Consider the following 104,983-nt stretch of genomic DNA (forward strand, 5'->3'; position numbering starts at 1 on the left):
ACCCGTTCACGTGAACATCATACTCTGACCGCAGCGTATTTAGTTTACCGTTGACGATGTCCACATATTGTTTGTTTGACGCATCCTGGTCGGATTCGGGATTCGCTAACGCGGTTATTTTGTTGCCGCTCATGCTGAGTTCGCCGGTCATTACGTCGCCGGATTTTGTTACTCTGTCGATGATTAGGCCAGCAACGTGTTGGTACTGCGCGTCGACGTATTGTTTATTTGCGGCATCTTCGAGACCTTCCGGATTTTTTAAAACGGTTATTTTGTTGCCGTTCATGCTGAGTTCGCCGGTCATTACGTCGCCGTCTTTTTTCACGCACTTGTCAACACCTTTATCAATACTGTCTTTGATGCTTGCGATTGATATATTCGAGTCCTTGATCCGGCCGCCATCACTAAATGCAACGAAGTTATCCTTGGTAGCTCCAAGAACTCTGCGAATTATATCATTCCACTTAATGTTGCTCGTTCTTAGTTTTCCTTGCTTGTCTTGGAAAATAGCAACTTCATCTGGGTCAACTCCGGCTAGATTCAAAAGATTTTCGACTTCATCTCGGGTCGCATATTTTGAGAGATCAACATCCGTGCTTGGTTTGACTTTTCTTGTGAAAGGTCTTCCGTAAATATCCACCATTATTCTTATTGCTGTTTTTCAAATGCGAGCATGAAAATGCTAAGCATTTCTCGATGCGGTATATTCATGCACTACTCGATGCGGAGACGTTGCCAGATTTTTTGAGATCGCATCAAGAACATTTAAAACCTCGTTCGCACAAATGGGCGGATCAACTAATGTTTGTGTTGGTAGCGTCGACTGCCACACTGGAACATTATAAAATCTGCTGACATACCTGAGAAACTCAACTGGCGGTGCTAAACCGTACGAATCAAAATAGATAATTCCACGTGGATCGATCGCGTAAGCAACCCAGTGAGTTCCAGGACCGTCTTTGTTGTCGAGATTGATAATGCCAGTTTCTGGATTATTTGGTCGTTGCGGTAATTGATCTCGCATGAATACACCTCTGAAATGTTTTATACGCAATTTTTTAACAGCATCTAATAAATCAAAATTGCTCATTGGAGACTGCGTCTCACGAAGCGTTTTTAAACCCGTTTTGGGTACCATGATGAGTTCCTGGTAGTCTTAGACCGCGTCCCTTTTTTTTGTATCCATTTCCGGTTGCCTTTTTAAGTGCCATTCCGGCCGCTGTTCCAACTGCACCGAGTGCTGCGGCTTTTGCTACGGCTGGTGCTGCCGCGGCAATCAACGCCGGTATTGCTGCGAGAAGAGGAAATATTCCACCGGTTTTAGTCATGTCCTTGATAGCTGCAGCAGAGAAATTAAGTCGGACACCGGTTTTTGCTGTTAGTGCCTTATTAAAATGTTTAATCTGAGTATTAGTCAACGACAGCTTGTCTGGACCACCAACAAGTTGATCTCGTTTTAGTGTTATTGATGTCCCGCACGTGCTTGTGTTCTTTGATTGCAATTTCTTTGTCTGACCGGAAGTCAAGGTGACATTAACGTGACTGTATGACATTATATTTCAGAAACTAATCTAATTGTTACATGTTTTCTACTGGAGCGTCAATAACTCTCATTCGTCCGCCAACACCTTCAAGCAGCATTGCTTTATCGGAGAGTATAACCGCGACAGCTCTAAACCCAGCAGGGCCTGCAATTGTAGTTGGAACTAGAGGGGGACCTACGACTTGATTTGCATTAACGATTGCCGGGGGAAACACACCGACATTAGCTCGAAAATAAATATCAACGACAGTTTGTTTGGCTAGATCAAGATGTTCCAACGAAAAGTAATAAATCGGGTACAGCGTTGTGAAATCCAACTGTGATATTTGCAGACCAGTGTCGACATTCTGATCGCGCCCCATAAATGTCATCAAACGATGATACGCGCGTGCAACTTGATTATTCCTAAAACTTATTGTTATGTCTTCGGATGGTTCTTGATGACCGTTTATCCGCAGCGAAACATTAGTGACTTCAAGATTGTCAAATATCATGTGACTTCTTACTTGCGAACCCGTTCTGCTACTATTTTGAAGTGCGATAAAAATGTGACGCGGTGCTGATACACCCTGTTGTGATGATATATGCCAAGTAAATTGTCCAACGCCAGAACCTTGAATAGAATCTGTTGTTGTTGTTAACCATGATATTAATGATTTGCCGCCTTGGTCCATAAAAGAGAGAAGTCGTTGTTCCTCAGCGAGCGATGGTGTCATTGTTGGCATCCACAATGCAAGTTTTGATAATATTACCTTACCGTGAAGTGCTTCCGTGTTAGCAACTGTATCAGCTACTTGATGCCAGAGAGCGTCGTTGTCGTCACCTTTTCGGGTGAGTACAACTGAATGCTTGGCTCCAAAAATAACCCTTCGGACATTTCTGCAGAGCCCAAAAATGTGAGACAGCGGAATTGCGCATGAAAAATCTCTGCGAGCTCCTGTTAGCATTAATTTACGCGTAGAAAACCCAAGATTATAATTAGGATTTGTTGATATTACTGCGGTTGTATCTGCTGCTCCTCCTCCTGCTCTTACAGTACCTACAATAACGTTTCTTTGATCGGGAAATTGACTATTATCCTTAGCGAACATCATTGTTGGACCAGCTGATCTAGTGTAATCATCTGAATATCGTGCTAATCCAAGAATAGTTGTAGCAACGTCAACATTATCCTGAATTGTTTCAATCTCCCTCCCATCAATGCTATATGAAGCATTTCTAAATAGCGCCATGATGCCATTATTAACAAAACCAACTCGGGTATCAATGTCGTATTCGGTATCATCATTTTTCAAAATAATACCTTCGACTTCAAGAAATGCTTCCGCGGGCAAGAAATATCTACTTGTGTCTTGGACTTGCAATTCAATTCGACCCCGTTGATTAGGTGTTCGTGCTTCGTAAGAATAATACTGATAATCGCGCACGGATTCGTCTTTGAGTGTTGGTGCGTCCATGTCGAACGCGGGATCAGATACACGTTTGAACATTTTATATAAAATTATTGTCGTCTAAAACGAAATCCGCTTCCTGATATCAGACTTGTATTTATTTGTTCGGGTGTTTGGGCTACTAACTCTGCGAGTTTTTGACTGGCAGCCTGATTTATCACTTTACTGACGTCCGCGGGCATAAGTTCAGTACTGGCCAGTTTCACCGGTGGTGGTTTTTTTAATCTACGAGTTAACCGTGATAGTCTATCCTTGATTGACGCGAATGCTTTCCCGGCGAGATCACCAACAGATCCAACGGCTTTATCCTTAATGACATCAATAGCTTTCATCGACAATTGTTTTGCAATCGGTAATGCCTTAGGGGCTATTCTTGAAAACAAACCAGTAATTGTATCACCGAGACCATCTCCGTAGGTTGCTCTGTATACTGGTAATCGTGAGTTCACTACGCGGACTTGTAACACACGAGCGTGTCCGGGTTGAGAATTGTGCACGATCATTTTATTTAATTATTGTTTCTCTAACTAAATTTACTAGTCGCTGTGGTAACCATCCGTGAGTTCATCAATGAGCCCCCGGTATGTACTTATATCCATGATGCCACGCTGAAATAGTCGTTGACAGATATCTGCGGCTTCGTTTATTATTTCCGGAGAGTTGTTTCCGGCACGTCTTCCTCCGATGAGAACTTCCAACCGTGATACGTCATTGACGATGCTATCAGGACAGATATTATGACCGTGACCGGTGTATCCACTTCCGAATTTATCTAGTTGTTTTTCTATTTCACTAATTTCATTAATTACAGCTTTTCTATCTTTCTTTGCTTGTGCTAAATTAAATTTAACATCTCTTTTTCTCTTATCCCCCTTTTCTAATTCTTTTATTTTCTCATCCAATTCCATTTCTTCATCCATTAATTTGTTTTGTCGCTCTTCTAGTTCTTTCCGTGTCGTTGACGTATAGGGTTGCGGAGAAGTAGGAAGAGATTGAAAATCCTCTTCTTCTTCGGTCGTTAAAAATTCGGCATCCGAATCGGTTACAGGTTCTTTCACTTTATAACCAATCGCCGGTCGAGGGCTAAATTTTGGAGTTTTTCTCGGTGTAAATTTTTTCTTCCCCCGGTCTAATTTAATCTCTTTAACTTTAGCATCATGAGCTATGGCTCCCCTCATATAGGTCTTATAAATTTCACTTTTTGTGTCCAATCGCTCCATATTTCTATTTATTTTATATAAGCCATCAAGAAATTTTTGTTTAGTCACCTCCTGTTCGGGATCTTTTAAGGCTGTTTCCTTTTCATGATAATAAGCAGCAGCTCTTTTTCCAAATGCTTCCATTTCTTCGGGAGTATTAATTGGTATCGCTTTTATCCCAGCAACAACACTATCAAGAAGATCAGTCTTCCAATTAAATCCCCTAACAGCCTTAGTTTGTTCTTTCTTAAATCCTTCTATGGCCTGAAGCAAACTTAGTTGTGGCTTATCAGCATCGGCAGGATCAGGTTTTCCTACAATTGCAGTTGCAACTGCCTTAGTAGATGCAGTCACGGGTTTAAACAATTCCTCCGCGGATTCTACAAAAACTTCCTTTGCTTGCTGTCTTGCTTGTAATTTTTGTCTAACACTATCACGGACAGGAAGAAAACCCTTGATTGCTTCGAGTCGCTCTCGAGCTAGTCTAGTAGTAAATGATTCTCCAATATTTGCCATTATTTATTTGTCAATGATTTAATTCCACTAACATAAAAATGTTTTTCCTTGGCGTCGAAGCATTTCTCGCATGCTAGCGTTTCTCGAATTTTTTTAGATATTTTTTTTTGTTCTGTGGTCTGAATAGAATGGTTTATTTCGTCGAAATAAGCCTTCTATCGAGGAATATTTTCCTGGAAGGGGTTACTGGTAAAATTGTTTTGGTCTGTTCCCCCTCCCTGCTGCTCTAGTTTCAAAATTTGAAACTCGACTGTTCATTACTTCACAATTTATGTTGTAACAATATCAAACACGTTTTCGGTGGCAAATTATGCTATTGCACGCATACGAAGGTTACATAACACCATTTTGCATTTTACTGCATTATTTTCTAACCTTACGTTTGTGTTTTATCAATCTTCTATGAATTCTTTAGTTAAATGCAGCAATAATAAATACTAAACACGGTTTAAATCTTCCAAAGGTTTATTTTTGTATCATGAAAGTTTCAAATTCTCCTTGCTTGATAGAATATAGTGTGACCATAAGAAAGTGTTCACATATTGCATAATAATAATGCGATAAAATAGGTTATAGTTTGAAAATGGATCTCCACTTTTAATTGATATTTTGCAATTTAATACTAAAAATAAATCACTCTTAATTTTATACCTCAACTATAACACATCATTTCTGGATTTCAGTAACTATTCAAGTTGCATAAATCATTTAACCAATGGCTTCAGAGATGTCAATTAATTAAAAATAGAGAAGTAGCAGATAATTTAGACGGGAATGTGTGCAAGAATCCAGACACCCTTTAGTAATATATATATATATATTAATTATGATGAAGTTGTATTAAAAACCTCAGAGTCCTTTAGTAGAAGAAATGCCTGATTTTCTGGAGCGGAGCTTAACGATATCTGTATCACCTTTACTTTTCAATGGACCAAAGGGCATTTAAATAATCGATAATTTGAATAAATATAAATTGATTTTATAATTTTAATGTACGTTTCATCACGTATCTTCGAAATACAGAAGATTTATTGCATTATGCTGGTCGTTAGAGCTGGCCCCGACATACGAATGTATAACAGTATATACATAAATATCGCTCCAATCATCTCATCTGTTATTATTTCCTAGGTCACAAGCGGCAGATTGAAGGGTGACATCATAGTACCTACTTCCTGGAGAGGGGAAAACAGGGCTAAATTTGCATAATCATGTGCATTTGTTTCCCCATTCATCGTTAGGTTTTACATTTTGTTAATAAGCGCACGAGTTTTTGCATACTGATACTGACTGTTATATAAGTAGCTAATGAATCTGGTGAAGGAAATCATCTAGATGAGTATTGCGAGTAAATTACTGACGTACACATTTGATGCCGACGACTGGAGAAAACAAATTGTGTCTTATGTCGCAGGCATTGTCCATGCCAGAATTGACAAATGAAATGATTGTGTACAACACTAATGAATTAAAAATAAATATATATAAATATTACATATTTTAGTGGCTTAGATTAACCATTTATGGTTAGCTAACGATTCTATACGTTTCTTGTATGGTTGGTACATAGTTTTCCATCTAAAACCTAACGAAAATCAATGTAATGCAACTTGATGAGCAATTGACCCTCATTGCGAGGGTAGGACCTTAGGGATCATATCTTACGCTATACTAACATCAGGATAAATCTGGTGTCTGAGATTGAATTCTAAAGCATCTTTCATAATATAATCATCAAATCGATACTGCTCTCTATTAGTACTACACCCTTTCTACAAAAGGAGCTCAACGTCACAGATATTGCTTCATTTGCTGTTCATGGTTTTGGTTTTAGCTAATAACCTCATTATGGTGGCATGCCAACAGTACTCCCTAGAATAGTAAAGGTTGGCGAGGGGCTGCATCGTGATATAATCTACATCCTATTGCAAAATACGTATCTGCAACCTATCTTTCATACTTCAAAGACTTGTCGAAACTTAGTTTTAAATCTAGTTTCTTAGGTATTGTTTGTGCTAACGTTTTCGGTAAATCTCTCTTACTGCAGTAAAATTGCAAGTAAGGTAGGTCACTGTGACTTAAGGTTTAAGTCGGTGAGACGTTTGTTTTTAATTTTTTACCAGATTGCTTTGTCTATGATACAGAGCGCACTATATTAGCCAGAAGTCCATGTCAAACCCGTACTATTGAAGGTAGGAATAACTATGTTGATTCGACATTAATTTATTTACCACCATAATGATGAACACTTTTTGTATAGTACCCTCAACAGGTTAAAATGTATTATGCGAGTTTTGAGATAGTGGTCCACAGATAGATGTCCATGGTTCATGTGAATGAGTACGTTAGCAGGGGTGTGGACAACTTAAAGATTTTGTATGTCAGAAAAATACAAGTGGCAATCATGTTCTTGAATAATCTGCAACAAATAATCATTGAATACTTATTTTGTATTTACTTGTTTATATTTGTAAGGGTCGAAGGTATACGAGACAGCAATTTTATATTTGTTCCCATGATTTAAAATTGTAGATCATATAGTGTTGTATTATCTTCACTGAGATCGAAGCATTATTGTATATATTACACAAAAGAAGCTATCCCCTAAGAAACGTTGTATATCAGTGTTGCGTGATGCTGTACCGATCAGGGCAATATGTAGTGAGAAACCAGGTTTTAACGTAGCAATTCTTTAAAGCTGAATAATCATGGTAACAAGTAAATACAATGCGGTATTCAATTCGAGCATAGTATCACAGGGGACTTTACTCTAGATAAACCCGAAACAAGTCTCATAAAGGGAGATAATATATATTTTAACTGTGTAACCAACGAGGAACATAGAGTACATTGATTGCAAGTCTACTGTTAATTTAGAAGCCATTTTTACCTAAGAGTTCCACGAAAGGTGTGTCTACTAAATAGGTATTGATCGGTGTTTCGAAGGTAGGTGAACATTTGTATTTACATCGAAAATATTACATATTACATGAAGGCATGTGCAAACTTATTGAAACTTTAATTTCATAACTAAAGACAGCGACGGTAGCACTAACGGTATAAACATATGACCTGCTTTGTTAATTGCATAGATTGACTTAGGTTTCATCACGGAAGTAAAATAGAGTTCCTAATAAAATTTAGATTATATAGCGATTACATTATAGTAGGCTTACTGATTAACATACAGGTGTGCAATACTGATCCACCTTTCATTTAAACAGTCGATAGTCCATTACTTTTGAACTCAATGTCGGCCACTTCGCTCTTTCATTTACGAAATATGTATAACTTTACTGGTCCGTTGACAGTTTTCATATAATCACGTTACAGTCCATTACAGGCAAATCAACAGCTTTGGCGCGTGATTTTATTTCGAATACCACTGCAATGTTATTAGAACTTAATTTATTAGGACTGGTGTTAGAACTGTATTGCCTATTTGTGATTTAAATTGCAATACTGTAAGTTCTTTTAAATTTTCAGTTTGTATTCTAGGGAGATAAAGTATTTGTTGAATGTTACAAAATGTATTGGTTTTAGCTAATTTCTCTTGCTTCATTTAAGACCACATATTCGTAATAATATTTAATGTCTTTCTACTTAAAGTCCAAGACATTATAAACCATGAAGCCATTCAAAAATATATAATTACTTCAGCCAATGTTTTCTTCCAACTATTCAAAGTATTTATATTGACAAACTCATGATCCTTCATGAGAGATCCAGTAAGATATGGTCACGACGCTACATATAAAAGGTATCAAACGAGAATTAACGTAATGACAAAAATGATTATTTTCTGCAATACAAAATAAATAAAATATTATTGCAAACTGCAGGACGAAGTAAAGGGATGTGTAACTAATACCATCAAGAAATGTTCTCATGTATTCATGTTATATCTTACGGATATTGTGTGTTATGAATAATAAGCATTAATAAAGACCTTACAATTGATTTCTTTATAGAAAATGTCTGATTTGCCAGTTGGAAAAGGGGAGGATGGGCAATCCAAGGCAAGGGAAAGAATAGACAAGAAATTTTACGTGATAAGAGACAATTTCCAAACCCTTCAGGACGTGTCTGAGGCCATAATAAAAGCTGGTGTTCACGACAGTGAACTTATATTCGGTACGCATTTATTTATTATTAATTACCTTGTTAAAAACATTGTATTGCGCATAACAATAATGTATCATAATTTGTCCTCAGACCAATCTAAAGGGTATCATTATATTTGAACAAATCGAAACATTTACAGCCCTCTATGTCCACTTCCTTAAGTGTTTCCCATTTAAATTTTAAAAATTATGAATTTCGGTTAATTCCGGTCAATTTTAGTTAACAAATTTCCCTTTTGAAAGGCATCTTTCTATTGTACGGGTCCAGCAGATTAAAATGAGATGAGGTTCTATAGACAAATAAAACATATTTTCTCATTTCACTACAGCAACAATTGATACCACTGTTTGCTGTCTTGAATAGAAAAAGTATATGCCAATTAACAGTGTGAAGGTAGCGCCACAGTTAAGGAAAATTGTGATAGGATCATCCTTTTTCAAGACAATGATTTCTTCAAATGCGTGCAAGTATGACAGTTTCCATGTTCAAGCAAGCCACATGTAACAGTAAATTAATATAATTTTGCAAGCATTTATGTAATTTTGAATTATAGATTAGGGAGCATATATACACAACGAGTTTCTTTTTTGAAAATTCTGTTCCGTTTTATAAGGTATCGATTACACGATAAGCAATAAGACACAGGGAACGACAACATTTGGTGGACTTTCTTTGCATGATACCAGTGGACAGAACATGAACCCTTACCAAAAGGTAGTGTGAACATATGTATGTAGGTAGGTCGGTTAAGCACTGACACTTTCTCAACGGCTCTTTTACCCTTTGGAAAATTGATATTTATTTACAATTTAGACGACTTTGTAACATCTATTCCTGATAAAACAGTGTTTTAGTTAGATAATTGTAGGTAATAGCCATGTCCAGAAATATTTTTAATCCCCAATTACTACAATATAAAATTAATATAATGTCATATTTCTTCATCTAATATTTTGTGTTATAATATATATATATATATGTACTCCTGGTGCCATCGTTTCCATTATGAGAAACATCCTGTGTAAACCTATTTTTCTTGAATCTCTAAGCATTATGTTTTTGTCAAGGTTGCTATGTCTAGAGTCTGAAACGTCCTTTGAATCGACCTTGACCTGAAGACAAACGTGCTATATATATATATATATATATATATATATATATATATATATATATATATATATATATATATAATTGGGACAAAGTTTGCCATATCGTTCTATTCTGATCTTTATTTCTCCATTTTGTTTATTCCCGTCGTCACACCGTATCATCCCTAAGAAAATAAGATACAAGCAGATGAACAAATTAAGTGAAAATAAAAAACAAATGTAGAAATAAATGAATAAATCTGGAAGAGATTTGACTTAATGAAATTTTATGGCTTTACTTTAAATTGTAGTCTACTACAATTGAATCTGAAAAGATTATATTAAAATATTTTTACTCTGTTACCATCTTTGACGGCAAAAACTCCTATAACCATTTTCTTTTTTTTCCTCAGGTAATATGCATACTTGGAGAAACTTTAGAGGCGCTTGACAAGGATGGACGAATACCAGCATTTTGTTTTGGTGACTCCTTATTCCCGTTGAAACCCGAGGTAAAAGGAATGTATCTAAATAATTATCATCGTTTATACGACTGGATTTTGATCAAGGTGTTTTGACTTTGAATGTTCAAAAGATCCGATTAGCCATAATTAGACGCTTGTGTTTTTTTTCTCCACACAATCAGATTTGAAACTCAGCGACAAGCGCCAGCACAAACCCTGTGGTCTCTAAAATATATCCCTGATCATAATATTGTATAACAGCTGGTGACATGGCTTTATTATGATGCCGTAAGACGTATGCAAACATAATTCTGTCTGCTTGTATAATGTTTGTTTCAATTATAATCTGACGAAAGTGGAAAGTCTTAATGGGTAGTTATATTACAGCCTTTATTAATTTGTTATTATATCCTAATGCCTACATTGCTAATATGATTTCAGGAGATTTGCCAATCAAAGAATATTGTTGCTTTCATTTAAAAAACCCACTTAACTCTAAGCAAGCATAGCCACAATTTTTGATTCTCCCGGATTCGTAAAGGATATTTACTTTGCAAATCGCCAGCCGTTTCGTTGAAAACATTCAACTGTCTTTTACAACATGCATCATAACATACCATTACCTTCGCATGTGCTGTGTATGTGTTAGTGAGAGATATAAGTACTTAACATAGGTGTATGGAAACCATTTAATAATGCGTTCGATTTCGTAAGAACTGGACATATGAAGGAATTAAAAAGGATATTGATTTGTGCAAGAAGCCTGGAAAAAGACTGGCGAAACACAGAGACTTAGAAACTAGTAGATTAAAAGGAAACAGTCTGCTCCTGGAATTTTCTTCTCTTAATATCCGATGATATTTATGCACAGTTATTAATGTATGGAGTTCATATGAACAGCAGATAAATTAGATTCATTTAAAGTAGCGATATTCTACCACTTTTAAGATAACATGAACAATTCTCTGCATAATAACAAATAAGTTCAATTTGAAAGATTATCAATTGTTACTGGAGTTATAATGGGCATGCTTCAAACCACTTTCTTAATGTCAGGGTCCGTGCATTGGGTTTAATGATGTGTTAGACATCTACAATAAAGTAACGAAGGAAAAGGAGCTGAGCGGTACCCTGGACTTTGTCCCAGTGATAGAAGAGGCTGTGAAAATTGTCAAAGAGACGAGAAGGGTAAATAACATAATATATGAAATCTCTTTAAGTGTGCAATAAAACAAACATCAATACAGTTTTCTACCAACATCTAAATAAATCTTGCTTTAACTTCTCTTCTATTCTGCAAGACAAGTTCGTATCATCAGAGGCATTTTCAATGGAAACACGATCACGTTGATGAAGCAAGCAATTATATGTGAACGTTATAAGGGTTGTTCCTTTGCAGGAGCATATTAGCATACCTGTAAATTTTAACCAATCAAACTTGCATATTCGGATCTGGAATAGCGAACATTAAGAAAGAATGGTTAAGTACATGTATGCAATGTTTACAAAATGAAAAGGACATGTTTAGGTCAATATCATCCAACAATCGGCAGTAAGGCTTAAAATGAAAATGACATGTTTAGGTCAATATCATCTAACAATCGGCATCAAGGCTTAAAATGAAAAGGACATGTTTAAGTCAATATCATCCAACAATCGGCAGTAAGGCTTAAAATAAAAAGGACATGTTTAGGTCAATATCATCCAACAATCGGCATCAAGGCTTAAAATGAAAAGGACATGTTTAAGTCAATATCATCCAGCAATCAGCATCAAGGCTTAAAATGAAAAGGACATGTTTAAGTCAATATCATCCAACAATCGGCATCAAGGCTTAAAATGAAAAGGACATGTTTAGGTCAATATCATCCAACAATCGGCATCAAGGCTTCAAATGAAAAGGACATGTTTAAGTCAATATCATCCAACAATCGGCAGCAAGGCTTAAAATAAAAAGGACATGTTTAGGTCAATATCATCCAACGATCGGCATCAAGGCTTAAAATGAAAAGGACATGTTTAAGTCAATATCATCCAGCAATCAGCATCAAGGCTTAAAATGAAAAGGACATGTTTAAGTCAATATCATCCAACAATCGGCATCAAGGCTTAAAATGAAAAGGACATGTTTAGGTCAATATCATCCAACAATCGGCATCAAGGTTTAAAATGAAAAGAACATGTTTAAGTCAATATCATCCAGCAATCAGCATCAAGGCTTAAAATGAAAAGGACATGTTTAGGTCAATATCATCTAACAATCGGCAGCAAGGCTTAAAATGAAAAGGACATGTTTAGGTCAATATCATCCAACAATCGGCATCAAGGCTTAAAATGAAAAGGACATGTTTAGGTCAATATCATCCAACAATCGGCATCAAGGCTTAAAATGAAAAGGACATGTTTAAGTCAATATCATCCAACCATCGGCATCAAGGCTTAAAATGAAAAGGACATGTTTAGGTCAGTATTATCTAACAATCGCCAGTAAGGCTTAAAATGAAAAGGACATGTTTAGGTCAATATTATCTAACAGTCAGCAGCAAGGCTTAAAATGAAAAGGACATGTTTAGGTTAATATCATCCAACAATCGGCATCAAGGCTGAAAATGAAAAGGACATGTTTAGGTCAATACCATCCAACAATCGGCATCAAGGCTTAAAATGAAAAGGACATGTTTAGGTCAATATCATCTAACAATCGGCAGTAAGGCTTAAAATGAAAAGGACATGTTTAGGTCAATATCATCTAACAATCGGCAGTAAGGCTTAAAATGAAAAGGACATGTTTAGGTCAATATCTAACAATCGGCAGTAAGGCTTAAAATGAAAAGGACATGTTTAGGTCAATATCATCCAACAATCGGCATCAAGGCTTAAAATGAAAAGGACATGTTTAGGTCAATATCATCCAACAATCGGCATCAAGGCTTAAAATGAAAAGGACATGTTTAAGTCAATATCATCCAACAATCGGCATCAAGGCTTAAAATGAAAAGGACATGTTTAGGTCAATATCATCTAACAATCGGCAGCAAGGCTTAAAATGAAAAGGACATGTTTAGGTCAATATCATCTAACAATCGGCAGCAAGGCTTAAAATGAAAAGGACATGTTTAGGTCAATATCATCCAACAATCGGCATCAAGGCTTAAAATGAAAAGGACATGTTTAGGTCAATATCATCCAACAATCGGCATCAAGGCTTAAAATGAAAAGGACATGTTTAGGTCAGTATTATCTAACAATCGGCAGTAAGGCTTAAAATGAAAAGGACATGTTTAGGTCAATATCTAACAATCGGCAGTAAGGCTTAAAATGAAAAGGACATGTTTAGGTCAATATCATCCAACAATCGGCATCAAGGCTTAAAATGAAAAGGACATGTTTAGGTCAATATTATCTAACAGTCAGCAGCAAGGTTTAAAATGAAAAGGACATGTTTAGGTCAATATCATCCAACAGTCGGCATCAAGGCTGAAAATGAAAAGGACATGTTTAGGTCAATACCATCCAACAATCGGCATCAAGGCTTAAAATGAAAAGGACATGTTTAAGTCAATATCATCCAACAGTCGGCATCAAGGCTTAAAATGAAAAGGACATGTTTAGGTTAGTATTATCTAACAATCGGCAGCAAGGCTTAAAATGAAAAGGACATGTTTAGGTCAATATTATCTAACAGTCAGCAGCAAGGCTTAAAATGAAAAGGACATGTTTAGGTCAATATCATCCAACAGTCGGCATCAAGGCTGAAAAAGAAAAGGACATGTTTAGGTCAATACCATCCAACAATCGGCATCAAGGCTTAAAATGAAAAGGACATGTTTAGGTCAATATCATCTAACAATCGACATCAAGACTTAAAATGAAAAGGACATGTTTAGGTCAATATCATCCAACAATGGGCATCAAGGCTTAAAATGAAAAGGGCATGTTTAGGTCAATATTATCTAACAATCGGCAGTAAGGCTTAAAATGAAAAGGACATGTTTAGGTCAATATCATCTAACAATCGACATCAAGGCTTAAAATGAAAAGGACATGTTTAGGTCAATATCATCCAACAATCGGCATCAAGGCTTAAAATGAAAAGGACATGTTTAGGTCAATATCATCCAACAATCGACATCAAGACTTAAAATGAAAAGGACATGTTTAGGTCAATATCATCCAACAATCGGCAGTAAGGCTTAAAATGAAAAGGACATGTTTAGGTCAATATCATCCAACAATCGGCAGTAAGGCTTAAAATGAAAAGGACATGTTTAGGTCAATATCATCCAACAATCGGCAGTAAGGCTTAAAATGAAAAGGACATGTTTAGGTCAATATCATCCAACAATCGGCATCAAGGCTTAAAATGAAAAGGACATGTTTAAGTCAATATCATCCAGCAATCGGCATCAAGGCTTAAAATGAAAAGGACATGTTTAGGTCAGTATTATCTAACAATCGGCAGTAAGGCTTAAAATGAAAAGGACATGTTTAGGTCAATATCATCTAACAATCGGCAGTAAGGCTTAAAATGAAAAGGACATGTTTCGGTCAATATTATATAACAGTCAGCATCAAGGCTTAAAATGAAAAGGACATGTTTAGGTCAATATCATCCAACAATCGACATCAAGACTTAAAATGAAAAGGACATGTTTAGGTCAATATTATCTAACAATCGGCAGTAAGGCTTAAAATGAAAAGGACATGTTTAAGTCAATATCATCTAACAATCGGCAGTAAGGCTTAAAATGAAAAGGACATGTTTCGGTCAATATTATATAACAGTCAGCATCAAGGCTTAAAATGAAAAGGACATGTTTAGGTCAATATCATCCAACAATCGACATCAAGACTTAAAATGAAAAGGACATGTTTAGGTCAATATCATCCAACAATCGGCATCAAGGCTTAAAATGAAAAGGACATGTTTAGGTCAATATCATCCAACAATCGGCAGTAAGGCTTAAAATGAAAAGGACATGTTTAGGTCAATATCATCCAACAATCGGCAGTAAGGCTTAAAATGAAAAGGACATGTTTAGGTCAATATCATCCAACAATCGGCATCAAGGCTTAAAATGAAAAGGACATGTTTAGGTCAGTATTATCTAACAATCGGCAGTAAGGCTTAAAATGAAAAGGACATGTTTAGGTCAATATTATCTAACAGTCAGCAGCAAGGTTTAAAATGAAAAGGACATGTTTAGGTCAATATCATCCAACAGTCGGCATCAAGGCTGAAAATGAAAAGGACATGTTTAGGTCAATACCATCCAACAATCGGCATCAAGGCTTAAAATGAAAAGGACATGTTTAAGTCAATATCATCCAACAATCGGCATCAAGGCTTAAAATGAAAAGGACATGTTTAGGTTAGTATTATCTAACAATCGGCAGCAAGGCTTAAAATGAAAAGGACATGTTTAGGTCAATATTATCTAACAGTCAGCAGCAAGGCTTAAAATGAAAAGGACATGTTTAGGTCAATATCATCCAACAGTCGGCATCAAGGCTGAAAATGAAAAGGACATGTTTAGGTCAATACCATCCAACAATCGGCATCAAGGCTTAAAATGAAAAGGACATGTTTAGGTCAATATCATCTAACAATCGACATCAAGACTTAAAATGAAAAGGACATGTTTAGGTCAATATCATCCAACAATGGGCATCAAGGCTTAAAATGAAAAGGGCATGTTTAGGTCAATATTATCTAACAATCGGCAGTAAGGCTTAAAATGAAAAGGACATGTTTAGGTCAATATCATCTAACAATCGACATCAAGGCTTAAAATGAAAAGGACATGTTTAAGTCAATATCATCCAACAATCGGCATCAAGGCTTAAAATGAAAAGGACATGTTTAGGTCAATATTATCTAACAATCGGCAGTAAGGCTTAAAATGAAAAGGACATGTTTAAGTCAATATCATCTAACAATCGGCAGTAAGGCTTAAAATGAAAAGGACATGTTTCGGTCAATATTATATAACAGTCAGCATCAAGGCTTAAAATGAAAAGGACATGTTTAGGTCAATATCATCCAACAATCGACATCAAGACTTAAAATGAAAAGGACATGTTTAGGTCAATATCATCCAACAATCGGCATCAAGGTTTAAAATGAAAAGGACATGTTTAGGTCAATATCATCCAACAATCGGCATCAAGGCTTAAAATGAAAAGGACATGTTTAGGTCAATATCATCCAACAATCGGCATCAAGGCTTAAAATGAAAAGGACATGTTTAGGTCAATATCATCCAACAATCGGCATCAAGGCTTAAAATGAAAAGGACATGTTTAGGTCAATATCATCCAACAATCGGCAGTAAGGCTTAAAATGAAAAGGACATGTTTAGGTCAATATCATCCAACAATCGGCAGTAAGGCTTAAAATGAAAAGGACATGTTTAGGTCAATATCATCCAACAATCGGCAGTAAGGCTTAAAATGAAAAGGACATGTTTATGTCAATATTATCTAACAAAATCGGCAGTAAGGTTTAAAATGAAAAGGACATGTTTAGGTCAATATCATCTAACAATCGACATCAAGACTTAAAATGAAAAGGACATGTTTAAGTCAATATCATCCAACAATCGGCATCAAGGCTTAAAATGAAAAGGACATGTTTAGATCAATATTATCTAACAGTCGGCAGCAAGGCTTAAAATGAATCTCACTTACATGATCTGACTATAATAAAGTTAACCATACACTGTTATTTCCCCAGAATTTTGAAAATACAGTATTAGAACTCAGAAGTATACAAATGTTTTATTATAAAGAGTAATGAACTGTTATGGACATGATGAACATGTCACCGTAACGTGCATATAAATTTGCCTATAACACTGCCTACATACATGTCATCCAATATATATATATATATATATATATATATATATATATATATATATATATATATATATATATATATATATATATATATATATATATATATATGCTGTTCGATCCCATGAATGTTCAGGTGAATTTCAGACAGATATGTGCAAACTTCGGATTAAATTTATCATAAGCTTTCCATGCACGTTATGCTAAAACTTAATTATAATTAAAAATACTATTATAATTTCAAACGATAATGTAATAATACCAATAATGTTAATAGTACTAATATACTTACTTGTGTAATTTAGTACCATATCCTGGTTATTGTTACGAGCGGCAAGATTGAGGAGGAAAAGCTGAAACCCACACAAGACGCAATAGTGGAAGCTTCAAAATGGCCGCTGTCAATTGTGGTGATCGGGGTTGGAGACGGCCCTTGGGAAACCATGAAGACGTTTGACGATGGATTACCAGAACGCATATTCGACAACTTTCAATTTGTGGACTTTCACGCGGCTATAGCAGGGTCAAAAAACCAATACGCAGCACTTGCTTTACGTGCATTAATGGAGATCCCTGATCAATACAAGCTAGTCGAGAATCATGAGCTTTTGGTTGGTTCGGTAATGGTTTAAGAGATATAGATGATGATATATTTTTATTTTCGACAAATTCTTGAGATAAATTAAGCTTAATTTTCAGTAATTTTCAGTTTTAATGGAAGGTGTGAACCTGTTTATGTTAAAGGCAGATCACATTAAATAATAGGAGCATTAAAGGTATATATTTATTGTACAATGAGCAAAGACGACAAAATACTGGACTATATAATTCTTCCTGATCTCCCCTTTCCTTGTGCTATTTTGAGTGCAGATATGGGGATCATCATTTTATGTTAGGACAAATCTGGTATTTTGATTTGAATAAATTATGATAAGCATACATTTTGTGCATATTTAATGTCTCATATCAAAATGTATGCAGAGAGAATAATAAACTGCAGGATAAATAAGTTTTGTCAGCATATACATAATAAAGAAAAACAAAACATTACCCAAGACGTGGTCAGGATAATCTGAAAGACATCATTATAGTATTATTAATGTCAATGACGTTACTCAAACTTTACGTCTCAGAGGTATATTCTTGTGTCTCAATAACATAATGGTCTGTATAGAACGTATAAAATAACAAATTAGTGTTTCTCAATTTGTAGCATAAAATTATAGAACACATCCCTTTATCTTAAACACTGAACATTACATTACTTTCGAATTCAAAGTTGGTCACACCAACCACTAATTTCGTGGTCATTGAAAAACATACTCGTCAAAAATACCGAGCTGAGTTTCTCCCACAATATAATATACTGTTGGTTACCTAGCCACATTGGTATTAAAGGTAACGAAAAAGCAGATCGCGCTGCTAAAATGGCCCTTACTCAAGAACCATCTGATTTTAAAATACCGTATACTGATTTTAAACCTTGTATCAGAAAGTTCTTTCGTCAGAAGTGGCAGGCATCATGGAATGATGCCGTGAATAACAAAATTCATGCAATCAAGCCAACTCTAGGAGAATGGACTCCTTCCTACAGAACCATGCGTAGGGAGGAGGTAGTCATTGCAAGAATCCGAATTGGTCATACTTATATCACCAACACCCACATACTAAAAGGTGAAGACCCACCAGAGTGCGTTTCTTGCAATGAACAATTCACTGTCAAGCACTTTATGATAGAGTGCTTTGACCTGCAACCTACGCGCGATCGTTATTACATTGTGCATGAATGAAAGAACTTTTTGATACTATAAACATCACTCGTATTATAGAGTTCCTGAAAGCCGTAAATATTTACTCTAAACTCTGACTTTTATGCTATCACGTTGTGCAGTTTTATGCAATATATATATACCGTCCCATTTTAATACCTTTTCATCTTTTTTCATTCACATAGAACATTTACATCTCCCGTTGATCGGGAAGCTTTATTTTGCACCGTTACCATCTTACCGTTTTTAATTTCCACCATTTCTTCTTTTATATCGCTGGTCGATATAGGACCTTTTATAATTTTTTAAAAATATTATACAAATAACATTTTGTTTGGCGTTGAATAGCCTAACAGTGCTGATGCGCCGCTAAAAAATCAATCAATCAATCAATCAATCAATCAATCAATCACTAATTTCATGGTTAAGATATTCCTCTTCGATTTTGCACCTTCATCCTCATGTAGGTAAATGTGTTTATTTATTGATTGGCCAATCGTTTCGATGTTTCATCCCTAAAATACTAAATGTTGAACTGTATAAAAATCAACATATCAAGCTTAGTTTTCTTAACCTTATCAAGCGTTTCATACTTTGTTTGTAATGTGCATGTCAGTCTGATTTACTGACATTAACCTTACTTTACCTTTCTTTCACAACAGACCAATATCACGAAGAGTTTATATATTGATGAAAGAAGTACAAACTTCTTCAGCCGAAAAGAATACAGCCTCATATTAAATGTTAGTGTGATAATGTTAAATGAATAACGTATATTCCCTTACTACAGTTTTACAATTTTATCCAAAGTGACTGTTCGAGCAGTTTTCAAAGAATGTAAAGTATATAAATTATTAGCTGTCACAAGTAGATCAATCGAAAATTGTTTTTGGACGATTTAAGGGATATTGAGTTGCACCATGTCAAGAAGACCGTTATGATAGTTTAATGCATGATTATGGCATTTCTTCAGGACAGTGCTTGCAAGGTGGAATATATACTAGTAAAGTAGTTACAAGTGATTTTTTTGCTATATAGAAAAAGTCTGATTCGCACGTTGACCATGATGAGGCTGGAGAACCGAATGTAAGGGAACGGAGAGAAAAGCGATTTTACGTTATAAGAGATAATTACAAAACCCTTCATGACGTCACAAAAGCCATGGCAGACGCCGGTATTCATGATTGTGAACTTATTTTCGGTAAGTTTTAATAAATTGATAATAGTTAATTTTACAATATTTGTGTAATACAAGCAATATTGTTTTCATAACTAAGCACAATGAATAGTCATGTCGTGGAATCGTTATCATTGAACAAATATGAATATCATTCCATGCCTATTGTACTAAATCATTAAATTTCTGTGATTTAAACGTGAACAATTCAGAATTTGAGTCAAACCTATACTCATATTGATAACTGTAAAATGCAGTTTTTAAAATGGTTGTCGGTCAAGATGGAATGAATCGAATTCCAAAATGACCAACTAGATCTATGTGCAGCAGGTTGTGTCATCCCTATGTACATAACCAGTTGGTTCTCTGATTTGCATAAGTATCATCTCTGTGTACATAACCAGTTGGTTCTCTGATTTGCATAAGTATCATATCTGTGTACGTAACCACTGGTTCTCTGATTTACATTAATATCATATCTGTGTACATAACCAGTTGGTTCTCTGATTTGCATAAGTATCATATCTGTGTACATAACCAGTTGGTTCTCTGATTTGCATAAGTATCATCTCTGTGTACATAACCAGCTGGTTCTCTGATTTGCATAAGTATCATCTCTGTGTACACAACCAGTTGGTTCTCTGATTTGCATTAGTATCATCTCTGTGTACATAACCAGTTGGTTCTCTGATTTGAATTAGTATCATCTCTGTGTACATAACCAGTTGGTTCTCTGATTTGCATTGGTATCATCTCTGTGTACATAACCAGTTGGTTCTCTGATTTACATAAGTATCATATCTGTGTACATAACCAGTTGATTCTCTGATTTGCATTAGTATCATCTCTTTGTACATAACTAGTTGGTTCTCTGATTTGCGTTAGTATCATCTCTGTGTACACAACCAGTTGGTTCTCTGATTTGCATTAGTATCATCTCTGTGTACATAACCAGTTGGTTCTCTGATTTGCATTAGTATCATCTCTGTGTACATAACCAGTTGGTTCTCTGATTTGCATAAGTATCATATCTGTGTACACAACCAGTTGTTTCTCTGATTTGCATAAGTATCATCTCCGTGTACGTAACCAGCTGGTTCTATGATTTGCATTAGTATCATATCTGTGTACATAACCAGTTGGTTCTCTGATTTGCACTTGTCAGTTTCATCTCAGTGCAAATAACCAGTTGGTTCTCTGATTTGCACTTGTCAGTATCATTTCTGTGCATATCAACAGTTGGTTCTCTGGTTTGCATTGGTCAGTAGCATCTACATGCACATATCCAGCTGGTCTTATTTTTTGTCATGGTCAGAAAATCTCTTGACACATCAACATTTGGTCCTCGAGTTTGTCATGGTCTGTGTCATCTCTTTGCACACCAGCAGTTTGTCCTTCTATTTGTAAAGTAAAGGAAAAATGTTTAAATATAAATGCTCTCCATATTATTATTACTGTGTGCCGTGCGTGTTCAGAGATTTAAGAACGTAATCATCGGCAAGGTGCAGAGCGTGCAGTCCACCAGGGAATTTTGTCAGTGGTCAGTTGTTCACAATGTGTGACATGGTCTGAACTGCTCTCAAGACAACTTTGTATGAATCATGCATTTTCAAGAGAATTATTGCAGCAAATGCGTGCATGAATAATACTTTTGTTTTTTAACCACAACCAATTTAAAGGCTTTTCTATCTTTTTATGCAAACATATATCGAAATCTGACACTGTATGTTAAGACGTATGTCGGTACACTGAGGTGTGTTTCAAATCTTTCTTCTGCGATTTTCAAGGTATCGATTACACGATAAGCAACAAGTCACAGGGACAAAAGACCTTTGGTGGGCTTTCTTTGCACGATACCAGTGGACCGAACTTTAATCCGTACCAACAGGTATTATGTACCAGCATAAGCATAAGCATGAGTATGTATGTATGTATGTATGCGATACACTGACATAATTTTGTCCGCTACAATCTCACCCTTTTAGCGCACCTCATTCAAGCGCTATATTACCTTTGGTCAAAATTTAGACATATGGGTAATTTCAATTCAACAGAATATACTGCTGCATTAAGATCATTTAGATAATCTTTCTGTCGAAAGAAATTTAAAAATACAATCACTACATGTCATATTTGTTCATTTATTATCGTTGCCTTAGAGTGCATATATTCCATTCTATATAACTGGATTGCTTAGATTTATTGACCCCGACGTTAGATTTTTACTGTTTGAACTGTGCCTTGGAGAATTCTTAATATATCTTTCAACATTGTACACGTTACATAGTAATGACTTTGTATCCAAAATGAGATCTATTGTTAGTAACCACATATGGCGACATCGTTTACTATGTGGTTCTCTTCTGACGAAAATCTGGTCGTTGTCCACATTGATTAGTATCTTCGGGTCATGAGAGAATGGAAATTAAAGGATTAACAAGTTACGTTTGAAAGAATGGTCATGAAGAAAGCAGTGACAAACCCTTGAGGAACTTGCACTTTCACTAATGATATAGTTTGACAAACATTTTAGTCGTTAAACGAGGTCTGAACCAATGATATTTTTAATATTTTTTCTGAATCGATTGCCTTTATTAATTACAGAAACCCGTGTACCACGTTATTTCTTTATTTGCTCAGGTCATATGTATCCTTGGAGAAACGTTCGAGACTCTTGACAATGACGGTTGGATACCAGCGTTTTGTTTTTGTGACACCTTATTCCCATTGAAATCTGAGGTACATGTGAAATACTATATAATTAACAATAGTTATTTGAATCAACGAAGATTTGAAGCATACCATCAGGCGTCCGCACGACTCTGATGGTCTCTAAAAGGTCAGTCTAATCTCAGAATCGTACAAACGTGTATTTGTCTTTTATATTGTCATGGTATAATACAATAAACCAATCTCTCTTTACAGAACGGATGTTATGATTTTAGTTGCATAGGTGATGTAACTACTTATGGCAACAGTTCTGTCTCGCAGCTCTTACTTCAACTTAACGTAATCTGATAGAATATAAGCTATAATTGGTTTTTATTTGCTCATAATAATTGATAGCCATTGAAAAACGGCATTGAATGAGAAAGAAATAAAAATGTTAGAGATGCAACCTCTTCGCTATTACGAAAGACTAACGATGCAAACAGGTTTGTTTAGGCCTGTTAAAGAACGGCCACTTGCACATATTGTTTCAGCAACTTCATTCAGGTGTAACTATTTAATGAAATGCAGTATAACCTGTGCTGATATACGGTGCGTTATGAATACGTTAGTATTTGATAGAAGTGAGATATACCGCTCCGTTGGCCTAGTGGTTAGAGCGTCCGCCTCGGATGCGAGAGTTCTAGGGTTCGATCCCAGGTCTAGTCATAGCAAAGTCTTACAAAAATGGTACTAACAGATGCCTCGCTTGGCGCTCAGCATTAAGGGGTTAGTGTTATGACTGGTCGGTCTCGTGTCAATATAATATGACTGGGTGGGACATTATGCTTCGTGTCTGCAGCATGATGACACAGTGCTAGACATCATTATAATCTGTCACACTGCAGACATCGTAGCAATATGACTGAAATATTGGTAAAGCTACGTTAAAAATCCAAATCACAAACACACACACACGTGAGATAGCATGAGAACAACTGAATTTATTAATAATTGACAATATTTCATTATGCTTGTAAGGACTTTAATCAGTTTTGATGCCTGATTCAAGTCTCGAGCAAATAGATAAAAATTGTAAAGTACTATTTGTATAGGGAATGTAAAGATACAACAATAAAAAGCAATAAAGTGGGTTTATTTTGAAAATATTTTATTCAGTCACATTTGGAAGTTATATGATTTATTTCTCTGTACCCAGTACATGCCTTAGTCTATGATTTCCTTGAAAATCGGACCCAGAATTATGCTGTTTAGTTTAGATTCATGCCAATATTATCTGAGTGTACGTATCTTGTTTTCTACAAATTTTAGGGCCCGTGCAAAGGTTTTAGCGAGGTCTTGGATAGATATAATCAAGTAACCAAAGAAAAAGAGCCGAGCGGTTCAGCCGACTTTGTCCCATTGATAGAACAGGCAGTGAAAATTGTTAAAGAGACCAAAAAGGTAATAAATAAAATATATTTAATCCACTTTTGATTGAAATTGAGTCAAATACCAAATGGATTTACAGCTGATATCCATTTATCAGAAAAGTTATTCTTATTTCTCATTAACTGAAATTGGTATTTTAGGTATGCTATCAGTTGAAAGTAGAAACGAGCAAAAAAATATAAGTTATAAGGTGATGTATTCGCACGAATACAACATTTGTATGTATGCAAAAATTTACCAAGCAAAAGCACATGCTCAGGTAAAGAGCATCGGACAAGGTTTACAGGTCGCATAATTACCTGTCCAGTTCTTGTTTTGACTATACTTTAGCTGTATAAACACTTAAATTTCTCTTTACAAGTTAAACAAAATAGTATTGGAACTGCAATATATAAGTACGAAGAGTCCTGTCATTGAAGAATGTTATTAAAGTTTGTATCCGAAAGCTTACGAACATCTCTGTCACACTGAGCACGCTTTTCGCAATAAACTTGCGCCTACTTTATACAGAACGTAGAGAGAAAATACTTTTTTTTATAGTAATTTTAGTTTCCTCATGCACAATAATATTGCTCGAGAAAGTTGTGGAGGGTTAGGAGTGGGAATTATACTCAATAAAGTGAAAGAAAAGATACCGATGCTAGTGAGTAATTACAGTGATATACACATGCTGATTGTACGTTTTATATTGTTAGGCAGAACAGATATTTGCTTTTCTATCCCTCAAGTATCAAACTGAGTCTCAAATAGAATATGTGCAGAAATTGTAACACTATACTGTAAGAATTATATACATCTTGAATTAATAATAATAATAATAATAATAATAATAATAATAATTTTCATATTTTAGTACCACATTCTGGTGATTATTACTGACGGCAAGCTTGTGAACATGAAAACCACCATCAAAGCCATAGTGGAAGCTTCAAAATGGCCGCTGTCTATCGTGGTGATTGGGGTGGGGGACGGTCCGTGGGAGGATATGATAAAATTAGACGACGAACTTCCAGAACGTGAATTTGATAACTTTCAGTTCGTAGACTTTCACAAAATTCTCAAAGATGCAAGCAACACATACGCAGCTATTGCTTTATGTGCGTTAATGGAAATCCCTGAACAATACCAGATGATCGAAAACCACGAACTTCTGAGAAAAAATTAAAGTGTTTCTTATAGGTTGAAGAGATCGAATAGATAAAGATCTTTATATCAGTTTTCTTCACAGATTCAAGGTATACCTATTATTTTATTGACATTACTTTTCAAATTTCCTGAAAGATACACTTTTTAAGTCAAAAGAAGATCATATGTAGACCATAGGAAAACCAAGGGACGCAGTTAATGTTCTATACAAAGACGACGCATGAGAGGATTCTCTCTTATCTCCGTTTTTATGTTTCTTGTAGAAAAGAGTAAACTAAGAATATAAAGAGAGTGGATGTTTTATGCGCTTTTATTTAAGTTAAATAAGGGATTTGAAACAAAGAACAACAAAGCATTTTCAGCCTATAAATGGGTACCATATTATAATATTGCCTCAGTCAAGCACTTTAGACAGCAAATTGTTTCTCTGTGAAATAAATAATTGTCTTTCATTTTGTAAAGTGAAATTGAAATGATGTGCAAATCATAAGACATATAAACCTTGTTTATAACAAAAGTTTATCAAATGGAAAATAGTTTTGACAATCAAACTGTGATTTATACTTATATTTATACTAAATAATTATTCGATAATATGAGAAAAACGTGTATTATTTTTCTTGAAAATAAACCTGAATAATATTAAAAGGATACATATTCCAATTGCTATTAAATCCGATGAAACTATTTTATTTTTTAGATTTTGACCATCGTGCAAAATGAAACTGTGTTGTCAATACCTATCTGATTATACAATATAAACTAAGTTTCTCACATTCTCAAAACCTTCCCGATTAAATAATAGAAACTAAGTTTCTCACATGCTTTGCGACATCACGGAAATAACTCGTTCGTTGAACCTTATTAATTCCATTATTACGAATACCCCCTCTACTTGCACATGATTGATACGCATATGTGTTGTGTTTTATATATAAATTATTTCGAGATACAAGATAAATAAAAACATGAGTACATCTGGATGTATTTTAAATTTTTGGCTAATGTCTATTTATGAGGTTATAGTTCTATTATTTTGTCATTTACAGGGTTATATAATATTTTCAAGGGTTGGATATGCTTAAACATAAATTAAATGAACTCAAAACTCTACAAACCCTAACTTAACATGTCTAAAAGATAAGCACTACATATTTCTAATGCAAGGGCATTAGAAAGATAAAAGACGGACATACGAAATATTGAGTCTGTTTAAGCTGCATGTGTCGGAATATATTAGGTGTATGTGATTTGTATCATACTATTGTTTTAGTGACTTGATTTAATTTGTAGAGTGTCAAGGAAAATAAAGTGTAAATTTGATATCATATTGCAAATACCATGCCTCTGATAGCCTTTGCCATTCTAAGAGAGAGAGAGAGAGACAGACAGACAGACAGACAGACATACAGACAGACAGACAGAGGGAGGAAGAGCGTGAAACCGTGGAATTTCAAATACAACAATGTACTCAGTTTTGCACATTTTCAGGGAATATGGTCATTTATTTCCTTAATTAACAGAATAAATAAATTTGCAATTGCATGCACGATGACTTAAACACGTGAAATTTAAACTACTCAAACACTGTGATCCTTTCGAAAGCCGAGGAGAAGACAATCATAGGTAGTTATAGCCTAATATTCTAAAATGATCTAATAGATTGTCTAGTTATAACACCTTCTAAGCATGTTTTACATACCCATAATGTACCGCACGAGTCATAAAATGTACATATGGACATTGATGGTTCATAATGGTACACAGCAAAGTCAAAAGTCAGCAACAAGTGAAAAATGGTTTAATACATACATTATAGTAGCATCTCATTTGATACATTTCTTACTCACTGGTTTGCTGACTACCTATCTAATAGACCCCAATTTCTGCAAATACTGCTGAATCCAGTTGACAACCTACTGCGACTAGTGCATTGTTTATTGTCCATTATTATTTGATACGCATCATAATGATACAACTGACCAACCCTTGAGATTGACGCGACTCTTTGCTGATGATAGCATACGTCTGTATGTGTAAAATGATATTTACGATTGACCAGTGGTCATGACATATGGTTCACTTAATCCAACGAAAACTGCGGTAGTGTCCTTATCGTGTATCTTAACGTTCTATGCTTTCGAAACTAAACTTCCAACACGAGATTCTATCTTTTATTGACGATCTGAACAGAAAAGCATAACAATTATTAGTGTAGGCAAGTGACTGTTATGTATGTATGTCTTTTGTAATTCCTGGTACATGATTTTATTTAATTTTTGTCATTTGTATTCATCGTTGTAAATTGTACCTAATATCATTAGATTTTACCTACGTGACATGAGCATAAAATTACATAGGATCTATAAATAGGTGTTGATTTTTGTGTTGACAACTACTATTAATTATCTTATTAATACGACTTGATAACAAAATGACGTCTTTGCCTTAATTATTCATTGGCTGATGGGGTTTAGACGATTCCAGAAAAAATGCAATAACTTCTCATAATTTAGGCTTGGTCCCGTGAATAAGCCATGTTGAGGAAAAATGAGTATTACGATCAGTCACGCGGAGTATATTGTGAAATAGGTGTATACGCGGAGTTAACTGAGCAATCAAATATATTCCGATTTTGTTTGGACTAATCATTGGAAAAAGAAAGTGCTCATTATTTGAACGATAATATTATTCTGAACTGTTGTGAATTATTCAAAGGAGTTCTGAACGAAGCCAACCTGACAAAGACACGATTCTTGGATGACCAGTACTTTTCGGGTTTTGAAATTTACACGGAACTTTCCATTTATTTCGGCTTTTACTGAACTTTGTCAGGATTAGTTTGGATTCATGTCATAATGTTGTTCTTTCCTCTCACATTTTCATTTATAGCTTTGAAAATTCAATTATTTGTCAAGTTTGTTACCACGCTTGTACGTTTTGGTTCTTTATTTTGTTTGTGACGAAAACGACGTAGCAGACATTGTGGCTCCTACATGATAAAATTTTTAGATATTATTCAGAGAAATTGAAATGGTATAGAAATTAAATTGTTTTTATTTCGGACATTTTTTCTATTCCTGCTATTTTGATTTTACCAGCAAGCCTTCATCATATCATCTAAGGTGGAGAAATTAATTTTAAATCCTAACCAGAAACGACTGAAGTCCTTGAAATAAGATAAACTGCTCCAACTTGGAAGAAATTGATCTTTCGAATGTAAATCCAAGTTTGTTAGGACAAGTAATTTTGGTTCAATATCTGATAGAAAGAATAATTTCGATAAATGTGCTTTTTGTTTGGCTAGTACGTTTTTATCGGACTTGCAAGTTATGGAATTCAAATGAAAATACAAGAATCAAATGAAGATAAGAATGCATGAGCTTGAAAATCGAGGATACAAAGAGAAGGAGTTGAAATTACAGAGAGATACACGTGCAGGAATAAGAGGCAAAGAGACAAATGCAGGAGAGAGAGAGAGAAATAGAGAGAGAGAGAGAGAAATAGAGAGAGAGAGAGAGAGAGAGAGAGAATTCAAAAGACAAACGAGATCTGCAAAGGAAACTGCATATTCAGAAATACTAAAGAGAAAGACAGAGATAGAGACAATTTTAGAAAGACGAAAGAGATATGCAAATGAAATTGCAAATTCCGAAAGAAGAAAGAGAGATGCAAAATGAAATTGCTAATACAAAAAGAAAAGGAGGAAATGGAATTACAAATTAGATTTAAAGAGTTAGAACTGGAGTGCACAAAGCATCCCAACCACAAAGGTTCACCTTCTGATGTTACCAAATATATTAATTTGGTATGCCCACTTAAAGAAACAATATAAAATTGAGATCAATTTGTTTTCACAGTTTTGAATAAAAATAGCCGAGAATTTAAAATTGCCAAGAGAACGCTCGACTTTGTTATTATAGAGTGCACTTATTGACAACGCTCGTAAAGTTCGCACTTCACTGTCATTAGAAGCAAGTGCTGATTTTACTTTGGTCAAGGAATGTATCTTGATAGATTATGAGCTGGTACCTGAGGCATATCGACAGAGATTACGGAATTGCAAAATAGCCAAACCCATGTTTGGTTTCCTAAGGAGAAAGAGCTACTATTCGACAGGTGTTGTGCACCAAAGTAGATTAATAAAGATAATAATAAATTTGTAGAACTAATATTAGTCGAAGAGTTCAAGAACTGCGTCCATAATGACGTTGAAGTTTACTTTGATGAACACAAACAGATACTTTAGAAGATGTAGCTCGTAGAGCCGACGAATATTTCTTGGTCACAAAGTTTTATTTGTCAGTAAGTACTTCTCTCAGCAGACGGTTCGTAGGAAATCAAATCAGTCTCAAGCGAGTACTTACAAATTTCAGTCTGGTACAGCTAACAAGAATCCAACGTCTAATAAGACTGATCAGAAATCATCATCTCTTCCAATGTGTACTTACTGCAAGGATATAGCGTGTGATATTTTTGATTGCTTTCAGTTAAAAATATTAGCAACAGATGAAAAACAGAGCAGTTCCAATTGGTCGTGTTTTTCGTAGGCCAAGGTCATGCTCACGTATTGGAAACAATACACGTGTGGGGTCAAACAAATCCCAGCCTGATTCCATTTGGAGAGTTGTGAATCATTTGTGTTGAAAGGTTTTATACCACCTATATCACTTAGTGGTGATTCGAGTGCGTATTTAGATGTTAAAGGACACGGAAGCAGGTAGTGAGTGGGTACACTGTTGTGCATATGAGAATATATAAGGAAAAACAGGGGGTTGTTACCTGGGACAGTCTATAGGAATTCAACACGGTGGGACTATCTGGTGCACTAGATAGGAATTGAACTTGGATGGGGTTGTATAGGGACACGTGGAATTAAACAAGGGTGACGTCACGGTACAGGACACTAGGGAAACAATGGCAACAATGTTGCAAGTGGATGACCTCGGTTGGGCTGAACAGTGTGCAATTTTCAAAATGAAATTAAAAATTTATTAAACAAGAAAGAAATTGAGATGAGAGAGGTAAAAAGAAAGTTTGAACATGCGAATAAAAGCAATTATTTAAAACAATTTAGATGCCTCGGCGAGTCTCGAACTTGATACTTCTTGTTTGGCATTGACGCGGGAGGTCGAGGGTCCAATCCCCTGCCGAATCATATCAAAGACTTTCAAAAATGGTACTAACTGCTGACTCGCTTGGAGCTCAGCATTAAGAGGTTAGTGTTAGGACTGGTCGGCCTGGTGTCAGGATAATGTGACTGGATGGGACATCATGCTACATGTATGATGTATGATGCCCTAGTGCTAGACATCACTATAAATGACCACACTGAAATTTTGTTAAGGCTACAATAAAAATCCAAATACAAATCACTTTCCTGGCGTGTGATGGGGATGTATATTGTTGTGTACATTTAATTTAATTATTTGTTTGTTGGTTTCAAAAATTTATTTCATTATATGTTATTGTAATGTAACATTTTATGCAGGACTTGACCTTGTCCAAAACAGAGTTCTTTTCTGCCTGACCTGATTGTTTTTTATTATTTCATTTTATGTAAACAACTACTGGATAGCTAAATTATTTTATATGTGTATGGGTTTAATATCAGGATCATTATTAATAGAAGAAGTAAATAGTGTATTTGGGTCAGGGTTTGTGGGCTTTCCTAAGTGAATTTTATTGTTTTGATTTTTTTAACATCAGGATAATTCTAGAAGGTTATTTTCCATTAGGTAATGTTTGTTCTTTTATAGAAATGTATAGCTTGTGTCTATAAACACTCCTACGCATCTTGTTAGAAAGTAGCGTGTGAAAGTCGATAGCATATTCAAAAACGGTTGATGGAAAAAGTGTCTGTGCTGGATTGTAATCAAAATGTGGATGTTCGATAGTAGGCGTTTGTGCTGAATTGCAATCAGAAAGTGTGTTCTGGATTGCAGAAGTTTGTGTTGGATTGTAATAAAATAAAAGGGTGCTGGATAGTAGGAGAATGTGTTAAATAGTATACAAAAATATTTGATAGGTTTCCCATAGAGCTTTTCGTGGCGCTATATTGCCTTACAATGCTCGCACTCCTTAAATCCACAATCAATACATAAATCAAAACAGTTTAGGGCAATAGTTCCAGCAACATGTTAAATTCCCATAACGGACCAAAGTGCCAGTGCCATGTTAAACCTATACCATTTTTAAGATTAATATTACCATGGGAAGCTACAGTTATTGCCACACTGTAAATTCCCTTAGAGGGCCCATAATGTGGAGGGGGGTCAAGCGTTTCCTTCCATACTACTTACTTATTGTATGGTTAATGCATGCATTACTATCTATCATAGTTCACGTTTAATGCTACTGTTAACATAATTTTACTGTTATATGTACGACACTGTATGTGTCGTCAGGTGATATAATCTTTGTCTAACTATACAAATACTTACTTGTATATTTTCTATGGTTTGTAGTACAAGCCAGATTCGTAAAGTGGTAAACAGTTTTATTTATATGAAATACTACTCGATACCTATTTTAAGTCTATTTCACGTCCTAGTCAGATTACTTACTCTTCACAGCAGTGTTTTGTGGAGTCAGTCTAATCCAGGTAACTACCCATGTGTCCTTATTTATGGAAAAAGATCAATGTAATATCATTAAGTACGATTCAAACTACCTTTACCGAACAGTGACGAGCAGTAGTCATTTATTATCTTTGTATTATTTATATGATAGCATAGGATATATACACTTAAGGTTTCAACCAATTAACGTCTATATTATACCGACCGGAATCGATTGATGGACTTCAACCAGTTCTATTTGTTATAGCTGACATCTTCTCCACTTTGCAGTTTCTCTCTCCCTCTCTCTCTCTCTCTCTCTCTCTCTCTCTCTCTCTCTCTTTATATATATATATATATATATATATATATATATATATATATTGGTGTATATTTTGGTCATTCAAAATAATCCAAACAAAATAGAAAACCTCTTATGTAACGGATCAATATATTCTGACCATAAATGGTACAAACAGAAACCTCTGCCAAAATTAGACTCAACCTCTGCCAAAATTAGACTCAACCTCTGCCAAAATTAGACTCAACCTCAGCCAAAATTAGACTTAACCTTTGCCAAAAGTAGACTTAACGGATGATCTCAGGCTGCTCATAACGATTCTTTCGACATCTTTGCAACATAACCTTTTCATCTATACTTTCATGTTTACAAATGTATGCACTAAACATGAATTCAGATTACACATACAATAGTTATTCGACATAAACCGAAGTCGTATTTAAAAACAACAACGAATGCACGAATAACCACTATTAGCCATATTTTAAACAATAATGGCAGGCTTGCCATGACATAATGATCCCGCAGCCAATCGGAACAGATGGAAAGTTACAAGGTGTTACGATCACAAGAACCGTCTGACTAATGACCCTAGCACAGCGATGTAACTCAGATTTCGCATCGTGATAAACACCAGGCAGATTTCACTACGTGCTACTCTTGAGATCGATTTTACAACAAGATACTGATCTAGTAGATTTCACTACATGATACTCATCAGGTAGGTATCATTACATGATACTCATCAGGTAGATCTCACCACATGATACTCATCAGGTATATATCACTACATGATATTCATCAGGTAGATTTAACTACAAGATACTCATCAGGTAGATATCACTGCATGATAGTCATCAGGTATATATCACTACATGCTAGTCATCATGTAGATTTCACTACAAGATACACAGCAGAAATAGTTCACTATGATACACATCAGCCAAATTTCACTACGTGCTATACTCATCAGGTAGATTTCACTACAAGGTGCACAACAAGTAGAGTTTAATATGATATACATCAGGTAAATTTCACTACGTGGTTTTCATCAGGTCGATTGCGCTACAAGATGCGCATCAGGTAGGGTTCACTATGATATACATCGGGTAGAGTTCACTATATGATACACACCAGGTAGATTTCACTACATGATACTCATAAGGTAAATTTCATTATATGATACACACCGGGTAAATTTCACTACATGATACTCATAAGGTAAATTTCACTATATGATACACACCGGGTAAATTTCACTACATGATACTCATAAGGTAAATTTCACTATATGATACACACCGGGTAAATTTCACTACATGATACTCATAAGGTAAATTTCACTATATGATACACACCGGGTAAATTTCACTACATGATACTCATAAGGTAAATTTCACTATATGATACACACCGGGTAAATTTCGCTACATGATACTCATAAGGTAAATTTCACTATATGATACACACCGGGTAAATTTCGCTACATGATACTCATAAGATAAATTTCACTATATGATACACACCGGGTATATTTCACTACATGATATTCATAAGGTAGATTTCACTACATGATACTCATAAGGTAAATTTCACTATATGGTACACGCCGAGTACAAACTTCACGTTCATCGTCACTTCGATCAGTGCACTAACTCAAACATGGACAACATTTCAGTCAAGGAATGTGAGTTTTCTACATTTTTTTTAACCTGTAAACTAAACACTATAGTATACGCTGTCTCTCTTCTTATCTCATTGTAAAGGTTCAGTTATTTAATATTTTGTTTGTGGGGGTGTATTGTTTCCTTTGTGCTATAGGGATGGAAAATGACCGCAACCGATAATAATTTCTTTGGTCACTGTGTGACCTTCAAAACTAGTAAATTACATGAACATCACTGCATATGCTTAGTCTAGTCATACACCAAGCCCTTCCGAATGTAGGTAACGACCTGCTCTCTGCTTTCCATGCTAGAAAGATTACATTTCTCACACTTCTGACATATCAGCATCATTTTACACAATATACTATGATATGTTTCTTCACCGTCTCCAGCTTGCATTTGACATTTGGATAGAGCCTTGCTATGGTTCAAGTCGTGCTTGGTCGAAAGGACGCAATTTATGTCCGTAAATGGCAAATATTCCACTGCAGTTAATCTATGTTTTGGTTTCCATAGGGCAAGGTTCTTCGAACATTTCTCTTCATTATATATACTCAGCTACTTTCAAATGATGTCAATCGGTGTCCTGTGTGTCGCCAGCTGGACGCTGATGACACGGAAATATAAAAAATCTTGTCACTCAACTGAAGTAATGCTGCCTTTTAAGACGATGATAGGTGCAGTTCCGATGTGAAGTCATGACATGAAAAAACCTGTAGATGAATGCTGATAAAACTGAAGCCATTATGATGACCACAGAAAGACTTACCATTTATGTCAGTTACCTCAAACAATAAGTATCAGCCAAATTAACATTATATTCACACAATCAGTACTAATCCTAACAGTTACTCTTGACAGTGCTCTCTCATTACACCAACATGTTATGAACATATGCAAGGCCGCATGCCTGGAGGTAGGAGACCTTAGCTACATTTCCAATGTAATTTCTGTTGATGCTCCTTGGTACTTTATACACTCGACTATCGTAGATCTCTTCTATCTGCTTCATCTCAATATCTAGTACAAAAGCTTCAAAAAGTTCCAAATATAGCTGTTCAGTCTGCCCTTTGAGCTTAGAGTACAAAGAGCTGAGTATTCCACCTACCTGTTTGTACTCTCCACTGGCTACAGTTTCGCTCCGGAATGAAACGGACCATATGTTCTTTATATTACATTTCGTTGACTGTCTAAACTCCAGATTAGCTATATGGCATCAACCGTGTGTATACCCAATCCCGATACTTAGGATTATCTTGTGACACCTATATTCTCAATATTCCAACTGTCAACACCAAGTTCTATGTTGTCCGATAACTCGCAAAACAGTATGTATTCATCACTTAACACGTTAACGATAGTATCCTTTCCTTGAGTCGTTCCCATGCCACAGAACTTTGCAATTTTGTCTGTGGGTCTGATTTTACTACCAAAAACTCAATGTATACAGCTTAAAGACAAAGAATGTAGAAACATAAAAAATTCATCGATATTGAATATGATATACAGCAAAACCAATCATCGATGCCACTACGGTACCACAACTACTCCAACTGAAGTAATCAAAAAACTCAATAGTCGAATTTCTTCAACTTTATTCCGATGTTTCAAAACCCCGAAGGATTATATTATTTCAGTCCTTTTTGACAGGTCACTCAGATATGTTACCTTGTTAATGCAGCTAGGGCCGAAGTAATTAAGGGTGTGGTTGGATGCCGTGAGTGCGCTGTATCGGGTTTTCACAACTCAAAGTCTTTAAAAAAGGAAATAAAATCGCGCGTGCGTGTGTGTGTGCGTGACTCGCGTTTCATGACCTCGTGTTTGTCTCTCCTCTAGGTATCGATTATACAATTAGTCATCGCCTTCAAGAACAGCGGACCTTTAGCGGACGTTCCTTAAACGACACCAACGGACCACAGATGAATCCTTACCTACAAGTTTGTACATACGTCTATATGTCGTCGAGTAAATATTTCTTTTTAGCAACACTCTGACCAATGAAGATTGTTTTCTTTTAAGTTATATTTTACTCCATTCATTAGAGAATCTCGTTAATCTTGTGTAATTTCATTAAAGGAAGATACACAATTAATTGAAGAATACTTATCACTTATCTTTATCTTATTGATAAGCATTCAGGCTCATTGGGCATAGGTCGTTGTAACAGCCTTGTACCACTGGGCATAGGTCGTTGTAACAACCTTGTACCATTGGGCATAGGTCGTTGTAACAGCCTTGTACCACTGGGCATAGGTCGTTGTAACAGCCTTGTACCATTGGGCATAGGTCGTTGTAACAGCCTTGTACAATTGGGAATCCTAAACGAATGCAATAGCATCCAACGAAGAAGATGGTGTTTGGTGTGTTATATTATGTCAAAAATTGTGTTTTCATCCAAATAACGAATTATACCTGTAAAGGTCACAAACGCCGGTAAATGTCACAATGTTTTAAACGCCATATACCCGTGACATCGGTGACACACGCGATATAGACTCACTATGTTACAATAATAATTAACATTATATGCAAAATGGCTGGTAAATATTAAAATGTGATATTTACCATATACTCGTAACGTTGTGTCGACAGTAAATGGACTCATCTGGGACATTTAATGCGATGTCAATAGTAAATTGACTAATCTGGGACATTTAATGATATGCCAACAGTAAATTGACTAATCTGGGACATTTAATGATATGCCAACAGTAAATTGACTAATCTGGGACATTTAATGATATGCCAACAGCAAATTGACTAATCTGGGACATTTAATGCGATGTCAACAGTAAATGGACTAATCTGGGACATTTAATGCGATGTCAACAGTAAATGGACTAAGCTCGGACATTTAATGATATGCCAATAGTAAATTGACTAATCTGGGACATTTAATGCGATGTCAACAGTAAATGGACTAATCTGGGACATTTAATGATATGCCAACAGTAAATTGACTAATCTGGGACATTTAATGCGATGTCAACAGTAAATGGACTAATCTGGGACATTTAATGCGATGTCAACAGTAAATGGACTAAGCTCGGACATTTAATGATATGCCAATAGTAAATTGACTAATCTGGGACATTTAATGCGATGTCAACAGTAAATGGACTAATCTGGGACATTTAATGATATGCCAACAGTAAATTGACTAATCTGGGACATTTAATGCGATGTCAACAGTAAATGGACTAATCTGGGACATTTAATGCGATGTCAACAGTAAATGGACTAAGCTCGGACATTTAATGATATGCCAATATTAAATTGACTAATCTGGGACATTTAATGCGATGTCAACAGTAAATGGACTAATCTGGGACATTTAATGATATGCCAACAGTAAATTGACTAATCTGGGACATTTAATGCGATGTCAACAGTAAATGGACTAATCTGGGACATTTAATGCGATGTCAACAGTAAATGGACTAAGCTCGGACATTTAATGATATGCCAATAGTAAATTGACTAATCTGGGACATTTAATGCGATGTCAACAGTAAATGGACTAATCTGGGACATTTAATGATATGCCAACAGTAAATAGACTAATTTGGGACATGTGACACGTCCTGTCTGTTTTTCAACTCCAGCTTTCACGTTTAACGCCATAAACCGTGCTCCTCTGTATAAGGGGGGCGGTGTCATCATCCTAGATTTTTTCGATAATGATGCAATCAATCATGTCCTTTCTGCTTCCGTTCTTACTTTGATTTTCTTGCGTGTATCGAATAATGAGCATGTGATTATTGTTTTATTGTATAATATTTCACATGAATGGGTAGTATATATCTGATGCTACTTACCTTCCTACATCAATCAATCCATCTTAATATGTATGTATGTATGTATTTATCTGTCTGCCTGTCTGTCTTTTCATCCATCCGTCTGTTTCTGAATCCCAGTCATTTTCAAAAATTTAGTTAAGTATTGTGGTAAGTATTCGGATGTTTGCCAGGTTCATTTTTACGACTTTATTCACAAAAACGTTTCTTTTCAGAACATGATAAAAACGATAATATATTAGCAATTGCTGTTGAGAGACTTTTTCGCTAGTCTTAAAAGTAGCTGATTGCAAACGCAATAAATACATACCCTATACATATGTAGCGCAATAACTCAGGACAGCATAGACAAATTCAATTATTATCATAATTACAACAGCTTTTCATACCCTTGGAATAAATTCATTACAAAGTTAGCAAAACAACCTATAAATTCCGGTCTTGAGATGTTCAAAACTGTTTTTTTAATACCAAAGAACTGGCGGACAAAAAGGACTACACATTTTGAAAATGTTATCCTTTGGATTCCATGCCCTTTCTTGGCATCATGCGCGACATTTCCAGACGTTTGTGACATTATCTTTGTCGGAGAGCATAAACGAAAATCAAAAGTCACTGACACAATTCCTAGATATGACGTTATGCATACAGGCGATAATAGAATCGTGGTTAAATGTCTGCTTTAGTTCCTTTCTCTCTATACACTGTCACACTTAGAATCATTAAACCTAGCCAAATTATATAACGTGATATGCTCTACTCAACAAAACAAAGCTATGTCACTGTGACCTATATTTCAAGCTTACACTTACTTTTTAATATTTTGTCGTTTAAGTTATTTTTTAAGTCTCTATTCGTGCTTCAATCATAAAGTAAGATGGGTATATTTACCCCTGTTTTCGCTCCACTGAAACAAAGTTTCGAGCTGTAACTCTATTTCGTATGGATTATTAATTTAAAAACCATACATGAGTTAATGTTTATTTATTCTCCACGCGATAGTCATTCCTGGAGAAACACTCCAAGAGTTAGATGACGACAGCATACTACCAGCGTATGGCTTTGGTGACGTGACAAGCAAGGATAAGTCTGTATATTCGTTGAAACCCGGGGTAAGTGACGTGACAAGCAAGGATAAGTCTGTATATTCGTTGAAATTCGGGGTAAGTGACGTGACAAGCAAGGATAAGTCTGTATATTCGTTGAAATTCGGGGTAAGTGACGTGACAAACAAGGATAAGACTGTATATTCGTTGAAATCCCGGGTAAGTGACGTGACAAGCAAGGATAACTCTGTATATTCGTTGAAATCCGAGGTAAGTGATGTGTACAAGCTTTCAACATGAAAAGGACAAATTGGTAAATAGAACGACCCTATCGTATAACCAGTCCTAATAAAGTGATTCAATAAACCTATGTACTAAGATAATAGTAAAGACATAAAATGTTAGCGTTATTCGACATGTCAGTATGCAAAATCAGCAACCTTTTTATTGCAGTGGTTTCATTAGAATTTTTTTAAATGTCCAGTTTCATATCTCAAATGCATGAAGATTGAATGAAATGAAAGGGTATAATAGAGTCCGTATGACGATGAAGAAGGAAAATTAATTAAATTTAGTACCTTTTGCATGGAATGTTTCTACGATAACTCAAAATAAAAACAAATGAGATTTGGCACAAAGATTTAATATTTGTAAATCAGATCCCGATGGACTGTATGAATAGATTGTTATCACTTTTCATCCACCATTAACATGCTTGTTTTTAAATACGCATTGTTAAAATTCTTTTGTTTTATCAAGGCAACACATCAATATGATCTTAATTACAGGGTATGTGCGAGGGGTTTAATGAAATATTGAACGTCTATAACGAAATAACTTCTAAAGTCCAGCTCAGTGGGCCTACTCATTTCTCCCTTTCATAGACAAGGCATTGAAAATTGTTAAAGAGGCAAGAAAGGTAACTCTAATCCATATGTCTCCACAAAACTGCACAACATAGTACTGTTCCTTGCTGTATATTAATGTTTCTGCTTGTGTTTTAAATTGGGATAACCGGGTATTGAAATGTTCCGGGTGCCTGGTGTAGATACCCGGCAGGGAACTATCCGGCCAGGTCTGATTTTACCGGTAGTGTAAAACTTGACCTGATTTGGGTGGCCCTGCCAGATACCCCTCCATCCCTATCTTTAAATGCACTGGTCATGATTATATATATATATATATATATATATATATATATATATATATATATATATATATATATATATATATATATACCTTGGAGCATTGTTTTGAAAGAAATCCATGAAAATACAAAATGCCCCACACTTTAATATAACTGTAAGATGAAAAGCTAACTGCAAGATATTTTAAGAATCATTTGCACCTTGAAATTTGATATTTAGTTTTCAAATTGTTTTCTCATTTTTATGAAAACATATCGCTTGCTTCCTTGCTTACTGTGAGACGATGCTGACAAAATGCGAATGCTGGATATATAGCTGCATCAAAAATACAAAAAAAATGAAAATCCAATTGCAACCAGGCAAGTTAACCTCTTTGTCCTAGTCAACTGATGCACACAATGCTTTGGAAAAAGATTAACTACCACGATGATTACGTCATCGACAACTAATAGTGGTAGAAATGACATTCTTATATTACAGAGCGATTGCGATTTGAATTTTTAGCTTAGTTTCAACACTTTTTCAGTCATATCGCTACGATGTATGCACTGTTGCAGTTTATCGCGATAACTAGAACTCGAGCATCATGCCGCAGATATGTAGCATGATATCCCACCCAATCACATTATCCTGACACCAGGCCGACCAGTCCTAGCACTAACTTCTTAATGCTGAGCGCCTAGCGAGGCAGTTGTTAGTACCATTTTTATAAGTCTTTGGTATCACTCGGCCGGAGTTCTAACCGGCGACCTCCACCATCCAAGATTATACATGGCATGATGCCTATTACACAACCAGCAATTGAAACAATGGAATCATATTATCTTGAAATTTTACAAAGACAAAATTATACTATAAACGCAATATAAATATTACGCTGATGAGCGGTAAATATTTCTCTGTCCTTTATTATACCCATACATAGATTCTGAATAGGAAAATGTAAGAATAAGTGTATACTCATTATGAGAATTCCAGTAGAAATGAAAGTCCGAATTTTAATTCATTATACTCTATCGAAAAGTATTTTATCTGTAGTGGATAGCCGTGGTAGCTCATTTGGTGCAATGTCAGAGTGGTATACCAAGGGTACAGGTTCAAAGGCCGCTACGGCCAGCTCGGGTAGGATGACTCGATGTTTCCTTGGGAACACATTTAGGTCTCACTTTCTAGGCATAGTATGTCGAATAATTTATTAATAGTGTCATTAATACCAACCCTCCAGCAACAACTGTTAATACTACCAAGGCTGGTATTTGACCATATTTTGATAGACAAAATTTTCCCTAGCAGTATTGTCATCAAAAAGACGTCTTGTTACTATGTTTTAATCACCATTAACGTTAAATTTTAAACATTAACTATGTACCTTCGAGTGCAAAAGTGCGACAGCATAAACGAAGCTCTCCCGACGAACAAAATGTTGGCGAATTTTTTTCAGCATCTTTGGAACCAATATTTGCATTAACTTGCAAATGCAAAGCTTATGTAACGAGTACGGTTTTTCCAAAGTTAATCACTTCAACACGTAAACAAATTGTGTATCTTCAGCTTCTTTTCAAGCGATATTATGTTGCCATCAATGGTCTTAAACTAAGTAACAGAAAGAAGTAAATTTAAACAAATTATTGCATTAGGACACAAAGTAAAGTTTTACGAGGAACTTACAGTATTGTGAATTAAATATAAATAGATCCTAATGTTCCATCGCACGTCCAAAATGATAGAGTGTTCCGAATGAATTCCAGTACTGAATGTGCTGAGGTACCAATAGTCTTGAATAGGTTAATGCCCTAACAATCTTGATGTATCACAATGATATAATTCAGAATGTCTTTGTATGAGTTCACAATAGACCCAAAATAGTGCTATAACTCCAACAATAATTTAAATAAATGAATACCCTAAAATTACAAGTGACCACAACTAAAATATATTCTTAAGGCTGATAGCAAAGTTGGAATAACTAATTTTTATTCCCTGAACATTATTTAACAACCGAAGAGAAAACGAAGTGGCCATAATGTATGTCACAAGTTTGCTCGAACAACGTTCTATATTTTCTAAACAATGCAAGATAATGAACTCACATATCAGTAAACGACATATTTATAGCTTGAAAACATGAAAAAATATGAGAATAATCAGATAGGTCAAACGTCTACACTCAGTTACGGCCAAAGGTCAAGCACACAATACATATGAAATGTGCATAACAATTATCATATGCATGTAGTTATTACAAGCTATCTTTCTAACTAGTATATATAGCTATCTTCAGAAACATTTTAAAGGATATAAATCTAAAGATACAAGATTTAAGGCTACGCACGAAAATAGAATACAACAATCGTGGGTGTTTACAAACAGAGTTGTACTAGATTGTCCCTTTATCAGGCAATACCATATCTTTCAGATCTTGCATATAAATGCCTATGTTTAGACAACGTGAATATTTATTAAGCTCTGGCAACAGCCGGAATCAGAAAACACGGATATCGTTTTGTTTTAACTTATGCAATAAGCTGGTATAATACTTTAGTAGCACTCGAACGAATACCGTATGCGTTACCTCACGGGTTACGTTATTCTAATACAAAGATGTTTGTCTTGCTCTTTGCTTTTCTCAGAATATCGACAAACAGGGTTTTCCATTCTACCCTATTGTTATTTTGCCATGGGGTTTAGTGTATTAAGTGTCAGCTAAATTAGTGGTCATAAGCCAGTTGAACAGAATGCTAAACAAGTATCATATTACAGATGATTTACATTTTGTATCTTTTAGTATTACATAGTGGCGATTCTTGCGATGACCAGGTCACCAACAAAAGGATCAACGAAGATTCCATCGCTAAAGTCTCGAATTGGCCGCTATCCATCGTGGTAATAGGGGTTGTAGATGGTCCATGGCACGTCATGAAGGAGTTTGACAACGGTTTACCAGCTTGTGTATTCAATAATTTCAATACGTAGATTTTTAAGAAACTGTTACTGGAGCAAAGAACGCATATGCTGGATTTGTTTTAGCTGCGTTAGTGGAAATTCCAGATTAATTCATTCTGATCAGAGACCATGAGCTTTTGAGGACGAGATGAATTATTGGTGCAGTATTCAAAAGAAAACAAGAGAATTTATAATGAAAATATTTGATATCTTGTCCTATTAATGTTTTGGCTAGAACACTTTACAACAGATTTTGTTTCCTCATTGAAAGAAATTATTAATAAAAATAACAGCATCTTCAGGGTAATATTAACAAACGTACAAAATCTCTGAGCATGGTGAGATGAAAAAAGTGAAACACATTATACGGAATATATATATATATATATATATATATATATATATATATATATATATATATATATATATATAATTATTATATCATTATTATAAATATATATGCACCAAATATTTACTAGGGAGCTTCTTTGAAATTATTTGTCAGCCACCGAAAGGGTCCGAGTTCGAATCCTTCAATCGGACTAGACTGGATCAGCTACTGAAAATTATTACACACACACACACACACACACACACACACACATATATATATATATATATATATATATATATATATATATATATATATATATATATATATATATATATATATATATATATATACATATATATACATATATATATATATATATATATATATATATATATATATATATATATATATATATATATATATGTATGTATGTAAATAGATGCCGACAGATATTAAACAAGATGTGGTGAGAAAGTGAGAAATATACACTTAAAGACAAGTGTTTGCCTCGGCAATCAACAAAATGTATTGCAATATATTTGATATAAGTACTGAGTCGAGGTAATGTAGCTTTCAATTTATACAATTTGTACAACTGTTATGTTTTTGGTCGTCCTAGATTAATTCGCTCACTAAACGGCAATCATCTATCTCGTAAAAAACACAGAATGTCCACTGATATTAACAGCTTCGGTTCTTCACTTTGTTACCTGTTTTTTGTTTTTACATTCTAGATTTAATACACCTATTTTGTTTCATATAAATTGTCACAATGTGTATTGCAAAATATCTAGTAAGTTTGGATCACTTTGTGACATATTGTAGCCGCTTTAGATGCAGTAAACTGACTGAAATGTTACCTATATTTTTACGCTTTCGCGATCAGAGTTAGTCTGCCACATTGTCAAACTAGAAACATAGATTTTAGCGGTGAGATATGGTTTAGTGCACGGTTGTGTCATTTGCCGTTCGAGTTTGAAAATGGCAAAAAATGAAGAAATGCTTAGTCGGTAAAAATGTGTTTTGTTATATTACCGACTCCAGTGAAGACGATAAAATAACAATGCAAAGATATCTTTACATTTTTTATATTCTTTTGACAAATAATCATAATACAATTGTAAAATGAATCAGTATAGTTATTTTATTTCTTCGTTTAACTATCGTCCTAATTCATATCTTAAGAGGCATGGCATGTCCTGATTTTCTTCAGTTTCCTCTGCTTATCTCGCACTTTTGACTGGCTTCACTATAATGGGTTATTAATCCGTTGTTGTTTTTGTCGACACGCTCCTCGTTGCGCTCTTCCTTCATTTCTTTGGGAAATTCTGAAGACTAATGTAACTTTTCTTGATATTGATGAAAGATATATTTACATCAGTATCTATTTTCTCCTGTCTTGGAGTTTCCTTTTCCTTGACATTGTAAGCATTTGGTAGTCTAACCTTCTTTCTCCTGTCACAACAGTTATTTTCACTTTTATCTTGCAAGGAGTTTATCATGGATGTATTGTTGTAAATTATTCCATCATCTTACCCAGGAGTACTTTTTTAGAGAGAGAGAGAGAGAGAGAGACAGACAGACAGACAGACAGACAGACAGACAGAGATGGGGGGGAGGGATTCTGGACATATCACATTTGTTTGATCAGCCTTTGCAAAAAGATCATGTCATTCAAAAGAGCTAGAAACCATGCAATGACGACGTGATTCAAGTTCAAAGTTCCTACACAGAGAACTTCTATATTCAATGCGGACTTACTGGAGTCTGTGCTTGTTCGAGTTGAAACGACATTGTCAGGCTAACACAACGATCGTTTGTGACTCTCTTATTACCAATGCCCGTTTGAAGTCTTTCGTTTGAAATTAAATTTAGCAGGTCTGCCTAAATAACAAAGACAAACTATTTAAATTGCAACAGCTAAAATGATCCAGAGGTAAACAGAGTCGGGCGCAAAAGGAGAACATAACAGAAGTTAAACACGATACAAATTAAAAATACCCCTTACTACCCATAGTTACCTATAACTTCCCTACCAACCTCCTTCAAACGAAAATACAACACCCTTACAACACAAGGCAATGAACCGGAAGAATATGCAAGGGTAGAATATCCTCACACTATTACGCAAGGAGTGACAGTAGAGAAACTGGTAGGAGTTTTCTTTTTACAAATGTATATAATACTTGCAGATTTTCACATAAACATACCGACAGATTTTCACATAAGCATACTTACAGAGTTTAACATAAACATACTGACAGATTTTCACATAAGCATGCTGACAGATTTTCACATAAACATACTGATAGATTTTCACATAAGCATGCTGACAGATTTTCACATAAACATACCGACAGATTTTCACATAAGCATACTTACAGAGTTTAACATAAACATACTGACAGATTTTCACATAAGCATACTGACAGATTTTCACATAAGCATACTGACAGATTTTCACATAAGCATGCTGACAGATTTTCACATAAACATACTGATAGATTTTCACATAAGCATACTGACAGAATTTAACATCAGTATACTGACAGATTTTCACATAAGCATACTGACAGATTTTCACATAAGCATACTGACAGATTTTCACATAAGCATACTTACAGAGTTGCAATGAGATACAAGGTTAAGTTGAAGTTTTAGTTTAGAGAGACATACAGAACGTATTAGACGTTTGCAATTTGTTATATTGTTTTCATTTTTTTGTCGTTCAATATTTAATTTCACTTGCTATAGGATTATTCGTTTTCGTTTGAGAAACATTGGCAGAAAGCGCGCTGTTGTCATAGGCTATAGGAGGCAAATTTGTTTCTTCGCTTTGTTCCAAATTTACGGTTTATGGTTTTTCACCATTGGTTTGATACACTCAGTGACTACTACTACTTGACTTGTTGCTTGATGAAAAACAAATTTGTAAGCCGAAATTGTGTTCCTAAATATCCAATGAAAGTTTTGGTTAAAAATGTTTTTGTCTCAGTAGGTAAAGGACGCTCAGTGAATGTTAAATATGATAATGCGCTGCTGAGACTAGCGTTAATCTGCTACATTGTGAAAATAGTTCAGAATTTGGCGTTTAGATGCGATTTATGGTAAGTCTGTATCATTTCCTGTTCGAGTTTTAACACGGCTACACGTCAGTACATTGAGGCTGTACATCGGAAATGGAGGACTTGTGCATGATAGAAAACAAAACTGGTCTGCAAAATGCGAACTAGTTCCAGTTCCCTGAACATTATATGAACTGAAACAAATGAGGTTTTATTGCAGTGGTGTGCGTTTCAAGTACTCATTTTGTCTGCAATATATTCGTATCTCGTTAACTTCATTTGAAAAATAGGTCAATGCCCGGATGTTAAACTAGGTTGGCGGACAGATGTATGGTTAGTGACAAGTTTGTTTTACAAATCTGGGTTCCATGATTTGTTTATATCACGTCATTCGTTGCTGTATGGCGGATAACCGCTGGTTTTACATCGTATAATTATGCGTATGTAATGTGACCCAGGATCGTTGGGTCTGTTTTTTAAGCAACCAATCTGTCAACCATTCAGTCAATTGTTGGACTTTAAAAGAAACGACATAACGACAAATGAGCCGTTTTTCTCATCGGAAAACCACTGAACCATAAGTTATGTTCATAAAACGTTGATGCCCACTGTGCCACAATTTACGCTTTCTGTGAGCCCTTTTTTTAAAGAATATTTGGGGACATGTAGGGAAACGTTAGGGACATAACAATGTGACGAGCACTTAGACACAGTTTTCTGCTTACAACAGCAATTTTCGGTTTTATGTTCCAGCAATATATTCATAACAAATCTTACCACAACTGAGCCAGGTTTTGCTCGAACGAGGTTGAAAACCATTTTTCTCGTCTCTATACTGAACCATACTAGGTGAATGAAATGGATGAGAAAACTTGGATCTATGACAAGATGGACCTTACCTTTTGCCCTGGAGACTAATGACGATAAGGAAACAACATCCTTTGAACAATCTCTTGCGCCCTTTTTCTCTGTGACATATGTCTGTTTGTGCAGAGGTCATCTCCGTTTGGCTCTACTGGGACGTATGTAGCAAAGTATTTGACAATTAGGGAGGTGTGCTGGCAGCTGTCCTGAAGTTCTCAAAGATGATTTCAAAGACTTCGGTGTCAGTAGGGCAATTTCTTTCTTAATTCTCTGGAAAGTGTTTGAGTCCCCACATTCTGCATTAGCTCCCGTTCTCTGTGAGTATGCGTCATTTCTGTGGAACAGTGCCTGACCTAGAAAGACATGGATATGAAGTTAACTTTGTCTCGCCTCTTCTTGTTGTCTATTCCACCTCAGCAACATTGCTTTGATCGGGAAAAGACTTAAAGTAGGAGGTCGGGGAGTGGTTGGCATAATAAATTAAGCTCGGAACAGGTCAATTTAAGACAAGCCTACTTTACAAGTTCACGATGGTCCAGAACAGGTGACGAACATCCTGAAATCGTAATTGGTACTGCTTTGCTAGGGAACTAGGACAGAAGAAGGACCTATCCGGTAACGGTCATCCGTGCTTCCATTCAGGTATTTGAAAGCAAGAGTGAGGCCAACTATTCCTATACTAGGTTTGCAAGGCTCCTGTTCTTGATCCCGGTATGAATTATCAAGTCAATACGTTAGACGAGACTTGCTATGGAAGAGGAAAAGATCATCAAAGTTCAATAAGGAAAACCTATAGTATGGTCCTGGAATATATAAGTTAATTGTATGAAAACCAGATAGACATGGGTACATGTTTACGGACAAAGGGTATTGAAGTATTTGACACCTTTTTAAAAAAGCGTAGGGTTAAAAATATTAATTGCAGAATCGTGGGTGACTCATATTTCCTTACATCTTTAGTGGAAAATATTTTTTCCATTATACTGGTCTTATTATGTAAGGGGGCTAATTGAGCAGGGATTTTTGTATCAAACTTGTATACTTGGGAGTCAAAAACAAATACTTTAGCATAGATCAAGTTGATGCTGGGTCTTTTATACTATGAGTTTTTTTTATCCAGATATTCAGCGTAGGGTCTGTATACGACACAACGATCTTTAATATTACGTCGTAAGTGATATATACATGGCAGAACGACGGTAGATATCACATAATAAGTATGGTGTATGTTTTACTCTTTCAAGTCACCAGCACAAACACCCAAGAAATAAAACGCTAGCGCTAGTAATATTTTCTCATTTTTACTATTAGTTACACCCAGCACATACAATAGAACAAACGTATGTGTAGCTTCACTGCAGAGAAACGATTCTTTCATCCATGATTATATGATCGTTTTGGAAAGGAGTTTGTTGACCTACCATCTGAGCATGGGACTGTCTTTCTATATGCATGTGTATTATTTGTATTGTATTGGCTAAGTGTTTGCGTACGTTCCGTTTGTTCCATCATTTGTACACAACTAGAATCATGAACCTTGACAAGGGGATGCACCGTAATCAGAAAAGCATCTACCTTTGACACATCTTTGAAATTTAACTCATACATTATTTTCATCTTTATTAGAATCAGACCATACAACAAAAGAAGTTAGCTGTGGCATGCATTGTACATTTACTGGTGTAATTCGTTTGCGCTTTATTGTTCTAATTGTATATATTGCTTGCACATTTTATACCTTGAATTATATAATATTAGAATTGGGAGCCTCTGTGGTATTAATGTACCATAACTGCAAAAGAAAGTAACGATATCCTATATGCTATACTTTACTAGCAAATGCTTTGTATCTTGTGTTTCGATCATGGCTCTAAAGAATTTGTATGCAATATGCTTCACTAAAAACAAAGAAAACCACGTGTGACCACTACTGTAAGAGGTAATGTCAAATATGTTTATTCCAATGCATTTACTAAAGGCGATAAATTGAATAATTGAATAGGTTACCTACCCTCCACATGGTAACAACGCAATGTATATGAGATTCAGTACAGGAATCAAACGATACGGAGACTATCACGGTAATTCATGAACTATGTTTGATACAACAACCATACTGACTGTCACTCTAGGGTTGCTGACTTTAATCAGTAAAATCTGGATTGTACGAATAAAAACATATCAGATTTCGAAGTAATACAATGATTTAAAAAAGACAATACAATCGAAAACCGTGCCAAAGGCATGCACCATGATAACTGCTACACCAAAAGCATGTCACGTAGACACATCTCTGCGTTTCCTCGAATCCTTGCACAAGATCTGCATTGACATTATACGATATATTTAAGTGGTTTTGCTTCATGTCTTGTATCACTTGTCGTGTAGACAACATTTCATTTTTACCTTCATTTTAATCGGATTCTAATTTCTTGATAATGCTGATTGTTTACGTTGGCTGATGTAGGATGTTAAGAGTTTCATATTTGGGGGTGGGGGATTGTCATCACTAATTCCTTTCTATTTCTCAATTATTACAAATTACAAACGATCGAAGACGTCTGGAATCAAAAAAGCTTTGCACATACCAACACGGTGACGACAAAAATCGTGTTCCATTGAAACTGAGTTTGATTCATATTTGTTTCGTATGGCTTTTTTCTTGTAAACCTTTACACGAGCAATTCCTTGTTTATTCTCCAGGCGATAGTTGTTCTCGAAGAAACACCCCAGCAGCTAGATGACGGCGGTATAATAACAGCGTACGGCTTTAGTGGTATGAATAAAAGGGATAAGTCTGTTTCTCCGCTGAAAGCCGAGGTAAGTTGGTAACTAGAGAGTTTATTGTGGCTGTTGCCAATAAATCTGTTGAATATTGATATACACTCAGGCTTTCAAAAGGACACGAGAGATGCAAAATCAGAACCCTAATTTTATTATGGTTTCTCATTGATTGTTTTCAACACACATATTTACATAGCTTATATGCATTATGTTTAAATAAAATAAAATGGTCAAATCAAATATTCCATATGACCTTAAGATAGAACAAAAAGAATATCGAACGACGATGGCAAGAGAAATAAAAGCAAGGAAAGGTAACGAAAACGACAAGTGGTGCAGAAATATGACCTTTACAAACACATCACAGAGCACTCTATTAAGAGATTGTTATCACTTCTCACCCTCCATTATCAGGCTTGATGCTAAATACGCATTATCAAAAATGTTACTTGTTACTGAGGCAACAGTTGACTCTTTTCTAAATTACTGGGTAGCTGTAAGAGGTTACATGACGCTTTAGACATGTACAACAAAGTAACGCCTGATGTGTTCACCTAAGAGAGCTAAGTACTTTCGTTTCGTTTATTGGAAAGGCAGTGAACATTGTCACAAAACTAAGAAAAGTAACCCGAAACCGTACGTTTCTTAATCTCAATAAAATGACACTATTCCTGACTTTGTATTATGTGTTAAAAGCACGTTTCATGATTTAAACATATATTTTCTGTCATTTTTTCTAAAGAAACCAAGAATGCAAACAAAATTGTCCCATATTTGAAGAAAATTCTTCAATGTAAGCATGACTGTCAGGACATATCAGTTATGCTAATGAATTTCAAATTTAATTACTACACTATTTTCTCATTTTAATGTAACCAAATGGCTTGTTTGCTATATAACGATGCTCAGAGAAAACATTATTACGGAAGGTGCATAACTAGACACCCATATAATCAAGTTAAAATTTAGGTTGACATTTTGCAAGTAGATATATCGGTCGTATGCAACTGATACAGATAAAATACCACGACGATTCCGATACCCAGGCGTAAACACCTGCTGTTGTGACTTGTTCTTGCATTATAAAACAGGCTTCTTAATATTATATTCCACAACGATTAATTCAGACTATGGAATAATATTATTTTGTTCCGTTTTAAAGTGCAAAATGGCACTATAAAAGTGATATGAATCATACTATGATGCGTGGTATATATTTCATTCTAGAGGTTATGTACATACGTAGATTCTGAATGCATAAACGTAAGTCTATTTGCATTCAAAATATGGTGTGCAACGGAAGTCTGAATGTTATTTGATGATGCTATGCCGAACAGTATATTATCTGTGGTGGCTAGCCACCGTAGTTCATACTGTTCAGTCGGACTTGTAATCCGAGGGACGCGAAGTGATACTTGCACATTGCAGGCCTGCCTGGATCGACTGCCTAAGAGTGTCATTGGGAATGACTCTTAGCTAAAGTTTGATCCTGATAAAATAGCCCATACTATGTTTGGATATGCAAGACATTTTGTCTGTTTAAACGTATATTAAAGTATAAGTTCTCTGCAGTGACACAAACAATGAAAACAAACTTTTCTTTATTTCATTGGGTCTACTCAGTGTACATAATCAAATCAACGATATGGAAGTCACGATATATTAAATCGGACACCGTAAATTCAAGCTAATTATATGCAACAAACATTTCCTTCTTTGAATTAAAATTTAAATAACTTATAGAAATCAGTCGATTTCCTTGTGCATATTTAAAACATAATTTTTCAGCAAATTTTATTTCTTATTTTATGCAAGCCGATGTGATTCTTCTATCAAATTTGTATATGTGTAAAGCGTGTTATGTTTTCTGCCAACACTGGCAATTGATGATAATTAGCCTATTGTATTCCTTTGATATTACTTTCTGATTGATTAGATTACAGATTCAAAATGACTGCGACTGAAAGAATAACCATGGTCTCCGTATAGTGGCATAACTCTGCATCATATGTCTGGAACGACGTTAGTGATGGCCTGGATTAGAGGAAGATAACGACGTTAGTGATGGCCTGCATTAGAGGAATATAATGATGTTAGTGATGGCCTGCATTAGAGGAATAGAACGACGTTAGTGATGTCCTGCATTAGAGGAATAGAACGACGTTAGTGATGGCCTGCATTAGAGGAATAGAAGGACGTTAATGATGGCCTGCATTAGAGGAATATAACGACGTTAGTGATGGCCTGCATTAGAGGAATATAACGACGTTAGGGATGGCTGAATTAGAGGAATAGAACGACGTTAGTGATGGCCTGCATTAGAGGAAGATAACGACGTTAGTGATTGCCTGCATTAGAGGAATAGAAGAGGCGGAATCAAATGATTTAAGTTATAGTCACTGTAACTGAAAGAAGAAAAATATTTTCTACACAACAATTTCTATTATCAGCTATGCATTTAAAACTAACGATTGTAAAGATTAGGCAAGAACGAAACCCATTAAAGTCAATGTCGGTAACCATGAAAATATTTTGGATGCATTATAACTTTTCATCCAATACCATAGAAGTTGACAAAAATTTGTTGTGGACTTGCAATTGAACAGCAGCCTGTTTGATCCTCGGGTCATAAGTTCACAAAATGATCATTGTTGCTCAAAGAAAATTGGCTTGTATAATAACTTTTTTTTTATAGAGTTCTTTTCTTTTACCAAATCTTTAGATACTTTGTTCCGAGAAAATAACGAAATCTGTAGATTCAGGGGTCTAACTGCCCGATGTCACGATTGTGTTAGACGCATAATAAAATATAATTGTATTGTAGATCATGAAAAGTTCTAGAACAATACACTGACTAAAGACCATGGTCATGTACACCTGTTGGTCAATAACTGGTGCTTAGAGAACAATTAAACGCGGGAGGAGATTATAACCTGCGGTTCACGGCACTCTTGCTCTTTTTTGTCAAGTCAACCTTTTATTGATGAGTTCAATCGTCTTTTTACTCTTCTTTTTTTTTTCTTCATATTAATTGCAACAGTACATAGACAGCTCAGTTAACGACTGCAGAGTGGAAATATGTTTGCACACCTTGTTTCCCCGATGTAGTATTTTCTTATGGATTTATGAATACAAGCATTAGAAGGTGGTTGTAGATAAATTTATATGTATTAATTGCCAAATGCTAAGCATTATAATGCCCTAGTAAAAGATTAGTGGGAATTTCGAATACAGTGCAGTACAGAGAAATATCTTATGCATTTGTTGACCAAGTATGTGGCGCTATAGTTTATAAACATGCCTATTGGCACATTCCATGGTTGCGATATAGCATAACACCCTGTTATCTCTTTTGCATGTGGAAAACCTACTTTTGAATCAATAATATTGTGTCTTAACTAGCCAGAGGATTTGAACATTTTGCTGTACATCCATAAAAGGTAAGTATATTTTACGTGTCCCTTTAAACGTATCCCGATATATATATATATATATATATATATATATATATATAAGCTTTTCGTAACAAAAACACGTTAGATCTTTTCATAGCAAGTTTTATATATCCATACCTTGATATCCATATGCATTTGTAGTGATCTTAAAGTCACACGAAAAGATGGATGTCACCTGTACTTTTGAGCTCTGTATTCACAGATAATGTTACTGCTGATGTTGTCTTTATGGGTTTAACAGCAGTTTCCGAAACATGAGAGGCTCTACATGGCGGTCAGTTTATCTGTTGGAGGAGGAACCCGGGAACAACGGGGAAGAAATATCGACTCACATTAACATACTTGCAAGTTTTTTCATATACACACGTTAGCCATTGTATAACTTACATCAAAACTTCATCTACTTAACCTGAGTATCTATTCCTAAAATCGAACATCGTGGAAAATTATAGAAGATGGATATTTCTGGCAGGAATAAATGTATTAAGAACATTTGTGAAATACGCTGATTGGTTACATAATCAAAATTACATGCAACAGTAGGAAGGTCATCTTCTTGCAGCCGGAAAACAAAACACTCCCATTGTAATCACAGATTTCAATAATATGCCTTGAGGTATGAGGGCATACTGTGTATGTACCGGTACACAGAACTTGTACATCTGCTAAAGTACATCAAACCTAAAATGTGGTCGTTGCAATGCGTGTTGAATATATTGTAGTATACAATAGTTTATTTGATTAATGTTCGCTTTCAGATATAGACGGGTATTTCGAGCTAACGAATACACATTGTATTGTTTTACTATTTCAGGAAAGGAATAACATGTCTCGGCCCATTGGTCATGTTAATTTATTGCCTACTCCAGGTAAATTTCACGTCATACGGGATAGTTTCGAAAGTGTTAACGACGTCACTAATGCAATTAAAGAGGCCGGTGTAGTCAAATGTGGACTTATATTAGGTAAGTGTTCACCCAAAGTGATTCGTTTTGCAAATAAATGACGAAATAAGTATTGACCATGCATGGGTTCAGTATAATTTCTCCATCTCACACGTGATTTATCATGTGCAAAATTTAATCAATGAGGAGTAAAACATTTAATGTGCAACGTATTTTACTTTATCTTAGCAATCAAATAGATTCTACTTTTCATATTTACCGTTAAAAAGACTTGTGAAAATTTGTCACTTCCCTTACGTTTCCCTTCCATCAAATCGCCATTAAACGCATTTTCTAATATCATCGGAAACGAGCAAAATATGACCTTTAACATATTGGAATTGTCTGTTTGTCCCTGGTGAATCTTTAAAAAGAAAAGTTAATTCTTGAAGGCTTCCTAATGTAACGGATAGAGGAAGGAACCAGCAAAACACCTTAATATCATCAAGTAAAATACCAAGTTTGATGTTCTAAGTAGATACAGAGCCAGGGAAAGAACAACAGGATGACAAATGGACATATTTGCAGACCAAGCCGATAAAAACTGTATTGCAAAATTGCACGAGACTCTCATTTCTTGACGTCATATTTGTCTTCTGTAGGTATCGATTACACAATTAGCAACCGCCTTCAGGGACAAAAAACATTTGACGGACGTTCTCTGCATGACATCAAAGGACCAGATATGAATCCATACCAACAAGTATGTATGTAAGTAGTGAAGGGGGGCACCCTACGGACAATGGGAATTAGCATTACAGGGACCCCTGGGTCACTCTACGGACAAGGGAAATTTAACATGGAGAAAAATCGTGGGTCACTCTACGGACAAGGGGAATTAACATGGAGAAAATCGTGGGTCACTCTACGGACAAGGGGAATTGAACATGGCAATAAATCGTGGGTCACTCTACGGACAAGGGGAATTTAACATGGGATTTTTTTTAAAAATTTTTTTAAATTTAAATTTAAATTTAGGCAATTCAAAGACTATCTCTTTTCGAGAAATATGGCTGGCCCTGAAAAGGGCCTTTGGGTTTTCTTCTTCTTCTTCTAATTTCTCCTTTTCCTCCACCAACTTCTTATTTTATCTCCAACACTCTTTCTCTTCTTTTTTTTCTCCTTCTCTTCTTTCTTCTCTTCCTCCTCTTCTTTCTTCCTCTTCTCATTTTCCTCTTCTTTTTCAATTTTTTCATTCCATTCTCTCATCCTTATCCTTTCCTCTTCATCCTCCTTTTCCTCCTTTATTTCTTTCAACAGATCACTAATGATTACCTTCATTTTTCGTAAATTGTTTATCTCCATCTTCACTCTATGGGGACTATATGAGTAGTGATCCTCGTTTAGGTTAACCAACATTTGCTCAAACATTCCTAAATTGTCCATCACGTTTTGCAATTTTTCCATTTTGTTAAGGTGGTTTGATGCCATCTTCTTTTTATTCTTTGCAGAATGGTTTGAACAACTAATACTGTGGGTTCTTATACCAAAAGCGCGAACGTGAAGGAAAACATCCCCTAAAAACATAAAATGGATCTTACCTAGATGATGACCGAACATTGCGCGGACGTGAAGGAAAACATCCCCCTACTTTCTCATTTCATATAATATAACCCTAACTATACTCTCCACATTTGCTAAGAAACCCATAATCTACTATTCACACCAACCTACTTCATCATTTACAAACACAAACTCACAAACACATACACTTCCACTATTAATAAAGAGTTAGTGTTTATTTTCACACTACTCTACCTACTTACATTGGCAAATTGATGGTTATTTCTTTTCTTGAGTATTGGGTAGCCCTGAAAAGGGCTGTTTTTTTAAAACTTCAGAGACCCTGGTTAATGGTGGCACCTTCCGGGTCTGGCACCACAGACACAACGTCTACTCCAATCATTAGTCCAATTCACATGACTTGTTTGAAGAGCAGACGGTGGGTGATTGGCTTCACTATCCCACTCCTCCGTTTGTGGAATAGTGAACACTTCTTCTTCCCTCTGTCTTCTTTGTCTTTGTTGTGATTGTGGTTCAGCTCTCTTTCTTTCATTCTCTTCTTTCATTTTTCTCTCCTTCTCCTCTTGTTCTATTCTCACTTCTTCCACAAGGGTCTCCGCAGTCAGCTTGTTCAATAGGTATCTGGCATACTCCAGATGCATCTGAAGTTCCATCAATTTAGTCAGTCTGTTGCTCATTTTTACTGTTGATCAATCAACAAGGGTAGCTGGACTGCCGAACGAGTTTCAATTTATAGTGAAAGCGCAGACGTGATGGAAAACATCCCCTAATAACATAAAATTGATCTTACCTAGATTATGACCAAAAAACAACAACAACGCGCCGACCTAAAAGAAACACTCGCTCACTTTTTTATGCTACCCATCACTTCAATAGACTATCCACATACGCAAAGCAATCCAATCTAACCCAAAATATACATCTCAAACAGCCCAAAAAACAAACATCATTTTAATCTACTATCCACACCAACCTACTTTATCACTTACAAACACAATCACACCAACACATACCCTCACATTTTTAAGAGAGAGTTAGTGTTTATTTTCACACTACTCTACCTACACATTGGCAAATTAATAGTTATTTCTTTTCTAGAGTATTGGGTAGCCCTGAAAAGGGCTGTTTTTTGTTTTGCTATGGCATTCTTTTTTCAGTTTCTAAGAATGCGATGTCCTCTGAGGATAGACTTTCTGGCAATAGGTCTGCTTCTTCGGAACGAGAAGAAGAATTCTTTGGTGTCGATACGACAATCGACAAAGCCCCTGTCAGCTTCAGGTTGCTGCTGCTGCTGCTGTTGCTGTTGTTGCTGCTGTTGCTGCTGTCTCTGAAGTCTGTACTTCTCTGTCCATTCTTCTTTCTCCCTGTTCATTTCTTCTCTGAAGAGCTCTTCTATCAGGTCTTCAGTGATTTTTAACATTCTCACATTCTCTATTTCTTCTGGTTTCGGTATCAGACTGTGTCTGACCCTATGCAGATTCACGTAGGCTTCGTTGAGCTTAGCTAGTTTGGAGCACATCTTCTTAGGAGGATGAGTCGACAATGGATGGCTAGACTGGGAACAACCTGGTTCTTGAAGTGAAAGCGCGGACGTGAAGGAAAACATCCCCCACACGGTTTTCGAGCCGCAACGTTCATGAGAGGGATAGTAAGAAATGAAAGAGCATCAATTCAACATTCTTATAGCTAAACAAACCACAAAGGCATTTTTTCAAAACACAACATTTTTTATTCAAAAATCACTTAACACTAAACAACAACTCTAACATTTTTAACAATAACCCAACACTATAACATCAAACAATTTTTTTCAAAACACAACTTTTTTTCTCAATTGACAGTCTACTTTAAGCAAGGCTGACAACTTTGTGAATGAAATCGTGATTTCCACTTTTGGAAATCATTAGGCCATTGATGGACACTACGTTTCCTAGCTTGAGACAAAAGATAAGCATAATGGTCACAAAACCATCGATCTACTTTCACATCGTTTCTAGCAGAAGAACGAGGATCGAAATGAGTCACTAAATGTTCTAAGGAATAGCCCAGGCTGCGATGATGCAGAAAATACACACAGTACTGTCCGCACACCAAGGAATCTGTGCCTTGTAATTTCACATTATTGAATCGGGTGGTTTGAGCATTTCTTTTCATAAAGTCGATGATATCGTCTTCCAAAGGGGGTAATCCATACGAATCGAAATATTCCACACATCCTTCTTGAGGAAAGTAGACGGCTACCCAGTGGGTTCCTGGGAGATGACTCTCGTCCGTGTTGATCACGTAAGCTTGATGGTTTTTAGGTTTGCGATGAGGGAGTTCATCTTTAGCACAGACGACAGGATTCCAAGAAGCCGTATACGAACTGTGGTTCAAAAGGTAATGAAGTTCCCAGGTATCCATGTTTTTTTCTTCTTCACAGGTAATAATAAGTCGTCAATTCGATCCTGACTTTTTGCTTGAAAATGTCTGACGAATAAACGGTTATTCGTTCTGTTTCCTCACTTTGATTCAGGAGAGCTTCGATACGATGGATCTCTTGAGTGGTTAATGGTGGACAAGAATGTTCACGCAAGTCTTTATACCACTGGTGCAACACGTCTTCGTTCGAGATGAGACTCCAAGCTTCGTCCAGATACTCGTCCAATTTTTCTTCTTGACTCAACATCAGGCATTTATCGTGTTGAATTTGACTGGGATGATCGTTTTGACATCCATAACAATTTTTCTTGATCAATTCCGTCATTTTGTCCACCAAGTGTTTGGCAAAACAGGAGACTAAATGGGCTTCTTGTTCTGGCCATCTCGACTTCATCAAAACTTCTTCGTCTTTGTCTTGAGATTCTTCTCCTTCCACGGTCTCCTCACATTCCATCTCCAAAGTTTCTCCACTAGGTAAAGAGGGATAACAGTCTTCCATGGCTTTCTAATAATCTAGAATGACTTCTCTCAAACTGTTGATTTCTATGGTATTATCGAATTCTGCATACAGGATGACGTTCACTGTATGGTCCAGTTGCTTTGCAAACTGAAGTTCCACACGAATCTGGCCAGATTTTATAGGGTGGAAATGTCCCTCGTCGCTGCCTTGGTCTGGAGTGAAATCGAAAGCCCACAAAGCATAGCCTCCTGCATAATCGTCATACTCAATGCCGTGACTGGTGTTGGTTCCTAACTGACCGGTGGCTTCGTACAGGGACAAGTACGATCTCAAGTAATTCAGTTTTTTGGGATCAAAGTCAGGTTCAAAAGGTCGGGTACACAAGGTCTTGCCATCACGACTGACTTCGACTTTCTTCACGTTGAAGTGTTGAAAGTTGAAAGGATTTTGATTGAAGGTTCCGTTGAAGGCTGAATTCCAGACCATACCAAGGATTAAACGTTTGGGTAACTGTCCTTGGAACAGATGATCTTCGGTTATGGATTGCAGTCCAGCTGAAATGGTGAACGTTTTCACTTCCACACGTCGGATGGGATACTTGGCAGTCGTTCTGCTCAACGTTTGACTGATGTCGTTTGCCACTTTAGGTAACACTTCTACGCGTCGTACGTAGAGTTTGGCCTCCTGGATTATGCTTTTAGGAGGCTTAGTAGGATCAGCAGCCATCAAATGGAAAGCGGCACTGCTGCGATTCAGTCTCAAGCGGACATTCACCCCGTTCAGCAAATATTTCTCTTGCAACCACATGTCCAAATGCAAACGATCCATCAGTTCTAAACTTTTCTTGTTTATGATTTTGTCTGCTCTTGCCTCCAAGCTGGAATTGGATGTATCTGTTTTTTCTAACTTGCCCGCTTCGTCAGCTACCCACAGCACGCAGGCATTGAGATGACTATCCTTGGCATCTATTCCGTACGTCAAGAGATTTTCCAAGTAGGCACGGTAAGGGTAAGTATCCATGCTGCTGCTGACCAGTTTGTTATTCAAGTACAAATCCACTGAACTGAACAAGGAATGCATGAAATTGTTGACGGGACCTATTTCGTCATCGTCTTTTACTTCATTACCATCCTTATCCAGAACTTGGACTTTCAGGTACAAGTAACTGCTATTCAGATCGATGTAATCTTCGGGCTGCCCCTTGATTTCAAACTCGATGGGAGCGGAATCGGTCAATGAGGAGATGGGATTAAATTCCACCCATTGGGATTCTTGCATGGTCATCATGGTGGGGGGCATGGCAAACAGATCCAGTTCCGTCTTGGAACAAGCGCAAGACTCTCGGTGCATCATTTTTTTGTTGTTGCTGTGTTTCAATAATCGAAAACGTCTAAGTCTCGAACGGTTCTTCTTTTCTTGGCCTTTCTCGCTTGAAGTCTGGTGAAAGGGTGTTTTCTTCTTCGTCGTCTCTTTCTGCCTTGTCCTTGCTGAATGCTTGACTCGGTAGCCTGCAGGGCATTTATAGGTGTGTCTCGTCGACCCAAAATGTCTTTGCCCGTTTGCAGCAAGACATTTTTACCTGCCCTCATGAAGGCTTCTTTAGGGTTCTGTTTGTCGATGATGACATTTTGGAGAAATTCTTTGCCTTGCGTCAGTGCCGCATCTTTCAAGGCGTGCAATCCGCGTGTCACCATCGGTTTCAACACCGGGGCCACCGAACGAAAGGCCGATTTTAACATGTCTCCTAAACCGTGTCCTCGCTGTCGAGCCACCCCTTGGTACACTGGATACATGACTTACTTACGAGTCGTGAGAGAACCGTTTTCGAAAATGGAGTTTCACCGTGACTTTTCCTTTGGTGAATGGAATATCTTGTCCCAAATCTCCTTTTATAGTAATGTTGACCGTGTCCAAATACGACTTGCTGACAGGCAAATAGTGAGGATGGACAAATTCGCGGTGGACGTGATAAGTGTTTCCACCTTCCTCGTCAGCGTTCGTGGCAGAATCCACTTTGAAAGGAATGACACGCAGTAACGGTACGGAGGTGTGTCCCACCACGTTGTATTCCACCACATCGGAGTACACAAAGATCAAATTCAGTCCTTGGTTCAGTTCTACCGGGAAACGAAAATACTGGCCAAAAGTCACGTTGTCGTAAATGACTGGTAATTCGGGTGATGTTTTTTGTTCTCCTCTCTTCCTCAGCTCCATGTCACCGCCCAACATGTCAAACAATTCGGGACAAAATATAATGGAGACGATTTTACTTCGCTCAAATTTCATCAAGAAGCGACGAGCTACTTTGTGGTACTCCAGGGTGACACTTTTGTTCTTGACATTGACATTGGTACTCTTAAAAGCTTCCCCAAACACACCATTAAACTTGGAGGCTATGGCGCTGACCAAATGATGACCACTGAAATAATAGCCTGGGGGAATCACAAAGTTGTAGGTCCACGTTTTAGTTGTTTCATTATAGGTTTTATTGGTATATGTGCTACTAGTCTTATCCAACTCATCTTGCAATGGTTTGTCATGAACTTCCACCTTAAAAGTATTTTGATTGTTAAGGACATTGAGGACTTGGGTCGGGTGAATCATTTCTACTAAAGCCACTTCCCAATGGGCTTCGTGATCTAAGGGGATGGCTTGAGGTAATTTGGCCGTGTAACAGCACAACGTGTTGTTGGGAAACACCTCCATGGAACTGTCACTGGGTAAAGTTAAGTAAAATTGGTTTTGGTGACTCATAATTCTAGAGTTCTGTGGCTGTCCGAGGGGTTAGTGGACGTCAGAGGCGTGTCTCCGCCCAAAATGGGGTTCTGGTTGTGGATGTTGGAGTGGTGACTGGCACTGGCACTGGACACAACGTTCCCGTTCGAGGAGAATTTCAGGGAGGGATTGGGAAGCAGGTAACCGATGCAACTGCTCAATAAAATGGTCCACAATTGTTTGTCTCCTTGTTGCAAACTCAAATTGGCGATGGCTGCCCCGATGACACAATACACCACGAAGATTTGGCAGAAAAAGACGATTTGCGTTTTAGGCACACGTTCTCCACACCACACCCACAAGGGTTGTTTTTGTAAATCTTGCACAGAAGAACTAGGGGAAGAAGGACTGGTCGACGTAGCTGCGTCTGTTGCTGTGTGAAAGGGCATGATGGTCACTTCTTCTTTTTATAGTCGATGACTTGCGAAGCGTCGATCCAAGAATCGAAACTGGGTGGATATCCTTTCCAACGTACTTTGACTTCTTTGACACGTCGTTTGCCCACTTTACGGGTTCTGCGTTCGAGAATGCTTTCGATGTCGTACACGTCGTCTTCTTTTTTGGTGACACGTTGTAACTCGGGCAAATAAAACGTTCCTTTGAGTACTTCTCCGTTCATGTCTTCCAATTTATAGACGGCAGGATGACGGCCATGTACTCGTCCAGTGACGCGAAACAATTCGGTCGTCCAGTTAGGTAAGTAACCTTTGTCGAAAGTGCGTTTGGTTTTGCCAATGCGCACCCAATCTCCTACGGTCAACTCTCCACTTTTCTTGGGGACAGCCCTCGTCGGGGACGTACCGAACAGGCGCTCGAACACCAGCACTTCGTTGTCGGGAGTCACGTCTTGCGGGGCACGTCCGATGCTTCGATGGTAAGATTGGTTGTACGCTTGTACCAGGTGCGGTAAGATGTCGATGTACTTCAGAGTGTGGTGATGCGTAAAATATTTCCACATGCGTTCTTTCAAAGTGCGTTGAAAACGTTCCACGATGCTGGCTTTGGTTTCGGGATTCTCGGTGGTAAAAAAATGAATGTCACGTTTCTTTAATTCTTTTTGGAAAGCTTGGTTCAGAAATTCGGTGCCTTTGTCCGTTTGCCATCGAAGAGGGCGACGACCACTTTGTTTCAACACCCGTTGCAGGGCTCGCACTAACTCGCTGCTGGATTTGGAAGTCAAGGGCACGACCCAGGCAAATTTGGAAAAGACGTCGATGACACAAAACAAATATTTGTAACCACGATTGTAGCTGGCCAAATGAGAGACATCGGCTAAATCGGCTTGCCATTGATGATCGATGCCTTCCACTCGGGTGCGACTTCTGGCAAACTTGCGTCGAATGGGTTTGTGTAAAGTGTAGGTAGCTTGTTCTTGTAACCATCGTTGCACTTGAGGTAAACGGAGACTTTTCAGTCGCGTTTTGGCAGCACGATACAATTTTTGAACTCCTGCGTAACCTGCAGGATGGGAGGGATCGTAGTAAATGCTAGCTAAGACTTTTTCCATTTTTTTGTGTTGATTGGTGTCTTAATAAGGCACCCACTCTTGGAAGAGGCTACTCTTTTTCTCTTGGGGTATTTTCTTGGATTGCAAGGCTTTGCGTGTGCGGCCAGCAATAGGTGTCGAAGAGGAGAAGGATGTCTGAGCAGGGGATATCGGTTCTTGTTTCACTTCTGTCTTCACTTCTGTCTTCACTTTCTTTTTCTCTTGTGAGGAAGAAGGGGTGGCCATCATCTTTTTAATCCATCCAATTCTGGAGGTAGGTGGTGTTGTTAACTTGCGTACTTTTTCTGGTGGAGTTTGAAACCCTTCTTCTTCTTCTTCTTTTCCTTTTTCTGTCTTGACCACTGGTACCGGTACTGGTACTGGTACTGGTGATGGTGCTGGACTTTTCATCAAGGTCTTAAAATCTTTCAAAGTGGGTAGAGCTGTTTCGTCTAAAGCTTTCTGGTGAAAGAGTTGCAATCGTTGCAAGAGTTGACCGTACTTTTGCGATTTTTCTGTTTCGGACAAATCTTGGCGATCCAGCAAGGATTGCAATTCGTGTTGCAACTGGGACATTTCGCTCAAATTGGGATTGGGAGGTAAATGCGGGGTGCGTTGTTCTTGCCACCGATGGTATTCCATCCATCGTTTGTAAGGCACTAAAGCTAGTTTTCGTCCTTCCATGTGGTTGTCAGGGATGAATTCTGAGATCTTGGGACTTCCGAAGGCCTTTTTATCTTGCTCCCATCAGTCCTCCCAACATGGTTCCCAAGACTCCTTTCAGTATGGGGCCTAACAAGAGAGGTAAAATACCTCCACGTTGCACTAACATCTTCTTTTTTTGACGAATGGGAATTTTCTTTTGAACCATTTTCCGAAGAACGTGACGATGTTTGCCTAAGCATTGTTTCTGGTGTTTGGACAAAGGGATCGTGCCTTTCAAGACGTTCAAACAACATTCGCACACGGTATCGATGACCTCTTTGGAGGCCGTTTGAATGAGTTTTTTTCGTAGGGGTGGAGAAGCTTTGGACAGGACAGATAACAGGTCCCCATGTTTGGCTAAACGTGGTGGCAGTCCTTTCCTTTTCTTTCCTTGGGGTTTTCTGGAGGGTGACATCTTTGAGTCTTTAGGAGCACCTAAAAACACTGATACCCTACTCGGTCACAGGCCTTTTTTATACTGGAACGCGTCGCCACTGATTGTCTTTACGTTTTATCAGTTTGAGGACAGGCATGACACGTCGTGCAGGGGTACGTAACGGACTAAATCGAGCCAGTTCTTGCTTGGACAAATCCAGTAAACTTTGTAACATGCCCGATCTTTCTTGAACTTTGATTTTGGGAGAAGGTACTTTGTGAGCAGCAGCCACTGCCGCTAAATGGGAAGGTCCTGCCACTGGGGAAGTTCTTTTGGGGGTCATCAACGGAGAAGTTCTTGGTGTAATCAACGTCTCCAAGTACTCTTCAGTTCCTGGTGACATCAACGGAGAAGTGGACAAACGTGAGGCTGCCGGAGACGTTGTGGCAGGTCGTGGCTTGCGAGTGTAAGGTTGCGTCCTGGCCGAAGTGCCTCTCTTGCGACTAGTTTTCTTCTGTGGACTTTTCTTTTTCTGGGGACTTTTTCTCTGTTTCTTTTTCTTGGGGCTTCTTTTCTTTTTCCGGGGTGATGGTGGTGGTGTCTGGTAAGAGGAGGGTCCTGCCACTGGAGAAGTTATTCTTCTTGGGGACTTGGTCTTTTTCTTTTTCTTCTTGGGGCTTCGTTGAACTTTTGTCTTAGGGATAACTTTGGGGGCATTAGGATCCCATCTTAAGAGTGAGCGAATGATGACCCCTCCTAGAGTACCGCTCCCTCCAGGTTTCAAAATGATTTGTTTTTTGGTTTGAGTGTCGATGCGGGGATCGGCCAGTTGGACCAAAGCGACTTTGTTTCGATCGAAAAAGCGTTGGGTTTGATGAGGAATCTGAATGATTCCTTGGAGTAATTGACGTGCCGTCACCGTGAACCATCGTAAGACTTCTTTGAGACTAGCTTCTAAGACACGAGCTCGTGTTTGTGGATCTTTTTCTCGGCTGATGCCATACAAGGCACGAATCAATTTGACGGGAAGATGCGACTGAAGGGACGTCATGTTCACACTGTGTGAGACAGACGAAAAAGGGTCTGAGGTTTTTATAGATTTTTTTCATGGGAGGAGTGAAATGAAGTCGAGGACGGAGACGTGTACAGGACAGGCCCTCCGTCTTGGCACCAGTGGTGAAACAAGTGGGTACGAAATCGCAAATCCTCGGGGGTCGTAGGTTTCAAATCGACGAGTAAATAGGCGTGTGGAGTTTGAGTGGCATCGTCGTACGCCTGAGTCAGCCAAGGCGTTCCTAACTGTTTGGCTAAGACTTGCACTTGCGATTTATCTCGAGGGCTTTTAAACAAGACCACGTAATGCGCATTGAGACTGATGGTGCGATGGGCTTTACTTTGTTGAAACAAATTTTGGGTGATGTAAACGACACTGGCATTACGGTGATGCCCTTTGCGCGTGAACCACAATTTAATTTCTTCTTCGTCTTCTCCTAACATGTCGTCGAAAATGACCAAATGGGTTAGACGGGAGTCAGAGACGATGCCTTCGTCTTCTTTAGGAATGCCTTCCACAAACACGATGGAATCGCCTTGACTTTCTCGCAAGAGGTTGTAAGCCGATTGCCACTCTTTGTAACACCACACGATTCGTTGAGGGGGTCGATCGATCAAATGATGTTTATGTTCGATCAAACGTTTGACGAATTCGGTTTTGCCCGAACCGCTAGGTCCAGCAATGAGCATGTTAAAGGGATGGCGAAGATACAAAGCCTCCCAACTGGCACGATCTAAGTGTTCGTCGATGACTTTGACAGTAGAGGAAGAGGGAGCAGAGACAGCAGAGGTAGCCATGGTATGAGAAATGTCACTTGTGACACGAAAAAACAAACAAGACAAGAGTTTATATACTTTTTCAGAACACGTTTATTGAATGTTTTTTTCAAATATGAACACGAAAGACAAAAATACATACAACCCAAATAGTGATGTACAGGAATATAAAACACAGCAAAGCGATCAAAGTGGAATATAAACAAGTGTCTGTACAACATGTTTTGGTTAACCAAGATGTCCTAGGGACAGTGTGTAATGTTCTTACAGTCTCTACATGAGGTATTGTCACACAAGTGTCCTCCCGGAATGACCTTTCAGGCATGTCCATGACAGTCCTGTCCTGAAGCGAGTGGTTGTTCTCGGTGACGGGTTCTTCTGGCACCGTCACTAACACGGGTTGAAAAGTAACTTTTTTCCTTGAACAACTCTTGTGCATACTGGGCCACTTCTTGGGTCCAAGCCTCAAAACCCCCCTTTTTCCAATCACGAACATCTGTCCAATGAGGGTGTAAGTCACAAGCTACACACACATCGTCATACACGTCTTGGGTCGCTAAAAGTTGACGAATCTTTTTTTCCTGTTGAGGTCGAGAAGTATCCAGATGAAAACGCAAGGCTTTGAGCAAAAGGAGTTTTTCGTGACCATTTAAAGCCATGGAGGTGGTAAGTACTGATCGTAAAGAGTCCACAAAGAATCGGCTGGTAAACGAAATCCCAGAAAACAAGTCACTAAGACACACACCACTTGTCGTCCAAAATTGAATGGATACAGTTCTTGTAATAATTGATGGTAATGATCCACGGTTTGAATATGGTCATTGAGTTCCTTCCACGGAATCTGTTGGATGACATGTGACATAAACCGTGGCATGGCAGCCTCTTTTTATATTCTCTTTTTTTCGGATGCAATAGACGTACTTTCTAGCCAGAGATCTTCGTTCTCCAGTAGGGAATCTAAATCTTGCATACTGTAACCGAAACGTCAGAGTTCGTTTAGGTGTTTCCTCTTCCTCTAAGTAGATTCCACGTAAAATATGTTGGTAATCCTTTAACTTGTCTTCCTCAATGTATTGCTGTAGGTGAATCTCGAAGTAACCATAATCATGAACATGTCGATCATTAGCGACCTCAAAGTTTTGAACAATGTCTGACCATTGAAAGAATTTCTGACGAATCAGTTCTTTTATACCATTCAAGTACCAGTGGTTAAAGATCTGGTGACGTATCGGATGCAATTGTTCTTTACGTTTCACTTGTATTTTCACCAGCTCTCGGTAAATGCGTTCTCTCAACTCCACAGGCAAAGCACGAATGTTCTCTTGTAAAGTATCCATGAATAGGTCATACTAAATCCTCTTTGGTCTGACACAAGAAATGTACTCTTTGCACAAACATGGTTTCACTTCAGTGTCGAATTTAAATCGTTGAGTCACTAATCTACACATTACAATTCGTTCAGAAGTTTCCTCTTTCACCAAGTTGACATTGTGTGAAAGATGTTGGTAATTCGTTAACTCTTCCTCTGGAATTCGATGCAATACGTTTACAATGTAGTAGATAGAATCGTCCATACCAAACCATTCCTTTTTATAACCAGGAGGTCGTTGATCAATGTCTGTCCAATGGAACACTTTCAATTGAATCAGTCCTTGTATAGCCTTCAGGTACCAGTGGTTCAAACACCGGTGACGTATCGGATGCAATTGTTCTTTACGTTTCACTTGTATTTTGACCAGCTCTCGGTAAATGCGTTCTCTCAACTCCACAGGCAAAGCACAAATGTTCTCTTGTAAAGTATCCATGAACAGATGATTATGGTAAGAAGTTACTTCAATGTCTCGGTCCCACTAAAGGTAAGTAATGACAATTCGGTGACCATCGAGCATGTTCTACGTAGGCCGAATCTTGCGGTTCCCAGTGGTGAAGTGACACACCGCAACTGAAGCACTTGACTTTATCTCCTTCGCCCAAGTAGAAAAATCCGGCTCTGGCTAATTCTTCGGGGGTCGGTCCTCCCAGATACTTTGGCCATTTTCCTTTGAACGATTGAAGACGATTTTCAAAGTCGCAGTATTCCGACAAACGCACAGGAAACGAATATTCGTCTTTCACAGGTTCGTTTCGATAAGGGTTGGGTGACATGAACAGGAGTTTGCTCAGGGCTGGATGACATCCGTAGGGGGGTAGACGTGAAGGTGAACATTCCCCTTTAAACCCGGTAAAATGTCTAAGAGGACGAGCGGCATCGCTTTCGCATCCCTCAGGTTTGACACGCACAGCATCACTTTCCATGACAGGGGCAGTGAAAACAAAGTTCCCATGATGCTTTACGGCATCACTCAGGTCACAACGTGCAGCATCGGTCCCATCGCAAGGCTCACAATCGCACTCGTCTGCAAACTCCGTTACGCAATTACAATGGTAACCACATGGACAATCGCAGTTTCCTTCCGGACATTTTCCGTCGCAATGCATGGGTCTTATCCATCCAGTATTAGTCACACTAGAGGAAGATACAACTTTTTTACAATCCCCAAACTGGAACGATGTCTTTTTCAAAGTATTCATCTTGTTCGCTCGGTCTTGGTAGTCACAATGAACTATCGATCTTGACCATAGCCCTTTTTTATACTAGTCTCAATGCAGTCTCCAACTTGTACATCTTTCCTTTTTTACGTTTTTTATGTCCTGTTCTGGAAGGTACCGTCTCTAAGGTACCGTCAACATTGTACCGTAGTGTGATGGATGGAAAGGCCATAGAAAGGTAAGGGCAATTCGGAGACCATCGAGTATGCTCCAGAATAGCTGAATCTTTATAGATACATAGATCCATTCGTAACTTCAGTCCGCAAGCGAAACACTGTACCTCGTATCCCAATCCTGACTCAGCTCCCAAGTAGACAAATCCTGTTCTAGCTAAAACATGCGAAGAAGGTAATCCTTCCCTATCCGTAGGCCATTTCTGAAACGTGTCCAATCGACGGGCACAATCACAATAGTCAGGTAAGAAGACTGGAAAATGGTAGGGTTTGAACTTGGAGTTCTCATCGGGTTTCTCACTCGATTCTTGCTGTGGCGAAGTCATCTTTCTGGTGGGTGGCTATCCTCTTACAACCAATGTTTTATACCAACGTGTCCATACGGTAAGGTGAAATGATTGGGAAGTCGAACTCGCTTCTGGTATACAATTTGATAGACTTTTTCCAAGGGTCGACTGACGATGTGGTGAGTGGGTAAACGTACAATCTTGTTAGGTTGATAGGTGGTCACTTTAAAGTTTCCATCCTCTCCCGATTGCAAGGCTTCTTTCATTACCCCAAAGTTGACCACTCGACTGGTACGATAATTCAGAGTCAGTCCTTTCACTTTGCACGTCGTGTGCACTTCTCCTTGTTTGTCCCGGTATTGGTAGCCGTAATTTTTGGGACCGCCACTGACAAAACTTAGAATCTTGTCGTCGGGATGCTCGTCTGTCCAGGCTCCTAAACGGTCTCCTTCGATGCTAGGGTGATGTTGAATCGGGTGATGGATGTAGATGCAACTGTCCGTGTCAAAGTACAGGACGCGTTCTTCTAACAGTTCTAAAGCTTCGTACAATTTTAAGCGAGCATGGGCTGTCACGTAAGCCGCAATGATGACATTTCCAAAAGGGTCGTCTTGTACAAAGTCCAGATCTTCTTCGTAATTGACCAAGATCAAATTCTCTCGAACGACGTCCACGTGTTTCATGTATTTGGTTTTGTCGTGAATCATCTGGAAGTAGCGGGAAGGTTCTGTCAAATATTCCGTCTTGGGTAAACACGGTCGTTGTGCCATTTTACCCCACAAGCAATTTAACATCACTTTGGCAAACGATCGCCTGCCTTCGTTTTTCTCGATGTGGTCTAAAGTGATACCTTCTTGTTCGTAATATTTCTCTTTGAATTGTATTTGGTCTTCGGGAGTGTGACACCAGGAAGGATAGCCGCTAGCTTCTTGCTTCAGTTTCAAAAAGGCATCCACGTAGTCTGCGAAAATGCCTTTCTGCGTGGGGTCACCCTTGCGATACTGTTGTGTCTTGGGAAAGTGGCAAATTTCGTACACTTCTAACAGTTGGTATCCCATGTCCAGAGCTTTGAACAATTCCACGCTGACCCAGGTTCCCGTCAAGGCCCGTTCTTCCTGGCTGTGCTGACAAGGCTGGTCTTGGTTGCACGTTTCGGCACAAGTACGGCACAAGGGAAACATCAGTTTGCCTTGACAATGGTGAGGTAAGACGGGATGGTATAGGTTCGTGGGAGGCAAAACTTTGCACTTGATCAAGCCTTCGTATTGTCGAATGTTGACCAGGTCGATGTGTTCCGTCAACAATTGCGGGTGCCCTACAGGAAAGCGACAATATTTGCACACGTAGGGATACAGCGAACACACGTCCAAGTATTTGATTTCTTCTCCTTTCTCTTCGTCGGCTTGGTACAGCAAACAGGTGGCATTGGTCCTTCCTCCGTACAAACTATCCCTCGGGTTCAGCGGGTCCATCAGCTTGTAACTTTCCACGAGACGTTTAAACTCGGGATCGGTTTTCATACGGTGATCGTACTCGTGTTCCCACATTTCCACCACTTGGTATCCTTCCTGTTCTAACTTTAGGCGTCGCTGACAAGTGTCCTGGTACAAGTCTTCCATGGTTCGTTGCAAAAACTGATTTTTAGTACCACGGTCAGGGTAACAGACGGGACATCCGTGAAATAAGCAACCGTTAAACTCGTACACGATCTTGGGGTTTTCTAAGTCCCAGCCATCGACCGAATACGTTCCGATGGTCTTTTCGCCCCCTCCGTTGCGGGCATGCTGAATCCACTTGTCTTCCTTGTCGCACAAGTAATGTAACCAACGTAGGGCTTTGACCGAGTATTGACGTTTGACAAAGTGGGTCGTTTGAGGACTGATGACAGCCACGGTGTTTTCAGGCATGAATCGTTGTCGATACACTAAGGAACACGCTTTGGCAATGGTGCAAGCTTCTTTCAAAGGATCGACCCCTCCGTGTTCCATGAACAGTTCTCGAAATTTTCCACAGCAACGCCGTAAAATGTCCACGTCGGAACGACAATACTTTAGCATTTCTTCCTGAAAGTCGAAAGGGTCCGAGGCGTGAGCCTGGTACCAAGCGTAGAAAGCTTCTCGTTGTTCGGTACGCATGTTGTCGGGGTCGTAATAGTGAGCCTCAGGTAAATGGGGTAGAACGGCATGTTGATTGGCTTCCGTATTGAAAAAGTGTGGAAAGTACCCTTTAGCCATTTCTGTCATTCCAAACGTTTTAGGCATTCGACTCAAAGGCATGGCCAAATAGCTCATCGAATCTTTAAACTGTACTTGTCCCACTTGCATGAAAATGATTTTGGCCCCGTTCAAAGTCACTTTAGGACGCTCGGTGCCTTGTTCCGTATAGTACCTCAAAAGAAACTGTCCATCGTATCCGGAAAAATTGTGAGCCATCACCGTGGCATGACGATGACAATCTCCGTAACGTTCGATGTCCTCTTGGCTCCACGTCTTGTCGACGGGGTCTAAGACCCATTGGGCAAAATCGGCTAACGTGTTTGGTCCCCGAAAGATTTTTTCACGCCCTCCAGGAATCTTGCTGCAGTGAGGGCAATGACTGAAGATAGGTTCTTGAATGCACTTCTCGCACGCTCGATGAGCCACGCAGAAATTAGGGATGTGAATGCCAGTCTCTTGCATGCATTCGAAATCGAAAAAGATGAAATTGCCTTTCTTCTTGTGACCGTCCTCTTTCTCTGGTGGGGGTTGGTATTTTTGCACGTAACATTGGTGTTCCAAGTCCACGATGTGGTGACAAATGTGACATTTTTTCTTTCCTGAACATACGTGTGCCTTGGTATTATTGGTACGTATGACTTGTTCACACGTAGAGCACAGTCTCAGCAGTTGACAAGCACATTTCTTCTGTGAACCTTGCGTCTTCAAATGTTGTTGGTAACATTTAGGGCTGACAAACGTGCGCAGACAAGTGGAACAAGGCACTGGTTCTTCGCTCAGACAGGGTGGAGAGGCCAAACATCCTGAGCATTTCCATCCACAATGTTTGTGTTGCTCTCGATTATTATAACCATGGTCACATTTCTCACAATAATAAACATATCTCAGGAATCCAGTGATACTGGTAATGGTATCGAAATGGTCATCGTGATGATAAAGGTGAATGTATTTTCCGTCCTTAAAGTCTTGGCCTCGAAACAACAGAGGTCCGCGCACTTCTTGAGGGTGCACTTTCAAGGTGTAGCGTGGAGCTAGGGCATCTTGCAATTTTTGCATCTCAGGAATGCCACAGGGTGTGTCTTTGGGCAGTCCGGCTTGTTGTAACAGGAGTTCTGCTTCGTTTCGTTGTTTGGCTCGGTCGGAACGTTGAATAGTGTCCCAGGTTCTTTTCCATTCTACCGTGTCGTTCTTGTTGGCATAGGTTCGTCCCACCACGATGGCACGGGCTAAACACATCTGGTCATGAGGGTTGTTAATTCGGACGAGACTCGTTTTGGTGTTGCGAAGGTCGTCCACCAATAACATCTTTTTGCGTCCTGTCCCTTGAGGAGGAGAGACGTGGGTCATGTCCAGTGTGGCTTTACCATCGGTGATGTCAAACTGATCGTTAGATTGTTGTACGTGTTGAATCTTGTCCATGACTTTGGAAGCAGTCAATTCTGCAGGGGTGCTAAACTCGATCCAAACAGGGGATTTCAAACCGTCGTGTTGTATGGAAAGTCTCAAGCGATCGTCTTCTTTGGGTTGACATTGCTGCTTGAGTGAAGTGAGCAAAGAATCCCACACCTCGGTGATGAACCCTTCTGCTTTCTCTAACGGCACTTCAGCCTTGAAATCTTTAAACTTCACCGTGTATTTGTAAGCCGTGGTTCTAAATTTTCTAGAGGAGCGCTTTTCCGTCTCTCGAATGGAATAGTACTTTTCAGGGTTGACTAAGGGTGGTGAAATTGGTTTAGAGGGTTCTGATTCTGGTTCACTCATGTCCTCTTCAAAATCACTGGCATGAATTTGTGCCAAGATTTCAGCCCTGGTACGAGGCGATAGATCACGTTTCTGCCTCTTACTTTCTTCTTTCTTCTCGAATGAATGGGATCGTTTCATCTTGAAAGCAAAAAGTCAAATGACTCAAGTTCAAACACCATAAACTACTTTATAGTCATAGCAAACCAGCGTATATAAAAGGGTGTGTGTCTTGTCCTTTCACTATTCATTTCACTCTCAAACCAAGCACAACGATGGAAGAGACTGACCAGATGGAACGTTTCGTCAGAGCTTTGCGAGGGGTCATTAGAAAATTCTCTTCAGACCAGCCGACAGACTACTCTCCTTCCTTTCGAGATAAGAGTCAGGATACTTGCTATATCTGTCAGAAGAAAGGGCATTGGTCTTCAGAGTGTCCAGACCGTCAAAAAAGAACAAAAACAGGGGTTAAACAAGACAAAAGTCAAGATACCTGTTATTATTGTAAAGAAAAAGGACATTGGTCTCCAGATTGCCCAAAAAAGAAACAAGAGGAGTCAGAAGAAAAGAAGGATTCTTCAGGAGAAGAGAGGGATTCTTCGGAAGAAGAGAGGGATTCTTCGAAAGAAGAGAGGGATTCTTCAGAGGAAGAAAGAAGACAATTCTATTTAAAAGAAGCAAAGAAACAGGAGAAGAAAAGAAGAAGGGAAGAAAATGAGGAAAAAACGGTGAAGAAATTCAAAAAACAGAGAGACTAAACAAGGAGAAAAGAAGAAATCAATGAACTTTTCATTAAAGTGTTGTGTTGTGAATTGTGAATTGGATTGTAAAAAATGGAGAAAAGAATAAATGAATGATATAAGGTAAGTGTCTTTGAGTTGTGATTTTAAAATAAGAAGCTACACTCACGCACTCATACACAGACACGTACTAAAAGGGTAACATGGGTGAGTTTTTTTGAGTTATTGGCAAATTGAAATTGTATTTCTTTTCGAGAAATGTGGGTGGCCCTGAAAAGGGCCTTTTTTCTTCATGGTGTAGGGGTGAGTTTAAGCAATCAATTTTAACTGCCTTAAGCCTTTGCCACGGCCAAGGCCTACTTCTGGACTGCGTAATGTTGATGATGATGATAATGATTGGGTTGAAATCACTAAGGGTGGTACGGTAGGCTTAGTCACAGGGTTGACGTGTTTAGCTCGGGAAGGTCGTATTCTCTTCGGTCGTGATAAAGAAGTCTGATACATTTGTTTCAGACTTCTTAACTCCGCTAAAATGTCCAACAGTACCGTAGCCGTTTGATTTTCACCCTCTTGTTTCTTTGCTGCTACTTCTTCTTGCTGTTGTTGCTGTTGTTTTTTTCTTACCTCTTCTTCTTGTTGCTGTTGCTGTAGGAGAAAAGCCTGTTCCGCTTCCTTTTGTCGTTGTATAAATTTCTCCAATTCTTCTTTCTGTCTCTGTCTAAAATTTTCCACTTGCGGTAATGAAGAAGGTAACGAAGGTTCCGGAACAAATTCTTGCGAGGAGAGAAAATCCACAAAATCCCAATTCACCTCTTCTGAAAGTAAGTCCGGGTTCCCTTGGGCAGTCTCCCCTGCTGGTGCACCCCAATGGATCGTTTTCTGAGTTTCCGTCATGTTGAATCACTGTCGCATAGATTGACTGCACACAAGCGCTAGCGAATCTATATTGACTACGTGACGTCACAGACTGCTCTCTTCGGATTGGATGCGAGCTGACTGAATTCTGTAACGCGTGTTTGGATTGGTAAATGAACTCAATCCGTTTCAATCCTTCCTCCGCCTATAAATAAGCGCCGTTGACTGCATTGATTCACCTGTTCTCGTCGCTTCAAGATGTGGACTACAGTTGAGTCATCCACCCTTGTGTCTTCCATGATGTTTCGGACAGACTTGCTCATGTATGTCCGATCGAAGTGGACCGTTGTCCACAGGACCAACACCAGCCTGTGGATACGTAGGATCTACGTTGAAAGACAAGGATGCCTGAAAAGAGTGCTGATGTACGGACCAACAGTGAGACGTAGCCTAAGGACAAGAAGAAGACCAATGCGGTGCCATTTATGTTAATGAATACATTAACATAAAACCCAAAGGCCCTTTTCAGGGCCAGCCATATTTCTCGAAAAGAGATAGTCTTTGAATTGCCTAAATTTAAATTTAAATTTAAAAAAATTTTTAAAAAAAATCCCATGTTAAATTCCCCTTGTCCGTAGAGTGACCCACGATTTATTGCCATGTTCAATTCCCCTTGTCCGTAGAGTGACCCACGATTTTCTCCATGTTAATTCCCCTTGTCCGTAGAGTGACCCACGATTTTTCTCCATGTTAAATTTCCCTTGTCCGTAGAGTGACCCAGGGGTCCCTGTAATGCTAATTCCCATTGTCCGTAGGGTGCCCCCCTTCACTACTTATGTATGTATGTATGTATGTATGTTTCGACCAATACTGTAAAAGGTGGGCGCATGTAGGTTCATTCAATTGTAAATGTTCCATTTTAAAAGCTATACATTGCATATTCCGAAAAGTTACATATCCCCGATATGGTAACATTCCGTTCTCAATATCAGGAGACATCATTAAACGAATATTTCAAACTCTGATGACAAACCTTTCCCCATTGCTGTTCGTCTTGATATCGGTGCCTGATAAATCTTATCGAGCCTATAGCTTACGAAGAAGATAAATACAACGATTATCTGTATCGTCTTTAACATTGATACAGTCGTGGAGTGGCTTTTTCATGTACTTCACCTCTAGCCTATTTATTACAATGAATACATCACAACTATCTTCTTGATTTTACTGCTTCTTTAGTCTTCTTTCACTAAGGACGATATACATCAGAAACACGACTCAGCTCACCACTGGCCATTCAATACAATGTCACAACAAGAATTACCACGTTGCCGAGACGAGTCTATTACTAACTGGGTCACACCATTCTTGATACGGGGATACACCTCAAAATGGCCGATTGAAAATGTAGGGGAAAATCGTTACACTACCCACGCGTTTGAGAAATGCCACCCGCACTTTGAAAAGAAACAAAAACATAATTGTGAACTTTAAATAATTGAAATAATTCAACCAACAAATCATTAATCACTCCGAATGTTTTAACACGATGCATTGATTCATAACGATTAAACACAATATAAAGCAGTTTTAAAAGAATGACATTTCAAGCATTGAAACGTAAACATATCCAACATCATACATATCGTTCTTGGCGAGGTCGCGCAGCGAAGGGCCGTTTAAATTGAAATCCGTTTCATAGACGTCTATTTCGTCCGTCATGGTATCGTTATACGATTAAGGCAAGTCTACAATTCCAACGTCCTATTCAGCCTCGTGCGACTCGGCATCCTGTAAGACGTGTTGCAGATTCCATTCTTCAGTTAGAAGCTGAATACTGTAAAGTCGCATATAGTTACAATGTAGAGTGTGTGGATGTCCGTTTCTTGTATAGTACTTTGCACGTGATTTCAGTCACTTTGTCTGAACCCTTAAACAGTCCACGCCAGTGGCTCGAAAGCTTGGGAAACAAACCAATCTTTTGTTGAGGAAAGAATGCATTCACTTTATCTCCTGTTTTTAATCTTTCCGATGAATAAGGGCTGTCTTGATATCGCACTTGCCGCTGAATGCCACTTTTGATATTTTCCTTGCTAGAGTCTGAGCATTGTTTCATTCGCAATCCTAACTGTTCAAACTAGAAAGGTCTTTTTCAATCAGGAACACAGGAAATTACGGGTGTGAAATCTCATTTCTAGGCGGCAAGTTCACTGGTTCTGACAAAGATATCCAGTTACACACCGTCGATCCTTCACACGAGACGGGCAACGACTTGTCGCCAATCTTAAATATGCCGTTGGCATCATCTATTGACGCAGAGTTTGACCTCATAAAGTCGAAACGTATGATCTCGGCGATAGTGCTTTACTGTGGCAAACCTTACCGCCCACAATAAAAGTCAAACTTCTTTTTCCTAAAAGCGTCATTATGGTGCCACTGGCAGCGAAAACATCATATTTAGCTTTAGCGAGTGGCGGTCGGATTGGATAGGGATTTACCTTTATATGTTCCAAGAGACCAGTCTGAATGACGCTCAAACGCTTTTTATCGAGACCTTGGATGCTAACTGTTACAAACATTCTCGCCTCGCTAGCTACAGATTGGACTCCGACCGAGTGAGGCTGGTTGTGGTCATTTTCACAGTGTAGGAGCCTGGACAATCTCCGCGCGGCAACGGCTCTTGCTTGGCCCTTCGTATGTTCGCAACTATCTTTCTCGGGTTGTTTAATCCTTAACAATTTTTCTTAATGTGTCCCCTCCGGCCATATTTGAAAAATTGGGCGCAAGTCAAGGATTTAGAGCTAGAATTCTTATAATAATATGCTCTTGCGTTAGTGCTTGAAACATATCGCGCTCATTCGACTTTTTCAGCATACTTGTTTCGTCATGGAGCTTGTTTCGTCATCTGTTTCAGTGGAAATATGAAATGTTCCACTGCCACTGATTCTGATAGTTCCTTCCGTTCTTTTTCTTCGGCTCCTAATTGATGGCAATAGCTACAATCACCCTTGCGCTGTTTCTCTGCTCCATCAAAGGCTTTTTAAGTCCACGGCTTTTTGTATGGGATCATTTAAAACATTTGGTAGCGCCTGTTGAATGCGAAGTTGCATATCAGAATCTACCAGTGCGCCAATAATGTTTTCTTCGGCCAGATCTTCAGTTAAATCACCTCTTGCTGTTACATAGGGTACGTAAACAAGTCTTATATTATTTTCTGCATAAATCTTTTCTCTTCCACTTAGAAGTAGAAAAAGTTTTATTTGCATGGGGATTGTTATCTTTGATCCAAATTTTCTTAAAACGTATGAATATATACAAACATTTTAATAAGGTTCGAAGCAGACAAGCTCTGCACATACTGACATGCTGGAAAAAATAATTTAGCTCGCAATACTATTTCAAGGTTTAACTATGACTATTTCATATTGACGATTCATTGTAAACATGTCCACGAGTTACTTTTTATTCATTCTTCTAGGTCATAGTTATTGTTGGAGAAACACTCCAGGATCTAGATGACGACGGCATAATACCAGTATATGGCTTTGGTGACGAAGATACCAAGGATAAGTCTGTATTTCCTCTGAAGTCCGAGGTAACCAATATGTACATGGTCACATGCTGAACAGGATAATTTGGTAATAGACAATTTATTGTGACCAGCGTAAATAGATGCCGAGTGCCAACAAAGCACAGAGACTGTAGAAAGTAAATTTATTATTAGTGTGCTTTGACTATTACAATGGATTCTTAATTGATTGTTTCCACTACACAACTTACATACCTAAAGTGCATGAAGTTTAAGTAAAATGACAGGATAATAACGAATATTTCGTAAGACGTTAAAGAAGGAACAATAAGAATATTGAGTAAGGAGCGCATGTGAATGTCAAACCGTAAAGAAAAAAAAAGGACAAGTGACGTAAAGATAAAACATTTTAAAAACATTATGCTATTAATGTATTTTGTCTGCTTTCTTACACTGATATCATGTTTGTTTAATACGCTCTTTTCACTCTTTCTCTACATTGTAGGGTAAGTGCAAAGGTTTTAATGAGGTTTTGAACGTCTACAACGAAAGAACGCCCAAAGTGCAGCTTAGTGGACCAACAAATTTCGCGCCACTTATAGAAAAAGCAGTCAAAATCGTCAGAAAAACAAGAAAGGTACATCAAAACCACGTGTCTGCTCAAACAATATGACACTACAATTGACTGTATATTTTTGATCTTGATTCTATTTCAAATGTAATTGGCACTACTTCAATGTGTATTTTGGAGCAATATTTTAAACGAAGGTAAGTGTATTATAACACTGCTTAAAAGATGAGAACGGCTTTCAGATGTAAGTATAATTGTCAGGTGTTAACGAAAACATGTAGCCTATATAAAGGAATTTTAAAAAATAATTACCAGTCTTTTTCTGAATATTATGAATACGTATGACGTGCACGTTATGAGACGATGTTCATCATTACGACAGTTATGTAATCAGACTTCGATATAATCAGGATGAATGTCAACTTGTCACTTAGCAATTAGATCTCTTTGTGCCAGGTAAAGGATACAAATAAAATACAATGACGATTACGAAATAAAGGCAGATCTTCCGGCTGAATCTATTACATTATTACATTATAGAGCGTATGCTTCATATTATGTAATTTACAAGATGAATAATTTAAACTATGGAATAATATTAAGTTTTTTCTTTTTACAAGAGCAAAACAGCAATATAAAGACAACATATAAATATACTGATATGTTGTAAATATTTCAGTGCTCCGTTCATATCCATACATATATTCAACAAAAGATATAAGAGTAAGTACATTCTCGGTGTAATTTAAAATGGAAGCTCGAAATTTATCTGATGATAATGTATTAGGTTGTATTACTTTTGAAGAGTGAAATTGTGTTAGAGAGGTATGTGAAACTTCGGACTCGTAAACAAAGGGTCGCTGGTTCGATACTCGCCCGGTAATGCAGCCTTAGTTTGTCTTTCAAAACAGCTGTTAACTCCGGGTTCAACGAGATAATATAGCCAGTAAAGTATTAAAAGCGCAGTTTATCCTAATAAAACTATAGTGGTACTATCATAGAGGCCGGTACTTGACACTATATTAATAGACACAATTTCCCATTAATTATATTCTCCTAAAAGACGTTTGTATTTCATTTCGTTCTTTCAAAATATATTTAGTTATTCCAATGTGAAGTTACAACAGTGCCTAAGCAAACGTAACAAACTGAATTGCTTTATGTCCATATAGAGCAATATTATCATATGGCATAGCCATAAGCCATCTGTATTCTGATTATATAGTAGATAGTATTTTCTTCTTCGAAATTGTAAAGAGGATGAGTATAAAGCTTTATTTTAACGGCAAGGTGTGGGATATACGAAAACAACCTTTTCACCGTTTTTAAAGCAAACCTCAGTCACCACACAATACTTGTCCTTTCAACAGTAATACGTTCTGATTCTCCAGACTTTGCATTTGTTTGTCTATGCTTATACTACAGCAAAAAAAAAATATGTCTTTAACTATGTCAGTTAAAGGTGCATCAACCGAAATGTTGTGGATGTTACTTCTCTCTTTCTTAACTTAGATAAGTTTCATAAATTTGTATAGTCTGCATTCTAAAGAAGAGTGCATTAAATATCGTATGAGTTAAGTTTTGGGAATCTGAAATGTTAATGTTACTCTTTGTTTCCCTTATATTGTCTGGCAACTGGTTTGTTTAGTTGACTATGATCTTGTCTTAAGTGCTGGGCTATTGTCAGCTGAGTGTGTGTGTGTGTGTGTGTGTGTGTGTGTGTGTGTGTGTGTGATTTGGAATTTTAACGTAGCTTTAACACTTTTTCAGTCATATCGCTACGATGTCTGCAATGTGGCAGTTTTTGTGATGTCTACCACTGGGTCATTATGCCGTATAAATGTAGCATGATGTCTCACCCAGTCACATTATTCTGACACAAGGCCGACCAGTCCTAACACTACCCTCTTACGGCTGAGTGTCAAGCGAGACAGGTCCTAATACCATTTTTTAAATCTTTGGTATGACTCGGCCGGTGTTCAAGGCGGACGCTCTAACCACGTAAGCTACCGGAGGGGTCCAAGCTGATTTGATAATCATTAAATCATTCAATCATTAGCAAAGAGTTTATAAATCGAAACAAGTATATTATTATTATTATTATTATTATTATTACTATACCTTTGTAGTATCACATATTGGTGATTGTTGCTGATGGACAGGTCACCAACGAGAAGATCAACGCAGATGCCATCGTCGAAGCCTCAAAGTGGCCGTTATCTATTGTTGTGATAGGGGTTGGGGATGGCCCGTGGGACGCCATGAAAGAATTTGACGACAAGTTACCAGCTCGCGTATTCGACAACTTTCAGTTCGTCGATTTTCACGAAACTGTCACTGGAGCGAAGAACGCATATGCTGCATTTGCATTAGCTGCATTGATGGAGATTCCAGAGCAATACCAGAGTATCAAAAACCACGAACTCTTGCAAAATGGATGAGTTATTTGAGGGGCATTGATAACGTTTGGAAATATTCAATGTGCATATATTTATATGCTGAAATATGTTCTGTCAGGTCATATCTGTCATTTGTGTTACTTCATACACTAAGTAATTTACCCTCTTTGTTGATTCAAATAGATTATTAAACAATCACAATCTTTTGAACTAAAGAACATTTCAAACAGCCTTCAGTAACAATAGAACAAACACGTGAAACCAATTATTTTAAATTTATGTGATATATACCTTACCTTACCCTATTTTCATTAACTTTGTTTAAATTTATGTGTTATATACCTTAGAAACCTTGTTTTCTTTACCTTTGTTTAGATGTATACAGTACTAAAGAAAGCTGGTTTTATTTTGTACTTGTGTTTTATTGCCAAGCCATGCCTGTTTAGCATACAAGTAAATTAACTTGTGTATTAGAATTGTCATTTGAAAATAAGCGGTAGCCGATCTCTTTTAAAATACAAAAGGCATTAAATGTAATAAAAAAACTGTTTGAAAGAAAACAAAAATACTATTTAAATGCGTTGTGTCCAACAAGTCTGATTTATTTACTTGGATGACAATATGCTTATGGCGAATAGCAAACAAAATTACGATATCAGCAAACGCACTAAAAGGGACGTGACGATTTAGTTGTTCCCCGTGGATTTGTTTGGTAGGTGAGACATTTTGTGACAAATGATGTAATATATTATCGATGGTAAGAAATTCTGAATTTAGAATTACAGACTTCCTGTCATTTGCTTATCATGATCGCATAGTGAAGATAGAGGTCTCCGAAATCATGCATTTAACCAAGGGGCTAATAACACGTTGGATTGAAATCAATTACAAAGACACATTAAGTGAACATAAATAGTTATTGTGATGGTTATCGTACAGTATCTTTTTCATATATTTATGATATATTTTGTTTGTTTCTATTTTCTCGAGACATGAGATATTTCTTTATAGAAACACAATTATTTTATGTAAAGAAGGATTAAGTAAATAAAAGAAATATCTTATCAAATTTAGGCAAATCGATTTTTTTTCTCTCTTTTATAGTGAAGTATTTAAACTCACGTGAGGCAATTGTATAGAAATTTATGCTTGTTCAAGTGTAACCAGAAAACCTTGAGGAAAAATTAGTTCCAGCCTCGTTTGAGAGGATGGTAATACAGAAAAAGAAAACAAGAGTAGCGTTTACCTACGCTCAGAATATGACAGTACAATTGGGCTCTTTAATGAGCAACAAAATTATAAATATATAGGTACAAATACACATCCAGCACAAGCGTTACTAGACGCAAAGTACATATTGTTGAACGGGAAGTAGTGAACTAAAGCGTGTTCTGAATGTATCGCCCGTAACATGCTGCTGTCAGACGTTTCAATGAGGTCTGGACCTACCTTCTATGATCCGGAAACATTTCTCACCCCACACACTCTTCAAAGATATATTGAATACATTATTGTGGAACTCGGACACCTTTCTTTTGTGTTGACATAATTGTCATACAGAACGTTTCTAAGCTGTTTTTGCAAATAGTTGATTTGAAAATGTATTTCTTCGTAACTAGTATTCTTGACAAAAATATATTTAGCTTCCTTTTTATAACGTCTGTTGGATTTATGTATTTCTTGTTGTTTTTTCTTAATTGTCATCAGAGTTAAAAGTTTCCCTTTATTTATTTAAAATCAATTGCATACGTTAAACATCATACACGTCACACTTTTTTAAGAAACTACTTGTGGGACTGAATTAACACCCTTGTTCTCTTAGGAACAATTAATATGTACTTCTCCATATATTGTCACATTTATATATCCTAGGAGGTGATAATTATTTATTTGAATAAATAAAAAACTTAGCATCAGCTGAAATAAAAGAATTCTTTATTTCTGTTTTACCTTACGTAATAAGTTTGCTAAATTTGTATAGACTTCAATCAAAGTAATATCACAATCAGAATATCATTGATTCTGTTATTGAAATAGAAATGACTCACTGTTATGTCCTGTTCATCACATTCTTATTTTGTTGTGTACGTTGGTATATTAAATGTTATATGATCTCAGTAAGTATATTTATATAAGGTATATATGTAATATCATAGCCGGGTGATCCGAGCGGATGTTTATGTCACGTACGAGAAAATCAACGAATCCTCCGTTGTGGAGTCTCAGATTAGCCACTGTCTATCGTGCTAAATGGTGTTGGTAGCATAACAGGTTGGGACCTGCTGACGGATTAACAAAGATCAAAATTCGAAATTTTTAAACTTGTAGACTTTCACGAAAATAACATCGGGTCAAAGTTCTCAAATGCAGACCATGCATGACGTGCATTACTGGAGATCGCAAAACGCGGACCACGAGTTCTTGATGTAGGGATGTATTTTTATAAAGCATTTAAAAGCCAGGCAATTTGATAACACTCATTGCGTATGTTCAAATCATATTTGTAACATAAAATGTAACATTAATCTCGACCAAAACACGAATTGAAAAGACATTAACATTCTTCATAAAATAGAACTATAACAAACAGTAATTAATCCAGCTGAATATGGTTTTCTTTTCCTTGTTATAGCTTTAATCGGTTCGGTTTTCTTTTATGATAGTTGTAAACAGTACATCTCGCAAACCTCACAAACGTTGTCACAGTACGTGAGGTGATTCTTTCAAAGATGATGATCATCTTTGGCAAATTCATTGTTACGACTCTGTGCAATAAACTAAGGAACAGAAAGACGCAAAAGCAGCACGTTTTGTACAAATTAACAAATATTTTAATTATGAAAGTTATAAATGAGACAGTGAGAGGGACTTACAGCATCATAAAACAAATCTAAATTAATCCTGATAAAGTTTTCTAAAGTCCAAACGAATGAAAATTTCCCTAAAATATTTCATACCGGCAAGGTACTAGTTGCTCTCGTATGATATCCGAGTTCAACACGAATATCCGCAGACTTGACGTCACAACATGAAACATATATGCAGACTTGATGTTACAACATAAAACATATCCGCAGACTTGATATTACAACATAAAACATATTCGCAGACTTGATGTCACAGCATGAAACATATATGCAGACTTGATGTTACAACATAAAACATATCCGCAGACTTGATGTTACAACATAAAACATATCCGCAGACTTGATGTCACAACATGAAACATATATGCAGGCTTGATGTTACAACATAAAACATATCCGCAGACTTGATGTTATAACATAAAATATCGGCAGACTTGATGTTACAACATGAGCACACTAAATAAGAATGACTCTAAAGCAGGAACAAATCTGAGTGCTTGGCTTTCTGCTTAAATACACCTTCAAGAGTCTATTAAAACTGTATATCGCATCAGCAGCAGAGAGGGCGAACAACCTCTAAATGGTTCACCCGTATTTTCGCAAAATACACCTTCATGGGAGATCGCAACAATCGCGACTTTTTCTCAGTATCGGACATGAGTCGACGCTGTTCGCCGAACTTTATAGACTCCAATAAAATACAAAGACTTTATAAAGAATACACATCACAGCCTCAACAGCCACCACCTCCCTATTCGCCGCCTGAGCAAGAGCCTTCCTATCAACTTCCTCCGCCACTGCAACAAATAGAACGACAACAACCTCAACCCAAACCTCAACACAGGCCCGAACTACCATCACAACCTGCAGTGATGTTTACCAAAAAAGCTTTTGATAATATTACCTCACAATTATCATGAGTTAGATTAGTCAATATTGCTGCGCATCGTTATGATGCTAGATACCAATATCTGAAACCTGAATACGTTGAAAGAGTAACACGTGAGGATTAGCCTGCTGTAATATATTTTGCCGCTAATGAATCGCATATTAACCTAACTGATCCCAATTACCTAGCATTTATACGAGATATAGCCAGAGTAAGGCAACATCTGTCTCAAGGAAAATAATCTGGTGCTACTGGCAGTGGTTTGGGAAGTGGTTTTATTGCTTGTCCTAACAATATCCTCGATGACGTGCAACGGTTAGAAGTTCTCATAGGAGAAAAACGAGCTGGAAATAACTCACCAGAAATAATTATTGAAGCAGCTGATATCTGTCGACGATTATCTCAAGGCGGTATCATGAATACTAGTATCTACCGAGAACTTATTAATGAGCTCGTTGATGGCTATCATAGTGACTAGTTATTAGATAAATGAATAATTAAATAAAATGATAGTACACAACGCTCATCGTGGGGCTGTACCAGTCAGGGTGATAAACTCGCGATTACGAACCTATAAAGCAATTTACGGAGATGGACTCGGTGATGTTGTTCAGGGTTTATTCAGAAGGATAGCTCCCAAAGCAGTACAGATCGGAAAACAATTATCAATGAAAGCTATTGACGTTGTTCGTGATAAAGCTCCTGGTGCTATTGGTAACGTTGCCAGTAAAGCGTTTTTGGCAATCAAGGACAGACTAGCACGATTAATACGCAGACCACCGCCACCAGTCAAATTACCAAGCACCGAAGTAATGCCCGCGAATATCAGCAAAGTAATAAATCAAGCCGCAAATCAAAAACTAGCAGCTCTGATAAATCAAGGGACTGAACAAATAAATACAAGTCTGATATCAGGAAGTGGTCTTTGTTTTAGAAGATAACAAATTATAACAAAATGTTTAACCGTGTATCTGACCCAGCGTTTGACATGGATGCACCAGTACTCAAGGATAAATCCGTGCATGATCAGGATACAAGTAGGTACTTCTTGCCTGCTGAAGCATGTTTTGAAGTCACAGGTGAACTTGTAACAAACGTCTCGCTGTTACAGAATACGGAACTAATGTCAGAGTTGGATTTGTTAATAATGGCATCATGGCGTTATTCAAAAGTGCCACATATATGATTGATGGAAAAGAAATTGAGACAATCCATGATAATTTTGACGTTGCTACAACGAATATAGGCCTAGCAAGATATTCAGATGATTATACCAGATCACCTGGTCCGACTATGATGCTCGCTAAGGATAATTCTGAACATCCCGATGGGAGGCTTGATATTGTAAGGCGACCAAGAAACTTTGCCAACAACGCTGACGCTGATGTATGGCCGGTGGTTCATAGCAATCCAGATTACAACTTAGGATTTAGAACACGTTAATTAATGTTAAAAGGTGTTTGTAGAAGATTTTCATGTGCAATTCTACTATCCCACATCTTTGGATTTTCCAGAAATGTCAGAAAAGTTATTTTTGGAGCCAAACACACAGTTGTTCTTCATCGAAAAGAGGATAATGATGCTGTCTGTCGAGAAGATGGCTCTGCTGATGGTAAAGTAATATTATTTAAACTCGCGTTATGGATGCTTGTAATGTCACCATCAATCACTGAAGAGCAGCGTCTACTTTCTTTTATGGATCAAGTCGGTAAATCAATATTGTCGTTGTTAACAACAACTACCGACAGTAATCAAAATCCTGTCAACGGTTTATTCACTAGGCATATATCATCACAGCAAGGTGTTTCTGTACCGAGACATATCTCTGTTGCTCTTCAACTGGCTGAACGATTAAACAATCAAGAAAGAAATCCAATGGTATTTGACAAACTTGGCGTCGAAGAAGTATCTTTAAGAATAAACGGGCATCAAGAACAATCCGAGGATATAAAATTGGATTTTGATGAAAATCAAGTAGCACGTGTATATCATCGCTTGATGACATTCATGGACGTGATCAAAACATACACACTGGTTTACAAATATCACAACTGGATTTTACAACGCTGTACCCGATTTTTTACTTTTCGCTGGAACATCTTGATTTAGTCAAGCAATCTGTCGTTGATATACACTTTCGAGCTATCGTGCGTTCAGCTGATAATTACAGAGCAATTGCTGTTATACTCAGTGACAATTCAATGATACTTGAAGGTATTGGTGGACGAATGAGAGTCGTTGATGCGAAAGTGGAAAACATGTAGACAATTAGATCAATTGCGTTTATTATAAAAATGTCACACAATCACGTTAATGTCACCCTGACTCCCGGTCAGGCGAAGAAACTGCAAAACGCAAGTGCAATCGGGGCGACGATAACACTAGCGCGGGATCAAATTGCTAGTGTTGGTCCAAACAAGTTATCGTTGACTAAAACCCAACAAAAACATTTCAATAAAGCGAAGCGGGCAAGCACCGGAGTTCAGATTGATTTCGCTCCAAGAGCTATCAGCAACATGATTAAAACCGTATATTTCCTCTTCTCGCAGCGTTACCAGCGATAATACCTGCTGCTGCCCCAGCTGTCGCAAAAGCAGCCGCGTTAGGTGCTGTTGGAACCTCTCCTGAAATGGCATTAAAGAAAGCAACTGGAAAGGGAATTTTATACAAGAGAACTTAAAAAAAGATCATCACGGACACAAAAACCAACAAGGCGCCCAAAAAACTCAAACATGCCTCAGCCGGGTCGTCTAAAATTACCAGTGGAACAATAGGGGGCGGGTCTAAGACTTCCAGGAACTCCGCCTTCATGGTACCCAAACGGTTTTAAAAAACAGCGGCGTCACACCGATGTCCAATTTTGATTTGCTCGATGCCGCTAAACAATTAAAAATAGAAAATTTCAGAAGCGTCTTCATGCGCGATCAATTACCGCAACAACCAAATAATCCAGAAACTGGAATTATTAATCTCGATAACAGCGAACGTCCTGGAACTGACTGGGTTGCTTACGCGATACATCCAAGTGGAATTGTTTATTTTGATTCGTATGGGTTAGCACCGCCAGTTGAATTTCTAAAATACGTGCAAAGTATTCCCATTCCAGTCTGGTATTCAAGGCTACCAACACAAACACTAACTGATCCACCAATATGTGGCCGTGAAGTAATTAACGCCCTTGCTGCGATATCAGCATCGACTAAACCACCTCACAAAGTCGTGCACGAGTATACCGCGGACCGATTTAACATTTTAAACAATCCCTAAAGAATAATGGTAGATATTTATGGAAGATCTCTCATCGAAACAAAGAGTAAAATATGCGACGATGTAGATTTACCAAAATATGCGACCAAAGATGAAATCGACAATCTTTCAACGTTATCCGGGATAGACCCAGATGAAGCTGTTATTTTTCAGGACCGACATGGCAAGCTAAAAACCAGCAATATCAAATGGAATGACATAGTTCGCAGGGCTCTTGGAGCTACCCCGGATAACATCCCCGTGTTTACTGACAGCGGAAAAATCAGGGATTCAAGTATATCGTTTACAACCATCAGAAATGAAATCATACAGAGAGTTGCTAATCGCTTAAAAAGTAGCGGTGACACAATGACAGGTGAACTCAACATGAACGGAAATAAAATAGTGGTTTTAAAAGATCCAATATCCGACGAAGATGCCGCAACGAAAGAAATACGTAGACGTTAACAACGGCGTCGCTGACTATAAAATATCCACGCTGCGGAACGAGTATGACGTTCACGTAAACGCGTTTGCAAATCTTCGCAGAAACTTTAGAAAAATTAATGAAACCGCAGAGGAATTCTTTGGTACTCCGCTCACCGTTAACACGATCAAACAAACACAGCAAGATATCGTAAGTGGGATTCCTGAGATCGTTAACAAAATTAATCTGATTAAAATTCCAACTTGAGTAACTCCCGGGCATATTACCAACATAGTATACACGGTATCATCGGGATTTGCAACGTGGTCACAGCAAAATAAAACTATCAAATATACCGCAACAGTTACTGGAGTGTATAGACTGTCTGTGTTCAGTGCTGCAAAATTTGAGATATTTGCCACATATCTTTGGAGGCATTCCACCGACAAGTTTTCCGGGGTTGTGACTATCATATTAAATAGCGAAACCGAAGAAGAATTTATACTGGAAGCAGCCGATAAGACATTAAACGCAATATATTACTGGTGATAATTGGAATTTGTAACAGAAACACCTCAATTGTTTACTGCGTAAAATAATAATGACCCCCTTAACAGAGTTTAGGACGACAGAGTTAAATGTCCAACAATATAGATACGAAGAAATCAATGAGAAATTACAACGTCGAATAAAAAATATCACCGGGAAAGAATCCCAAATAGCAATAACCGTTCATGAACCAACTCTGTCTTCTGCAATCGTGATAAACTCTCCTGACTACTCTGTGGATATATATCAGAGTTCGATCAGAACAGTGTTAGGATGGCCTGAAATTCCAACACCGCCGCCACCGATACCACCTGAACCGAAGTTAGATGAATGTCTGACAAATAAAAGAATTTTTACACAGTATCCAGAACATCGGAAAAAAGACCCCTGGAGTAGTATAATAGATGATGTAGAGGTAAAAATGGTATTGATATTGGCGGTGAAAAAATCCCTTTCATGGACAGACCAAAAATATATCGTCGCCGTGCAATAGGAGACAACGATTTTGAATTTGTTGTTAACATAGAATTAATCGAATCATTTTCTAATAATATTAAACCTGAATATACACGCACATTTAATAATATACAAAATTTATTTTTAGCTTTCTACTCTGAAGATTTAAAACGACAAATTATTGAAACAATACAACACTTAAATCAAATTATATCGGATTTTGATTTTATTAATAAAGTTTATATTACATCGATGAATACGTTTATTGAGGATGTGCTTGACTCTCCTAAAAAAATCAATAACACTTAAACAATTATTTCTTGATCATTATAAAATAACAGAGCAAGAATTATCGACATTTGTAATACCAGCATTTTCAACCAAACAAATGAAAAAAACATCTCAAAGATTTAATCAACAAAACCTTTCCTAAAATACTTGAACAATGGAGAAAAAAAAAACGCTACCACCTGCAACTATTCTCCGGCACAACAATGGCCCAGAAGGGCAAGGACGACATCTATCCCCGGAAATCGTAAATATAATCCCTGTGGTCGCGTTCAATCTTGTGTGTGATGTAATCGATAACAGCTACAGCACGGACACGACAGTATCAAATCAAGCCCAGCAAGGATTTCTTCTTTATTCATTCACACCAAAAGAAGCACCTGGATTTCTGACTGTGCAAGAGCCGATAAATCCGGTCTATCTACGATGCCATAATCCACTGTTATCAAGAATAAATTTCAAACTAACTGACCAGTCCGGCCACTTGTTGGATTTGAGGCATGAGATAGTTGATATTAATTTACTCGTAAAATCCTAGAGATTTTCGATCTTAAGGATCTCATCGCGAAACAGATTCAATTAAACAGTACCAAAAAAATAATTCTCCTGACAGTCAAGGTGGATATATTTTTTAAATGTCGCTCAGAATTATTAGTTTATTTTAAACTGAAAATCTGTCGCATTTCTCAATTCGGAAAGTATTTAGCTAGTAAAAATCGTGCAAATCGTCGGATTTGCTAATTCGGAAAGTATTTAGCTAGTAAATATCATGGAAATCGGCCGATTTGTTAATTTTGATAGGGTATTTACTAGTAAAAATCGTGTAAATCGACTGTAATTCACAAGCAAGTATAATAATTTTATTTTTGTGCAGGGGCAACAGTAAAAATATTTTATTTATATGTATTTTATGCACATCGACTGATTTGCTAATTTTGATAGGGTATTTGCTCGTCAAAGTCGTGCACATCGACTGATTTGGTAATTCTGATAGGGTATTTACTACTCAAAATCGTGCAAATCCAACAATTTTCAGTGAAAAACAAAAAAAAAATATAATATTGTCAGTGATAAACATAAAAAAAATATTGAAATCCGTAGTGTAATCATAAATTTATTTTTTACTTTCGATTTCGTTTCCACGTACTTACTTGATTTCCACGTACTTGATGGAAATTAACTTTCGTTTTCGATCGCTTCACGATCTGACATATTTTTTCTTAATTGTCTCACACGAGAATTAATTATCTTTTTTGATTCATATTCAAGAGACAATTCCGGCCTAATTTTTTCAATTGCACGAGACAACGAAACAAATTCCTTTATTCGCGTTCCTTCTACTGTTTCTAGTAATTGCCACATAGCCGTCTGAATTTTCTTTATAAATCTATATTGTGATGGCAGAATATACAGCCCTTCTTGTTTAGCCTCTTGCAGTGTTTCAAAATCGGAAATGATTTTTTTCAGGATTTAGTTCATCGGATATATTTATTCCGTCATGTTCTAATTTTTTAGTAGCAGAAATTACATCATTGATATTTTCGTAATTCATTATACCGAATATTATATATTTAAAAGAAAAATATTTAGACCAGAAATAAACAGTAGCTATAATGAGCGGTTATCAGTCATGGATCCCTGCACTGGCCTGTGTGTCTTCCATGACTTGTTTGAGACTTTTGTCTTGTTAAGACCTTTCTTATGGTCTTCTCAGAATCCTATGATCGTTTCTTTTTGGTCACATTCTTTCTGAATGTTTTTCTGTGGGGTACCCATGTGACTTAGAGCTTATGCATCCACGCTACTGTTTATTTCGGGGTCGCCAGCAGCGAAACGAAATGCTAGAATATTCAGAAGGTTGTCTGTGCACTTTTCATGATCAAACCCAGGGTGAGTAAAACGTACTCATCACGGTGTTTGAGAGGGGAGTACATGGGGCTGCTGCTGCTGGCACCTTCAATTATATAGAAAATCCTATAAATCGGTACCGTCGACAATATGCCCGTTACGAGATTCGAACCGCCGACCCCCAGAACGAGAGTCAGCTTTGCAATGCCTGCGCCATGGCTCTAATCTACTGATATAAGATTTAAAAATTATTATGTAGTGACCCACACATCGGTTTCTGAACACGCCGTATATTTCTGCACTCAAGATATAAGATTTAAAAATTATTATGTAGTGACCCACACATCGGTTTCTGCACAGCGGTTTTTCTGAATAAAATATATAATTGCGTGTTCTGCCTTCATAAAATTGGGTCTGAAATACATGTATCTCGTAGCGGATCTAAAAATAACTTACTGTATTGTACAATGTAACCGTAGTTGTTTTTCTATTTGTGAGTCAGAAACCATAAATATCTTTGTGTTACATTACTGATATTAATTACGATGTAAATAGTTAATTAATTAATTGCGCCGTAGATAGTTAATTAATTAATTACGACGTTGATAGTTAATTACGACTACAACTACGGATAAAGCTACGTTACAGAATTATCTCCCTTGTTTCAGGTCGAAAAAGAAGTAGTATGTAAATAGAATTTTCTGACCAAAAGAAATAATAAATAAGTAGCTAGTGAATACTACATCTTAGCTCTCTCTTAATGATATTTGAAAATATTTTTTTGGTTATATTTCTTTGAGAAAGCGGATTTATATATATTTTCTGCGACCTTTTGTACTTAGGGTATGCAAATGTCAAAATATTTGCCTACTGAATTCATTGACTGAAAAATTCTCTCTTCGCCAGCATCTATGTTGAAGGATTTAATCCGCCTCTTTCCAATTATTTTATATTTATCAGTACCTCCTCGTACAGAATTCTCGCGTTGTGTGACAGCTTGTCAATTTTGAAGAGAATTGTTCTTAGGGTTTCCGTCAATGTGATCGATCACCAGACCATCTTTGATCTCTCCAAAGAAACATTCGAATATAAAACGATAACAGTAATAATTTTTCTTGCCCCCAGCGGTAAATATTAGATAACCAGTATTATTAACTGTACCAACTGGTTTCTTCAGCCGACAATGTCTAACGACACCATTACGATTTGCTTCATAATTCTTAATGGTGGGATGTCTGACAAATTCTTGATTCATTTATACAATAATGTATTTGTCTAATTTATAATTTGTCTGAAGACTTATTTAAATAATCCTCTTCACACTTTATAGCTCTGTCACTGTCATTACTTTTTTTATCATAATATCTTTTGAGTTCCTGTATCGCTTACCACCACACCGACGAGCACATAACTGTGTCTTTCCCCGGACTCTGACACCACATGGGAGACATGGTATTGGTCCTAAGCTTCCATTACGAACACATTGTGAATGTTGCCCGCAGAATTCTTTTACGCAGGATTTGCCACATGAAGTCACAGATCCTACCTTAAACCATTTACAAATATAATATTTGTATTTAAATGTTTGTCTTAATTATATATGGATGAGTTTGAGAGATCATCCAGAATCAAGCCCTGGAAAGCTTCTAGATTTGATCATGACAGATAAACCCCTGACTCGCGGAGGCGAGCTCTGACTGATCTGATTGATATTAACAGGGATGCCAAAAAAGAATTTCATGATGATGGAGCATCTCAGGTGTGGTCTACATTCAAAGTTGTACGCGATGACCCTGTCAAGGACTCTGTCATTGATGCTACAATGAACGATGCACAAGCGAATACGATTATCGATAACCCCAATCAGAAATATCTTTTCAGAATAAAGTTTATTGTGCAAGCAGATTCCGATATGTGGATTATCCGTGACGTACGTGACCCTGTCCATGCTAATGGAAAAACCGCTGTGTTAAGTAAAGATCCCAAACCAGGAATGTTAACTGGGATTGACATACCATATTACGCTCGATCGTATCCTGTGAATGCGATTGTTTATGGAATTTATCAACTAAATGATAGACCTAACATTAATGATCTTGCCCCGATCAGATTTTCAAAGCTGAATTGTGTAGCCGAGCGAGTAATGGAATATTTTACAAATGCGAAGCGCGGAAACGGTTTAACTGATCTGCGACGTGAAAAAATCGCGAAGTTGGCTGAATCGGTCAAAGATACAGGAGCGTCAATAAATGATGTCGCTGAGTTATCAAGTAAATAAAAATTTCCAATGGTAGGAAAAACGTTAACGGGAGAAGTCTTATATGAATCAGCGAATAAAGGAAAGGGAACACCAATTGAAATTAATGATGATAACCCTCATGCTAGGACTTCCGCGGTAACAATATTTCCACGAGATCGTGTCGTGAGATTCTACTCGTCAAAGACCTCTGGGGAAAATATGTTTGATTTTATTAAACAGATAAGTAAAAACGATTCCGTGTCAGTGTGGTTGTTTAAGAGTTCTGAAGATGGCGAGTATGATCAATTTGTAAGACCCAACGGCGATTTATATCGTAAAGCATCTCTACATGAAGAAATGAGAAAACTATGGGAAAAATATTCAGAAAATACTGAGCAATTATTAAATAAATGTTTTACAGTTCCGTCGGTTGCTGTCCACGCCGCGAGAGAGAGAAATTTATGGAGACCAACACGCGCTGAGTTCCTCGGAGATGTTCAGGCGAGTTGTATCGAATATGGACATGGCGATTTGTGGAATACCGAATATGACCACAAGGTGGTCATTTCCGTGGACATGGTCGCGTGTTATCCGGGAAGTTTTCTTTGGATGGGTGAGTGCGCTGGATATTTTAAAAGATTTGGTCATCCTTGCCATGAGATGGTAACAGTATCAATTAATTTTCCATGACCCGATTTTGATCTGACAGGATTTGCTCGTGTAGTGTCGTTTGAAAATCTTCATCCGTGCTGTTATATTTGGTTTGGTAGACACTTCTCGGAGAAACGTTGGGCACCAATAGTGTTATTAAGATATATGCTTGTCAACCGCGTATTGATATCGTTGACGGTCAGTGGAGCAATTATATCATATCGGCCGCAGACTTCGTTTTGGTTACCAACACCGGAGGGTATCGGTGTAAATGATGTCATCGAGGAATATGTGCGAGAATGTCCAAATACTCCTATTCATGTCATTGTTAATGATGCTCCTAATATTCTTAAGATTAAACTCAGCAACAGTGAGAAAACAGCAAAGGATCTCGGTAGAAGAATAATCGGTAAATTTACTCAGGGTGGTGCATATGATCATAAACGGCATCACGCAAGATTGATTATGGATCCCGCCGAATAAAAATTTGTGGTCGCTGATGCAGCAGAGAAAGATATATTTTGTGATCGACAAGATGTTTGCTTATCCGACGGGAAAAAGTTTGGCACAATTGTAAGTTACATTGATGGAGAATCAACTCAGTACACACATCTAAGATCATCAATGCTTGCTTATGTTTCTATACAGTAGCTATCCATGATAAATATATTTCCTGACACTGCAGTTAGAGTTGCTACGGATTCATTTTATATCGATAAAAATATTCAGAATTATTGGCTCGTTTTACAAGCACTGATGAATCATGGGGTTCGTGGAGAATAAAACAAGAAATGTGACATTGTTATTGTGAATCCGCCGATGTTGCGGTTAAAGACAGTTATTGCAAATCAGATTTATCAGAATTGTCGTTGGCGCCGTCTGTGTATGATCCAGTATCCAGACACAAAACCATTTATTTGAACGGGCCGGGAGGTTCTGGTAAGACAACTCGAGTGATCGAATTCTTTCGACAGAATTCAGATATGATTGTGCTAACACCAACACACAGACTCGCCAGGGAGATGAAACAACGAGGAGTCAATTCTTGTACTTGTCACAGCTTTTTCAAATACAGCCGTGGTGGTGAACTCCTGACCAAATATGAGAGAAATATGTTCCAAACTTTATTATTTGGGATGAAGTGTGCACAGTGCCTTTAGAAACACTAAAAACATTTCTTGATTGGCTATTAACAAAAAATACTGCAGTGGTTATGTGCTGCGATCACGGTCAGCCACCTCCGTTTGTTGGACCATCTCCACACGATTGGTTGAAGAATTTTGTTGATTTTATTATTCGGAGATAACTGATGATCACAGATCTCTTGATGCAGAATTAAAGGAATTTAAAAAATTAATCAGACTACAACCGAATAAAATTCAGTGTGAAATAATGCGCAAGGTGATTTCAGAAACTTCCATGAATGACTTTTGGAAAACGTGGAAACCAAACGATTTGATAGTGGCAAGTAGAAAGACAGTCAGAGACACACTTCAACAGCAGTTATTTCAGTTACACAAGAAAAAATTTCCAGCGTTACGTGTACCGTTGTGTTATAGACCATCTGATTCGAGGTTACAGAATACTGACGTTGATATACCAGGACAGACCGAATCAAGGAAACAGAATCTTGTGTTGAATGATATTGTCGCAGTTGATGTCAGTGTTGTTGAAGATGCGCTGCACGCTTATAATTCCCCGTGGACGCTAGGATACGCGATGACAATTCACTCATCACAAGGACGGACTATGACTGACACAGTTGTTTGGATCGTTGAAGATCGCATCGAATGGTCAAACTTAATTTATCTTGCAGTGTCTCGAGTTAGAAAAATATCTCAATTGCGGAGAATCGTCATGGACTCGTCAGAAACCATTAATGATGATATTGACAACGATATAATAAGAAAACAATTGGCTGGATATAAACAAAGTGACAATAAAATAATCGCGACTTTGATCTTCACGCTGAATTTATTAATGCGCTGAAACAACAGCAGAATAATCACTGTGCGAGCTGTAATTGTGTAATGTTGTGGCAGTACTCGAGTAATAATCCAAGACAATTTATCATTGATAGAAAAGATAACAACCACGGTCATACACGAGAAAATACGATGTTGACCTGTCTTGAATGTGATCGACGTCTGAGTGCTAGTTAAGTGATCTGGGCGGTAATTGTGTGCCTTCGGGAATTACTTGTAATTCCTCACGTGTAAATCCACGCTGAGGAGCAGTTGAATCCAGTCTGTAGAATGCTGGTCTAACAGTTGATCTAGTTATACTAGATATCTTGTGTGTAGTGAGGCTCCAAATAGGATCAGTCGCTCTTTTTTTACCACCTTCAAGATCACCAGGCACATATAAATATCTCACAGTGTCATTGCTCAGCACTGGCTGTGTTGAAAAATCACGTCGTTGTACGGGTATATTCTTTTTGGTAATTGCGTTAATAGATTTCATGTTGGTTGTTCGAATAATTTCATTATTTAATGCAGTTATCACGCTTGGTAATCTTACAACCCATTCACAAGATCTCTTGTCTTGAATGAATTCCATCGCGTATTGATATCCAAATAACCGCTCAGCAAGTGTTCGATTAAATCGTTCAACAATTGCCTGATCACGATGAATCTCAGTATGCCCTCGTCTGATGGTGACGTTATGTTGTTTCATCAACGATTATACTGCCCCCTGAAATTCTTTGCCAGGATCAACCTGTAACAGATTTGGCCATTGTAGAGGTCCTCGTTGATAAATTCGTTTAAACGCATCGGCTACTTCAGTTGCTGTCTTTGTTGACAATGGTTCTGCTTCTTTATATCTACTTGCAACGTCAACTACAGTTAGCACATATTTGTATGTTATTTGACGTCTTTGGATTTTAACAGTATCATTTGGTAGAAATAATATATCAACTTGATGAACTTCATTAGGAACACTAACATCAAAATGTGCAAAGTGAATTTGCTTAGGTGGTGGTAGTTAATTTTGCCATATTGCCTGTTTGGATAAACACTTTTCAGCAGTAACACGCTTAACTTTTGCTGCTTCAGCGAGTTTACTAATCGCTGCGGTACCCTTCCAGTATCCTCTTGGGAATGATAAATCGATTCCATTTATAAATAACAGCAACTAGCGCTAATTTACCTTTCATTGCAGATTTTATTAACCAACTAGCTAACCTTTCCTTGAAAGATTTATCAGTGATGAAATTTAGTGCATGAATTAGTTTCACATCTGCGAGATGTCGCTGCTGCAGATCCTTACTTTTATAAGCTACATCATGAGCATGACACGCTTTATCAATAGCGTTTATTGGTTCCTCGCCTGGTCTTGGTTGGTCTTGGTTGTCAAGTCTGATATCAAGTCGAGTTCCAGGACCGCAGTAATTATATCCTGGAAGATGTTTTCCTCAGGGGTTATTTAGCCCAAAGAGTTCCAGGTAATTTTCCTAATTTTGCTGCAATGACACCTCCGTGTTGCTTTTTTCTTTTACTTGACTTTGGCTTATCGCCCGAGGGAATAAATTTAAATGTTTTTGTACCACATCGTTCACACTTACCCATAACCGCAGACCTGTTATTTTTTGTTGTAATGGTTGTTAGATCACCTGTTGGGGTACGCCCCCAGCATTTCACACAATATAAATCCATATTCTTTTTATATATTTTCTATATGGAAATCACTGACTTTTCTGCATCAAGGAAACGAGAACCAGTTAAGCATCATGCAGCGCTACCAAAGTCTGTTCGTATGATTATTATAGGTCCATCTAGAAGTGGCAAGACGCAGTTGTTACTTAATTTAATAATGAAATGGATGAAGTGGGATAAGTTGTATTTGGTAGCACCTTCAGTTGATGATCAACGACGCTATGATGTAATAAAGGATTTTAATGAAAGCGCAAGATCGTTAAATGAGAACGGAGACGATGTTGTTGAATTTATTACTGATATTGATGAAGCACCAAGTATTGATAATATTGATGAATTTATTAATAATTTAGCTGTTTACATGATGTAATGTTGGATAAACAATAAAATCCAGCTAGGATATTTTCCAGAGGTAGACACAAAAACACAGATGTGATTTATGCAACCCAGCCGTATACACAAATTCCTAAAGTGATCAGGGATAACTGTAATATTCTTACTGTGTTTAACGGAGTTGATACTCACACGTTACGAAATATTCATCAGACCTGGTGTAGCAGTGATATGGATATAAATAAGTTTAGAAACTTCTTTAGTCATGCTCAATCAACCCAGCACGGATTTATAACAACAAACTTACATGATCCTCGAGCACAATACCGAGTTGGTCTTGATACAAGTTTTGGATAATAGCAGCAGAGAGAGCGCGCCTCCAAATTGGCACAGACACAATCGCGTATTTTCCTTCGTGGCATCGCTGGTAATCGCGATAACCAGTAAATGGGGTTGGAGTCTATTAAGTTCGGCGAACAAAGTCGACTTATGTCCGATACTGAGAAAAAGTCTCGATTGTTGCGATCTCCCAGGAAGGTGCATTTTGCGAAAATACGGGTGAAGCATTTAGAGGTTGTTTACCCTCTCTGCTGCTGCATTATACTCACGTGACAGACATTCCTACTCAATTTCATATTTCAAATACCAATTCACGTGACTTAATTCACTGAATACGAATGAACTTAATTCTTCAAAGAGTGCACCTGACCAACCTGTCAATGCGATAAAAGCCGAATCTCGCAATTATATTTGCTAATAATTTTAATATTAGTAACTGTCAACACATACGTACACATTTATTTATAGATCCTATGGAATTTTACGTTTTTTGTATCTTAAAATAGACCTATGCACCCATGAAATCCAGCTATAGATAATCACTACAATTTAAAATAATGAGTAACATCATCTGCCATGTGTTGCAAAACGTATAGATATACACAGCAATAGTTAATTGTCTCTCATGTTTCTGTTTGCATAACCTTTTACATTTAAAACTTTAAGATTTTCATAATCTTTTGTATATTCCAATTTAACGTTTGCATCACCTCCGACAATTTCAAAGCTCAGTTTTTGTCCTTTCGTATCGCTTTCTTCCTCTAGCCTTTTGATGTATGATTACACTGGTCTACAACGTTTTAGAAGTCGTCGGCTTCAGAAATAAAATGTTCTAATAAATATGGATTTTAATTTTTTATGGATTTCAAATATGACTATTAAACAACTGACTGGCTACCTTTTCCATGATATTTAAGTTTTTACATTTTACTTATATATATATATATATATATATATATATATATATATATATATAGATATATATATAGATAGATAGATAGATAGATAGATAGATAGATAGATAGCGTTGATAGCAGAGTTTTAATCATAAATTGTAAACATAGGTCTTTTCATGTGTTATGGTGGCTTTACATTACATTTCTCTTTTCCTGTGCATTTAACACTTTATAAACAGCAAAACGGTTATATTAGTAAACATTAGTATAAAACAAACTGCAAAATATATTATGTATATACAAGTACATAGTTTAGTCCTTATTCAGTGTCTACTCGTCGCTTCTTGGTTTGTCTCTTTTATTCATGAAATTGAGCATCTCTTGTCACTGTCCAGCACCAGTCTGCAAGGATTAATGGGCTCCATTTGCCATGATAGCTTTTCTCCATCGCTACATTGTTCTTGTGAAATCGCTAACCAAGCTCGTCGTTCACTGTTCCGCAAATGGGTTGAAAACAAATCTAGATGAGAGTGCAAAAAATGCATCTTTAATGCCCTTGTTGCAACCAAGGCTTTTTTATGCCTTCATTAAGTTTTACACCAACTCCCTGTAGTTGTCTGCCTTGCTGTTTCCGAATAAATTTGTTGCCACTAACTGGAAGGCTTTCCATGCGGCTTTTCCTTGCCACTCAGTGCACGGTCAAATACATTATTTCGAAAACGTTCACGAATCTGAGGACCATCAAAGGCACCTTTCTTTATCTTAGCTTTACTGAACCATGGAAATGTTCCACGGATTTACTTTAGAGCTGCTTGTGTTTTGTCCATGGCCTTGACAAAGCTCTTCATCAGACCCAGCTTCATGTGCAAGCGTGGTACAAAATCTTCCTTGATTCAAAAAGTGGTGCATGTTGAACACGGAACATGGAGGAGGAGGATGGGAGAAAATATGGGTCAGGTGACATTAATGGTTCAGGACTAGAAGTTTCATCCTCTTCTTCTTCTTCCTCGTCTGACACAAAAGTGAGAATGATTCTGGTGTATCAAGAATCGATAGTCCTTCTCCTTAGGGTATTAGGCGTATAGCTGATGGAATGTTTGGATAATGCACAATCCACTTATTCTTTTTTAACACACCTTTCCCAACTGGAGCCACCATGCAGAAGTAACAATTGCTGTATGATCGGTTGGCTCTCTCCAAATGATTGGCAATGCAAAAGGCTTAGATTTCGTTAACCTGTTTAACCACTGGCGAAGATTTGTTGCACAAGTGTTGCAGCATATGTGTGAGGAGCACATCTTATCCTGATCTCCAATTTTTCAGCCAAGCAAAGGTGATAGGCTTTCTTAACCATAGTGGTCATACTGCGCTTTTTTGATGCAAACGTCGCTTAACCACAAACATTGCAGAAGAAGTTATATGCATTGTTCACACAAGTACGAGGCACCTATGCTCACTTTGGCTAAATAGACATGTGTCCTTTGCAAACTCAAACACTGATAAATAAGAGAGCGCGACATTGTATAATTTCTGGAGCTGATATAGGGCAATTTGTTCAGCAGAGTGATATAAGCGTAGTTATGATTGCATCAGCCATGTCTTCTAGGGATAACATGATGCAATACATACCATCTCCAGATTGCATCATTCATTGGTTTGTCTAAAAAAGCAAGTACTGTCCAAATCCAGTAATGGATTTTTACTTATAGATCCAGACAAAGATGCATTTTAGTAATTTATGGTTTCAATTCAGATCCCTTCCCTTTATAACTCACTTATCCTCAGCCATTCCCAAGTCAAGGGTCATATATACTGACCTATTTTCATATCTTTAAAACTGAAGCAGATGAACAATTTTAAGCTTCATTTTCGATGTCTTTGACCAGAATTAAAAATTATGACTGCATTTATTTCGGAAGCATGTTAGCTGTGTTATAAACGAAGAGATCTCCGAGCATAGAGATGTTTACAACAATCAGATATACTCTAAGTGATAAATCGCTGTTGCACATATGTGACTAAGTCCTAAATATACAGATAATGTGTGGGTAGCTAAATCCCACACGTTTACTGTAATACCTCTGAGGCATTTGAATTTCTGCCTGAAAACTATAATCAATACTGACTTTTGTATTTGCTTCCTGGATAATAACTGAAACATACTAATGACGTAAAATAATATATTTCACCACTTTAGTTTTAAAGTTTAATATTTAAAAGTGTAGCAATTTTTCATAACATAATTCAGCATGTATTTATAGGTTTAATGTAACGTATCAAACAATATACATTACAGTAGAGCCTACTAATTTATCGATACTTCTACAAGTTGTTTAGCCACTGAATACTAAATTCTTAACAAACATTATTACAATGTGTCTACTCACGGCGAATGATATGAAAAGTTTATACAAACTATGGTTTAAAATGTTTTTGTATCTTATAACGAGCGCATACAAATGTAAGTTTCTGATTATAGCTTATTTGAATCTCTTACTTTCATTACAACAAATATTCGCATTATACACCCCCATAACTTGTGCACTGTATTAAAAAAATGATTTAATAAAGCAGCAAAGATACGTCGACATGATGTCACCAAGTTACACAATCAAAACAAAGTTTTCAAAGCATGTCTTTAGATTATATGTAAAACGAAATAATGAAGTAAATGGACTTCGTATTGCCTAATACAATTGTAATAAGCTGTATAAAATTACTGTAAGTACACTAGGAGCTTCATTTCTCAACTGATACTCGAGAATTTGGATTTTTCTTATAGGTGTTTTAATTATTGGGTATAGAATGTAAAGCGAAAACAATGATAAGGCTACTCCTACGTGACTGAAATAATAAGCTTTATAATGTCTCCGTATAGTACAAGTCCATACCCCCCCATGTGTTCTTATATCGTTATCTTTTTCACTAGAGTATCAAGCATTTAAAAGCGTTGATTCTTATATCGTTATCTTTTTCACTAGAGTATCAAAGCATTTAAAAGCGTTGATTCTTATATCGTTATCTTTTTCACTAGAGTATCAAAGCATTTAAAAGCGTTGATTCTTATATCGTTATCTTTTTCGCTAGAGTATTAAGCATTTGAAAGTGTTGATTATTATATCGTTATCTTTTTCACTAGAGTATCAAAGCATTTAAAAGCGTTGATTCTTATATCGTTATCTTTTTCGCTAGAGTATTAAGCATTTGAAAGCGTTGATTATCATATCGTTATCTTTTTCACTAGAGTATCAAAGCATTTAAAAGCGTTGCTATTGTCTTGATGAAGAGTACGCTTTTTTGACAATGAAATATTTGTCAAATATATTGCCGTACATGTTAGGTTTTTTTGACGGAAATGTTTTCAATTTACTTTTTTTTATTGTTTTCGAAATGGATGGGGTGTCTGTGTATTCATGTACATTTGCCGTGAATGCTGTACCAAAGAAAGCATGTACAATAACTGTATTTTCCCGATGAGACTTTGTTTTGCTACATCTCCCTATCATGTCTATTTTCACTGAGTATCAATGACAGTATCTGTAGAAAATGTATTTTGGTGGCAGTTCCTCATATGTCCTTGTTTTTAATCTATTGGATCGAACCTATATAAGAACCTTGTTTTTAATCTATTGGATCAAACCTATATAAGAACCTTGTTTTTAATATATTGGATCAAGCCTATATAATAACGTTGTTTTTAATATATTGGATCAAACCTATATAAGAACCTTGTTTTTAATATATTGGATCAAGCCTATATAAGAACCTTGTTTTTAATATATTGGATCAAGCCTATATAAGAACCTTGTTTTTAATATATTGGATCAAACCTATATAAGAACCTTGTTTTTAATCTATTAGATCAAACATATATAAGAACCTTTTTGTAATATATTGGATCAAACCTATATAAGAACCTTGTTTTAAATATATTGGATCAAGACTATATAAGAACGTTGTTTTTAATATATTGGATCAAACCTATATAAGAACCTTGTTTTTAATATATTGGATCAAACCTATATAAGAACCTTTTTGTAATATATTGGATCAAACCTATATAAGAACCTTGTTTTTAATATATTGGATCAAGCCTATATAAGAACGTTGTTTTTAATATATTGGATCAAGCCTATATAAGAACCTTGTTTTTAATATATTGGATCAAACCTATATAAGAACCTTGTTTTTAATATATTGGATCAAACCTATATAAGAACCTTTTTGTAATATATTGGATCAAACCTATATAAGAACGTTGTTTTTAATATATTGGATCAAGCCTATATAAGAACCTTGTTTTTAATATATTGGATCAAACCTATATAATAACGTTGTTTTTAATATATTGGATCAAGCCTATATAAGAACCTTGTTTTCAATATATTGGATCAAACCTATATAAGAACCTTGTTTTTAATCTATTGGATCAAACCTATATAAGAACCTTGTTTTTAATATATTGGATCAAACCTATATAATAACGTTGTTTTTAATATATTGGATCAAGCCTATATAAGAATCCGTCCCAATAACTGAGTCATATCAATATGCTATTAAACTATGATACATATTTGATTATATCGAATATTCATCTTGCAATCTGGCTAATGTTTACTTTCCAACTTTAACATTCATAGATCTGAATAAATCTTCACTGATATCATCCACTTAACCTCTCTTAAATGTTTTTATTTTGTATAGGTCACAATTTATGGTGAAATTCTCGTTGTTTACTTTTTGTACTTCATGAGTAGGCCTTTTATTAATTATTTATTAAGTCTAGCTAATCTTGACCTAACAATTTGTTATGTTACGGATCGTCTTCATTAGATACCTTTCAATGTGATTACAAATTCATATAAATATTAGTTGTTATATCTGTACTTATTTCAATGTCTTTTAAACGAATCTCAACGTCTTTTTCCTTTGGGTTATCTTTGACATATGCTTGTTCATTCGTCGTAGTTTCTTTCAAGTTGGAAAGATATTAATGAGGCTTTGAATATTTGTCTAGCTCTCTAAAGAATAGGTTCGTCAATCATTGAATTAGGCATAATTGATGTAACATACAACATCATATTATTTTTTTTCACTATTAATTATGTCTGCTGTGTTTAAAAAATGAAATTATATTGTGCGAAGCCGAAGGTTCCGTGTCCACTTTTGACAATCTGCCTCCTACAAGTTTGGACTCTCTGGACAATAGTCAGATGCTTTGCAGTTCATTGTCCCGCATTAAAGCATATGATCAAAGTAAATTTATATTTCCACGGCA

General features: G+C 37.2%; 2 protein-coding genes and 1 long non-coding RNA gene across 3 annotated transcripts; all 3 read left to right on the plus strand.

Moving 5' to 3' along the window:
• Positions 1–7,523: 7,523 nt before the first annotated feature.
• On the plus strand, positions 7,524–26,760 carry LOC149783188 (uncharacterized). Its single transcript, XM_089931409.1, has 11 exons — positions 7,524–7,655; positions 8,681–8,843; positions 9,448–9,548; positions 10,336–10,434; positions 11,443–11,574; positions 17,550–17,864; positions 20,052–20,214; positions 21,978–22,078; positions 22,831–22,929; positions 24,172–24,303; positions 25,145–26,760. The coding sequence occupies exons 2-11, from the start codon at positions 8,684–8,686 to the stop codon at positions 25,454–25,456; spliced, it is 1,614 nt and encodes a 537-aa protein (XP_089787535.1). The 5' UTR covers positions 7,524–7,655; positions 8,681–8,683; the 3' UTR covers positions 25,457–26,760.
• Positions 26,761–32,889: 6,129 nt separating this feature from the next.
• Positions 32,890–43,246, plus strand: LOC149783189 (uncharacterized). Its single transcript, XR_016414001.1, has 3 exons — positions 32,890–33,019; positions 35,802–35,902; positions 42,742–43,246. It is a non-coding gene; the product is annotated as an uncharacterized LOC149783189 (long non-coding RNA).
• A 9,913-nt stretch (positions 43,247–53,159) lies between these two features.
• On the plus strand, positions 53,160–82,957 carry LOC149783190 (uncharacterized). The gene is made up of 6 exons (XM_089931417.1): positions 53,160–53,386; positions 54,216–54,366; positions 54,948–55,048; positions 78,001–78,117; positions 78,557–78,688; positions 80,752–82,957. Exons 2-6 carry the CDS (start codon positions 54,228–54,230, stop codon positions 81,061–81,063), a joined length of 801 nt encoding a protein of 266 aa, XP_089787543.1. The 5' UTR covers positions 53,160–53,386; positions 54,216–54,227; the 3' UTR covers positions 81,064–82,957.
• Positions 82,958–104,983: the final 22,026 nt, after the last annotated feature.

The sequence above is a fragment of the Sinohyriopsis cumingii genome, chromosome 14, assembly GCF_028554795.1.
Source record: "Sinohyriopsis cumingii isolate HCF-2022 chromosome 14, ASM2855479v2, whole genome shotgun sequence".
NCBI classification, from domain to species: Eukaryota; Metazoa; Mollusca; class Bivalvia; order Unionida; family Unionidae; genus Sinohyriopsis; species Sinohyriopsis cumingii.

Coding starts and splice junctions, on each gene's coding strand:
- LOC149783190 (XM_089931417.1), top strand. CDS start 54,228: ATGTCTCGGCCCATTGGTCATGTTAATTTATTGCCTACTCCAGGTAAA. Junction 55,049..78,000: donor ATATGAATCCATACCAACAA/GTATGTATGTAA, acceptor TCATTCTTCTAG/GTCATAGTTATTGTTGGAGA. Junction 78,118..78,556: donor TATTTCCTCTGAAGTCCGAG/GTAACCAATATG, acceptor TCTACATTGTAG/GGTAAGTGCAAAGGTTTTAA.
- LOC149783188 (XM_089931409.1), top strand. CDS start 8,684: ATGTCTGATTTGCCAGTTGGAAAAGGGGAGGATGGGCAATCCAAGGCA. Junction 11,575..17,549: donor TTGTCAAAGAGACGAGAAGG/GTAAATAACATA, acceptor TGTGTAATTTAG/TACCATATCCTGGTTATTGT. Junction 22,930..24,171: donor TATTCCCATTGAAATCTGAG/GTACATGTGAAA, acceptor TACAAATTTTAG/GGCCCGTGCAAAGGTTTTAG.